Raw genomic sequence first — 105,739 nt, 5'->3', positions numbered from 1 at the left:
CACCTGTACCACACTGGCCATATATAAAATAGTTTTGATCAAGGGTCTAGGCTATGTAATGATCATTCTGTTGCACATCATTGAGGGCACATTACAGAACAGCTATGCCAGCTATTATATTACCATGCTCTGTCTGTGGTATTTTAATTGGTCGAGCTGAACCATGTGACTGACCACAAATACACAGCTGTAATGGTTTGTTTACATGCCCGTGGATATGAATAATAATATAACACTCACAGTATCGTAAAATTGTAACTTTATAGTGAAAACATAGACTGTGATTGTACAAAGATCATAATCAATCGCAAAATAAAATGGAGCAATTGTGGGGCAAGTTTAGACACTTTTTCTAAAAAAATCTCTGGATTTGCAAACTGTTTACAGTGCGCATGACAGTACGTCGCATTTTGCACTGAGCTCACATACAGTGCAGCACATCATTGTTCAGTGAATACATTGTGAGATATTAGTCCTGGGGCCCTGTTGCCTGTGGGAAATTTTTGTAAAGTATTGATAGTTTTCTTGGGGTCATTGATAATATAATGGAAATAACAGACTCTGGCCTGACCATTTAACGTTTATCTATGGCGCGGGCGAGAGGAAAGCCAAAATTAATGGGCTCAGCAGCCTCATTACTTTTTGGCTTTCCGCTTACCCTTGCCCATAAGTAAATGTTAATGGTCAGCACGTTGCCCTTTATTTCTACATTTAACCAGTACATCTCCATAGCTCCTTTTTTATTTATAATGACATCTATCCTCAATGCCTTCAAAACAAAACATGCAGATTGCATTGTACCACTTTAATTGTAATTTTGACACAGGAAATTTTGACAAAGGAAATACTGGTACTTATGGATGTGTCAGTATTATATATTATTGCCTGAATACATGGAGTAGGTGACAATTTGCCCAATGCCAGGAGGGCAAATTGTCACCTGCTCTTGGCACATAAACCCATGTATTCAGGCAATATATTTTTATTACATGCCTCTTCACAGTTAATGCTTTATGACATTAAGTTACATGCCCAGCGTTCTCAATTTTACCATTATTGACCATCTTGAAACAGATTTTAACGAAAACCTAAATAGCAATGTGTGCATGGATATTTTACATCTAGCGTTAAGTTTCTACTTTGATGTCAACAGCTTCACCGGACCGGGTAACTATGGAAACCGGCCTGTACCTCATTCACATAACCAGCTAACTCCCCAGATGTTCCTATTCAAATCAGTGTACAGGTTTGCACTTAAGAAATGTAATGAATGGATCCTGTTGACATAAAATTTGAATCACACTTTTGGAAGTTGTGACAGTCACAGATCAACAAGTGTTTGAAGCTTTCTCTACCACTAGTCTTCACTACCACTGGTCAATAAGCAGTGTTTTTACGAAGGTTGGGTAACACTGGTCAATAAGCAGTGTTTTACGAAGGTTGGGTAACACTGGTCAATAAGCAGTGTTTTTACGAAGGTTGGGTAACACTGGTCAATAAGCAGTGTTTTTACGAGAAGGTTTGGTAACACTGGTCAATAAGCAGTGTTTTTACGAAGGTTGGGGTAACACTGGTCAATAAGCAGTGTTTTTACGAAGGTTGGGTAACACTGGTCAATAAGCAGTGTTTTTACGAAGGTTGGGTAACACTGGTCAATAAGCAGTGTTTTTACGAAGTTGGGTAACACTGGTCAATAAGCAGTGTTTTTACGAAGGTTGGGTAACACTGGTCAATGATTGGGGAACCCCAGTAACATTTCTATTGTCCCTAATCTGATTGTATTGATATACTAAGTGGAACCCTGGTAAAATGATTTGGGACCAAACATTGATAAATATATGATGCTTTGAATATCATCGGTCAATGAGTGTTTGAAGCTTTCACTGCAGTGTTTGATGGTCATCTATTAACTCTTCAAAAAGTATGATCAAAGTCCTTGTATCTTGTTTTGCAATTCAATCGGTGTTTGTAGTCCTTGGAATGAAGGAAAGAAGTGACAATAAATAGGACAAACATTTGATTCTCTGTCTTCCGATGAAAAAATGAAACTTCACCTGTTAACCCCATTTCATGTAAAGAGGTCCACAATCACCATTGATATCAATAGGTTTAGACCAAACCATTGTGGTGAAAGGGTTGACCTAATTACCTCAATTTCCTGTACAGTGGTCCAAAACATTGTGCCCTCTAAGTTATTTGGCACGCCATGACTCATATTCTCTGTGACTCAAGACAATTTTCAGTAGACCAGCAAATTATACATTGTGACTCAAGAAATTTCATAAATTTTTCATTTGACTCAAAAGTTTCCTGAAATCTCTTTTGTTAGAGGGCACACTGGTCCACAATCACAATGGACAACAATGGGTTTGGACCAAACCACTACTTATCAAAGCAAGACATTGAAAACTACAGGTCTGCAAACTTAGTGTATATAGACATGGAAACAGGACATTACACTGAGATTTGCATTAATGAAGTTTACTTCTGCAATAATGTACATCCCTCTGGCCGGGACCATAATGGACAAAAGGAAACTTTGCACAACATAATGTACGACGCAAAGCAGAGTACATTATGGAGTGTAAAGTTTGTTTAAGTCCTTTATGGGCCAGGATGGGGTACATTATTGCTATTATTTCATTGGCAATGCCAGGGAATTAGTAGATGTAGAAAACATCTCAGGCCACAATAATGGATATTACCAATAATAATCTAGGGAAACGACATCGCAAATCACTGATATTGACAAAGCTATAATAAGAATTCATGGAGTTTGCATAAATGAGTATTGTATGTCATTTATGGGGATGTGAAACATTGTTACAAAGTAGATACAACATGCAAGCACACACTTCTCCCATACTGACATACGGTACATTTTGCAACATTGAAGTTCCATATAGAAGGTACACTCTGATATTACAGTATCCATTTTAATTATTTTTTTTATTTCGGTTTTATTTTTTGATACCAGCACCATGGAAACAAATGTATTTGATGCTGGTATCTGAGATTACCAATAGTCATATACAAATACTTGATAGGAAATAATACAAAAGCATATCCAAATTTGACAAGCTATTTTAAGAATAGCATGCACTAGCTATCCATATACAGCAAATACTAGAGCCAGTTCTATACCACCGTAGAAACAAATGTATTTGGTGGAGAACTGTTTAGGCTTCTACTTCAGGATAAATTACAAGAAAAGAAAAAAGTTATTTGTGACAGTGATTAGCAGTATCTTTCAATAAGAAGAAATCTCTCAAAAATATCAAATGCTTTCACAGTGCCACTTTGGCCATGTATGACCGCAATGTGCCACTTTGACCATGTATGACCCCAGTGTGCCACTTTGGCCATGTATGACCCCAGTGTGCCACTTTGGCCATGTATGACCCCACTGTGCCACTTTGGCCATGTATGACCCCAGTGTGCCACTTTGGCCATGTATGACCCCAGTGTGCCACTTTGGCCATGTACCGGTATGACTGCAGTGTGCCACTTTGGCCATGTATGACCTCTGTGTCTGGCTGTTTCTGACCCCTGTGTGAATATTTTGGTTGTATACCTCTCCACAGCAAAAAAAATATATGTGCACACTATGGAATCCGAGCTAAAGTTTTCAAAGAGTTTGTGTTGAGCTATAATTCAAATGGAATTCAGGCCAGGGTCTCTGACAAATTACAGCATCAACAGGAAAGAGATTTTCAGTGATTTTGAGTTTCAGTTTGCCCTCTACTCAAACTCTCCATTTCTGTTATTATCAAGTGGATAGCCAAATGGTTATGAATTACAAATAGTGAAAAGCATTTGTGTTGTATCATCAACATCCACTCATTTTACATGACAAAATATTAATTTTTCCAAATCTTATGTTTTATGCTCTTGCTACTTAAAATGAATTTTACGTTCAAATTTCTGGTTTTATTTTGTATTAAAATAATCTTTTGTTACTAGAACCAGTCTTTCTCATCACAAATCTGAAATAAATGTATTTTTTGTACAGGATGAACAAATCCTAGTTTGATGATTATTTGGAACTTGGTTGAAGCAGCTTACATTCTGTAAGAATTGTCTGACAAACTCAAAATCAAATCTTGAACTGAAAATGTTCACACAGCAATCAAGTGTCCATATTCATCCTTTGTTCAATAAATCTTGGTTACTGATGAGCTGAATATGATGGTACAGACACTCTCGTATACATCAACAAACAAACAAGTACAGATCATTATATGTTAAGGATAAAGCAAATATTACTGGCAGCAAAAGACCTCTTTCAAAGTTGTAAAATTATCTGCAAAGATGTAATGACTGCAACCTGTAACAAGGCTTGTTAATCTTCTCTATCCTGGAGAGTTGCATGTCACAGTTTACCAGATAACATTTACTTGCAAATATTCCACAATTTTCCATGAAATGACAGTCTCATCTATCAGGTACATGTTCATATCATGTGTTCAATGCCCATCAAGTGTCTGGATATAGATATTTATATTTTGAAATACCAAAATCACATTTTCTCCTATCATTGATAACTTTGAACTTGAAATCATAATATTTTCAGAGACATCAGAGGCAGCAAACAGACATGCAACTCATCTCAACTTTGTACAAAGAGAATAAATCATTGCTTCGACTACCGGTACACTACCTGAATGTAAGATTAAGGTGTAGAATTCCACATAAAACACATCTCTCAAAAAATCTTAGAGAAACAACATCTGAAGGTTTGTGTTCTTCTACAGTTTGTAAAGGAAGTTGAACAGGTTATTCCTTCAATAAAAGCTCTACTCTTGATTATTATGACACTGTCACTATCTCACCAAGTACTCGGTCCGTGTATACTATGCACAATTGGTTTAGATACTATGGGCTTTTCACAAAAAGAGACTTTCACAAGAAATGCAACACTTCCACAAAGCTATATAAGATGTGTGATCTGCGATAATGCTAATGATTAGAAGATGGGAATATTTTATACAGCTGATATAATTTTTAGATATGAGTAATTAGAAAGTAGATACAGAACTGTAAACATATTTTGTATGAGTATTTGATGAATACAAAGTTAAACACACATGCTGCCTACACATTGAAAGCTACATACTCCATAGCTCTGCTATTAGCTTGTAGGAATCTAAAATCAAATGTCTCTAACTTTCAAAATCTGACTCCACTGATACCTTCACACTCTTATTGAAATCAATTTGCATGTATCATTTGTATACACTGTTCTCAATGCTATGTTGCACATTTCACAGAACACTGACATGATAAATCTTAACTCACATGTGCTAGGCTCATACTACACTTCTGTGATTTACAAAATACCGTACATCAATCTATGAAAAATAATCGGGTGCCATCAATATTTGGTGAGCTCATACACTTTTTCATTTTATAAGCCTTTCAATTTTTTTTGCTAGCTTTATCGATGCACATGGCATATATTCAAAATATTTGTACATTAACATTTCAGTATCGGCAGGATTTTACCTGACATAGTACGACAAAAAGAGATACAGTAAAGAAACTACAAAGGCATACATCCCATTAGTTGTACAGTGTACAATGAATTTCATGTTACACATAACAAAATAGAAAAAATGTCACTCTAATTTACTGAAGAAATGTTCAAAAAGACAAAATATGTGCAGAGCATCAATGACCTACTCTTTTTGTAGATTAACAAAATGATTTGGTACAAAGTACAGGAAAATATCATATTTGACTATGCAAATACAACTTGTACACCAATGTCAATACAATTCACTTGCACTGACACTATCTAATGTAGAAATCAAGGCTGACAGAATCTATGAACCCAAAAAGCATTTCTCTACATACCACTATCTATGCTGTCTCACTAAAACACTTTTATTTCTATTGTTCTTGTGTATCCAATACAAGATGTTTGATACGAAACAATACTAGATGATCAGTTTTTTTTAATTTGTTTTATGATTTTTTTCACATTTTTGATATTATTTGATTTACAAAATAAGTTAAACATTGAAAATAGGTGCCTCTACAAGGGAAACTGATGTGTTATGTCAGTCATTGGATTCAGTACATTTTCAATGATTCTTCAATGATAATTATGATAAGAATATTGAAAATGATAATGTTTCATCAGCATAAAATCAATACATGATATTTTGTCATTCTTTCAATATTGTGATGACCAGGACATAAATGAGTTTTCAAGTTTCACAGAATAGATATACATTTAAAGAAATTTGCGTGGTAGACATTTTAGATGTTATATTTTCTTGTAAATAAAGTAAATACTTGTAAACATATTACCTATCCTATATTACGGCAGTAGGATCAAAATAATATTTTACAGTTACATTACATAGCTATCAAGTCATCATCCTTCTCTTTGTTCAATTATATGTGTAAATAGTCTATGCACAGCTTTAACAGACAAAATTACAAAAAGATACACTACACCCATTCTCACATCCAGCAATTCTGAAAAGAAATATATTTTTCAACCCTTTTTCCTTTGGGTCTGTCACCCTCCATCATGTCCAGTTGGTAGAAAATGTAAAGGGTAAAACCTGTTTGAACCACCTTGGCAAGTCTCATATACGAGAATATGACATTATGCTCAGCTTGGCTGTTCCAGCATACTTAAATCTACCTTCACATGGTGTGTGCATCATTGGACTTGGCTGGCTATTATACATAGATATTACATCTGAACATCACTGACGAGACAGGATAATGGACACTGAATGCAAGCTGATGGATATTCCAATAATTACTGCAAATTCAACTGACTTGGCAGGAAAAGGATTCATTTTTGTACTTTTGCTCGGTGCAACTAAACTTTAGAATACTTTTGTCAGGCTTATCATTATTTTGGATCAGTATTGGTAACCTTAGGCTTGAAAGAAATTCAAAATCAAATTAGCCACCACAAACATTATCATCAATTTACTAACCAACATGTACAGTTATATTCACACAATTACAGTGGCTTCTTTTTTACCTTGGAAATAACCTATCTGTTATCTGACATTACCGTCTCCATATCTTGGAAATTAATAGAAACTTGTATCTCTTCTTGGAACAGCTGGTCATCCTTGTCACTCACTCATTCCTTAATTGATGTACGATTTTCTAGTTCACCTTGGGTGATATTATCAATGATGATTTACTTGACCTGTATGACAAATGAACATCAAAGTTAATACATGTTATCTTCAAACGTATTTGATGAGCTAAGTATCTAGAAGTCTGAAATGAAATGGTTTCTGTAGTGCATCAATCATGGCTACCATGTGAATTGAGACAGATTTCAGTGTACTTCATTGAAAATAATATGTGAATTATGAAAAACACATAACGCAATGTGTGTCTTTGTTGTATTCCAGTCTTTGATCCAAATCACTGGAAATTTGGTTTGAAAAGTTGATGAAGATTACAAAACAAATCAGCTCAACACTGCAGGTTACTAAGAATACTTTGCATGTAAACGATGAAACCCTAAAAACTGTCTGCTAGAAAGAGTAACTGACAATCATTTGAAAAGAAATAGTGGCCATATTGGATAATGTAGAAAAATAAAACAGCTGGGTGAGACAATGTGTGCTTTCAAGTAAAGTGATATGGAATCTGTTCAAAAAATGTCTGATGCAGGATATAGATGGAGAGGATAAGTAAAATAGTACATCTTTGTACTCACTTGATGCAGTTTTGGAGAAAAAGAAATGTCCGTTTGTCCACATATCGTCCAAAGTGCTCTAATACAGTACTGTTACTACCACTCTCAGTAGGAATAGCTATATTCTCTACAGGAACACTGCTTAGTTCCTGGCCAACCTTTAACACCAACTCATTCCTGTAACACAAAATCACATCAACTTCAGAACTGCACCTGAAATGTTCCCTTTACATGGTCACCTGTACAACAAACTTCATCCTCACAAGTTAACTTGGCATTGTATGAAAAATATAGGATACCCCTAAATTGATACAATTATATCGGAGCAGGAGTTGGTAAACCATAAACCACCCAAATAGCTTCTCTTGACTATAGTCTATAGTAGCTAAAATCAATATTTATTAAGAAAGCACACTGCTTATGTTTCAAATCCAATAAAGAGAATCAGTGAATGTTACTGTATACAATGCATGAATACTGACTGTTGCAAGAAGCAGGTACTGGCACAGATGTTAACTTACCATGCACCTTCTGTGTCTGCATTGATATCAAGTGGTGACTGAGTTGATAAGATGTGTTCTCCTTGGCACAGCAGTAGACACAAAATAGATATACCAAACTGAAAAGATACAAATAATCTTCCTCATATAGATACCCTTCATATATTACCGTACTCTCAGTTTGACAAAGAGACTTTTCTATCCTGCTACATATCATTGACAAAAACATATTCATTTATCTACACTTGAAGAAATTTAATCCCTTTTCTCTCAGTGGATAACGTTTATTGTTAAACTAAAACTCAGTTGAAATATGCTCATCTCTTGTAAACTGGCAAATTAAACTATATTCTGCAAGTTCCACTTTTTCTGATGATTAAGGATGAATTCAGGAGGGTTAAATGACTGTCCAAGCTTGTTACTGGTAATACAGTGAAACCTGTTTAGACCGAACCCTGTCTAAACTAGAAACCTGTCTAAACTGAACCCCTTTGCCAGTCCACTTCCAACAGAACTCTGTATGTTAAAAGTACCTCCATACACCGAACACTTCTCCAAACCGAACAATTTTGTCAGTCCCTGTGGGGTTCAGTTTAGAAAGGTTTTACTGTAGCACATTGCATCTGAGCACATCACTTCATGTTATGATTGCATGGATCGTATGTTTGATTGTAGCAAATAAACTTCAAGAATTCTTTAGATGTAGTATACTTCAGTGACATAGCTGGTACATAAGAAACAGAGTTGCCTGATGAGATGTAGGTTTGGCACAGGATGTACTTTACATATTAGAATTATTTACAATATATAGTACCAGACTATTCTGGAGGGTCCTCACCTTATTCTGCACAGCTGATGAAACAGGTGAAGTCCCATGATGCACTGAAGAGACAACATTGGCACCTGAGGTAAAACTTGTCATAAATGCTACCAGTTTTTCTAAGTCACTGCTTCTGATTATATTGGCAAGAGGCAGATAAACTGACAACAAATTCTGAAATGTGAAAAAAGTCCCACGATTAGTTGAGAGAGAAATTTTAAAACACCAGTACTTAGACAAATAGTACTTTGTTTGTAATAACTTATTTGCCATCGACAGACACATGATAGAGGCCAGGAGTTTTAAACGGTTATGTTATTGGATTTTTTGTTTGAATTTGCATGTACAATGTACTGTATATACATGCCAGATACTTTACAAGTTGACTTTCTGCTGTGTGATAAACTAACTGTTGTGAGGAGGACTTGGTTAAATACTACACAAGGACCTCATTATAAAAGGTGAGTTCCATACCAAACACAGTTCAGTTAACAAAGTTGTAAATCGGATAAATGAATATGCTGATCATTGTCAGAACACATTTTGTTCAATAGAAACATATGTAGCTGAATTTCAATTGTACAAATTTTGTCCTGTGACTAAAATTAGCTATAACAGTTAGATACTGTGTATTGGGGTACTGCCTTCAATTTCTCAAGTACTATAATATAGTCAATTTTCATGGGAGTTAATTTAGCACATTTTATGTTACGGCAAAAATAAGCAAAATAAAAATCCCAGAGACATTAATGCTTTACAGCATCTTGCGGCTTGAGAAAAAAATAGCGTCAATGACACTGTAGCTCCCATCCTGGACTATTTAGTGTTTGTTCTCTGGTCAGATATTTGAACATGTGTGAAAGGGATAAAGTGCATGAAGTGAAAATACTTAAATGAAATGTACTGGAGACAGTGAAATATGTTTAATGTAATTATTCAGAATATAAAATGGAAAAAATACAGAATTAGATATATCGAATACTGTGATACAACCATTAACTCAACAAGTCATTTACAATGACATAGTCCCCACTTGTAATAGGAGTATTAGTCTTGATGGGGCAGGAAAATGTGGTCATTAAGAAGTATCACTGGAGTGTATATGTTGAGATCTATGGGCACATAGGTCTATGTTGTTGTTCCCAATTTGAAACACATGAGGCATGTCTAAGTTATGGTTCTAAATCGGGAAAAAAGATCAGACCTCTAGCAGTATTGGCCAGCCAAGAAATACATATGCGCATTATAAATGAGGTACAAGATGTGACATCTTAAGGTCTAATATCCTATCAAAATTGGAGGGTATAGAACTTGTGGTTACTGAAATATGCATATATATGTATAATCAAGGTCAAAGGTCATCGAGGTCACATGACATTTTGAAAAAAAAAATTATATTGCTAATTAATCCCTATATGCCAAAAAATCAGATCTCTAGCTCTATTCGCTTGCCAGAATTAGATGTGTGCATAATTAATGAGGTAAAGCGTGTGTTGTCATAAGGTTCCCATCCTACTAAATACAAAGGATTGTGGTTACTTATTTATTGACATAAACATATATTTTAGGTAAAAGGTCATCGAGGTCACATGACATTTGGTCAAAAAATTTCTCTCCTATAGTTATCCCTATATACCAAAAATCAGACATCCAGCTCTATTGGCTCGCTCAGAATGAGATATGCGCATAATTATTGAGGTACAGTATGTGGCGTCATAAGGTGTCCAATCATACCAAACATGAAGGGTGTAGCACTTGTGGTTACCGAGTTATGGAAAAATATGTATATTTGAGGTCAAAGGTCACCGAGGTCACGTGACATTTTGTCAAAAAAATTGTTTTGCTAAGTTATCCCTATATACCAAAAATCAGACCTCTAGCTCTATTGGCTCGCTCAAAATTAGATATGTGCATAATTAATGAGGTACAATATGTGGCGTCATAAGGTGTCCCATCATACCATACATGAAGGGTGTAGCACTTGTGGTTACTGAGTTATGGACAAATATGTATATTTGAGGTCAAAGGTCACCGAGGTCACGTGACATTTTGTCAAAAAAATTGTATTGCTAAGTTATCCCTATATACCAAAAATCAGACCTCTAGCTCTATTGGCTCGCTCAAAATTAGATATGCACATAATTAATGAGGTACAATATGTGGCGTCATAAGGTGTCCCATCATACCATACATGAAGGCTGTAGCACTTGTGGTTACTGAGTTATGGACAAATATGTATATTTGAGGTCAAAGGTCACCGAGGTCACGTGACATTTTGTCAAAAAAAATTGTTTGCTAAGTTATCCCTATATACCAAAAATCAGACCTCTAGCTCTATTGGCTCGCTCAAAATTAGATATGCACATAATTAATGAGGTACAATATGTGGCGTCATAAGGTGTCCCATCATACCATACATGAAGGCTGTAGCACTTGTGGTTACTGAGTTATGGACAAATATGTATATTTGAGGTCAAAGGTCACCGAGGTCACATGATATTTTGTCAAAAAAATGTTTTGCTAAGTTATCCCTATATACCAAAAATCAGACCTCTAGCTCTATTGGCTCGCTCAAAATTAGATATGTGCATAATTAATAGGTACAATATGTGGCGTCACAAGCTGTCCCATCATACCATATATGAAGGGTGGTAGCACTTGTGGTTACTGAGTTATGGACAAATATGTATATTTGAGATCAAAGGTCATCAAGGTCACATGACATTTTGTCAAAATATCCGAGATATCTGCGTGAACGGATGGACTCACGGATGGACGAACAGACGGACATGACCCAATCTATAAGCTCACTGGACTTCATCCGTGGGGACTAAAAATTGTGTCACTGCATCCTTTTTGCAATATGAATACGATGAGAAACTAAATTTTTATTTTTCGTGGCCTTATACATGGGAGTCTATGGAGATCTGCCTTATACATGGGAGTCTATGGACGTGTAAACTAAAATATGCAAATTTCACCACGATTTGCCCAAATTTGGGAAAGGTCACTCCTATGCACTTCCATACCAAGTTTCAAATCAATCGGACTTGTGGTTTCAGAGCAGGAGATTTTTTGACCAAAAATGGGAGAAAATTACAAAAAAATTCATGAAAAATAGCAAGTCCAAGATACTGACCCAAGATGTGCACAATCATTTCATGTCAGCCCAAAGTACTTACATGCTAATTTTTCATGTAATCTGCTCAGTGGTTATTGAGTTTTTTCAATTTTGACTATTTTACATTTTTTCACTTAATTTGCATATTTTTGGCAATGACAACTTCATTTGAACAAAATCTCATCTACAGCCCATCATCCATGTACACACCAAATATCAAGATGAAATGTACAGCGGTTTTGGAGTTTTTGATGTTGACGGACAGACATACAGACATACAGACATACAGACATACAGACACACAGACATACAGACATACAGACATACAGACATACAGACATACATACATACAGACATTTCCCTAGCCTATAAGAATAGCTTCCATTGCCATATATACATATGGCTATGGGAGCTAAAAACGCATGCAGCAGAACATGTCCCATGGCAAATGTTTCCTACATTATAATACCATAGATTTACAATTTAAATTGAAGACCAAAGGATTCTCTGTTGCATATAAATCAAGATAAACCAAAGCTATTCGTGGGGAATGATTTTCTTTGTACTTACGTTTTCTTGTTGGTCTTTCTTGATGAAATAATTTATGTTATACAGCAACGCTTCAACAACAGACGCTGCTTGATTTGAAGATAACACAGGAAGGACACGACCTATTAACCTCCGACCTTTGTTGATACTAAGGATTTGAAGAAAATAATTATCCTGCCTGTAAATGAAAGAATATGCACATTAAATTAATTGAAAAGATCTGCCCCTTGTTTTCAATTACTGAACTTATAATTTTCTGCACTCAGTGTTTTTTCAAGGACACTCAATTGTGCAAATCCCCACTTATCTTATCAAAATCAGCCCTAAAATAATCATAAACAGCATCTTGTCATCCAAACAAACAGGGGCTGAGTACAGACTGTTGATAGTAGCATTTGGCACCATGATCAGTGCCAATGATGTAATACCGCTGAGATTGCCTCCAGATTTTGAACCTGTCTGTGAACTTATAGAATGAAGTGTGAATGATTAGTGTAAGCTTGTAATGCATTAAACATTTCCCATATGGATAAGAAGAACTGGAGATTTCTTCTTGTGTGATATTTTACCCATGATCTGATTTGCTGATACTTTGAAAAACCTAATTTGATAACTTAACTTGCTTATTATTATTATCCCCAAATCAGAACTTCCCCTAACCTCCCCTCCTCCCCCCCCCCCAAAAAAAAATCAGGCAGAGGGCGACATTCCCCCTTGTGAGAGAAACCTGGAGAAAACACTGCTCAATGTAAAAAGGTTATGATGTAAAAGTAATTGCAAGCTTATCCTGAGCATGGCAGAAAATCATGGTGAAATCAAAGAACCAAAATGGAGAACAATTCCTGAATGGACCCATTTGAACAGTTATATTAATATTAGATGTAAATTGTATTGAGATTATCTAATGATAGATAGGGAAAGCTGAAAGTTTACAATATTCTGAGTATACAAGTGACATGAATAAAGTTCCATTTCTGGTATTAGGTACTTACTGGAAGCTGATATGATTCAAAATATGGGTCATATATACTATGTACATGTATATAAGACAAACTGTGAAGAGGAACATAATTTGGAAAGTTTCAGTTTAAACTTGATGACTGCTTTCCAACATCGTATGTGGTATATATTACCTGACTGTGTGTATGTTCAGCTGGATGGATAGAATCAATACACAACTAAGTTGTGAGGATGGGTTTGTGACAGAGTTTTGGCAGTAAAACTGAACTCACCCTGTTTGCAGTTTGTTTGGTACACTTAGACTGTTGAAGATCTGATTGACTAGTTTCTGACGTTCTTGTTCAATGTCTTTATCGTCTTCAGGCAATGCTAGGGCTTTCTTCTCTAAGTCATCTAACTCCAACAGTAAAGTGTAGATTTTCTCAATTCCCAATAACAAATGTGCTCTTTTCCTCACAGTCAGGTCCTTGCTGCCAACATTCTAAACATCAACATAAAACAAAACAGTATGAACAGTTAACCACAATGAATTTTTACAAAAATAAAATAACAGCACTAATAATCATTATATTATTACCCCATACATCTTTCACAGGAGTAGATCAACTTATTTATCCATAAATGTTGTATACAAGTCAAAATTGTCGAAGAAAATGTTGTTAGTAGTTGAAAACTTCATGCAACGAAACACTTTTGAATTTCTCAAGTATTAAGCATAAAACTTTTGAATTTCTCAAAGTATCAAGCATAACACCTTTGAATTTCTCAAAGTATCAAGCATTATCTCACCTGATCATCTTCCTGTTGAGATGGTGTTCTTACATTAATCATCTTTCTTGGATTGTTAACACTAGCCACTGAAACAGTTCCTAATGTTCCTTCAAAGTGAGCTGGTTTGTATTGTCTTGCTTCTGTTTGTTTTGGTTGTGGCATGATAATCTCAGGATCGCTGCCTTTGTTTTCTGATTCAACTCCACTGTTCTGTTTTTCTAGAGCCCTCTTCTTCAAAACAAATGTCTGAAAGTGTTCCACAGAAATTTCACAAAGTGAGATTATCATAGAGTGGAAAAGATATTTCTTTGGTTAATGAGTGATGCCCTCTTCAAACCTCTACTCTTTACCAAAGTAACTCAATACAAAGGATACTGCTACATTACCAATTATATCATACCAGTATACTGATGGTGCAAATGCAGCGAGCTAATTGGTCAAGACGTGAAAAGAACCATGGTACATTCACGATATACCATGGTTGGCACACGCGCACGCTTTCGGCAAGAGCAAATATCCTTTTTTGACGTTCCATGCCAGGAATTCAATATACTGTTATGATATTAATAGCAATAAATCACACCCAGCGACGGCATACCACTCGGTTTTGACCAGTTCACTTCATGTATGCACTCGCTACTGCTCATACATACATGTATGTCATGAACTGGTCAAAAACTTGTGGTATACCAATACTGGGTGTGCTTTATTGCTTATAAACAAAATACCACCATGCACATCTTCATGGCAAATCATTTATGTAACTATAAATAAAGACAAATGGTTGTATTAATGGTATTTTGAGCCAGTATGTGGGAGTCTATATATATTCATATATTCTGAAAAGAACAAGCGTAAACTAGAAAGCATTTGCAAGCAAAAGCGAAGTTCCAGAGACCAGAGCAGCGGAAGAAACAAGAGAATGTGTGACAAAGATAGGTGCAGAATGAAAGAGTGCTTTTAATATTCAAGCACGTACCTATAGGGCTGCTAGCAGTAAACACAATGATATACAACTAAAGCAAGGCAGTCCACAGATTACAATGCCTACATGTACGGTAAAAACGAAACAGATACATACGGGGGGGACAACGCACGGAAATGTATATCAGACGACATTCTCGCGAGCCAGAGCAATAATTTTCGCTCCGCTGATCTACGCAAAAGTCAATCGCTTGACGGGTAGCGCTGAGTTGTTGCCGTAAAGAGGTGCGTGGTTTACGACGATGATCAGACGAGAGGAAACATCGGACCTAGGCCGTTGAAATTGAAAACCGAGGCCACATGCATTTTCATTTGATTAAAAGCACAGACTAAAACAATTTTCATTGCAATGTTGCTGTTTTCACGAGATACTGACCGTTTGATCTTGGAAAGTTGAGCTGCTTTAACCCTTTTCCTGCCAAGTCCATATTTCACCACCAGGTCAAGATGGTTAAAATTAATGAAACACAACATATTCCATATGATGTATTTTAACATAATACTGTACATTTGAAGGCTGTTGAAAACATAATACAGTAAAGTTGATTTTTTTTTTACAAAAGATGCCATAACATACCAAGCCAAGTGGGTGAAAATACGTCATGTTTTGGCTCAATACCGCTTTTTACTGACTTGGCTGATGGGAAAGTGATACAGTTATTACTGTCTGGCAGGAAAAGGGTTACGTGCAGCCAACGCATGCCGGCGCCGGTGCGGTGACGGCTGTGTGTTACCGGCCTGTGTGTTAACGGCCCTCGCAGACTGATATAGGAAAAACCAGGGAAAAACCGCTGGTGGCTCCTCAGAAATACGGCGGGCAGTTTCTCTGCCAAAACAGCCGATTTGAATCCAAATTTTGCATTGACCTTCGTTTTCGAGCACACCCACCTCGCCTAGGTACACGATGTACCCAGCCGCGCTTGTAAATTTAGGGAAAGCTATAATTTTCTCTCTCTATGCGACCGAAGCCATCTTATGTGCCGCCATTGTTACATTCGGGCGAAACAGTATAGCCACGTACGGCGAGTATTTAGAGAAAAATAAAATCAAAAAGCAACAAAAAACAAAGCGAAAAAAAGCTAGAATTATTAATAGCTGAACGCAATATGATAGTCGAGCAATGCAGAATAAAAGATAAATAAATAAACACACAAGAAATGCCCGTAAAACCCGTCTGAGTCGAGCGATGACGTCATAAGCGTGTCGCAATGCATTCTGGGTAATTAAGGTAAAATTTGTGTATAGCACGTTCTATGATAGTAATACCGGAAATAGAAAGAAAGAAAGAAAGAAGAGCAAGAAAGAAAGAAAGAAAGAAAGAAAGAAAGAAAGAAAGAAGGAAAGTGAGCAAAAACTAACAGTTCCAGAGCTGGTCTCTGGAACTAATTACTGAGACAGAACAGTCAATTATACTAACTTTATTTAAGCAGTTAGTGGTGAATGCTAAAATAATTTCTCCTTTGCAATGTCTCTTGGAATTTTCACCTACACAGCGAAATAATGCCATTAGTGCTTTTTGGAAGAACTCACTCAAATTGACATAGTGGGCCCAGTGTTCTCCACAAGGGTTTTTGACGGGCGGTGCGCCCGGCTTCTTTTTGTCGCCGCCCACCTTTAATCTCGCCCGCCCGCCTTTAATCTCGCCCGCCCACCTTTGTTTTCTGTCGCCTAAACTGTTTTCACAGTCAGTTGTCCGAACAATATCTGAAAGCCTATTGAATAAAAATGACAGCAACTGACAACGTCGTGTAATAAAGAGGGACCGTTCACACATCTGTCGGTTTGTTTTGCGACTGCATGCAATCCTCAAATTCAATGTTCTCCCCAGGCCCCGACCCTTTATTTTTTTCGCCCGATCCTGTTTCATATCCGCCGGCGCCGATACTCTTTAGTAAATGTGGTTGAAGACCTATGTTTCTCAGCGGCGATTTTGTCACGCTCTTATTTCAGCAAGCTTTTCAAGTGTGAAACGGCCGTAGTGCCGATGAACACTGGCTAAGACTTCAATTCAAAAAGCTTGAAATGTGTTAAGCTGCCGACCGTACCGTACAGACACCGTCCATTTCATACAACGGACACGGTACACTCGAAGGCTCGGTGTTGCATTTTTGCCAGCGGACACTCAGTCAAAGCATCTATGCTATTGTCAACTGCCATTGCCGCCAATGTCTCGTACTTGTAAGGATCCGAAGGTCAGGAAAAGTGATTTCGATCAGATCTGGCTAAAATCGTACGATTGGTTGAGACAAATATCAGATGCAAAAAAGTATGGTACTTCGCGTGCTCAGGTCGTTGCGTATCCGAGCCAAGTTAGCCATTTTGAGATCCGTGTACGTCCACATGACGTTGAAGCCATGTGTGTCATTTCCTGTCACGCATTCGTAACTTGCATGGATTCATTCGATTGACTTTGAGAAGCAGTTGCGTTTGATCAAGTTTCAAAATCCGTGACCGTTTTAAATATCAAAGGCACAATGAAATGAAGTAAAAAGAAACTGCACAAGCTAACATCATCATTCGAGTGATCATCCGAATACAGCAGCTATGTACCGTACATACGGTTCTGTAGGCCTACTGTATAGTTCAAAGGTCGCGTGTGATCGAGATCTAGTGCGCCAGCGTGCTCCACACAAACATGCATGGCAGCCTACGCCGCGCAGTTGTCGAAGTTTTGTACGTTTGCCGAACTAAGAGTCGATGAAATTTCAAATCTTTCTCTTGGAAATACTTGGTATCATTTTTTTCGGGCCTCCCTTTATTATGAATTGAGTTTTAAAGTCAACGTATGTTTCTCTGCAGGCATGCTCCGCTGACTCCGCATTGTAACTTAGTGCATTATTCAGTCCCGTGTCAACTTGTCATGGACGTAAAAAAAAGACGTTCATGGCTTTACCAATCCGGCTACAGACAAACATATAGTAACAGAGGGTCACATGAAACGTGCCATCATTTGCCACCGATTATTTCGAACACTGATTACTTCTCATGTAGGCCTACTTTTGAATTTTCATGTTGGTATTGTGCAATATATTTACTAAATTGTGTATTGTTTGTATTAGTTCAATGTGTTTTTTTTCACTTTTGATGTTTTATTATTTATTTAAAGTAAATAGACAGGATTTAAATGTAAAAATAAATTGTATAGCTTGCCATTAATCACTGCTGAATGGAGAAAAATATTGAGAATGTCAGAAGTATATCTCATCACTGGAGTGCCGCGCCTTGTGAATAGCCCTGGTGATATGTAAATTGTATGCAAATATTATGCAAATACATATGCTAATTAGCCGCCCGCCTTTAATTTTCATTTGTGGAGAACACTGGGCCATGTAACACAAGATATTACAACCACAGACAGTCTTCAACTCCTCTATGTTTTGCAACATAATACAATACTGTTCTGTTCAGTGAATATATTTTGATGCCATCGAGCAAACTAACCTGATAGTAGTAATCATCAAGATATGGATTATTACTCTGTAATTGCATCATCTGAATCTTAATAATCCAGTCTTTTTCCTTCTGTGTCATCAAATTATCATATTCATGAAGGGATCCATTGCTGCGATCAGAGTGGTTGTAATTTCTGTTGTTTCTCCCACGGTGATCATACTGTCTGTATCCCCTGTTGTCTTGGTTACGGCTGCACAGGGGTACAATACAGGGGGTATGGAAACATGAAACATGTGAAGAGGAAAGAAAGGACAGGACGAATGGAATGCAAAGTCTTTTTTATCTGTTGACTTACTCTCTCCTTCTATAAATGAAACTATTTAGTGTAAAATTGGTTTCACAGCACACTGGATTTTTACATCACAATTATGACTCACAAAAAATGAATTAAGGCAGTAATATATTTTCATTTTATCATTTACTGTTCACTTAATCATGTCTCTTTTGTAAAGGTAAATAAATAAACAGCTTGAAATCATTCTTTGTGACACTTTCCTGTTATTGTTATTGTTGCTTGTAATGTATGTATGAAATCTCAGTTTTTTTTGTGATATCATCTTTGATCAATCCAAAGATGTATGGAATATCAGCTGAATTCTACTCACTATGGTGTTCTTTGAGGGTTGTATTGTTGTCTGTTGTATGGAGACATTGGTGGACCGTCTCCACCCATTCCAGGTGCTCTGAAAATTCACAAAGATTTCAAATAATTATACAGAGAGATCATTTACTAATAGTAATAGCAGAGTGAGTTATTAACTGAATTTTGTATATGTGTGGCAGTATTGAGCAGCAGTAAAACTATGGTTACAACACAATTTAAATGGCTTCTTGGACGCATTTACAAACATGAAAGTATATGCAACACCAATGTACGGTGTGTAAACAAAGGAGAATGGTTCCACTCCAGAATAAAAGGTACGTGATGGGTTCTATAATGCAATACATAAAAAGACAATATGATGACAGTACAAACAAACCCTAGTGTAATAACATGTGTGGAAATACACATATTTCTGTGCACATTTATGTATGATCGAATTCTGGTTTTAACCTATGCAACAATGGTACACTGTGTATCAATAACAATTGCTTATGTGGCAAAAAATGTCAACAGATGAGTAATTCTTCCAGTCATAGGAGACTTAGGACAGTACACCTGTTACGCAGAGGTTCATGGCGAGTTTAGAGAGGAACTTTTATACAAACCTGTGAAACTGTGGTGGACTTTGACCCATCATCATTGGTGGTGAAACACGACCTTGACCACTGGAGGGTCGCATCTGACAGCTAAGTGAGGCGGAACCTTTCCTCTTGGAAATATTGATCCATGAGGAGGTGGTGGAATACCCGGTGACATGTGTTGAGATAGTAGAGGATGAGATGCTAATGGTGATGCACGACCCTCTTGTATCATTTGGTTGAGTTGTGTTGGTGAAATTCTACCGCCTGACCTGGATAGTTGTTGCTGCATTTGGTGTAGAACATGGGGTGGAATTTGTCCAGGACTCTGAAATGATGATAACGGTTTATCTGATTTATTGATGATGTAGAAACCTGACAGAAAAATTACTTCTATATCTGCAACAGTTTAGTAGCACCCACTGCTATATGAAGCCCAGGATGAATTCTTGTAAAAAATCTTCATACAAAATTTTAATATGGAGGGTAATCTCTCCCCATTCTCCGTGATTAATAACTGATTTACTTCTGACAATGCATTATATCAATGATAGGGCTATTTATTTATTCATCCTCTTTTAGAATGTTGAAAGAACAGTGGCACATTTTATACAATTTACAAATGTGTTGGGCCATCAATGTGGTTGGGAGCTTTGCCACATGTAGGCATGCATTCAACACTGCAATCTCTTTAGTTCACAGGATAAGACTTGTTTTTATTTACACTGGGTGCATTAGTTTGGAAGAGAAATTTAAAGATATTAGGTAAAAGCAGCTGTGGATCACTGACCTGATGTTGTACTTGTTGATGCATGGCTTGCTGAAAGAACTGTGGTTTAGGTGGTGTACCAATCGGCAGAGCTGTACTAGGAGGTGATCCAAATATTGGCGATACAGTTCGAGGAGGTGGAGCTCGATTTCTTAAACTGTGTTCAAGTTCTTCAGCTGTCATAGCATTTGGCATTGGCTGGGCTGGACTAGACATATGTCGAGTGTTTGACTTCATTTTGTCAGCTGATCCTTGGAAAGGATAGGCTGGTGTACGAGGTGCTTTGGGAGTTTTATCACCAATGGCTGTCACTATGGCAGAATCCTGATTGTCACAAGAAAACACAGTGAATTGCAGGTTACAAATACTGTACAATACTTTCATATAGAAAAGCATACACATGACTAATCACACATGGACTGTTTACATACCGGTAGTATAGTCGTGCTTTCATTCATCCAATCTTTCTAGACATAAATATGAACATAAACTACATTTTCATCAAATGCAGTCAAAACTGGTAAAAACTACTTGTAAAGAGTTGCCAGAAAAAAGGAGTTCTTTATAATTGCATCATGACTCAGCTGATAATTATCTCATAGTACCTATTGCCAGTAGAATTGCATACATGTAGTGCTTTCGTAACATCTTTTGAACATGTTTTTTCATCATAGTAGTCAATCTTTAGGCAGTTTATATGTGTAGATTACCTACATTCTCAAAGAACTGAAGGAATTTTCAAAGATGTCTTCTATTTGAAGGTTCAGTGAATTTTTGTTCTGATAATTACCATTCCTCGTTTTTCAAATATAATAAAGAGACTCACAACAAGATTTGGTGGTAGGGCCGATGATGTTTTTCCAATGTTAAGAAGTGTCTTCAGTTTCTCATCTGGTGAGGGCGCTCTTGGTGAGCTCCAGATGCTGTTTTGTTTTGGTGACATCAGAGTAACTGGATCCAATAATGTTGGTGGTGATGGACTGAACAGACTCCGACTAAGACCAGATCCTCCCTAAATACAAACAATGAAAATTCAGTGGACTGTGTTGGTTGGGAAGCTTCTGTTTGATAAACTCGAATGTCATATTGTTATGTAATATAAAACAAAAATATCTTGTTAATTACCAGTACTTCGTGTAGCCTGAGCTTGAGTCAACCTTAATTAACAAAACAGGTATATTTTGGTCTCATATTTGCTGACACACACTCTCTGATGTATTCTCTTTCATATTCATATTGTTTGAATTTGCCATTGGCAATAACATGAATGTATGAAAGATTACTGATACATGAAATCTTTATTGTTGTTCCTCTATTCATTCATTGAAGATTTTCAAATCAAATTTGAAAGACAGCATTGAAGAAATTTGAGCTACTGCAAATGTTGCTTGATAAAACAGTGCTGTAAGTTGGTTCAAGAGAGATAAATTTTGGTGAGAAGAAAATACATTGGAGATAATTAATAATCTGCAAAAGACAATGGATTGGTATAATGTATAACTGTTATGGATTACACCACAATCAATTGTAAATTCTGAGTGAACTAGTACATTTGATTTATTCACAAAAAAAATTTGTAAGCACAGAAATTGCTGAAATCTTCACCATATCAATTAGGACATCAAGTGAACCACACTGTTTGCCACACATGGAAGATGCCTGCTGCATCTGAAACTGAATTCTGCAGATTGGTGTACAATTTACTGATCAAGGGACAAATATATTCAACTTATGTGTTCATTTAGGAAAGTTGCAAATACTTACTGTAGGCATGTTGATAGGTTTAGCTTTGGAGGACACCATGATAGCTGGATCATCAATGTCATCATCAAGCACTAGTTTATTGATACTTTGTTCCATGAACAAATCATCCTACAAAACAAACAGATAAATATTTGTACTTTCCATTGAACATGATGAAGCTTACATTGCAGTCAGTGTTTGCATATCAAAGCATAGAAACGATTTCTTAACCTCTATCTGCTCTTGACAATCCCTGCCCAGCATTCAAGGGACCAGTAGCTATAGCTTTCAATGTTTTTTTGTTCTGTTTGTTAATTGCAAGCTATTGTTCTACTCCCAAAAGCATGTTGAAATACCTCTAGTTAATTTGTCAACACAGCATCTTTGTAAAATGAATTGTTATTTTTTACATTGGAATTCCAGTGTGGGCCAGAATTCACTTGTCAACAATAACAATACGGTTCATACATGTACAAGTGGAATTGACAAGCAGAATACTGTTTACCTCAACATACTTAAGGTGAAGCAAACGAAACTGTACTCGATATTAAAAACAAAAAATGTGAAAAAATTATAAAAAGTTACAACTCTATGGAAATCTTATGATCAAGCAGTTATACTTTGACTGTTTAAGGCTATGTCATACTTTCTTTATGATCTTAGGCACTAGTAGCATTCATAACTATCTTGATGTATCCTGACTGTAACTTTACAAGTGTACTATGTTCACTGCAGCAAGACAATTAGCCAGTTTGTGCTCATTTTCCTGGCATACCAAATCATATATACATACAGTTCAAAGCAGAACTAACGCACCAAAAGGCTCGCCTCGGGCTCGCCTCGGACTCGCCTGAGGCGCGCCTTGGGCGCGCCTCGGGCGTGCCTCAGGCGAGCCTGAGAAGTGGTTTCCCCTTGGAGACCTGCTGTACTCGTATGCAAATTTATTCACGTGCATGACAAAGGCAGAAATATTGACAATCAGTACTTGAACAATAGGCCCGTCAAAACGATCTTGCTAACCTTTACATACAATGTTGCAACTATCAGAAACTATTGCTACATGTAAAACCATCTGGAAGGAAAATTGCTGCACTTGATAGGATCTATATTCATCTGGTGCATATCAGGCTGCTATTACACCCTACGTTATTTTTACTATTTACACTTCTAGGATTTGTGATTAATAAAGATGTTTCTGTTATGAACTTCTTGCCTTGCTTTTATTTAGGAACGTATTCACTAACAAATGCTCCCGTTTTGTACTTACAACTGCCGAAAATCATATATTAATGCTTGTTTCTGATGATGTTTCACATGATATGTATGTGTTTCACTACCCAATCAACGTCCTTCTCTACTCCCCGTTTCGAAGAAATTACGGCCAAGAAACAAAATAATTCGTCCATTTCTAAAATGTTGTACATTTGTCAGAACTGTTTCCACTCCAAAAGTCACATACATTGCGGCCAAAAATTATGTCTTTTGCCAGTGTGTTTCACGTCTGTCCATCCATACCTGATGATGTCAGACATTCAAAACTGTTCCCCATTTCAACTTATATTACGACAGAAAGCCAAAAAATTACGTCCGCTTCTGTTAACATTTTACATGTGGGTCGATACCCCTCAACAAATTCCAACATTCAAAATTGTTCCCGATCCGAATGAAATTGGGGCCAAAAAAAACTTAACTCAAAAAGCTTTCAAAATTCCCGGTTCGTTTCTGATAGTATTCTGTGCATGTGAGTTGATACCGCTGATAAGTCTGATATTCATAATAAATTGTTCCCGCTCCTAAGTAACTGGAGACGGAAAAAACGTCTTTTTCTGATGGTATTTTACATGTAATTCAAACCCCGTGATAGAGAGGGCCCGTAGTCAAACTCGGTTATGCTTATTCCTGAAGTCTGTGGTATTAAATATGAACCGTTCTCCAACTTTGAAAGTTATTACACTGCATAAAGATTACGTCCAAGTACGTCACCACAGATTTCTCATGTCGTTAATGTTTTGAAAATGGTTGCGATATCTTACAATTATCCAGCTCAGAACTGTTGCCGCCCCACATGTATGCGGCCAAAAACTATGGCGTTACGTCTTTTACCAGTATTGTTTAACATAAATGTCCATACCCGATGAAAGTCTGACTTTCAAACTGTCCCCATGCCAAATTATTACAACCGAAAACCAAAAACGTAAGTCCGCTTCTGTCAATATTTTACAAGTGAGTCGATATCCCACATTCAAAATTCTTCCTGCTCCGAATAGCAATTGGGGCCGAACATAAAAAAACCTCCGTCTTTTTTTGGTAACGTAATGATTCCCACGTGGAACTAACTGGTGCAAAAAAAAACCCACAAAAACAGGCATCTTTTTCTGTCAAACTCAGTGAAGTCCGAAGTATCAGAACTTAATGAATTTCACGCGACTAGTCAATCTTGTGATTAGCAGCTACATGATGTTAAAGGTCATAGGTGACATATTGCAAATCATTCCTCTTTGTCGAATTGTGAAACAGCGAAAGTCTGTCTTCGAGGAATCATGCTCCCTTTTCTCGGAAAACGGCCAGTTTCCATAGCAACAATGCAAATTTTAGACTTGACCGTCGAGAATAACTCGGAGCTGCGGAGCTGGACGGAGGTCTGAATTTTTCGTGTACAAAATGACGGAGGCACTGCTAAAGTTTCTTGTTATACGTTGAATAATAGAACACGGGCTAAAATGCTCACCGGAGAATGAAGTTTTCGTTACTCTCCGGCCCTCACTTGCACTGGCGATGACAAAATTACGCCGAGTCAATAAGCCTAGACCGTGTAGACTAGTGTATTCGATGTCATCTGGTGCAATAAAACTAGGAACATCACAGTCCCAATATACATGGGAAACCGCTGGGAATATCCATATATCGACAATTGATCAGCGGACAGCAGTACTGCTCTGTCCATGATCATCTTTTAGTTTGTTTATCAAAACCGCGGGGTGTGTCATAAAGCATAGGCCATTCATTTTGCATGACCGATGGTGATAACCCAAATAAAGGATTAACTTTTTATGAATAAGTTACATTGCTTTTAGCTATGTGTATCACCAAGTCTTTGTTGAATTGCTCAGTAAATTTCATTGATTTCCTATTTTCCTGAAGTTTTGATGACCGTTTTGCACGAATGACTAACTTGCACTTTTTCCAACTTGAACCCGCCCAGAAGCAACTCGCCGGATCGCCCTATTCCCACTGGGCCAAAACCAACTCGCCCGTTGTTTGAGATGTACACATACGACACGTACCGCGTACATCGCGTTGTAAATTTTATATGCATCTTCCATTGTCGATTTAGTCTGTCGATTAATTGATGGTAGAATCGAGACTGTCTATGATTTTATCAATTGGAACAAGAAATAATTTCGATTGATTAACTAACACAACCAAAATTTTGAGCATTTTCTTCTACTTTAAAAACTAAGTCATCGCCTTTCATTCACAATGCCGTTTTCGTTTGAAAATGCTCTGTCCCCATTGTCGGTATGAACGCCCAAGTTTGCCACGGCCGCACTGACTGAGAGATGGCTATATCCTCAGCTATGTTTTTCAGTTTCGGAAAAGACTTGCCAACTATTCCTTTCAGTGCAAAGTGCAGGTCTTTCTACGTTTGCAGAAAAAATTTACTATCGTTGCCTCGCCCAACATATTCATGAATTGAATTCGGGCGAGCTGAGCTGTTGGTTCTTGATGGCTTGAAAAGGTAGGTACGCTATCAACACCATTGTTGCCATGCCTTTTTTCTCGCCAGGTTTTCTCATTTCCCGAAATTTTTGGTGATAGCTATTTGAAAATAATAATTTTGCGTCCGCTGATCGTGGCAATTTGATGTGGCTCTCAGAAACTGAAGTCCGGAAACGTCACTGGCTTCGAGCCGGAGACCAACCAAAAATACATTGTCAAACTTTCTATAAAAGGTCAAACCAAGTTTACTTGCTCGATTGGATGCGTTGAATGCAAAAAGCAAACTGCTGCAGTTCAGCATTCTATGCAATTGATCTTATGCTTGAAATATTTTCATTTAGACTGTCTTTTTCGTCGTAGGTTTCTCGAGAAAAATCTACTATTCTCACTTCAGTCGGAAAGCCCCCAGATGAATAATGGTATCATCTGTATGACGCGCGCAAATATGTTTTGTGCCATGTCAAGGCCGAGACTCGTACTCGACGTACAAGGCGACATTGTAGGCAATAAAAAGGGTCTGGCTTTATCTACAATTTACTATATTCTTTATACAAAATACAGGAACACTGGCCTTGCATGTGTTTGAAAATCGATTCGGGACATCCCTGAATGAGAGCTCGCCCGGACGTAGAATTACTAACAACCAAAAGCCGTCGACGACAGCTGGCAACTAGTACTACAGGTTAGGCCGGCCGACAGTTTGAACAACGTGATTTGTGACATTGATTCCTGCCAGCCGCAACAACCATTCATACTGTATATGAGCTAATACACTGAAACTGTCGGAAAACCGAAACCTTGTGTGCATTCTCCGTACAGAATTTCGTTACACATGTTGGATAAAAGAACAGCGAGGCCTGGAAGTTTTTGGCAATTCCCCAGTCACTCTAAGAATTCGCTGCAGTACAGTAGCTCGAGGTTTTGCCTGGGTATTTGGGTCGGGCGGCAAAACGGCAAAACCAGATCTGGTTTTGCTACGTACGTACGGTACTGCAGCTATCTAAGAATATGCATCAACCGTAATTTAGTCAGAAGTTGGCAAATTAGAAATTTAGTGACTTTGAATCTCATTCAAGGAAACACTGCAGTCGGTTAGATCGGAACATTGCCGAAGTAACTGCTCGAGGTCAGATGACACCATGCGATGGATGTAAAGTGTGAAAAAGGTTCATATACAACAACTAGAAATGAGACGCACATTGTAAACCTCGACGATAACTGTATACTAAAATAAGAGTTAAAAAGTTTTTTGTGAGAAATTGGAAATGACGGCATTAATTATGACAGATAGTAGGCCTACATGACGGGCGTCTGTAACAGTACCTACCGTTTTCTCTCCGGCACATTTTCTTCAATTTTGAAAGTCTGTCAAATCAGGTTGCTTCAACTGTGATAGGTTCGCTGGTCAATGAAATTTAACTCAGCAATGCAACAAGACTACACATGGGCAAAAGCAATGTAACTTTATTCATAGAAAGTACATGTAAATCCTTTATTGAATAGTTACTATCGCGACGTTCACGCAAAATGAACGGCCTCTGCTAGTGGTGGTGTTTTGTCTCTGACTGCGCACTCCACTGTGTTTTTATAAACAAACTGCACAATGATCTGATGCACTTTGCGATACTACGTCGGCTAATCACTTGGCAATATTTCGTAGGGATATTCAAAACGGTGGGGACAGTGTTCGGTGTTCAAGACTTGAAGTAACATATTGTTGCTACGATTCGCGACTTTCTCTACTGTGAACTTCACCGATAACGGCATTGACGTCTTTTAAAAAAACTTTCCACAATCCGATGTCGTATTTGGGCTAACTCATGCGCTCACGGTCCCTCTGCGGACCGTGCCTAAATGTAAACTACACAAGTCGCTGTAGGAAGTCACTGACAAATAATTCATTCCTTGCCCTTTGAACCCAATTCAGGTCCATGTAAGGACTAAATAATGACATCATCTATGTAGCACAGCATGCAGCGGAAATTTGCATATGATTAGAGCGACCTTTCGATGAAACCGGGTCAACAACTTTGTCGTGAATACTTAATTAGGTCTGGTTCGCTGGAAGGGAGACAGACCTGTCTAAAGCATTTTTTCCTCAACACACAATGTTTTTGTGACAGGTTATGTGCCACCACGTGACAGAAATGACAGACTTCGGTATTTTTTGAGGGTATTTTGCGGGAAAATAAAGACTTACGTTTATCGTTTGAAAGTGATTTGAAGTTGAAACGGCGATTCAAATGGGTCGCCCGCCCGCCCGGGAGCATCGCGTTGACTGCACCGGCCACTCTGAATGAAAGCTCGATCAATATCGTGATCTGTTGTGAGGTTTTCTCTGTCAAAAACACTCAAGATGAGGAATTTTAAAAGGATTTTACCAAATCTTAATTTAATATGTTATTTTGGAGCGATCAATGAATGTTTATGTGAGGTATTAAAACTTTGATACGGAGACAGCCATGGCAGCCGGTCACGGGAGTCTTGATGTACAACTACAACACACTGCAACATGTTCCAACGCGACGGTCACTCTGGACAAGTTCCAAACTGTTGACCTCGCGTCATATTCCTACGTCTATGACTCATTATTTTGTCTAAATAAACCAGGAGCTTGAAATGATTGGGATAGAAATTGATACGATGGTTGGAAAATGAAAGAGGGTTCAAGAGATACTCGTTTTTGCCTTAGGGAACGAGCACAATTAACGGCGGGGGGGGGGGGGCTGGAAGAGAAAATATGTGGTGCAAAAATTTTTTACAGGCCCCCCCCTAACACCAGCAAAAATTTTAGTGGCCCCCCATCACGGCAACAAATTTTAGTGGCCCCCCCACCCCAACACAATTTTTGTGCCCCCCCCCCCCCCCCCCGAAAAAAAAGAAAGATTACATGGGTACAAAGTTGTACACATATATATAATCCTTATAACTTTTAATATATGCTTTAGTGAAAACAACATTCTTGCATTCTTGAAATAAATAATAAACAAATAAATATATAAATAATAAACAAAATAACATATGTTCAAGCTTTACTACTTGTAACACCTACAGCTAGCTTATAGAACAGGAATGCCTGTCAGTACCATGTGAAATTAGCATTCACATGGCTAGTGGCATGGCTAACTGTATGTGCATAGGGAATAGGCAGTTAGGCAGTACACATTCATTTCAGCTAGCCATTCACATAAATGTGAACGAATGGTTATTTTGAATAACGAATGGTTATTTTGAACTGTTCACATGTATGTGAACGAACGGTTATTTTGAATGCACATATGAATGACAGGGTCATCCTGGCAGAAAAGAGCACCATGAAAAGTACTGATTTGACACCAGATTTTACTTTTATTGATGTTGCTGTTACGAATTTGGTAAACATTGTTACATTTGCATGTTTGCAAGGTGTAAGCAAATATCAAATAAGTGAAATCAAATTCCAGTGAAATCAAGTACTTTTTACACAGGCTCTTTTAGTGTACATGTATTATATGATACAATTGGTTAGAGATGTAATTTAACCATATTTGGCCTAAAACTAAGACAGGCCAAACAGAGTTAAAAGCAACTCAGACTCACCTGATCACAGCAAACACAAGCAGACTCACCTTTCCAAACGTTCAAAATAAAAAGCACAAAATAGGCCTATATCTGTAAGTCTGATGACCAATTTAATAAATTTTTGGCTTCAACAAATTTCATAGACACAGTGAAAAGTGATTTAGTCAAAGATTAGTTTTTAAAGAGTTCATTTAGCTCTGGCCAAGTCTCGTCTTTCATGTCCTATTTTGTTTTGAAATTTGATATTGAAGACTTCTTTAGGTAGGTCATGATTATTCTTGCCGAATTTTTCTTGGGCCTTGGCTGATATGCACACTGAAATGAAACAGAAAGAAGAGAATGAACTTAGCAACATTTATTAAGACAACAAATTTACAATACAGTTTCAGAACATGTGTGTGATTTGTTACATACACATAGAGGAATTTTTTACATGCATCTTTGCGAGTGCAAAATTAACACATTAAAAGTGTAACATATCTAGAAATGTATTGGGCTTGTGTAAGTTGTATTGACTTGACTAGTTGTTGCCACTGGCCCTCAAGCTCAGGTTAAAAATGTCGGGCCATATACAAAGCCAAGCTTCCCAGGGAAACATCGATGTGCAGAGAAAAGCCTCTCTATAAGGCATACTAATTTCGTAATTGCCCTTTATAAATATGCATTTCAAATACTTACCGGATCAATGGAAAATTATCGTCCACGGCGACTTGCTATCTCGGTCACTGCATCCAACAATGTCGCGGGGAAATGTCCACGGAAACATACATAGACTCACTTGCTGTTTTGACTAAAAATGTGTCGTCACTGGGGGAAGAAATGACTGAGAAATCAGCCATAATTCGTAAGATTCAGCTGGAGATTTGAACAGCCGTTAATACTTGAAAAAACTATGCGTTATCTCATTTGAGAGATGCAACGCATAATGTGTCCGATAACGATCGCGTGGGAACACAAAGCATTGGTCAAATTCGAAAGGTCAAGGGTCGTGACCGTCGCAAAATTTTGACATTTCAAGTACGCGTAAACTGTTCTTTTAGATTTTTCTAATAAGCAAAAAATGACTTTATATGAAGAGATCAGTTAAAATACGGAAGTCCAGCACACTAAGCCAGCACACTAAGTGAACCCCGTTGCAATACTGATCAGCCTTGTTAAATTCCAGCATACTCATTACGGGACCCTTACGTTCATACCCTGTTGCGTGCCGTCCACTCTCGGAAACGCAACTCTTTCCAAAGTCACGACATCATACATCGTCAGAACCGTTAGTCGATCCGGCTCGATTTTTGAACGGTTTGGGGATGAACAGTACCTGTACTGCGTTTCCATTAAGTTTTATGTAAGTTGTGATCGCGAAAGTTTTACAATGGCAGATGCAGAACCGTCGCAAGTGTGTTCGTCGTTGTGTGATGATCTGACAAAATTTATTGACAGATCCAACCATGTGAGTACCTTTCAATAGAATGCAGGTTCCGATCATATTGAATATTTAGCGGTGAACATGTGTTAATTATTTCACATTTTGAAATAAAAATAAACGATGTTTAAAATTTGATCTGTGCTGATTTATCTGATTTAATTTACTACTCACAGACGTTCGCAGCCATCTGCATTACTCCCCTCTTGTCATATTCATTGGTTTATGCTGAAAATCCTGGTCTCTTTTTTTTGAATGGAGATGAATTAAATTAATTCTAACTATATTTAAGGGATAGTCTGTAACTTCATAATTTTGGCAGAAATTTTGTTCTTCGTACATCGACTACAGGTTTTTCTTCTTTTCAAAATCATGTTAGCCAGTATTGCAAATGTTATTCTATTTTCTAAAACACGTTCAAATGTCCAGTGTTCACAACCTGTATTATGTAAAGTCAGCATTGTTATTGTTGGTAAACACATTTTGGTCTGGACTAAACTTTAATTGAACACAATAACACGTGGACTTTTATAATATACATGCACACAAAGTGTATGTTGGTTGTATTGATAATATCAACGAGCTAATTCAACTTAAATTTGTGAACCAATAAAGTAATACATAACAAAAATATTAACAAAATCAAAAACTTACAGCTTTACACTGTCACTTTAAAATGGCAAACCGTTGCTTCTGTATCCACTAAATATTTAAGTCTGAGAACAATTTAACTGGTAACCAGTGCATGTGACCCATGTGACATTTCTATTGTGCAAACATGAGTAATTTCACCTGAAAAACTTAACTCAAGTAAAAACAACTCTACACATGAGTGCTGCCTAATTTATTTAAATTAAATAGACAATAGGGATATGAAAACATGAGAATTGACAAACAAGTCAGTCCTTGGAGTTTATTAATGCATGTCTAAATTTTTACTGCCACATGTGTAAGCTACCATTCAATCCATTGACAATCTTCCCTTCTGTCATGAATTCAATAGGACTGCTAATGAATGGTTACTTCACATGGCTGAGCCTGATTTCACATGCATAGCTTGTGATGAATGTTCAAATTTTAACATGTCGTATTTCCAATACTGGCATGTGGCAGGTTGGGCTGCTATGGACTGCCTATTTTCCCTCAAATAGCCATGCCACCTGTTCCACACAGTTATGTGGACTGGCTAATAGGCAGTTCAGTTTTGTAAGGGAATATACTTGTCAGTATTGTGTTGTGCTATTTTAATCATAATATTGCTGATTTTACACAGAACAACTGCATTGTGAGGTTCAAGACTTGGTATTTCATCACGCTACAAGAAGTTTAACAAGGAACTCCAACCTCAACAAGGAACAAAAATGCTGAAAAATATTCTCTGTCTGTCATGGTGTAAAAAATTTTGGTGGCCCACCCCTTACCTTCCTTGGAATTTTCATGGCCCACCCCAAGAACACTCATTTTTTTTCGTGGCCCCCCATTTTCTCTTCCGGCCCCCCCCCCGCCGTTAATTGTGCTCGTCCCTTACCACACTCCTTGAGTGTGTTGTTGAGCAATAAAGTATTAAAGTACTATTAAGTACTATTTATCGATGTCGAGGATATTGAGACACACTGATACGATGCGGGCATCAGGAAATGAAAGAAAGTGCCAGAGAGATTTTGACAAGCTCTACTTTACTTGAAAAATTACACCATCGCCAAACTTGCCATTTCGAATATACAACTGGTGGGTCATGTAAAAATTGCACACAACCACGCTGAATACGGCGTGGCCTGTCATACCGCACTACTTCAACACAATGCCAATGGTCGTCAAAAAGAACGATGTCGCTTCTGGTTTCAACATGTCGAAGAACGCGATGTTTTACTGTTTAACTGAAATAGATGTATTTCATTACTTGTACAAAAACTAACGTAGTCGGTGTTTGTAGAATAACGTGTTCTCTAAATGGTCACCGATTCACAATCACTGAATCATCGTTTACAACAGGTTGCCTTCGTAACTCTCCGAGATTTGTGATCAAATCATTGTTTGACTTTGAGCCAATTTAAATGTAGGCGATACATTTGTCAAATAATTTACGTGAGCCACACAGCAAATTGGCCTTCATATTGTCGCTCCAGACAAGAAAAGGAAGTCTGGCCACAGTCAGTGATCATGGTCTGGCTCAGAGAAATTTACGGCGAACGAAGCTAAATAAATTGGAGGGCAATTATTACCAATTCGTTTTTGTGGCATCGTAAAACGATCGATGGCGATCACTGTACACAAGACACTTGCTAAGTTTACGTTGTTTGCTACAAAGTTGTACAGAAATTTGACCCTTCAACAAAGTGGGTCACAAGCTTTACTTTGATGTGAAGGTGTGTAGATTTATATGCTTGAACTGCAAGTGCAACAAATTGTTGGCCGGTCTACAGTCCAGAAATTTACGTCTGAAAAGTTAGGTCGACACTTGTCTTACTCGTGCTCAGTGTAACCACACTAGCTGTGGCTGGGACAGTTACCGCTGCATAATTTATGCATGTCAACATAATGACAATTTCCAGTTGGAGATAATGAGCTATTGAGGGCAAACCTGTGTGGTCTGAGACGCGCCTCAGGCGTGCCCAAGGCGTGCCTGAGGCGAGCCTGAGGCGAGCCCGAGGCGAGCCCGGATGGTGCGTTAGTTCTGCTTTGAACTGTACATGTACTTGATAGAAGAAGCTATGTTTATTGAAAACACGAGAAAAAGAAAGATTGTAGAATACTCTAAACTCTTACATTTGGTGATGTTGGTCTTTCACTGGTATGGAAACCAGAATCCAATGATCTGGAACTGATATCACGTTTGCCTTCCTCTTCATCTTCAAAACTGTGTCCATGGAATTCCTTTGCAAACTGTTCATGAGTGGACTCCCAATTTCCACCTATGACATAATACAACAAATGGTGAAGTTATTTCATTCCCAAATAATTCCATGGTATCAATATGAGCCTTTACAAAATATCAATCTACTGTATTGTAATGTTTAGAGTTCATTGCCATCTATCAAATTCAAATTTTCTTGCTACGAAGCAATACAAGAGGAACTGACATGGTGTTGTCTTATGTCTGACACATCACAAATGACACAAATGCAAATATGATATTGTAAAGAACCAGTGATTTGTGGTAATATGTTATTTATCAAATGCCTATGCCCAGCACATATTTTATAGGTAACAGGTAAAAAGCTTAAATTTGGGGGGACAGTGGTTTAACCTGCCAAACACAACAAATATGGAAATATGTAAAGGGACAGGTTTAAATCGTAAAACTCAGAGCAGCTACTTCACATCTACAGAACAAATATATTATCACCTAAAGTGACAGTATGTAGCTGAGGTCTACAGCAACTGCCAGCATCATGGGGTCAAAGTTGCTAACAAACCATCATACACAATTGAAATCAGACAAACAGGCAGAGCAATAGGCAACCCATCCTCCACTACCCAACATGTAGTTTACAATAAGACTAATCAAAGTTGGCATAACTCAGCATAGATTGATTACTTGTTTAATTCTTGTCCAAAGTAAAATGCAACTCATGCAAACAAGAAATTATGACACATTTTCATGGGTCGCAAGTACAAAATGCAAAATTTATGATAGTTTTTAACCAAGAATGAGATCAGTTTATCTTAATCTCTGGCAAATGGTGATATCCATGGTACTGGTATCAAGTTATATCTTGTACGATGTGATGAGGAATGGATTTATTTACAGTTACACTGACCAATTTTGTCACTGTCCATGTCTCTGATTCTCTCTATCCTGAAAATCTTACAAACACTTCAAACTAATCACTTTACTTTCAGAACAAAGCACTACTACAAACCCTTTTAACTGTGTATGTCCATATTCATGCATAGTTCACCAAACGTGGAAGAAAGTTCTCTTGAATTATTTTACCAGCATGCTCAACACTTTCACTCAGTTTTAGGTCTGTACCAGTAGGTTGTGTAGAATATATACACACATGTAGTGATACTGACTGCAGTACTTAATTTTCTTGATTGTAAATCAGAGTTTCAACTTTTGAATTTTAGGCCTGTCTGTTGGGAAGTAGAATTTGACAATAGGAAATACAGCAGTTGATTTCTCAGCAAGTTGACCTTATGTTGGGAAAAGGGAAAGATAACACACGACAGGACTGAGTTTACCGTAATACTTACTTGTTGCTCCTTCACCAAATGTATCATCATTCAGGGCATCATAGTTGCCTTCTAAATCATCACATAGCCCATCTCCAGCAATGTCGTCCTCAAAGGACTGTTAGTAAATAAAATAAAATATTGTTGATGTGTTATATAATATGAAACTGTAGGGGGAAAACATGATTTTCAAAACCCACTGTTCACAGAACATTTCATGTCGTGATCCATTTCTTTCTCTTTCTGTCTTAGTTTTTGTTAAGAACTGGACCTCAAGACATAACAGATCCAAGACGCTGAAATGGAAAAAAGCATAATGCTTTTGTAACTTGACTTTGGACCTTAACTTTAATCCTTCCAAGTTGGTGCAAATTGCTTTGATTTCCACAGTGCCAAGAACCTGGTATCTGGAGGCTGTTGTCCTGCCAAGCCAGTGGAATTCAGTAATGTTTCTAAATAATAGCAAGCCAAGTCATGTGATACACTTTAAGTATAGGTGGACTTTAAGTGTATATGAAACATGCAAAGAAACGGGAAATAAAGTTTGGCTCAATACTGGTTTTTACTGACATGGCACAATGACATACAACAATATGCCTGGCAGGAAAAGGCTTAAAAAGAAAACACAGTTGTGACTACAACATATGCCAAGCTGATTCATGGCATTATTTTATGCTGGCGTATATGCACTTTTTCAGAGAGGCCCAGAGCAAACATTACTAAGTTTAAGCCTTTCACAACAATGGTTCGGCCCCATCCCACTGTTATCAATGGTGAAGAAGAGAAAGTCAAAACTCATCCTAGTTTCACTTATATCAGATTTTCAACTTTCAGTTTGGAATGCTTGCTTCAATGTTCTTTCACTTTCTGTGATGTGAAATAGCTAAATGTGTACTTTTTTGTTTTGTGACGTTTTGCATTTTGCTATACTTTGTGTGAATTGCTGTGTTATTGTACTTTTAACTGTTCAACTCTGATTCACTGTATAGAGTTTCATTATTCTAATATGTCTGCAGTGTTTTGTACCTCAATTTTAAAACAATGCTGTTTTGCATTTATTGTATTTACATTCTTCTTGGAGTCATTGACAGAAAGTGTCATTTGAAGCCCTATTTTCAGCTCTCAAATCAGAGATTACATTTTAATTTATTGTAATTTAGAGAGTGACAATAATATTATGTAGAACCTAAACCTAGGTATAATTTAATGCCTCATTACAACTCTCTCACTTTCTGCTGTAGATAAAAAATACTTTTACTTTAATTGGTTGCGACAAAATATATTCTTGCTTTAAATTGAGGAGAGAATTTTAAAATAAAACAATGGCAGAGAGAATTTAAACAATCGATGTCATGTTAGTTTATTTGTGCATTTTTAATCATGTGTTTCTTTATGTACTCTTGCCTTTTTTGGGGGTAAATTTTATTTATTTGTTTCTTTTCTGTTTGTTTGTGTATTTACTTTCTTTTTTAGTTAGCCTGAGGCCACCATGGTTCAATCAATCATTTGGAAGAAAATATTGAGTTTTGATTGAGTATTCAGTCAAAAATAAACCATTTTAACACCCCTTTCCCATTGAAATAGACTTTCTTAGGCTTTCTGCTATGTGGTTGTATTGTTCCAGGGCACACATATACCAATTAAGCTAAGCAAGTGCTCCACAAACAATGTAAAAGAAATATCTAGGAACACAAACACACAAGCAAAAACTTCAAACTTCCAAGTTGTTGTAACACTTTTTGATTAAAGATTTTTGACGAAACTGAAACAGAGTTCTTTAAAATTTGCATACACTACTTTATGCTAATTCAACATAATTTGGCACATGGTAGTGCAAATTCTATGAACAATACTTAAAATTGCATCACATTTTATGGTTGAAAGAGGCTACAAATACCAATTAATGTCAGTAACTCAAATAAGATTATGCATATCAGAATAACTTCAGTATTGTAATTTTGCGGTGGTTTCCCTATCATGGGATTTCCCCCTGGAAATATAAATGCAATCGTATTAGGGGACAACAATATGTTACTGGGATTTCCCCTGGGAATATCAATACAATCCTATGAGTGGACAACAGAAATGCTACCAGAGATCCCAAACAATCTATATCCCCAAACCTTAGCAAAAACACTGGTCTCTGCAGAACCATTTCTTACCCATGTACGAAAGAGTAGTCCCTTTTGATAGGGGGACTGTGACTTTAACAAGTGACACAGAAATTAGGTTCAATGTTCCAGCCCATTTCCCAAACAATGGTCCACAATCACCAGAGGTGGTTTGGGCAAAATCATGGTACAGAATCTAATATTACAAAGTGATTGCAGCATAAACCATAATGTAAAATAGTGACTCTAAAAGCATCAATGGGATTCTAACATAAATGGGATTACAACTGATAAATAAAATAGTATTACAGTGGTAAGCATGTTTCCTCAAGGAAACTTGCAGAAGTCATATCATCAATTATGTACAAAACTCTCTTACACAATAATCATATCAACAACATGAACAATTTCCATTAGAAAGCATCGAGGAAGAGAAGGATCTTGGAGTCATTGTTCATAAGAGCCTGAAACCATCACTGCAGGAAACAGCAAAGAAGGCAAATCAAGTTCTTGGAATGATCAAGAGAACACTATCATGCAAATCTAAAGATTTAATTTTATCACTGTATAAGGAACTGGTGAGGCCAAGATTTGAATATTCAGTTCGCTTGGTCACCTTTGCTTGCAAAGGACAGCAGCATCCTGGAACACATGCAATGTCGGGCAAAAAAAATGATTCCTCAACTTCACCATATGACATACAGCGAACGGTTGCAGGCTTTGAATTTGCCAAGTCTGAAAAGTCGCAGGGAGAGAGGAGACATGATCAAGGTTTTCAAACCAACTACAAGACTGGACGTCAGGAAATATTAATTTGCACCAAGGGGCGTCAACTTGTGGAACAATTTGCTAGACTTGGTGGTCAACGCTAGCAGTGTGAACTCCTTTAACCCTTTCACCCCAGTTCCCTGTATACAGGTCCAACTTTACCATAGAAAACAATGGATTTGGGACAAACCATGGTGGTGAAAGGGTTAAGAACATGTATGATTGTTACCAACTCAATGTGGAACTTTTTGATAGTCACCACCTCATAATGTTTACACCATGCCCATGCCAGAATATCTATTCCCTTATTTGTACTGAACTGAACATAAGTCATGGGCATATTGTAATCTGAACCTTACAAGAAATGTGCATTAAAATTCAGCTAATTAGATAACTTGGTATTGGCAAAACCACTTTAGGCAATGGATGAAGTACACATTAACTCAATGGAACTTGCAAAAGTTGAACAACTTCAGGGTCGTTGGTCAATTTTCACTTATATTACTGTCTGTAACTGATCATCAAAATTTTGTTTCAAAGGAGAAAAAGGGTCAAACTTTTGCAATGAATAATAGTTTGAATGGAGAAAGAATGAATGTGGAAACTATCAAAACTTTAAGGAGAACAGCATATTTGCAGGTTCATGGATCCATAGTTGTACTACGATGTACATGTTTATGGATGACTGCAGTACAGTGCTACAGCAGAATCGCGTAATCTTTTGAAATAACATTGTGCCACATGTACAATTAGGATCTGTCTTTGTGTAATTTGTAAATTATGCGTTGGATGATTGATAAGATAAAAATAAATCAGGTTGTTTGAAGTACATGTAATAGCTCATAAAATTATAATGTCATAGTGCAGTCGGTATTATGTATTGGCATTCAGAGCATCAGCAATCGTTCCTGTGTACATGAACTGAAAATAACTGGGGAAACCCCTAATCAATTTCCAACGCGGGCGTGACATAATCAGGAATCCATAGAACTTAGAAGAGTGACGTAGCCAGCCTGCCTTTCCCGACATCTCTGTGGAGCACAGGGCGGGAAAGGCATACACGCTAATCCTCTTCCCATGCCAAGTCGGGGAAAGCCGCCGACTCAAACACTAATGTAGTAGAGGTCATGCTGAGTAAAACTGTATTTGTAGTCTGTATATATTGTGGCAGTAAAACCTGCTAGTGCTATGCGGTCCTAAATTTTGAATCAATAGTGCTGGTAGAGCCTAGAGTTTCAAAATGTCAGCAGAAGCTGAGCGGTGTTGGAGAAAAAACACTTATTTTTTAAAATATTACAGTTATATTTTCGCATGGACTGACGACCTCAATTTCCTGGAAAGAGCGTGACACGCTACGACAAAATAAATACAAACACAGACACACTCAGTCAAACAGGAAGTTCCGAGTGATATGCATCTCGGCACGTCGCTTGTACTCAAGGTTGAGTTCCTGGCATGTACACAATAAAGTGATTTTTAACAACGCACCTGGCAACGGGAAAAAAGACATGAACGCAAGAATTGGTAATAATAATCTCAAACGTACCGGCAAGGTGGATTGAAACCCGAAAAAACTATCACTCATTTCGTTTCATCTTCAAAAACAACTGAAGAGACACACAGACATGAACGTATAAAACGAGGTCACGGTAGACACTACTCGATTCTAGGGATGGCAGCCCTAAAACACGCCGGAGGAAAATCACTCATCGTTAGCGTTTTCAGCTGTTTATATTTGTATGGATTTCATACACAAGTAGGGTATAAAGGACAAGGCTTTTATTTTACGTAATCTATATGAAAATATAAAACAACCAGTGAATCGTCTGTTTTCACTTTTTCAGATATTCAAGCAAGCTGGGGTAGTAGTCTCGGTTACCCAGACTCCTCTGCGCTACCGGCGAGAAGAGAGTCTGGGGAAATGCTATGGCACGGTTTGTAACACAAAATGGCCGCTGACAGAATTACGGACAGACGCTGATTGGCTTATCCGTCAGTATGACCCTGGGTCACTGCAACTCGACTGAAAACATGGAGACGACGCAGCGGAGACGACACATGCTGTAAGTGACTCTCGGCAATGTCTCTGTGTGTGATTTGTTGTCTTTTCATAAGAGACCGTAGCTGCAGTACAGTAGCTCGAGGTTTTGCCCGGGTATTTGGGTCGGGCGGCAAAACCAGATGGTTTTGCAGTCCGACCCAAATACCCAGGCAAAACCTCGAGCTACTGTACTGCAGCTAGGAGAGTTTGTGCAATTGTGGAAAGATCGCAAAAAATTGAGAGATTGGCGACTAGAAAAAAAGAATGTTTCCATGTACACCAAATGCGGTATGTATGCAATATACGGTGGTTTCAACTGGGTTCGAACTCACAACGTACGGTACCCAGTCTCCTATATAGCGGAGATATATCTTTAATAGCTATCGATACTAATCACTACCGACCACATACATGTCATCTGTCTTTCCTTCTACCTCCATGATCTGTCTAATGAGTGTTGCCATAAACAGTGAACCACAGTCCCTCTATGGGACTGTGAGCGAACCCATACTTTTGCAAGTTAATTACGTTGCCTACACACTTCTGAAACTTGACCGGAAAAAAAAACTTCCAAACACCTCGCGCAGGAAAATATCACCACAAAGATATTTTTCAAACTTCCCAAAGTCTTGCTCGCAGGTATTTTACATAACGAGAGGTTGATAGTGCTCCTAAGCACGTTTTTTTTCAAACACTGTCATGATTGTTCGCCCTATTCTGTGCATCTATATCACAAGACTCAGAAACTACCATGTGGCCCTCAACTGTCTTAGTGCTGCCCTAAGCTTATGGCAGTGTGACCAAATGTTAAATGATATTCTACAGAGGAAACAAGATGAGGGAAAATCAAGCCAATTCACGTATCCAATTTTCATCAGAGTATGTGTTCATTTAGAGATAACTTGCCATATGTTTATGGATCCATTGCAGATCTCTCAACCACTTCCTGTATCACCCCAAGTCAAGATATGAAGTGAACAAAACAGACACTACAACACAAAAGGTATGTATATTTTCTGTTAAGTTTGATTTTCAAGGCTATTATACCTGCGGTATGAAGACCATACAATTTTGTACATTTTATTTTTGCTATATCATATACACTTGTGATTCTGATGTGTCTATACTCTAACCACTCAATTTTCAAAAAAAAAGAATCGCCAAATGCGACACCACTCAAATTCTACATCTGATGTTATTTTGGACACTGTCTTACTACTTGCACTTTTAAGGTTCAGCTTGTGAATTTTAATCAAAATAACAATTTTATTCTTATTAACTTTTAATGTGATAGAATCTTATAGAATACTATTTGTGCTTTTAGTTACATTGTAATATTCAATAGATAGAAACCAATGTCTGTTTTTTTAATTTGATACAGGTAATAACAACTCCGACCCATATTCCCAAGCCTGATATATCCTATGGTATGGAGAGAGATGCTTGAGGCATTGGAGATATGCTATGCTTGTCTATTATTCTAGTCACAAGATCAAGTATAGACTTGAGGCTTTTCTTTTCCAAGCAAGTACCGAAGCACTGTTGTCACCATGGCTCAGTCATCAAATAACCTGGAATAGGTTCATTAACTTATCGAGAGGAGAAGGAAATAATTTGACGGTTACCATGTCATGGAACTCCAAATAGACTTGCTGAGAAAAGAATGAAATCATTGGGACTAAATCACACCAGTGCTGCTGTTGCCAGGATTGGAAAGACTGTGTTGTACTGTGATGACATTGAGAACTTCAGAGAAGCATTAGCTTCAAGAACTCGATGTTGCATTTCAGTCAGGAACACATACAAAAGCTAGTGTTGATAGTGAACATATATGAGGAGTTGAAACATAAGTCAGGGAGGGCACATGATCATTTCCCAAACTTTATGCTGACACTTTCTGTAATATTGATCCCAAAGAATTACACAGGTGGATAAATGGAAAGAAAAAAGAATACTCAACTAGTAAATGGGCATTCTGAAAAAGTGCACTCACAGGCTGTTGTAATTGTGTGCATTTGTGAGATTTGAATTTTTTTTGCTATCACAGAACATCTGTTTGAACATCGCATTGCAAATTACCACCAATTTCATTCCGCGCTAGAGATTTCATTGCTGAACATGGATTTTTTTGTGTGCTATCTTGACTGATCACTCTGATTACTTTTATTGGCATCTTGCAGACACCAACAAGGAACACACGTGAGGAAACAAGATCCTTTCATTTTGATTCATGTGTTCCATTGTTAAACCCCATGCTAAAGTACAATGTAGGTCTGTGATGTGAACATACAGACATCAAGACAGGAACATTACAAGTCTTGACTTGTAATTAGGGAGTGTTAATTTTTTACATCTGGGGGAGGGGGGGGATTTTGATTTTTTCCAGGATTATTTTTGGGTGACCCACCCTTCAAATTCTTGAGGAAAATACATGCGCCCCACCCCTGTCAATATGTATGTCGTATTTATTGACATGGGTTAGTCAAAAGTAAATAAAGATTTCAAATATTCTCAATACATCTTCTGAGTTTTGTGTAAATCAATAACTTTTATTACAATATTGGAGGCCACCAGCCCAAAAGTGTACATGTCACATAATGAAGTTCAGGTATGGAGGGAGCAAAATCATCAATCACAAAATGAATAAATAAATAATACTGCTGTCACAAAACACCGAGTAGTTCTCATGATACTCATTCAAATGCAGAGTTTGACCTTTCGAAAGCATGACACATAGACTTGGCTTAATTTTGAATGACTGTCTCATTCTGGTCTAGCAACAGTAAAGAAAACTTTGCACTGTAGGCAGTGTGTAATAGTATTTGGATAAATATTGGACTCTGAGATCACTATACAGTGGGGAGATCACAATACACTGGGAAGACCAAGCAAAATTGAAATTTGTTTTGAATATAACTACACAGTAAGGCCAGGGAAAAAAAATTGTTCATCCAAATCGCCACTTCTACTTTTGCAGATTTGGAATTTTATGTTTTTGAAATTTTGAAAATTTGTTTACTAGGTGGGCTTTTGAAGCTTGCCCCCTAGTGGATCTGCACAACTATTACTTGTATCCACCATTTGTGTTTAATACATGTTTATTCTAGATCTGCTGCACTCCTGCACGCAATTCACTCTGTTATTGAAGAGTGTTGCAAAATCTTGACCAGGTTATCATTACCGGTGAAATTACTGGTAGATTTTGCTAGCCGCTTCTGAAGCTTGGCGCAAAAAAATCTGATGAACAAGAATTTTTTTCCCCTGGGCTAAAGATAGCTGCAGTAATAGCTCTCGTGGGTTGTACCGGAAAAAAAAACAAGCGCTACAGATCCTACCTATGCGAAAGTACATATTCTAAGCGAACGGAATTCCGTTTGCGCCTCTGCATGCTTTTCTCCCGCTCTGGTCTTATTTTCTTGGCTTTTTCACATTCAGACCAAATTTAGTACCTACCCTGACAAAACAGTCTTGCTGTTAGTACATCCATCTGGAGCACTGCAAAGTAAATCAAAATTCTGTTGCTGTCTGTCGATGTCCATTAATCATCACAGGGCAAGCCAAGATGGCAATGTGTGAATGGATTAATGGACATCAACCAGTAAATTTTTGATTTACTCTTCTCTGCGCCTGTTGGATCTACTTACAGTAAAGACACTTTTTAGGGTAGGTACTAAATATGGTCCGAACAGTAAGTAAGCCAAGAAAATGAGACCATAGCTGGAGAAAAAACATGCAGAGGCACAAATGGAATTCTGTTTGCTTAGAGTAGGTACTTACACATGGGACATGGGTAGGATCTGTGGCTCTCGTTTTCTCATGCAGCTAGCCTAACACCAATCCTTTTGCTATACAGCCCTCTAAGTCCAGCATTCATGATCTTGTTCAGCCTAGACATATTGAAAACCATGACACTTTTAAGTATGTTAAGTTGTATGTAAATCCTATTTAATAGTTTCACTCTCATTTTTCACTAATGATTTTCCACACCACTGAGGCAATATGTGAATCAAACACAAACTCTGTGAGTGTATCGTCCTTACAATGAATGTAGGGAATATTGTCTACAATATCAGAAATGACAGCATCTGTCAACCTAGTCATTACTATTGATGAAATCAAAGCCTAAGACATTTAATCTCTATATGTGGTCAATTCTTGTTTGATGATCCGTTGTTGTTCGTCAGTAATACTACTAATCAGGTGCTCATGTTGTTCGGCATCCTTAGCAGCTGCACACAGTTCCTCATTGTTAAGTCTCTCTGCGATCAAACCAGAACGTATAGGGCATTCCCTACAGTCACATTGTCCATAGCAAATGTCTGATTCCTGTACAAAGCCTTCAAAGGATCTAGAGGCTCCCCAATGAATGATCATGTAGACATCAGGGCATCCACTCCCATACTGAATGCAACAGTAGCTATGATTACTCTCAACTTAGATTCAGTCTTGCCGATTGATTTTCAACCAATCATGTTTCACTGGTGTGGAGTGGTGGTACATGGTAAACAGTGCATTCTGAAATGTTGGTGACCCAATCCATGATTCATCATTTAATTCAATGATAAAATACTTGTAAAAATAAGCACAATAATTGATATTTCTGCAGTAAATTATGTGTTTCTTAGTTAGCGTCTTCATGCATCTCAGAGATTCAAAAAGCCAAGAGAATGTGTCAGCAATTGATGTTGGAGCCTGTATTGTTTGGTAGAATATATTGTGGCGGTCAAGATCACATCTCACCAGCTCACATTTTTCCATGCATAACATTTTCTTTATTTCAGATCTGGAGTTGCTGTTACAGTGAGTGCTACCATGTTAGCTCTTGAAAGAAGACTCTGTAGTTCGCCAATGTGAGCATAGTATTTTACCCCTGTACAAGGAAAAATAAAAATAGACATGTCAACATTTTTAAGAGTGGGAGATCATAAAAGCTGTGTGTGGTCATCTCTATCTCAGCAGGATTAGTAATATTTCATATCAATTTTCAAATTGAAGTGTTTCTGTTTTCATTGTGCTGAATATGATTACCATTGCCAGTTCACTCAATTCTCATGCAAAATTGGTGATTTTAGCATTATACAATATTCTTCAAAATACTGAAAAATCTGATGGCAGCTACATTCCTCACTCAGACATTCAATGTGATAAAAATTTGAAGTATAACTGAATAATTTATACTATGTATACACACACAAACGTAGACATATATTTTTATATACACGTTATTAATTATTGACACATACCACTGAACAACACAGTATGCTTCATCGACAACTATGGAAAGGTGTCTCTGTACTTTGATTGGCATAGATGATTTCTTCAATTACCACTAAATAGCATTTCTGGACTGAGTAGCATGATGGCACTATCTCTGTCTGTGAATGAAAAATATGTAATACTGTATTTATGAAGACTGCAGTTGAATATGTCATATTGGGAAAATACACATGTTATTTATAGAATGAAATGACAAATCGTATGTAGTTTTGCATTTTGCATTTTGTCCTTCAATAGTTGATACTGCCATTGATAATAACTGTTTTGCACACCCTTACATGTAACACCACCCCATGGCAGTGCTTGACAATATAACTGTACATGTCTGAGAACGTTAAATTCATATTATTATATGCCAGCTTACACCCATATGGGATGCATGAAAACACTTATTGAGCTCGATAATATTTCATAAAAGTAATGCAGTTCAGTTTCTATTAAATACATCAAGGTAGTAGGTTTTAAATAACATATGGTCCCACAAGTCTTGATAATAGATCAGTGGATAGATAGTTGCAGCATTCTCAAAATTAGGTGATATGATTTATTTGACATTACCATACATTTTACAAATCAAAAAATGGAATTATACATGAGCATATAAACAAACCTGTAATAGAGCCTTGTTCTTGATCACTCAGCTGTACTGTACGTTGAGACGCTGCACCTGGTCAGCCATAAGGGACACCAGTGTTGAGATCTAAAACAACCTTGTGGTTCATCAGAGGATTGTTGTGATATTCATTTAGTATGTTCAGTAACAAAGCATAGATGATAGTTTTTCAATAGCCGGTCAGCAATACTGCCATGACTTCACTGCCATTCACTAGATGCTTTAAGCACTCCACTTGTTTATCCTGATGGAAATGTATTTATAAAAAAATACCAACAAGGTTTTAATAGGCTCTATGTTTAGTTATGAAAGCACAAGATTGATAAAAAAGTCATCAATGTAGACAGGATTCTTGAGGCTTCAAGTATTGTCACTTTGTTTTTTTGGCTCTCTTACTTACACCATAGACCCTTTACCCTTTGCTCCAGTGTATATGCTTACACACACACACACACACACACACACACACACACACACACACACACACACACAAAACAACAACAACAACAACAACAATATAGCAGCAATAATTGAAGTATTTTTTTTTGGTACATGGGGTTGTGCACATATCTACTTATGAAAAATGATCGTACAATTTTTGCAGCTAAAGCTTTATTTTTAAAATAACTGTGAACAGTCAGTGTCAAAAACAATGTGATTGGCACTGTTTTCTCCGCTCGATAATATGTATGGGTATGGGTGGTTTCAATGATCGTAGCGGAGGTTGCTCGTCTGGATTGACTTTGTACGCGACCTGGTAGCTGCAATGATTGTAGGGGGGCGGGGTTGTTCGTCTGGATTGACTTTGTACGCGACCTTGGGGTCGCGTACAAAGTCCAGACGAGCGACTCCTCCTGCAATCATTGCAGCTACGGTACAGGTAATCGAGATATGTAATCTAAGCAACTGATTCAGTTACTGAATTCCAATGCCTGTCTGAGTCTGTACATGGATGTGAAAAATAGACCTTACACCCATGGTCTGTACACCAGAGACCCTCGAGAAAAACTGGTACAACTATTCATTTGTGTGGCAACGAGAGGATGAAGTGTGGCATTGGCAAACGAGCTAGCATTTTGAGAAATTAAACTATGTGGTGATTAACTAGACCAAATAGAACGAGAAATTCCCACCTTTAACGTGTATGATATATCGTACAAGGTCAAAGACGCTTCAATTACAGCGTTCAATCGGTCTCCATCGATGGCTGTCCATGTTTTCAGTCGAGTTGCAGTGACCCAGGGTCATACTGACGGATAAGCCAATCAGCGTCTGTCCGTAATTCTGTCAGCGGCCATTTTGTGTTACAAACCGTGCCATAGCATTTCCCCAGACTCTCTTCTCGCCGGTAGCGCAGAGGAGTCTGGGTAACCGAGACTAGCTGGGGTAGGGGAAACTGGGATGGTATCTTCCATGCGCTTGCGCAATTAGATATCCATAGCGAGGCTGCCGTCGCCATCGGACTACAAAAAACGAAAATTTAACGAACATTTCCGAAGACAAAACTCCCAATTTTTCTAACTCTTTTAGGGAACATTTTGGCGCAAGATTAATTTTACCAACTTTTTAGCACTCCAACATAATTCTCTGTAAGTTTCGCCGACCGAGAAGTTCGCAGAGATGGAGGCGAACGAAGTGACGGAAGTGGCCGTAATGTCGGAAGGCATCGACATATCCGAAGAATTACACCCGAATAGTGATGACAGTGTCCATGCTGTTTACACTAGTACGGAGCAGACAGCAAGTAACGATCAAGTGTTTACAACCACTCCGACAGCAATACTCACAGCCGAAGGACTTCAGGTAATTCAGAGACATAGCTTGATCATTGCTTTGAACCAAAGCTAGGCATCTGTTTTCGGACTTCTTCCCAGGTTTTCGCGCCCCTGGGTGAGAGTCTGCAAAACGTGTTTTTTCTCTGCTACACAGAACTTGAAAGGCGAACAAGAATCAGATGTGGTACATGGTGAAACATACAGACATCATTCCCAAATAGTATGGATACACAAAAATCGCTGTTTTTATTACGTGCTACCAGGACAGCTTGAACATTCTCACCTTGTTCATTCAATAAGTGCATACCAGCTAGATTAGTTATTTCAGGTGCATGCAATGACGGTAGAAGCGCTGCCCCTCCTGCCAATGTTATGTATTCAGATTAGGACATGTACATGTAATGAACAACATCGAGAATGAAATAAACTGTGCCAACTCGAACAGGACGAATGAGTTAATATAACAAATAAATTCTTAAGTGTAATTTAAGGATAACTGTTGCAGTCGTGGACGACTTGTTTCATTTTATGCATCGAAATGCGTTTTACTCGACAGGTTCATGAAGGGCACCCAGCTCTCAAAACTACACACATAGTGACGGTTGTACAGGATAACAACACAGTCGCCACCGTTGCACTCGATACGTTGAAAGCACCTCAGACTCCTCAAACACCTATAACGCCAGCTACACCTGCCACACCATATTCAGGAAAAGACAAGCCGTCGAAATACAATTGGGACGATTCGGTTCATCTTCCAATCTTACCTGTTAGATGCAGAAACCAAAGTGCAGAGTTACACAAGTGCAAACTCGGCTCAGGTATGTCATAGCTATTGTGCCTCAGTCAGGTCTCTGTAGCTATCTGATGTGGTGGATCTTGTTGCAGTCAAATGATACCTTTACATATAAACAGAGCTCACATTTCCATCTTGGTTGGCATTACAATCAGCAGTACGGCCATTGCAACCAAACTGAAATTGTGGCTATGCTGTTGCCTACAGTGTTATTACAATATTTTCTCCAAGCTATCTTCATAATGTCAAATACTTTCTTCTTAAAAAAATATTGAGTACGATTTGAAAGCAAGAACAAGTTAGCTATCAAGCAACACGAAGGATGGCACAAGGCTTCCTTTGCACTCATCAAGAAATTTGAAGTGATGCCTACTGAGATGGTGTTGCTATGATGTTGGCTAGTCCTCATTTTTAGGGCCAAGATTAATCTTGGCCAAATGAAATCATCTTTGTTGCCGTATGTTGGTTGAAGTTCCTCAAATATTGCCTTATTGCAGCAGATCCTCACAGAAACACAAGGTGTACAATTTGGTGAAGCCTTTGTTTATATTAGGTATTTATTGTCAAGATACAAATGAAACCTCAGTAGATGGAGCATAAGTTATTCTGTGATAATTTGTTAAATGTTAGTGACAAAATGAATGTTAATATGAAAGCCATTTATTTGTAGGTGGCCGTGGTCGTTGTATCAAAATGGGTGACACATGGTACACGCCGACTGAATTTGAATCATACTGTGGCCGTGGTAACAGTAAAGACTGGAAGCGGAGTATTCGCTACGGTGGTAGAACACTGCAGTGTTTAATAGAGGAAGGTATCTTGCAGCCACATGCTACCTCATGTACCTGTGCAGCTTGTTGTGATGATGAAGCCGTGGTGAGTACAGTTAAGTAAACTTTATGTTGTTACATATCGCACACATCAACATACAGTTTTTACAGTACATACCTTCCCTGACCAGTGTCCAAATTCTGGTCATATTGGGTTTTTCCCTGGAAAGTTATCTTCCTTTAAAAAACAAATTGTCACTAAGTTACAGCCCAAATGTTCTGTTAAATAAATCCATATGAAAATTCTTTATAAATAATGTACTAATTTCAAAGTGGACATTGTATCAGATTCAGAGGTATAAGTGAAGTAAAAGTTTATCAGACAAAGTTGGGTAGTGTAATCTCAAACATCTACAAGACGATTAGAAGTGCGGCTCTTTCTTTGACACGATGCTGTCTTTGATAAGCTTATTTCAAAGACAGTAATCCAGCACATTAATAATTACAATCCAGTAGCAACCAGAATGCACTAAAGTACTAGGATTATTTAAGATTAGGGTACACCCATTATCCCATATTTTTGACAGTGCCAAATCTCAAACATCTTGCAGAAATAATCACATCAAGGGTTTTTGTGATATTTTTGTAATAGTTTGGTTATGGAATGAATTCAGGAAAGTTTTGTCTGTCTCTTGCATTACTTTGTACATTACCACTGGGCGACACCTTTAGCATAAAAGAGGGCTTCACGTGCACTTGACTTCAGAGAAGCCATGCGTCATATTTTCATTGGATACTGTGACAGTAAAGAATATGCCACTGTTTACAATACAATTTTTGACAGTCAACCTGTAAACGCATCGCATAAATGTTCAAGTTGTCAATTCATTGTCCTCCATCAGTTGTGTCAAATCTGTTATATCATCACAGCGTAGGCTCCAGTCTGGAGAAACAATGTTCTACAACAAATCATCATGGCCATATATGTGATAACATTGTGTTGTATTTACATTTGTCACATACATGAAATGAAATACTTGATGATGTTACATTGCTTTCAATTCCATCAGTCTGGTCCGGTTAGACTCTTTGTACCGTACAAAAGGAGGAAACGTGGAGAGAGTGAGAGTGGATCTACACCACCCAGGAAAACAGCAAGAAGTGCGTCTGTTAAAACAAAAGAAAGTAAGTCTCCTTGCTCCATGTTACTAAATCTCTACAAAGTCATTATCTAAGAGGAAACACAAGTGTATGGTATGTGCAGCTAAAACATCAATTTGCAGCTGCTATGACATGCTGGCTGTCTCCTGATATGAAAAACAAATATGATTTCTGTTCCCCAAAAAAACAATTTATGGACATGTAAGTTACTAATATCAACCCAAAAAGTGTTGATTTGAGTGATCTTGCATGTTCTTCTCTGGTCATTTGCCCAAATACAAGGAAACTTAAAGACGTTTGGCAAGAATTTGGACAATACGCCTACATCCTCAGGTAATGTCACATACTGTACACGGCACATTTTTGGCTTTACCCAGTCCATACATAATCCAGAAGACATCTTAGTTCGGTCATGATAATCGTGTTTTGTAATTGTTTTGCTAACATTTAAGCTGTCAATTCCATTTTTGTGCAGTTTGTTGCCTAATGAGGATATTTTTACCAATAGGCCAAACCCGGAATTCGAATCGACCACGGTACAAACAAAGCCATGTGCGCAAACGCGCATAGACGTACGTGTATTTCCATACGCGTTAGTACACATGTGGGCTTGTTTGTACCGGCATCACGTGATTATTTGGGCGTACTGAGTGTGTAGAACGCATCGCGTCCTTTTTATTCCGGAGTAGAACCAATTGTTACTTTTGCCAACCATTCAGCAGATTTTAATACTCATTACTGAATGACAAAAAATATGGACAATATAGTGGTAGGAGCATAATTTGTGTTGCACAGCCATTACGTAAAATCAAATGCAGTTCACAGTGATAAGGTTTTTTCTGACATGTTCTATGCCAAATATCAGTGTTACTTTGAATTTCATTAGGCAATCTGATAACATTGGAAGAGAACTGAAATGCTTTGTATGAGAAAGTTTGTAGAATGAGTAGTGAAGTAGTCCAATTGATATGATAATGTCTCCCTGAAAACTGATTTGTTTATACCTATGTCATTGTAGGATCATTCAGTGTGGATGAACGCAATGGTGAGATTACAGTAACAGAGAACAGTAATGCAGTATTGCCACCAATGACACCAGCCACACCAAAACCATCAGAGACAGAGCAGTCATGGTGGCATCTTGAAGAGGTATTCTCACAGTCAAATTTTACCATTTTGTATTCTTCTCTGTGCCCTTGAACATCTATATTGTGACTGTGTAGTGTGAATGCATGTACTCCCATCTCTTAGCTCTTGCCGCTCTGAAATGTCTGTTGTACACAACTGTGCCCTCAACGGTCTTTATGAGAGAGGCTATCAGATTGAACTGGGCAATAGCAAGGCTCATTGACTTTACCATCTTGCTGAATAAGGCTACTTTTAACTTAGAAATGTGCAGCCAAGGTGAGGCTGTGAAACATTTTGAGTTTGTTTAGATCATCTTGTTGTTATCTCTTAGTCTTCTTCATAAAGTATGACGAAATACAAAATATTAGACTTGCCAAAACAATATATTATGTATACTGATAATATACCATGTTACCAAGGGCAAGTGGATACCGGTAATAGATCAGGCTATAAAACCAGCTGTCAACAATATTAACCCTTTTCCTGCCAAGTCGGTGAAAATCCGCTTGAAATTCGGTGTAGCCAGAATCTAAGTACTGGTGACCATTATTCTACCAACCCGGTGGAAATCGGGCCCTTTTTGGGTACCCCCTTTCCTGCCAAGTCGACGGCACTACGTTTTGCTATCCCCTATGCGTTTAGGGGTCATCCGAGGACAGGTTTTCTGACAAGGAACGCCTTTTCCCCTCGAAATGGGTTCGCAGGGAGTCGATAGACAGGGAAAGGTGCAGAAACCTGTCCGCCAGTCCCCCACACCCGAGGGGGGCTGGTTTTTTTTTACCGCTTTTTAGCGGACTTGGCAGGATAGCATGGTGACGTTTTCTGGCGGAGTTGGACGTACTTGGCTGCCTGGCACTATAGAGATTGCTGCCCAACTTTACAAACTCGGCAATGCTAATCTAGAAGGCTACCTCTTGCAAACGACTTGGCAGATATGCCGATGGTGCGAGACGAATGTCACTTATTCAGTTGTGCGTGACTGAAAATGAGAACGTATTTTTGACGGGACGGCTCGACTTGTTCCTCCGATGGAACGGATATGAACGACTCGGAAATACCATTACAAACTGGTGTCCGACGTACTAAGCTGGGCTTCAGCTCTGCAAGTTCAAGCCAGGCAACGTCCTTCACCGCCTTGGCCGTGCCATTCAATGGACGTAGCTTTGGATTTTTTATTTATTCCATCGTCCGAAGTATTGGCTCTGGTTTGCAGGCAAACGTATCCTCTTGCCGACGCATTGGTAACTACGTACGCTGTTTGCGTACAGAGAATTCAAAGGGCACATAAGGTCAATGCGTAGTGACTGCTACGGGGATACCGCCTGCAGGGACTGCTTTTGTTATGCAAACCAGCTAGCAGTACAATATGGCTGCCAGGCATGTGGACACGTCGATGGCTAGAACAATGGAAGCATATTGCGTTGTACCCATGCATCGCAAAAGTGAGACTGACGACTTGGGTGTAGTGACTGGTTATCACTGGTTAGCTGCAGCCCAAGCCATGTCGGTACAAACCCGTACCTGACTGAGGACCACTCGATTAACCCTTTTCCTGCCAAGTCGGTGAAAATCCGCTTGAAATTCGGTGTAGCCAGAATCTAAGCAGTGACGGCCGTTATCCTCCCAAGGCGGTGGAAATCGGGCTACTTTTTGGTACCCCCTTTCCTGCCTAGTCGACGGAACTACGTGTAGCAAACCCTTGCTCGCGCTAGGGGTCGTTCGAGGAAGGACAGGTTTTGGGCGAGGAACGGCGTTTGCTCTTGAAATGGGTTCACAGAGAGTCCAAAGCTACCCAGCCAGTCCCCACCCCGTTGGGGGACTGGTTTTTTTGGGGGGGACGAGTAGCGTACTTGGCAGGTTAGCACGGTGACGTATTCTAGCAGAGTTTGGGCTAACTTGGCTCTGAGGCACTACATAGATTGCGGCCGAAATTGACCGTCTCGGCAACGCTAATCTGTAAGGCAACCGCCTAAGACCGCCTCAGCTGGCGGTGCAATTTTTTGCCAATGGTGCGAGACGAAAATCACGGACTTAGTCCTGATTGACGGGAAGTGCGGACAGATTTGACGGACTCGGCTTGATTAGTCCCTGACATGGAACTGATCAGAACGGACTTGAGCGACATTTGTGAAGGGTAACCACCGCTTTTAACCGACTTGTTACCTTCTCGAAAATACTACCCACTCAGATGTCGGACGTTGTCGGCTGCACTTGGCTCTAGACGTTCAAGCCGTGCAACGAAACACACCGCCTCTGCCTTGCCATTCACGAACATGGCCTCAAAATTTGATACCATTGTTCACCTACTTGGCGGCTGTTAGGTGCGTGAACCGTTGTTCACCGACTTGTTACGCTATGTTGTCCCTGTGAAGTTCGGCTAACGGCCGAGTCTAACGGGAGTTGGCAGACCTGTGTTTGGACCGTAGTATGACCGACTCAGGTAGAGGTACCTGTCGGTATATTCCGAGTTTTACGCACTCGGGCGTCAATGACGGGTTGTCATCACCGCTGATGACGTAGAAGTGCTGGCCACATTATTTGAAGGAGCCATGTTTGCCCAACGGACGAGGCCGAGACAGCTGTTGACAATTTTGGCATCCTTCATCTTTGACCGCCTTAGTTGGGTAAGCCGCTCAGCAGGCGACGGTTATGACCTAAACAAGCCGCTGAAGCACTGTTCGTTGCCGTACAAGAACGAGACGGCCAGTCCATTACTGCTTAATGGGCGATCTGTCGGGTTGGCTTGTCACCGACTTGGATGACAATACGCCCTGCGCAGGCGTACTTAGAAGGGACATGAGGTTAAAGATACGGGTTTCCTACCCGTACTAAACATGGGCTTGGGCCAACGTCCTTGGGTGGCAGGTGCGCATGCCACGTACCCAGCTGGACGGAATGTCAAGTTGAGATGCTAATGACATTGACTATGTTATGCTAAGTGCTCGAGGGATTTGCATTGCAAATGAGTATTATTAGCATATCAAATGGTGCGGACAGGCAATTTACATGACGGGTAGGAATGTCAGTGCCGGTTGGTGGACTGATTGCCGTAGGTCCATTATAATAACAGGTGGCTGCATATATAAACACCCCTGCGTCCAATCATGTCCAGGGCTTTGTTTCCCTGTGGCTTTAAAAGGGTGGGACCTGCTAGTCTGTCGACACTGTTCCAGACATGAGCTTGACGGACCGCAAAAGTTTTCTGAAGGCGAGCAGACGACTGAAGCTCAAAGATGCAGAGTCTCCGGGCGGTAGTGGTAGCGATCGTTGTGATGTCCCTAGTAAACGTTCTAAGAAGTCGGGCAAGAAACGCTCCCGTAAGGTGAAGCTATCTCCGGCTGAAAAACCCAGTGGTAAGCGTAAACGTAAGACTGATCGTTCTGCCGATGAGGATGATGACGGGTCACCGGTTGCCAGTGGTTCTCACCCGGCTGCTCCGGGAGAGACTACTTCACCTGCAGAGACTACATCTGCTCTTGTGGGAGATACTTCACCTGCACAGACTACGTCTGCTGCTGCTAGTGAGACAGTTAGTAACGAGACGGCTGATGCCATTGGTTCTCCCCCGGCTGCTCCGGGAGAGACACCACCTGTTGCGTGCACCATGAGCCCTCATCCTGCGTCAGGAGAGGTTCCTGTGCCCAGTGCGAAAGAGCTTGAGTCCTCGTCATCAGCAGAGGCTGCCCAGCCTGCTCCTGCCATAGTTTCGTGTGCTGCGATGTCCCCGCCGAAAAAGATAGATGATGACGTTGCTGCTGTGTTGGCGGAGGACGACACCCCTCCTGTCTGGCGTATGTCGGAAACTACCGATGCTAATATATTTGAGGAGACCGATTTTGACCATGAGAGAGGACCGACCTTCACCTTGCCCAGCCACTCCCGTGAGATCGATTACTTTTTTAAGTTTATTCCAGCTACACTGATCAGATTGGCAAAGGACGAGACTAATAAATACGCCAAATTCCACCAGCGATATATCGCTAGGAAGATAGATAAATACTGGCGTAACGCTGACTACCGAGAGGTGCAGGCGTTCATTGGCGTCTTAGTCTGTATGGGTATCGACCGTAAATCATCAGTGGAGGATTATTGGTCTAGCGATCCATTTCTGAGAAACCAGGGTATTTCTACTGTGATTACCCGCAGTCGCTTTCAGCAGCTTATGCGATATTTTCATCTGGCAGACCCAGAGAACGATCCACGTCGTGATCCTGATGAGGCACGCCGCCGACGTCAGTGTCAGGAGGATCCCCTTTATAAAATCAATCCATGGATGGAGCCCATAGTTGACAGGTGCGTAATAATTATAAGATGGGTAGAGAGATCTCCATCGACGAGGGCATGGTGCGATTTAAGGGCCGTTCTAAATTTACGCAGAGATTACCGCATAAGCCTGATCGAGACGGTTTCAAGATATGGCAGCTGTGCAACTCCACCACTGCATACATCGCTAACTTTGCACCGTACCTAGGTGTGAAATTTCGGGATCGGACTGATGGGAGACGGCAGGAGCGAGGTGTGGTGAAAAGAATTACGATGGAGCTGGTCCGGCCATTTTGTGGATATAATCACAGCCTATTTTGTGATAGCCTGTTTAGCACGGTCGTTACTGCTAGAGAGCTGATGGAGACCGGGATCTACATGGTCGGGAGTTTTAACCGCCGTAATCGTCGCACCATGCCCCCTCAATTAATTCCGCCGGGTAAGAGGAAGCGCCTTCCTCTGTCTGTTGGGGATATGAAAGCCACGACCAGAACGGACTCTCGTCTTAACATCACTGCTTATCAGGATAGTAACGCTCAGGTGCTGATCTTGAATACGGTCTATCCACCCTTGGAGTGCGTGCCAGTGGGGAGGGAGACGAGCAGCGACAAGTGCCTCTGTCGCTGTATAATTATCGCCGGTACATGGGAGGTGTCGACCGAGCCAACCAGAAGCGCAAGTACTTTCACACTGGGCGCAAGAATCACAGATGGTGGACATATCTGGCATGTTACCTGATTGATGTTGCCCTGGTAAATGCATATATATGCTTCAAGCATGTACACCCTGATAGTAAGCTGACCCATAAGATGTTTCATCTGCGTGTCGGGAAACAACTCATTGGCGGTTATTGTGGGCGATCGCAGCCCAGTGTGAGAGAGGTCGAGGCCACTGTTTCTCTTGCCTCGTACATAAATCCACAAAATCAGCCGATGCACGTTGTCAGCCGTTTGGAGGGGCGGCAGAAATGCTGTAAAGTGTGCAGCAGAGAGGGTAAGACCACTGCGAGCGGATGACTGTCTGAGACGTCCAAAGGATGTAGTCTGTGCGGGGTTCATCTTCACGAGGGCGAGTGTTTTGCGGCTTTTCATCATCGCATGATGCTACGAGGTAAGAGGAGCGTTGGCGTGCAGACCTCTACTCACACAGCCCCGACGACACCCATCAGCAAGAGAACCCGACGTAAATAACGGACAGGGGACAGCTTCGCCTAACAGTGGCTTGACTGTATTCTTAACACGGACCATGATCACATTTTGAGCACGGTTGTGCCGTTTGTTTGTGCTTTACGATCCCGCTGATTGTAAATTGAAACACGGATTATTTTGTACAATCCCCCGATTGTAATCTTTGTAACACGGACCATGCACTCGGACGTCGAGACAGACTCTGAGATTTATTATTCGGCATAATGGATCGCATATTTTCGTTTGTTTTGTTTAGACGGATTATTTTGTACAATTCCCCCTATTATAATTTTTGTAACACGGATCTGCCACCCCGATTGTAATTTTTGAAACACGGACCATGCACTCGGACGTCGAGACAGACTCCGAGATTTATTGTTCGGCATAATGTAAATTATTCCCGAATAAAATACTATCTATGATCGCATATTTTCGTTTGTTTTGTTTTTACCCCCACTTTCGTTTTTGGCAGATCCGTAAGGACGCTATAGTAATGGATGAACGTGCGTTGTATCACGTGGGAGGGGCACAGCCCAACGGAGGCTGTGCTCGTGCAACGTAGACGTTGTACCAACCATCTGTCGTTTGGGTTAGTGCATAGAGCAGTTGCACTGTCCAGAGCTAAGGTGGTACAAAACTGCACCTTAGTAACAACTGCACAACTAACCTGTTGGGAAACGGTAACACTAACAAGCTAAGTGTGCACTGAACTGGCCAAACTACGTACACGCCTTCCTTCAATGGCGAAGCTATGTCGTTAACCAGTGTTCTCCACGGCGCCTTTTAAGTGGGCGGTGCGCCCACTTTAATTTCACGGCCGCCCAGATAAAATCTACGCCGCCCAGTTTAATTTTCGGCCGCCCATGCTCTTGAAACCCACCGTCAGCCTTTGTTCTGGGGTGGCGGGTTTGGTTCACGGCAATGTTTTTATGCCGTGCTTTTGTTTGTTTCTGTATTTAATTTCAATAAGGTGTTAATTTAAATCAATAAGGCACATTTTGCTGTTGTTGTATGTGTGAATTTGTCATTTTAATACCTCGTCAAGATATGTCACGACGACCATAGCGGAAGAAAGACCGCGAGAGAAGCTCGACCGACTTGTCAACCCATTCACACAATCACCGTCCCGCCACCCGGACGGTGACACAATAAACTGTGCGGTCGCATCAAGATCTAAGTGTTGTCTCGATTGATTCTGCCGAATTTCCCCCAAGAAAGTACACATTCTTTTAACACCCTCAAATTCAGGGTTCTCCCAGCCCAAAACAGCGTCGCGGCCCGCGACGCTATTGTTCAACCCTTGACTCCACCGACCCATCCAAAGAAATTGTAAAGGACAGAAAAATTGATATAAAACCATAGTCAAAAGACAGCAAAAGTCAGCGACGATTTCTGCTCTTACTTGACGAAAAATTTGAAATCAAACTGATTACACATTCCCTAGATACAGAAGTGGCAATTTGGTGAAATATCTGTTTGACTCACATCTTGAAATAATAAGTAAACGTGGAACGAAGACATGTATGCTGCCGATCAACAGCGTAGCTTACGGAACTGTCTGTCACTGCACCGGCATGCGTTGGCTGCACGTAAAAGCAAGTCAACTTTCCAAGATCGAACGGTCAGTATCTTGTGAAAACAGCAACATAGCAATGAAAATTGTTATAGTCAGCGGTAAAAACTCTTAACAGATGGAGCGTTACTTGCTGTAAACAAATGAAAATGCATGTGAAGAGAATAAAATCCCAGATCGCGTGCGTGAATGAAAATATGCCGTAAACAATGGCGGATATGACATCAGAGTGGGACTCTTCTATTTTGGTACCGGGGGTGCGCATTGTCAGAGAACCCTGATAAATGTACTGAAAAACGTAGTATTTTCCTAGCGATGCTGTCACGGGAACTTCGATATCTCATTGTTTTACATCTTTTAATAGTTTCTTTGATCTGAGCAGTTTTACCAACTTTAACGGTATATTTTACTCTCCTAACCTTTCTTTATTTGAGTTAAACAAGGGTAGGAGCTTATGCAACTTAGTGAGGATGTACTGAATTTTGAAAAAATCAGTGGAGGGGCTCTGCTCCATGAGTACACTGTTTTGTCAATTTTTGGTGAACACAAACTATATGTAAATAATATGTAACAGGTCTGACCTGAGAGCGAGCTCAGCGTAGGGTATATCGTCATTGATGTTTTCAGGCAATAGCATGCTAATTTCTGTGTTTGATGCATGTTGCATATCTTGGCCATTGAGGTTGAATTGTTGTCAATTGTTTTCTAGAATAACATTTATAGCAATTTAACTCGGAAATGCCAAGTTCACTAACGAAAATTATTTAAAACTGGTAAATTATATGATTCCGATCAGTTTATTGTATTAAACAGGGGCGGGAACAGAGGCAGGCTAATGTAAAATACGTACTTGATCCCGTCGGTAGCTCTCAGCACACGATTTTTAATTCTCGCGTGAGTTGACCGTTCGTTCTCGCGAGAGTAGGCTTGTTTCAAAATGGCGGCGCCTAGTGATGACCGAACCGGGCCTTCAAAAGTGATCGAAAATAGTCATTTTGAACCAAATTTCACACTTTCTTTGAAACAGAGAGATTCTTTTGTCGGAAATACACATTGTCGAGTAAGATTTGTGGTAGATGATATCTTTAATTTCACGCAATCCGTGTAAAAGTATTCAAAATGGCCGCCTCCATGGAAGTGCTCTCTTTTCAAACTCGTAGGTATATAGAGATTCCATTCTAAATTTCTTGTACACACGTTAGTCTTAATGCTCGCTTTGCGAGCGGCCTTTGGCCGCTCTCGCTGCGCTCGCTATTATGCAAATGATTATGTTAATATTATGCAAATGAATATGCAAATTAGCCACCCACTTAATTTTTTTATTTGTGGAGAACACTGCGTTGACACTACGTCAAAGCAGACTGCACTGTGCCACTCTTCCAAGTTGTTCAAAGTACGTGGCCAAGTGACACAACCCAGGGGAACAGGACAGGTTTGAGGGTGCTGCCGCACCCATAGCACTAACCCCTGGGTCTTCTACTAACCCACGAGCGAGGTGATGTTTCCCCGGTGTGGACGTGCGTGCCGGCGAACGAGCTTTACTTCCGCAAAAGTAAGCTAGAAAAGGGCATAAAAATGCACGTCCCCCGGGGCAAACAACGCCCAAGACCTCGTCATTTTCTCGACACAACCTCATCAGCGGTTGCCCCTCTATACGGGCATGCAAAAATTTTTGAAGTCTAACACGTATATGGTCGGTAATCCCCGAAAATGCGGTATTTTCCCGCCAAATGCCTGGCAGGAAAGCGTGCAGGAGAGCCTATCTTCTGTAGACACGGAAAAGGGGGCCGGTTTTGACCGACTTGGCAGGATACTGGACAGGGGCGCTCGGCAGGAAAAGGTTAAGTCAGTAATGAACGGTAACACTCGTAAACCAACTCCCAACTGAGCTGGCTAAACTACGTGGAGCTGTGCTTCAATGGCTCAGCCATGTCGTTAATACAACGGCAAAAACGTAGTTTTTGTGCTACTCTGCCAAGTCGTTGAAGGTACGTATTCAATTGACCCTACCCTGGGGAAACAGGACAGGTTTGCCGGTGCTGCTGCACCCCTAGCACGACCCTCAGGGTCTCTGACTAACAGACGAGTGAGGTGATGTTTGTGCCTAGCGGACGTGCGTAATACTGAAGGAGTTTATTTCCGAAAAAATAAACATGAAACGGCAATAAAATGACGCACTCCCAGGGGCAAACAAAGCCGGTGACCTCAATTTTTTTCTGCAGCAACCCTTGAGCTCCTTCCCCTGTCTACGGGCATGTAGAAATTATCGAAGTCTAACACGTATAAGTACGGCTAAAACAACCCTGAAAATGGGCGATTTCTGCCAAAATGCTGGCAGGATAACATGCAGGAGAGCCAATCTTTTGCAGGCACATATTATGGGGCGGTTTTCTACTGACTTGGCAGGATAACGGACAAGGGCGCTCGGCAGGAAAAGGGCTGTCAACAATATTAAACATTGTACACTACACTTACATAGGCAGCATTGACAAGCTGAAGGGTAGGTGTTTCACATGATTTTGGGAGTTGCTGAACAAAGAATTAACCCTTTCCCTGCCAGACTGTATCGCTTCCCCATCAGCCAACTCAATGCTTTTCTCATGAAAAGCGGTATTGAGCCAAAACCATATGTATCTCCACCCATTTGGCTTGGTCTGTTCTAACAGCTTTAGTCCATAAAAACAACATTTACATTATCTATGATTTCAAGGGCCTTCAAATGTTTAATTTTTGTTAAAATGCACCAAATGGGACATATAGTCAGTGTTCATTCTAGGACGTAAAACAAGGGGCCACTTTGGGCCCATACTCCTGTCCCAAGGGGGCCATTTTATAAAATCGGGGGCCGTCATGATCACACATGTAAAACCCTTGAATTTTCTGCTGAAAATACCATAGTCTATCAAGTCAAGAAAAGGAGAATAGATCGGGCCACCTGTAACCAACGAAGCCTACAGCTAAGTTGTGCTCCGTATACGCAACAGGCCCAACAATGGCAGCAGCAAACTAACCGTTTGGTTTGATTAAATTGTTTACGTAACTTATGTGATGAATTATTGATGTCGGACTTAAACAACTGCACAAATTACTACGGACTCTGATTTTGACTGGAAACGATCATGATCAAAGCTTAGCGCACCGGTAGGATTTCTCTGAGTGGCCCCCGATTTGCAGTGGTCGACAATTATCACACTGATACAACACGAGAGTGTAACCCGTACGACCTACATGAAGTGATCGATACATCAACTTTATACATAACTTGTATGTATTAGCAAATTTACGATCATTGGTTCTGATCTGGCTACTCTGGATAACGAGATATGTCCGACCTAAACTGTGTTGCTCTTCAAAACGATATGGCCGGCCAAGCATGAATGCTTTCCTTGCAGTGTTCAACGTTTCGCTGGTATGGACGATAGACGTTGCAAACGCTTCAATTTAAGGGACTACCCGATCATCCTGGGTTCATCAACTATGATATAGTACTGGCGTTAAAAATCTGAGCGGCGACTAGCTTTTCACGATAACGCGGCGGCCAGAGCCGTTGTTTACATTCATCGATCGTACCACATGCGCACGGCTCCAATACACCATTGCCCCTACATCAGTCCTTTTTACCCAGCTTCCTATGCACCACCATATATGCCGTAGTGGACAAAGGTCAGGGCTCCCGCTACCCGATCGCCAATTAGCCAAATGCGAAAGAAAGTTAAAAATGGCTACAAAAATTCCAGTTTGGCGAACACAGTGGCTAATGAATTTTTCCTGCCCAGGTGCCACCTCAACAAAAAACTACAGCTAACAATAAAGAAGTTGTAAGATGTTGAAACAGTTTACTCTCCTTCCTACAAAGTTGCAATGTATTGAAACAGTTTACTCTCCTTTCTACAAAGTTACAAATTCCCTGGAGCAGACATTGTTGCTGTTCCGTCTGCGGTACATAGAGGCTTTGTTTTGCCTCCGTGAGTCCCGTCCGTCCTTCAGTCTATCTGGAAGTTTAACCTACTTTGCTAGATTCAAAATTTGGCCTGCAACTACTCAGTTTGATAGTAAAAACCGTAATTTAAAAGGAAAATTTCACAAACGGAGCAATAATACAAAGAAAGAGGAGAAAAACTGAGGTTTTCTGAAAGGTCAAGTCTAGGTCATCTCATCATGTGATGTCATGCATGAAGACCCCTTAAGTGTACAATTATGGTTCAAAAGAGCCACCTAGGGTGGTCCAATAGGTAAAAGGTAATTTTGGTGTCTTCCAATTTAAATGGCATTCAGCTTGACTGTCAGTTTTAAATTAAATTTATTAAGAGTCATTGCAAAGGGAAATTGTCAAAAGTAATTGCAGTAAGCATATCCATTGTCAAATCATCACATTTGTGAATTGCAATTTTGCATGTGAACATTAAAGCAACAATTCATAAAAATTGTTAATTCGGTCTATTTCAAACTGCTATAACTTATACAAGAAATTATGTGATTCTGAATTATTTTAATATTTTTGCAGATTCGACCAGTTTAATGATGTAGAAGTAAACATCACCAGACATTTCTTGATGATATTAAAATATCGAGTGAAAATATATATGTGTTAAAATGTTATCATAATCATTAAAACAATGTATACTCTCAAACAGTGAGTAATTTAAATGAACATCTATCATTGTCTTGTTTTACAAGAGTTGTGTTTGGCCAAACCCTTTGGTCTCAAGGAAAATACTCATACTCAAAATGCTATTCAGCCTGCTTGATCACAACTATGACATACAAGTAACACCGGGGCCAATTGTATCTACACTGCCAGTGTGCTACTAAATGCTTTCTCCTGCGCCATTTTTTTTATTCTTGTGGCTAAAACATTTTGGTTATGGAAGACTGCATAAATTTGCCGCATGAGAGGCTTGTAGCTTATGACAAGCTATCATACTGTGAACACTAAATGAACGCCGCAGAAATGTTCTGTACCTGTTGTAATATACGCTTCACTGTGCTACCGGATTTTTAGAATTCAATTGATACCTTATTTTATTTCTGGTGGTAAAAGTTTACCATCTGAAATGAAAAAGTATTTCTATCCTGGAAATGTCATAAAAAACACAGATTATTCAATACAAACTGAACAAATATTTCTTTAATTTAAAAACTATCAGGAACATCATACAAAACATCTCGATTTGTAAAATTAGGAACTCCTGAATGCGGAGAAAGCTGTAATTGCCACGCTTAATTGAGATCATAAACTGGCTAAAAGTTGCTCAAAGTGGCTACAAGATTTTTGATTTGGCTAATCAGTTGGCTAATCATTTTGGTGACTTAGGGGGAGCCCTGAAAGGTCGAAGGGTAACTGAATCGTTTCACATAGCACACTATGACTGAGGTAATGACCTTCGGGGAGCTACGTAAATGTATGAACTAAGTGAACTCTGCGTGGTGATCGACCGACCCATTCATAAAATGTTGCGCCCTTAGTGGCGCATCAAAGGTAGAAATGAGGGCCATTCAAGATTTTTTTGCGCAAATTGCGCAATGGCGCGTCCTAGAATTAACTCTGCATATAGTGCTTCACTAGTTTTAACAAACTTGATCTTGTGGTGAAATATGAACTTGTTAATAGACAGAATAAAAATACTTGAACATACAAAAGAAGTTACAGATAACGTGGGGAAGAAATAACCTGGAATTGATCCATTTTGTGCTATTTATATAAAGTGACAAACGTATAACTCAGAGCAGTCTGAAACATGAAAAATATTATTAATCAATAGTCAATCAGTGACACAATATACCTGTATAGATGTTTTTATCATGGAGACATCACTGTAATTGATACATTTGTTTTTGTTTGAATAGATGGCTAATTCTTTAATCCAACAAGCACAGCAATTGAAGGCGATGATAGAGCAAGCTAAAGCCCAAGCACAGGCTGCCAAAGATGCAGCAGTTGCACAGGCTAAGTTACAATATGAAACAGAAAAGAAAGAGGTAAGGATATCTATTATTGAGTTGATGCTATGACAACACAGAGCTGTATTCTGACAGCTATCAGGTTACATATTACAGAGTCTTGTCTGCATTGATAGCAGTAGTATACAGAGGTGCCTTCTATTATTGTGTCAGATACTGTGTATGCGTATAACAGCAGTCTGTTTTGAAAAGATTGGATAAAGAAAAGTTGAACACTAGCCATGTGACAAAGGATGCATACTGTCACTTTTGTGCTGCAATAGTTGGTATGTACATTACTTTGTAATGTCAAGTACCCCCATAAATTTTACCGGAGTTCATCTTTTATATTAGTGCAATCGTATGAGGGGGACAATAGAAATGGTAGACTTCCACACTATTGACCCACCTTCCTGATCCACTGCAAAAAACAAATCTCCAAGTCAACTTCGCAGAATTACTTTTCTTCTTGCATCAGTGAAATTTCATTAACGCAACCCATCGATCATCGTGAAAAATCATCCCAATGTCGGTTTAATGGTATTGTGAAATTAAAGATTAAACTGACAGGTATGATAGTGATCAGAATTGATTGGAAAAAAAAAGATGCATATCTGGCGATAAGACAGAATTAATAAGCCTATCATGATACCAGTTTGACATTGTGATGAAACTTTATTATCAAGTAGACCTCTTGGCTATTAGAAGTATTAGTACTATTACATGAAATATGTAATCATGCTTGACATTTGGCTCACTGGCAATTTTACCGTTTTAGTTGTACTGGGTTGGTTTCTGTGATCATGTCTGTGTGACTGATAATAATGATCAGTATTGTCATTCATGAAAACCAGCAATGAAAACAGTTGAAAGTTTACTTATGATCACCAAAGCAGTATAAGCTTCTTTGATTTCACATCACATCAACAAAGCAATTAAGCCATTAAAACTATTTATGTTTGATTTGATACCAGGCATTAACACAGTCACGTTTAGAAGCTCAAATGCAGCTATCAAGAGCATTGATGGAAGCCAGGGCAGAGAAAGACTCAGCTGTAGCACAGGCATTAGCTCAAGCTAGAGCTGATAAATTAGAAGCTGTTGAACAAGCTAAATCAGAACAGCTAATCAAGGTAGGTCAACACACTGTAATATATGTACAATGTTAGTGGTATGGCGTTGTGTTTGTGTGTGCAGAAAGGCAGTTGACCCTCTGAGTAACCATCTCATCTTCTTTGCATAGCGAATACTATTCCCATGGACATAGTTTTATGTGATACAGAATGAAAATTTAGTGTATTTAGCAATTCAGTGTGAGATCAGTTAACTGGCCCTGGTTGATGAGTGATTCACCTCAAAGCATGTTATCATTGGATTCCATGTTGTATCTCAGAACATAGACACGATAATCATGATAATCAACTTATTATTATATGATACCAGTATATCAATAGCAAAAATACAGCAACCTGATTGGTCGAGAGGTGAAAATAACAGGGCTATATTCACATTATGGCACAGTTGAAACATGTGAATGAACGTGTGTGTATGTGTGTGTGAAGAACTGGTCAAATCTTGTGGTATATTCATCACTCTGAGTGGCTTATTGCTCAATATAGAGCAATATGCCTTGTATACAAAACATTTAATCAGCCTTTCAGTGGAATGTATGGCAAGAGTTCAATACCATAGCTATTTACAGGAAAATGCTGAATTTCCAAACTACAAATAATGATTTTTAGATGGAAAGCGTTTCTGACATACTCTTCACAAAGACGGTTTGGTACTGTTTAGATGTGAAAAGTTTATGCAAGCAGAATGCTGTATGACATTCTGCAATACTATTATGATGTATTGTATGCTATCTATCCAGAGATTGTCATTTAACTTGAACATTGTATTTTCAATTCCAGCAGACCTGTGTGAACTGTGGTCGTGAAGCACTGAGTGAGTGTACAGGATGTCACAGAGTTAGCTACTGTAGTAGTTTCTGTCAGAGGAAAGACTGGGCTACTCATCAGAATTCATGTGGTCAGAACAGTGCCAGTGGATCACCGTCTCCAATGACAACCACCATTGTATCAGATGCAGGGGAACCACCTGAAGAGGATGAAGAAGATGAAGTTGTAGGAGACGCTGATAAAGATGATGAATAAATGAATGAATGAATGAATGAGAGTTGCAATGCAAACAAGTATTTCACAGCCTGGACTTTGCATTGGAGAGTACAAAGGAACTTCAATGGCACTTAAGCTGCAAGGCAGATGAAGAAAGTCTACATAAGCAAAGAGCTGTAACTTTCACATTCAGTAATGTTGTGTTGTCTTTTGTTGCACGGTGACATTTGACACTTCAGGCCCTAAGTGTGATGCTTTGCCCATTTCTCTCAAACTACTCACGCTTCAAAGTAAGGGAAGCATTTGTAAAAGAAAAGGGAAAAATTTGTTGATAAACTGTGTGTATATACATTTCTGCTTTCAAAGTTCTTTAAAGGTAAAATGATTGTGTAAAGTAGAGTCATTCATAGATGGCTCAGAAAGAAGTTTCATCACTATTGGCACAAAACATAGTGTTTGTAAACTCATTTTACGTTTTCTGTTTACAGTTGGATTTTGAATTCGTTTGAAACCATACATGAAATAGCATGTCTAAAATTCAAGTTTATTGCAGATGTCTGTGAGACATTTGACCAGTATTTCAAAAACTTATTTTCAGATTTGTTTAAAGTAGATCATAACCCTGATTTGGAAATTTTGGTGTTTTTATGAATTCTGTACTCGTATTCATCCATACAATCTTAGAAGCTGTGTATCCCTGTGACCAGTATTGAGTATATGTACAGGTTGCCTTTCATGGCCAATGTCATAACACTTCTCTTTGCTCAAGTAACTACTAGTATTTCCCACGTCTGTTACTCAGTGCGCCCTCTAGGGGCTATCAAGAGAAAACTCACTTGAGGAAGGTTGCTTTGTCAGGGCATTTGGTAAGAGTATTGAATCGCATTTGTAAATCAAATTTGTGACATCATTTTTCTTATATTACATTTCTTAAAACCTTTGGTCCAGTAAGTTGAAATCTCAACAGCAAACAATGTATGCTGAAGCCAACCCAATATTGTCTTCAGATAATAGATTCATCGTAACACACTTCTATTAACTATGGCAAAATGTTCAAGATAACAGAGGTCAACAACAAGTTTGTTGGAACTACATTTTTTTTTCATCGTTTTTTTAAACTATTGAGGAATATACTGGGATAAATAGGTTATTTGATTTGAAAAACAGGTCAAGGACGCCACCAGTGTCATTTACATGCATGTATCCACACAGTTAATGCACTTCAATTTGTAACATTTTGCATGGAAAATCAGCTATGTGTTGAGAAGATGTTCGCAGGGGCATATTCCACCACACATTTCATAGATCTCTGTCCAATCCTAAATTCAGTACGATGCTATTCTTATACCTTCTCACAAGTATTACAGTGATACCAAAATCACTCAGGCTATAGCAAGGCCAGCTGGGAAATGAACGAGTGAATAACAGCTGTTATAAGTTGAAATTGTACTTGTCAGTTGTACCTTATGCCTGTACAGTGCCCATGAAATGGTCTTGTACACAAACATAAGGAACTCTCCTAGTTATCCTTTGACATGGTAGGTTCATTCTCACAGGTCATTTACTTCAGCCATTTGCTGAATATAAGACAAATGAAAGTGTGAAATTGGCACTTCCTTAAAGTTTGACCTGTCATCTTTTGTCGCCTTTCCAAAGACTTCCTAAGTATATATATAGATAATTTCACACTCCCCTGATACTGAAAATGAGACAAGGCCTCTGTATTTTATGACATTATTTGAGGAGAACCATTTTAGTTTTGTTTGAGGTCAGCTATCCGTACTTTGTACAGAAATAGAGTCCACTGCCTACTGCTGTAGTGTAAGATCCAATACAGTAGGTAATACCAGCTGTTTTACATTGTGCTACTAAGCTTGGTGGGAACAATTGCTGATCTGTAGGTGTCCATAAATCACAGATTTTGCTGGCTGTGCAAACTTTTTACCATCATAAATACCGCCCATAAAGTTATTCCATATACAGGGGGAGACCATTTCATAGGCCCTGGCCAGGTCAAGAAATGAGAACAATGTCTTAACCCTTTCACACTATGGTATGGACCAAACCTATTGTTATCCATGATGAGTGTGGACCTCTTTACAGGGAAGCAGGGGTGAATAGATTAAAATTGATGTGTAAAATCTCAAGAGTAGATGAGTCAAGGAAAGATACACATAGATGCCAGACTACGACAAATTGAAATTTATTCATGCAAAGATATTACAAACTGTATGTAAAACCCAAAATCTAAGAAGAACATTTTGTTTGAAAGAGAGGAACTATCAAACTGTTGCTACAGAATGAAACATTGTTATTATTTATTGTTTTTGTGTAAAATTACAACCATTTGTCCTGACAAATAGCACACTTTGTATTGGATTAATTGGATATTTTGTCTGTAATCCCAGTGTATCTCTGATTTTCCGTGAAATTTCATGTTTCATGTTTATGTGGTATACTATCAACTGAACTATTTAGCTAAAAGAATGCCACTGGGTGATTCTACAGAATTTCTGTTGTTAAACTTTCTCAGTTTCACTGTATGACGAAGTGTATGGACATGCAGTTTTTTGAGTGCAACTAACATGACACGTTTGATTCAGGAAAAAGCAGTTGCAATAGTGTTGTTTAATACTAAATAGTCCAGATTTGTATGAACTTGCAGTGAGCAAGTGGGTTACAAACATTTCTGAGAGAATATTTTATACTTTTTGTAACTTGAATTCACTTAACTCAGATGATGTCAGATTGAAAGCAAGGGAAAAATTCCTATATCCAGTAAGGCCTATTTCTACACTGCATTAGCTGTCATATATTTTGCAGTTTGTGTTGATATAAATGGCAGTGCAAGAGATAAAAATACTCATCGAATTCAAACACATTAAGTTGTAAATTTTAAGATATTTCCAGTGGGTATGGAGTATAGGTTTTCTGGGTCCAAAGATATTACAATTTGTTGGACAGATATTTTTCAGCAATATCTCAAAAATTTGTGAAGGAATACTTCAGCTCAATAGTTTACTGTGTGAAATAGTATGAGTAAGTGACATTGATTGCAGTGAAAAATAAAATCATCAAGTTGATGTGCCATTGGTTTTGACAAATTTATCACATTATTATGATTTAAAAGACAAATCTGGCATTGAGCAAGTTTATGGATCAGGTGTTTAAATACGTGGCATTAAGGACCATACCTTCTTTTGGTGGTTGGTATAACCCTCGGCTTACACTGACAATGTTTATCTGAATATTGAGAAACTACAGACAGAATGAAAAGTGTCTTTTCAGCATGAAATTGGATCTTGAAATTTGGTTGATATTACATGCATCAGTGACAATTTTTATATATCATTATCCAAAACCACTTTCCTTGTTTTCCATCTTCAACTTTTTGTCAAACTCATTCCAACTTCCACACCGTGCAACCCATCTCAATCAGTTCTGTTCAACTTTCTCATCTAACATTTTCTTTCCATTTATACCCTACACACAACCAAATTACTGTCTGATGTCTGTACGGTACATAAAGACCTGTGTTGTTGTAAGTGTTACACTGCCTTGATGTTTTGACCAGTAATTTATTACATGTAATTTGGTTTGTTTTCATCATCATCTCACATCAACATTTGACAATAAACACAGCTATTTTATGCATTATGAGATTTGTCTTCAATTGTATTTATGTAATGAATTATTTCTTGACAGGGTTTAACAACAGCCTGCCAAGTGATAATCTTGTGTGGCACTGCATTCGGCTGAGATGAAATATATCACACTTGCTAGATTCATCTCCATATCCCATCAACATGTACAACAGTGGATGCTGTATTTTATTATAGAAAACACCATTGTGTTAATTAATTGCCTTTGATTTATTAAAATCATACCCATAGAAAATTAAGTTCACTTACATCCACATCATTCAAACAGAATATGTAAATATTTGTGTAATAATCTCAGATACCACTCATTTTGTCATGCTGTATGAGAACCTTGATACTCATGTTCATTTCAGAGGAGCATAAACAAGATTGCAAGTAGTTAGCAACTTAAATGAAACTTTCATGAGAATACAATTTGGTTTGGTAATGTGTACTGTGAAAGTCAACATACCATACTGCTACATGCCTTCATACTATTCATCAATTTCAACCTCAGATACAATACTTTTGGTTGGAAAGAGTAGAAAATTAGTAATTATGAATTTGTTCACTCAATGATGCTTAGAGAGCCTGTAGTTGTACTTATTATAAACATTTTTTTCACAACTTGTTTTTATTGTCAACCACTGTTTTCTGTTCCTCTCCCCAAGGTATGTTGAGATATACAGTATTCAGCTTGTCAGCTCAGCCTGTACATGTACAGACTCCATTGTTGTTGCTGACACAAGGCTCACAATGAATTACAACTACAAACAGGATAATATAAACTTGCTTGTCATGAATTCACTGGTGAAGCATGATCCATTTCAGAATCATAATTACAGTAGTTTTAACCATAGACAGTGACAGATCTCACGTCTGTTGATGCTGTAGCAATGACACAGGAAATAAGTTCACTAAAAGAGTCCATACACAAAGACACAAAACAATTCAACTTCTCATGGTTCACAGTTGGTATTTGTTTATTTTGAAAACTATTGGAGTGATATCTGTCTTCTGCAGTGTTATCTAAATGTGTAGATTTCAAGAGGTGGACTGTACACTGGAAAGCACTGACTTTTTCTGAAATGATATGAAGTTCAACTTGATTTCATTTCAGTTGTAAGGTTGATTTACTGAAGGTGTCTCTTCACTCATAAAACTATGTTCATCAGTGCCAAAGTCAGCCAGTATTCTTGAAAAGTTATTACTTGAAAAAAGTTTGCACATACAGACATGTGGTATGACTATAAAGAGAAATGACTTACATAATGAATACAACACTGTTTATTGAAAACACATCTCTGCATTGTTCTGTAGCATCAAAACATCTCACAGATCCAACAGATTATCAGGACGTGGTTGATCCTATTCACTGAATTGATAAAAGTGATCTTTTCCAAAGTTATATGTCGCTGTAACATTGGTGAAGTTCTTCAATCATGTTTGTGTCCCTGTGCTTAAAAATTTAATATACATGTATTGCAGGACATCACTTTCTGATATGCAATAATGGCAGTCCGGGTCAGCTCCAAAATTGGAGACGCTATACCATAATATTTTCCCCCTCTCATTAGCCAATCAGCGGCCAGCGCGCCATCAGTAAAAATTGTATTTCCTGGCAACTTCCACATGCGTCCTTCGTTACGTACGCCATACTGTGTCGAACTCCCGCGCCGTATTCTGTCATAATGTCGAACAGTTGTGTGGCCACTCTGTCAAAACACAATTTCAAAGTCGCGTACCAGTTTTATTCTGGCTAAGACAACCAAACCCCATACATCGCTGTGATTCCTAGACTCTGGTTGAAGTCCTGCGAAATATAAATCGTGTACCTACACAGATCGTTCAGAATACCCCATTTGTATCGGAGATGGCAGCGATACAAATTCTACCGTATGGGGAACAGTTGTGTGGCCACTCTGTCAACACATTTTCAAAATCGCGTACCATTTTTAGTCTGCGTTTGACAACTACAAAACAGGTATCGTTTTAAAGCTCTGACATTGCTCTTCTTTCTTGCAAAATGTTATACGCGTACCTACACAAATAACCTTTATAACAGTATTTCTAATAGAGATGACGAACATCCACAAAATGATTCTCGGTACTTGAGCGAAATCGATAAACTGGGGGTAGAAATGAATCGTCAATATTTCGAATATTTGTTCACTAATCGGACTCCTTGTTGGACATGACCTTCTGCAGAACACGTGGATTATGTTGACTGTCGAAATTCGTCGAAATTCACAAGACAGGGGCTTAATAAGCGGCCCAAAACTGCCGATCACACTTGGTGGGTAATTTGTGACCCAGCGTGACCTGTACTTTATTAATGATGTAATCTGTCGATGATTGGCTGAATGCCGGAATACATTATCATAATGAGTCTCCAATTTGGAGCTGACCCGGACTGATAATGGCAGATAATGTACAGGTGTTGTTCAAGTGAAGTTACAAAACAGGATGGTCACTCGAGGTGATTTTTGATCTACAGTACAGGACCATCAGGTACACACCTACTAAAGGCAATAGAACATTGAGGCTACGATCGTTTTGAGTAATGAAAGCATTTGATATTTATAAATCTTATTCATTATAATAATATTCTTTGTTTTCTGAAGTATATAAAGTTACTTGTAATATTGCCAGCTAGAAGCAGATTCTACAAGACAAATCCATACCATTTACTAGTACTGTGAATGACAGTCAAGTGTTATTGTGTCCATATCAGTATTGTGTTGATACAGCTAGTATGTGTCAGTACATTTTCAAACAAATGAAAATTGATGAGATTAAATTCTAAGATACACACTGAAGCCAAGCTGACATAATTTTCTGACTTCAATCTGACAACTGCTATATTCACTGTGACTTTCAATGCAATTGTCACTTTGCAAATCTGATGAGAATCTCAAGACACTTGTAATCATACAAACACATATTGAGAATGTCTCCTCTTATTTTTTTTCATCAGTGCAGTAGGAAATATTCGTGTCAGCGTCAAAGTTCAACTAAGGATGAAGAGACAATTCTATTAGTTTTGCCTCAAGTGTCCGCATACTCTTTAAGCTGCGATCATAGGTTACACCTTTATTTTGAAGATCTTTGTTTCAACAACAAAAAAATTAACTTTCAGAGGACCATCACTCTAAATAAAGCTCACAGGATTTTTATTTATCACAATTTATCTTCATGATAGTTTTGTACACAGAATATGAAATTGCATAATGCTGACAAAACACCATACATATTCTATGACTTGCTATTGACACAAAATTGCATATTCTATGCTTTGTAAACTACAAATAATTTAAATCCAGAGTTGTAAATTCATTGCGATACATTTTGTCTGCTTCCCTGCTTCATTGCGTGTGTAAAAATTACAAAAATATTTATATTGAAAACAACTTGATTGATCACATTCACAAAGTGCAAAATACATCCATAAATAAAACTATTGAAAAGTGAGTTTATAGATTTCTGTGCATGATCCTAGACTTGTTCATTTTATTGATGTTTGCTATTGAAAGCAGTTAAATTGGAAAGGATATATAAATACTCTGACATGAAACTGTACACATGTACACACAGCAAGTCTGTCAAACACTGGGCCTATACTGAATAAATATACAAATCAACATGATCCTAGGGGGTCAAGTTGTTTAAAAACCTACAAGAGCCCCCTAAGAAAATCTGATTGTTTTCATTAGATGGACTGGGACCACACTGTTCAGGTGCACTGTACATACTAATGTGACATATATATAAATTGTGATTCTAACTCATAAAGATTTAGTGTCAAATTATATATTTATCAACCCTATACAGCCATGATGTAATTTATTCCAATCAATTCATTTAAATTTGTTCCCTCTACGGTAGACAGCTTCCATTCAACAGCAACAAACATTGGGATTGCATACAAAAATATGACAGTAGTGCTAACATATCAGACTAAGGTTCACTATACATAAAACAACAGAAAATGTATAATCCATATCAGATAGGATGTTTTCCTGATTGTGTACACTTGAAAAGAACAGAAAACTTCTGATGTACATTCAGAATTTGCCATGAAGTTGATGTCACCCACTGTATGCAAACCATACCAGTAGATAGATCAAATGTGACAGCTGCAATGTATCAATTAATACCAACTAGGGTACATCACTTGGCAGTACAGTATCTAACTACAATTGATAAAGATCATAATTTTCATGGAATACACAGGGAACATAGTCTGAAAATAGTTGAAACACTATTGGAACAGCCATTAGAATAGAGTTCAACAAATCATCGGAAACGACTTTCCTGAAAACTGTGTACTTTTTTCTGAGCAGTACAGAAACATCAGACATTACATTAACTTAATTTTTTTCTGAAAATTGTGATGTATTCTGTACTATGATAGACAAATGTGATATTAAGTAGTAAATCTTATAGTACGTGTAGGCTGCTTGTATCAAACAGTGGAGGGAATATTAGCCATTGACTTGGCATTTCATCACAAACCAAATTGTTACGTATAAAAAGAGGTATTTTTTTATTTTACTGCAGTATTAAAACCCTACACCATATTTTCATTCATTTGCATCAACATGAAGTCCCTATAGCTTTCTGTCTTTAACAGTGTGATCATTCATGTCTTCCATATGTCAGTTTCAAAGATGTATTTAGACTTGTGGAATCTTGTCACAGCACAAAATCTTTACACTGTGTCTTTGACCAGTGAAGTGCAAGTTCAGCACATGTCCAATTCATCAATGTCTTTATTCATTGGTTCAGGAGTCAAGCACTGCTCATTGTTTGTAACATTGAAACAAAAGATGGTCTCCTAGCTCCTCCAGATATTAAATGATGGATTGCTGGTAGATCTGGAATCAATAGCCTCTCCATGAAGAGCAAGAACATCTCCTGTAGATGCTGCATATTCCTGTTAGAAATAATCAAATTGAAGATTATTACTATCTTCATTCATTCCTTGCTGCTATTTTTTCTAGAACAGATTAGTGAGATTATAATAGTGATCGAGAAATGGATTTAATAGTGATAAGTAATAATAATTGATTCAATAAGACAACCAGTAAATCAGTTATTGATTATTATAGAGCCACCTGCATAAAACATACAACTTGAAAAACATAAATGGAACTGATAGAGGAACTATTGGGTATACCAGGTAGGTGTAAGTACAGACAGCATGGTGGCTACATCATTCCACAGAACAATTATGTTGACTTCAATAAAGTCAAAATTTTAAAGTAGGCATTTTCCAAAATAAGTAAATGGACTGTCTTTCTCTTGTGATATTCTTATCCATTTAAACCCATTCTTCTGTTAATTGATTCAACAGCACCGTTTGTCAAGATAATGACCATAGGTCATGGGTCATGGGAACAAAATTAGCTGTAAGCCCTGTCAGCATTAACTTTTGATACATGTTGATTAATGTTGTTCCAGTGGTGAATTCACAGTCCCTCCATTGAAATAGTTTCTTGTCTATCATGTCTAAATCCGTAGTCTCTAATTGTCAACATAGTCTGTATTTGTGTAACATAGAGTTCTTGCAGACTTTATGTCTTTAGCAGAATTCATTTATCAACTGTAACACAATGTTGCATATCATAAACAATGAGTTGTGTTCACAAGGCTAACACTGTATATGAACATAATTTGAGTGGAAGAGCAAGGAAATATAGTGAAAGAACAAAAAATGTAGTTTTCAGGAACAAAAGTAACAAAAATAACATCACAAGTTGCAGCTATGGTCTTTTTGATAAGATGAGGTTGAGGTTGACATTCTTATATGCATTCTTTGCAATATCAAATTAGAGTTCATCTTACCCTCTGTTGGTCCCTAGCATTTCTGACATCACCACGTAATGGCTGTGCTTTCATAACATATGCTGAACCTGGTCTTGAGTAAATAGCATAATTTGATTTAGGCATGACTGGATCATCTTGTACCTGCAATATACAATGAAATGAGAATGTGTTGCTTGATGGTGATTGACAGTAGATCAAGTGATAAGCAACATGTAACTGTACTGCAACAGTGGTTTGCTAAATAGGCACTGCTTTACTCTCAAACTTTCACCACATTTGCCCTGGCCATGGTTACTGCTACCTCACAAGTGGGGTAGAGTGGCTTGCTGTACATACTTTGACAATAAGTATTGTAAATGCCAGTTGCTGTAAATTTTGATGATTTTCTTCACAGTTTTTGTCTTCAATGTCAAGTAGTTTCTTGTTCTACTCCCTAAAGAATGCTTAGATACACAGTATTCAGCTTGTCAACTCAGCCTGCACTTTTAACACACTGCATTATTATTGTTGACAAAGTAACTTCTCGTTTGGACAAGAATTTAAATGTAAACAATAACAGTGTGATTGCACATACAGTTGCTGTGTTGACAGGATAAGCAGTTTGTGTTTCAACATGCTTTGGGAGTACAGCAAGAAAATGTTGTTGATATAATAATACATTTAAAATTCTATCCTGAAGAATGCTATAGCTTTCCGAACAACCTTGTGATTTGTATAATCCTGGAAAGGACCTTAGGACAGACGAAACCAAGCATTCAAATGTACCACGGTATGAAGAAAACCACAAGTGCAGAAATATTCACAGAGCTATGTATCCTGTGTGTGTGTTTGTCTCTAGGTATTTGTTTGGCACTGTCACATGCCTTCTTCCATAGAACACTGCAGTAGTAAGACTGTAACATTTATTGAGTAGTAGACACGTTGACATCTACAATAACACTGATTTATACTGGCTGTGTATTGACCTATCACCTCACTACAGCTGTCATCTGTCACTGCAGCTTGAAAGCCTTTACATTTTGAGGACTGGGGATATTAATCCTCCAGTCACATTTCTCAGTGCCAAGCTAACCAATAGCTGTAGCTGTAGTGATAGTGGTTTTAAACTCAATCACAGAAACAACATCACATAATTGAGGAGAGGTACATGTACGTAATAATGTTGCAACTTTGACTGGGAACAATTATTTCAGTTAAAGCCATTGCAATTTCTGGTCTGGTTGTCTTCCTTTTGACATGGTCTTTCATTCTATATTAATGACGTGCTATGCAATGAGGAAACCTTATCATCATCATTCATCAAACACTGTTGGGTGTTTCCTAAATGTCACCTTTCTTCCTGGTTATAAACTGGAAAGTGTACTAATATTTACTTATTTGCCAAGTTGGTCAATGCTTTCATTGAACCATGCTTTATAAGTTATCAGCAGATACTAACATATGGTTGGGTTATGTGATTCCGAGATCAACAACAATGAAAACTGCCTGTATCAGTAGACACTGAGCAACCTCTAGCTACTGTACAGCAACTAAACAGAGATGCGATTATCGTTGGAATAGTGAAAATATACACATTAAATCGCACTGGAGATAACCTTTTTTGAGCAGAAAAAGTTCCGGGAGATGACGTAGAAGTGGAATAATACAGCAGTTTTCAATCATTTGTTGTACATCATGTAGATGCACAATTTGCAATTAAGGGGCAGGGTTTTAGCTGTGGTAATATTCTTTTAAGTAATAGTATTGTTGTAAAATCTTACCTTTTTTATAATGTCAAATCTGATGAGTTCTGATTTAGGTGTTCTTCTACATCCAGCTGAAGCAAAGAATGGCCAGATAGCATCCATGGCTGAAGCAAAATCTGATGCTGTCCTGCAGTAAAGACAAACATTGCAAGAGGCTTTTATCGTAAAACTGCATCACCAGGAAAAGATATGAAAAAAGAAACTACTATTGTAAAACTACATCACTGGGAAGCTATGGAATAGAGGTTACTTATTAGCTGAGGAGTAAAGCTACACAGTCAATATTAACCTCTGTGAGAATTCTTATGGTTTGGTCATGATACTTGCACAGACATCCTTTCACGGAAATGCTGAGGAAGAAGAAACTTTAGTTATACCGGTACAAACAGAATATGACATGTACAACAAATTCAAAGTACTGGAATACAGTACCATACACACCAGAAATTCTTCTGCACATTTTCATGAAATCCCACTCTATTTCGGTTACTTTAGTTTTTAGCTGATTTCTGTCAATGCGAATAATGCAAATTACTACAGGGGAAATTAACATAACACATTACATACATGTGCACAGTTAGTGAATTACATTTCCATTGGACTCACCTGCCCTTGGCATCTCTGATATCTAACTTTGGATTATATTCCATTAATTTCATAATAACTTTGCCATGGCCTTGAAATGCTGCACAGTGTAACGCCGTCCATCCCGTCCCACCATTACATCTGTTGATATCAGCACTGATAGGAAAAGTGAAAAATAAAAATTTCATCAAGAATGGAACTAGAAATGCCATGCAAATATTATTAAATTTCATACTAAAGCATCATACCAGTATATTAGCATAAAGGTATACTGATTATAATTATTACCTGCCAGAGACAATCAACAGTTTTATAATATCTTTCTACCTACATATGCCATGTGAAAAAGGTTAAAATCCCTCCAATAAAGAATCTCAGTCCTGTAGCTTGAGGCAAATAAATTACTATGTTAAGTGTACAACATTTTTATCAGTTGGCTATTTCACCTACTAAAGAGATCATGTTTTATTTTTAATGAGTGTTGAAATTGACATCTTTTGTACAAGATGCAGGTACTACAGAAAACCAATAAATTGCATTGAAAGTTTGTACTACAAGTTACACTGTATGAGTTATTAAATTCATGTATGCTGTAATGTGCTCTTATTACGGTTCTAGGAAAAGCACAGCACCCCTCTAAACAATTTGTACTCTCTGAACCCTTCTAAACAATTTGTATCACTCCCTGTATCACCACTCATAAATCAGCTTTTACCTTCCCCTGTATAACAGTCCAGTACTCCTGATTGAAATTTGTGTGACCAACAACCATGGTACAAATATTTCATAATCTGTCTGCAATTCTTGTTTGAGGCTCTAGAACACTTTCTTTGATGCAACAATTTGGTTATTTAGACTGAAAGGAAAGTTGTTTACTGTTGTCAGCATGATTGCTCAACTACACTGTACCAGAACGCAGTCCACACTAGATTCCTAACATAGAGGATTTATTCATTATTGAATATCATCATGCATCATATTTGTGAATGTTTAACACGAAATCGGTTTTGGCCATAGAATGTTAAAACAAGCATTTGATGTGATATATTGCATTAAACATTAGGATGATCTTACCCATGTCTTAGTAAATATTCTGCAATATCACTGTATCCCCAGAATGCAGCAATACACAGTGGTACAAAACCCTCTGATGAACGCCTATTCACATCTGCTCCCTCATGAATGCTTGCTCTTAGTGACTGAAAAAATCCACAGAATAGTTATTGAGTTCACGTCTACTACAGAGTCCGATGAACTTGAATCAGTTGTGAAAACAAATACAAGATATCTACATACTGGGAATATGTTAGACTGTCAACAGTCCATGCCTTCTTTATCTCAAAAGCCGTTTGAAAATGACGTCAGTGTTCTCTCATTAATATATATATGCAAAAGTTAATATTTGTGTGCAAATTTATGTTACATTTTTGCGAAATATACATTGCGAAACAACAAAAATACAACTTTTTAGGTGACTGTCAATGCTACGATGAACACTAGAAAGACATTCAAGATAAAAGTACAAGCTGCAACAACAGCCACACATGCAATAATAACAAGCAGCAATGTCATATGTTACCTGTGTGCAGCTATTTTTAGAGATAAATCTGTAACCGCAAACAATTCTACTGCTGCAGCTTAGTGATCAGATCTTTTGACATCTTACTCTATAAATTCAGTTACAACATTGATGGCCACTAAGGGACCTTCTCAGATTGTTGCATACTGTAAGTTCAAGAAATGAAATTCCTTCGTTTAGATCAAACCCCCTCCCCACCTAACGAAAGTTCAAAAGTGCAAAATGTCAATGTCTGCCTGAAAGTATGGTGTAGCATTTTGTTATAGCCACTGAAGAATATGTATCCCCTCACCACATTACATGTATATCGTAAAGTAATCGATCAAATTTGAGTACTATTAACCATAGCATGACACACACGAGTTGGAAACAGTTACACAGAAATTTGTTGTTACAAGTGTGCAGTTTTTGTTCATTTTTACACACAATGTAAAGAGAACTTGTGATCACAAAATAAAAGTGCAAAAATCAAGTTCACTAATTGAATGGAGGTCAAACCCACTCCCCTTTAATCAAACGAATTTCCCATTTTCAACTTATGTGACAATCTGAGATGGTCCCTAAGTAACAAATTTGCCACTCCTGTAATTTCTGAAAGGGTTCTAAAAATCTTCAGGCAAATATTTATTTATGTGTATTCATTGACCTCAGACATCATTTGGAATCTGCCCTATTTTCACTTTAAAGTACACACAACATGTTTACAATCTTGACAATCTGCCGATATCCCAGTAATAACAGCATTGATACATAAGTTATGATAATAATTTTCCATGTGCGATCACAACTAAAATTATGTAGTGCATACAGTGAAAGATTCAAAATTTCACTATAATAATTATGCATTGCTTCATTAGTGATGATAGTGATGACAGTGTACTGTAGCACCACACTCACCAAAGATGTTTGGTTTGTGAATGGAGATAATAGCATTGATCTTGATTTCAGGTTTGTTACTAAAGATAGCTGCTGCACTCAAGCGGCATGGGACTGAAAATTCAGACAAATTTTGTTGTTGCATGCGTGGCTATTTTTGCAGCTTGTAGTCTGTGCAGATATATATTTATTTATGCATACTTAAAGAGTAAAAAGCTGTCATTTGCGATCAGCGCTATTTTACTTTCATGATTGGCACATGTAGGTAGAATCATCGGCGCTAGAACAGATGCTTCTAGCTCCATGAACATGGTAGAATACAGGAAAAAAAGATCTTCAAGGTCTGTGTGTTACCTGTAGAAGCAACATTTCCCTGCAAGCCTAACTACAAACAAAGGTTCCAAAAATTGTTAAGTTTGGTTGATGAAAAACGCCGAGACTTCGTCTCACTTGAAAGTGGAAATTGAGAATTTCAGGGAAAACGTATTCTTTTTTATTGATCGGTTTCATAATGTACATGCTTTCCATAAAAGGAACTTAAGATGCTTTGAAGATGACAACAAATGAACTGAATCATCCACCCAATTACAGTGTTTCAAAGCGAAACCGTGTGAGTCTACGTGAACTTTTTATGTAAAGCGCATGAACACTGGCTTTAAGGACACGTGTGATCATGTGCATGGCGCGACTTGCGAGGTAACTCTTGACAATATCTCGTTGCTATATATCCAGCGGGAGATACAAGGTTGGTTACATTACAATGCATATGGAACAGTGTCAGTGGTGACTTTAGCTTAAAAGTACTTACTGATCACTTCTGAAACCACTAGTTTTGGCAACTTTTGTGGGCCGCGGTGAGCTAAAGTTTACAGACAAGTTAAATGTGTCGATATCCAGAAGCAAGAACGCTACAAAACATCGATACCATGCTTGGACCAAGATCATTCGTTGCCCCGGCGTAACCATGGTATCGCCTATCGGTTATCGTGAAAGTGCAACGTCTTCAAATTCTGGATATTTTGAGCGATTCGGTTCCTTTAAAGATTTTAAACGAACAAACGTACGTTCTTTACAGAAAGTACACATGGTACAATCAGTGAATAGACAAGCATTGGCTTAAATACTTACATTTAAATCTCCGTTCGCAGCTGCTGTCGCTAAATCAGTGGGGGCAGCCATTTTCAGTGACGTCATTATGCGCGAAGTCATGCTCAGTTTGATCAAATCTTTTGAGCCCCGCTCTTGCATTGTGGTGGTACGTGTAAGTCACGGAACGCGCAGGTATTTGTGTCGGCTCGCTTGTATCTCCCACAGGTGCCTGATATTGCCAGTGACAATGAACAAACACAAAATCATAAAATGATGAAATGAAAAATAGAACCGCAGACGCAAACTCTACCCGAATTTAGACCAAATAGGCATAATAAATAGTGTGTGTTTCCGGTAACCCGACCTACTCCTAGAAAAAAACCATCGACCCTAAACATTTTTTTCGCATTTCCAAAAAGAATCGTAAGTTTCCTACATTTCACTGTATTTAAGGGGTCTCAGCCCACAAAAAACAATATAATCGAAAAATTCCCTTCGGCCTAAGCTTACCTACCCAGAGCCATGCTACCGGAAAGAAACATATTTTTTAGAGTGCTGGTAGAGCAGAGTGTGTTTGCTGTTCTGACTTTCATTTTAAATTTTAGTTTTTATTTATTGCTTTATTTCAAACAAACATACGTCATCATATTTCAGCTATATTTTGTATGTTACAAACAAACAAACAACTAGAAAACATCGGAGACTTAGCTCCCTATGTGTGTTTGAAGGCGTCGTAACTTTCACTGAACAACTTTACCCAGCGATTTTAGGTGGGAAAGTTGAGAGCTATGGAACTACTGCAAGGTACCAGGTTACTCAACAGTGGTAAGCAGAAAGTGTTCTTGAAAAGTTAAATACCAAATGGTGAGCTGCGTAATGCTTGCTAGCGTGAGATACACATACAAAAAACAATTTGGTTGAGGTACTTTGACCACTATACAGAAATAATAATATCTCATATAATATATAGATATAATCCGTGACATTATTCGGCCAACCATTCTTTCACCCTGAAATCAGAGATTGAAAGTCGAAATATTGGCAAATTTCATGATTTCATTGGTTCACTTGACCATTTACATTAAAGTTAGACCAAATTTCGATCTTGAATTTGTTCTGTTAGCATTCTATTTCTGAATTAAGAATGACACGTTCAGCGCGGTATCTTTTGCGGCCAACCTTATTTGTAATCAATAATGCAAATGGGAATTACGAATTGGATGAAATATTAAATTGTGGTTGGTTGTCCCAAGTAGGAATAGCATGTCAACTGCAAATCGAAATTAGAAATTAGAAATTGGCTCCGCGTGATTTCTACTGACCCATTTTCAACATCACTTGACCCGATTTGGTTAAGGTTAAGGTTAATTACATAAGTGAGACAAAAAACATAAAGAGCATGAATAAGGATGACAGGCGGCGGGACCAGGGTAACAGAAGTGTCCGGTAAAACAATCTTCGGTACCACAAGTACGTGTATTTGAATGTCGGATGGCGGCGATTGGACGGCAGGTGCGCCAATTTAAGGGCGACACTGAAATTTTCCGTACTCAAAGTGCGACGATTGGAACTGCGTTCAATGGGCTGTTGAGGACAGGTATGCCGGAAAAGAGGTTGAAAATTTTCCGTACAAAAAGCGCGAAGATTGGAATCGCTGTCAACGGGCAGCAGACCACAGGTGTGCCCGGAAAAGGGTCGACATTTTCCGTACCAAAGAATGTGGATTGGAATGGCCGTCAGCGGGCAGTTAGCGAAAGTTTTACCGGCCCCAAAAAAGTATTGGTAATCTGCCGTACCTAACGTCCGTGAAATTGACTGACTCTTCTCCGAGGTAGTTGACGGCTGTGTCATATTGCTCCTGAATAGTCAAACCAAGTCTTGACAACGGATATAGGCCTATGTTGTCGCATAGACAGTAGAGGGGGGAAGATGTCGTCAATCGGGAATTAGGCGATAAATGTGCTCGATTAAACTTTGGCAATACCGACCACTAACTTTGGCGAGGACAAGAAAGTCGGGCGGCGGGAATTTAGTGACCCGTGTATAGAGCTGACAATTTTCGATACATAAGTGCGTGAATAAGAATGTCAGCGGTGGTACCAGGGTAACTGATTGTCCGGTAAAAGACTGACAATCTTCGGCAGCGCAAGTACGTGTATAGAAATGTCGGATGGCGGCGATTTGACCACAGTTGTGCTAATTAAAGGGCGACAAATTTCCCGCACTTGAAGTGCGACGATTGGAACTGCATTCGATGGGCTGTTGGGGACAGGTATGCCGGAAAAGAGGTTGAAAATTTTCCGTACAAAAAGCGCGTAGATTGGAATCGCTGTCAACGGGCAGCAGACCACAGGTGTGCCCGGAAAAGGGTCGACATTTTCCGTACCAAAGAATGTGGATTGGAATGGCCGTCAGTGGGCAGTTAGCGAAAGTTTTACCGGCCTCAAAAAGTATTGGTAATCTGCCGTACCTAACGTCCGTGAAATTGACTGACTCTGAGCGGGCAGTTTGCGATAGAAGTGCCCGATAAACAGCTGACTATATCTTCCGTACCTAAAGTGCGGAATTTCAATGGTTATATACCGGCAGAAACCCTCAAGTATGCCGCTGCAGTACTACCAATCTCCCATCAGAAAAGTAAATAAACACAAAAATGTACAAATTTTATTCTGGTCTACATTAGCCGCAGATGGAATTATCTATACCTGCCAAACATCAATTTAGATTGATTTTTTTATTAAACAAAATGTACCTTTCAATGAGTCAGCAAAATTAAACGACAGAAATGCCTATCGATATGTGGGACTGGCAGGGATCCACCGGAATTTTAATATCGTTCCCTAGGCAGTTGACGGCCGTGCTGATAGAAGCTTAAGAAAGTCTTGTACTGCTCCCCAGTGGTCAAACAAAGTCTTGACAGAACGGATGGAGGCCTATGTTGTCGAGTATCGGGAAAGAGGCGACAAATGTGCTCCGTTAAAAGGTTTGGCAATGCCGCAATGCGGGAATTTTGTGACAGGTGTATGGAGCTGACAGCATGTTGAACTGTTCAGTATTCAGCTTGCTATCACAGCCTGTGTATGTGTACCATGCATTTGTATCACTGACAACTGACTGTCAGTCTGGACTCTAACTAAGGTATCACCGAATACATATCTATATATACAGGCTTTGTCGACACACTGAACATTGAGTGTTTGAGCATGCTGTAGGGAGACAGCAAGAAACTGTAGTTGATATATTGCATAGAAATATTGCAAAAATCATCAACAGTTGCAGCTTCTGCCCTGTTACGAGGCTCAAGTTTGAGTTTTTTTACGACAAATCACACATATTTAGATTTTTTCAAAATAAAACTCATGGAATGTGACAAAATGGTTCTAGATTCTGTTAGATTATTACTAACATTGCAACACTTGGATGACATAAAAAAGGTATTCATATTTCAATGAATTGCCTACAAAAACTTGGAATTGGAAAAAGTAAAACATAAAGAGGAACCAAAAAATTTTCAAGTCCCCAATACAGGTAGAGCAAAATTTTCAAGTCCCCCTCTACTACCCCCAAAATTTTCGAATCTCCCCCCCCCCCACCCCCACCGTGTTTTGTGAACGCAGCCTAACACCGACCCGTCGAAAATACCTTCAAGTGTTTACATCTTTCCTCTGGTATTAAACTGCACTGGTTGATATTTAGGAGAAAAAATCACATTCAAAGTACACATCCCAAGAGTGCACGAGCAACGTGAATGCCTGAAAGTCCTGAATTGTCCTCAAAGATTTGACTATATAAGTCACAGTCGCTTGTGAACCGATACATGACGGCCGCTGTACGGTATGTATTATTTGCATAGTAGCATATAGCCTAAGCACACAGCGTTCGTCGTGTATCGATTCACGAGTTACTGTGATATCAGCCAAATGGCGTATCCAGAATAAACGTTTGAACTTTTACCGGCCGATATAATTGTTTGAGGATAATGTTTTTATTTTGTTGGTTTTGGACACACCTCCGGTCATCAGCTCGCTGGAAGTGTTAGTGAATGGCTAGAATTGTTGAAAGAGGTACCTTAAGGATCTACATTAGGTCCTGAACGACTAGTACATCGCTTTAACGAAGGTGTCATTATACAACTGTGCTGATGATAATACGCTGTCAGCTGTTGCTAGTACAAAGCTGAGAAAATTGATAACCTAACACATTATCCGTGTAAATGAAATGGAAGCTAATCAAAGATACTTTCAAGCTAAATTTAACTCCAACAATTTCAATAGCGTCACAGCGCTAAACATTGACGTCAAACATTATAACAAATGAACATGTAAAAAATTACGGTTGCACAAATTGACAGTAAACTGGATTTTCATTACCACATCAGTATTTTATGCTAAAAAGCTGGTGCTCAGTGAAGATATTGTAGAGAATTGGCAATTTAACTTCTTGATCTTCTAAGTTAAAGATACTCCAATGCTTCATTTTATCTTGTGCGGATTTTTGGTGGAAGTGTCGACATAGCAAAGATTGAGCGTATACAATATAGGGCTTTGAAATTCGTCTATAACGATTTTACTTAATAGTACCTCATTGCAAAAGGCCGGTTTAGCGAAACTAGGAATTACCAAGGAAGCCCTCGATCACCATCAAACTTTTTAAAACTGTGAATAAATTGTCTCCTTGTTTTATGTAGGACTTGTTTAAACCCAAACGTGTTTAAAAAACAAATCACAACTATGCAAAAAAAATCAAGAACAACAAGAAATGGACAACAGTCTTTATCAAATTATGGTGCAAGGCTTTGGGGAACTTACTACCCGTACTGGTTTACTTGATTTCAAAACTATCATCATATTGTATATAAATCATGGACGGGTTCTTTATGTTAATGTACTTTCTGTAAATGATTTTGATGTATTCATTTTGCTTTTATAGTCAGTGCTATTAGTCTCTTGCGAAAGTCTAAACTAACTTTAAATAAAGAATTTAAATGAATTGAATGTACGTTTGAATCAGCGGTATGAAAGTTTCACCCCTGCAATATCGAATGGTTTATCCCGTTATGTACCATCATGCATTGTAGCATTTAAAGAAGATGGCGCCAAACGACTGAGATCTGAGATTGTTGCGTTTGTCTAAAAATATCGGGGACGAGTAACTAGTGGTCATCGGAACTTTTCAAGGAGGCAACCATGCAGCTGAGCTGATACAGGATGAAGACGGATGCAAGCTAACGTGACATTTAAATTATCTTACGCACTTCTCCATATCACTTTCCAAAATTGAGATATTTGGCCCGACGATTGACTTGTTGGTGTATGGCCTACATGCAAGACTCCATTTTGTTATTTTGGCTCTAAAAAGACAACAGTTAATGCAAATGCTCCCGTTTGGCTATATCAAAATTGAACAAGAAAACCAAAGACCTGCGTCACATCAAGGACTCTACGTCACCCCCTCCCCCCGACAGACTATCTAAGAACAGAGACGCAGCATGCTACCTTTTCTCTCGCTATGAAATCACATGTGACGATTTAAAAATCTTTTCGGACGTTTTAGGCCTAACTGTTCACACCATAATAATGAAATTCCAGAAAACACTTTGATAAATTTTCAAAAATCCAAACAAAAAAAAAGTGCACGCTCTCTTTTCTTCGAAATTCTGTTGTATACGTCAAATACTGCTGAAATCACTGATGTGCATGAGAGAAAATGCCGAGAGAGTTTGACCGGTTGACCTCGCTGTTAATTTTATGCAGGAAATTACAATAACAATGCTTGGTCGAATGACGCAGTGCCTTGAGGGTGGGATCACCAGTGGTAGATGGGGAGGAGTACCTTCCCGATGGTGATAAGTGGTGCAGATTACCGTCGCCTAGGTGACTGGCGTATACGCGTGCCAAAAGACACCTATGGTTGACTTCCTGTTGACCAGTCGGATGGCAGAGTTGCAAATACCTGGACTGAACCATTTGGTTTTTTTGTGGGTGTCGGTGGTACTTTGAAAATATAAGTAAAAATGCACATATATTGAGTTTATTGTCTTGTTTATGAGCGGCCAGTATTTCCAACAGCATAAATTATGTGCATTTGCCCTTGAAGGAATAAATAATTTTCGAATAAAACATCGCGAATGTAACTACATTCCTTAAGCTCGACGTACACTTAAGTGCCCCAAAGAACCATGAAATCGCCCGACTTTCGGTTGAAGAGATGAGTTTTGCCAAACCGCGTATACAGAAAAAGTGGCAGATGACTTTATTTTTAGAATCATAGACAGTATAGCGAGATGTAAAAAATGTGAAACAGGCTCCCCACCTAACTATCCTAAATGTTTTTGTGTCGAGTTTGTGTTTGATTCGTTTCGAAAATGTGTTCCTACATTCTTATCCGATTGTTTGTGTTAATGAAATGTTTGTTTCGCTTTGGATATTTGTAGAGAAGTTTGGATTAGTGTGTACGGTAATGTTTTGTTTGTGTGGGGAAAGCTTATGGCGAGACGCAGCCGGACCTATGTTGTTACAAAAGTTGATAGAGTCGCCCTTTGAACGCAAGCGTCAAAGTTTGACGCTTGCGTTTCGAAACCCGAGTTCGGTTTCTCATCAGTCGCAGTGTAGGTTCTTTCCTTAGTTTGTGTTTGTGAAAATTTATTTTAATGCATTTTAGTGGTCTTGCTTTCCGATTAGCGAGGCAAGTATATTAATTTTGGTCACGTTGTGAGTCCGTTTGGTGGTTCGGTTTGTTTGTTCTATATTTCTTTAGGGGAAAGTGGGGCAAGTGGGCCGTCGGGGCAAGTGGGCCACTTTCCATTTTACGATAAATTGTCGTTAAAAGCGATCTCCCCCTTTACGGCAAGTTTACGTTCCAGTATACCAGACATCAGACGAATCCAGCCGATGGTGGCAACCGTCAGCAGAGGCGCCGATTTCAGGTAAAAATCCGTATTTTCTTCTTAGGGTTGCGTGTTTTACTACTTGTCACGTGTCCACTAGTATGTGTGAAAGTGGCGATAACATGGATTTCGACCGTATTCTATTGATATGATTATTTCGATAAAAAATAACTATGTAAACATGACAGAGACAACGGTGCATTTGTTTATGACACCAAATAATCAACGATCAATGACAGTTGTTGAATTATTACACGATTTTTGACAGAAATCGTATTTGCTTTTTCCAATATGGCCGCCAAATTCAAATATAACGACATAAAGTGAAAACATCTCGTATTTTTCTACGATTTTAGTATTCATATTTATCATTGTATTTTGCATGTATAAATAACTCCTCCATGTTAACAGTACAGGTTTTTCTGCATATATTACATTGTATTCGATAACAAGAGTCGATTATTTCCTCTCTTGATTTCCTTCGGCGGCCATTTTTAAATACTTCTCGTGGGAAATACTGGTAAAATTTGAGAAAATTATTTATAAACTGAATATTCTCGATTACAATTTAATTCATCTATCAAAACATATATGTTATTGAATAATATTCCATGGCAGCCCATTGAATCAGTACTGCAAGTTATATTTTACTAATATGGTGACATGTTTTGTGACTGGCCCACTTACCCCAACTACTCTGGGCAAGTGGGCCACCACATATAGTGAATTCAAAGCTGTGTACTGCCTGAAAAATTAATGTTTACCAGCGGAAGCAGCTGGCCTGTAAACACATAGACACATTCACATAGGAAATAAATAGATAAATGACAATGAATTAATAAATAAATGGATAAATGAATTTATAAGTATACAATTATAATATTGTTATAATAATATAGATAATATATTTATTTGCATAAAAGTAATTGAATAAATTAATTATATATATATTTATTGGTGGATAAATTGATGATGTAATGAGTTAATTATTCAATCAATTAAAATTATATATATTTATTGATATATAATAAGTTAATATATAAATTTATTAGCTTATAAATAAACTATATGTAGGTATTTATTTTTTGTATGCATAGTATGTATTTAATATTATGTGTAATATATGTGCGTGCGTATGTGGATAAATAAATATGTCTGAATAAGAATTGTAAGAAGAATTGTGAGGGTAATACAGTCAATTATATGTTATATTAATATGATTTTTTATATATTTGCTCCACAACAGAACATGGTAAGAAGAAAAGACTTGCCCAAGAAGCAGGGCCTCTGGGCCTATTTGCCATGCAAAATGCAGTCAGAGCAGTTCGTTACGACTGGTGGAAGTGCCGAAAATGTACAAAATGACACCATGAATCATGCACAGGTGTATTTGGTTCATCTAAATTGGAACAATTCTGCTGTTCGGACCACAGCCGCAGTGACAGTGATTAAAGGAACAAAGTCACTCATTTTGACATTATTCCAGTTATTTAAGTTTCTTGTGAAATATTATTGTATGGCTCGAGACTGCTTATTGAAATAGGCTGAATTACCCAGTTGTCACAGCTCAACTCACACCCTGTACATGGACATAAGGCATGATTTCTTCCATCATTTTAATTTTTGGTAAGTACCACTGCAAAAATGCTTTGTGGAAGAATTAATGCATTATAACTATGCATATGGTGAGAGTTGAACTGTAGCAACTGGTTATTCAGCATATTCAGTGACCAGAGCAATACACTTATATTTCAAATGAAACTAAAATACCAGAAATAATGTCAAAATGACTGAGTTTGTCCCTTTAAGGTGGTTGGAAAGGCTATTTTGGACCAAAACTTTTTTGAGAGTAAAATTCAAATTTCAAATGTTAAAGTCAAGATGTTTGGTTACAATTTTTTGGGATAACTCCCTTTCTTTACATGTTCTCAGAAGAATATAAAAAATTAATATTTGCAGCCATGGTGTTAAATTAAATTAATGGCTTGTGCAGCTCTGTACAGTTCGTATAACAGCATTCACAATTACGCAACATTTTGCATATTTTAAACTTTGAAAACAACTCTTTCCGCATTTTTTGCCTTGCTTTGCTTTGCATTTTCAGTATACAATGATTACAGAAATATATTTCACAAAGCACTGCCCACTATATGATCAATACCACTGCTACTTGTCAGGTGACTTCATGGAGAATTATATTTCATGAAGGCTCGACTAGATTCATAGTTTGTAAGATCTGTACACAAGACAAGTGATTTATTCTTGCAACATGTTAAAAACTTATGCAATACGTCTTTTGCATGTGATGGCGTAAATCAGTTGATAATTCAGGCCACTGTCACATAACTCAAAGGACTGCTGAATGACACTATACTTAAACAAAAGTAAGGTCAACTTTACTCTGAATTTTGTCTGCATCGCGATTGCCATTCTGTAATGTGTAGTTCTAAGTTATGAGATGCTGTAGCTACAAAAATGTAGCGAGATGGCAAAGGCACAAAAATACTAAAGCATGGTCAGGCTGATAGTTTAGTGCTTAGTTAGATATCTGTGAGAGCTACCAGTAATTGAATCCAAATTGTTGAGCATTGCTCAGTTCTCGAGTAGTATCACAATGTTTTCCAAGTTGTGAGGATACAGTTACTTATTTGAAATAAAAAATTACAATGTATTGTTATATTAATTGTAAAATTGACAAAAAATAAATAAAATATTAATGCATTAAGTGTTATTTATAAAGATAATCATTTACATTCATATATCTTTCAAAATAGGTGATAAATTAATATTTATACATAGATTTGTACATCAAGCAGAAATTCCAGCCTTGGGGAAAATTGCATATTATTGGTGGCCCACTTACCCCAAATAGTGGGGCAAGTGGGCCGCTTCAACAAATATTTTATGGGCATGTCATTTGCATAATAATATTTCTTTAATATCATTTATTATACCATTATATTTCATTGATCTCATTTTATATTATGACCATATTAACATGAGATTTAATGAAGTCGTTACAATTATATAAAGCAAAATACCACTAAGTGGCCCACTTGCCCCATTTTCCCTACTTCGGTAAATTTTGTTTTGACTGGTGTGTCTTTAGATTTTTGCGGAGGTTTGTGAATTTTTAGGCAATAAGTACCACTGCGGGGTACGGATTTTATGTTTATTGGATCAAGATACTTACAAGTATCCTGGTTGATGTGCTTGTTCTCGTACATTTTAATTAATAGTTCATTTACTTTGTTTACTGTTTGTTCTGGCTTGTTGTGTATAATACTGAGTGTTACGTAATTGCCTTTCGCATTCGAGTACGTAATCGTTTGTGTTGACAATAACGAAAAACCGACCCTTGTCGAAGGGTTATTTTCCCAAAATTTGTCCAATGTTTGCAAGCTGGTTTATCGCGATTCTTTTGGCACGCGACATGTTTTGTTTCCTTGTTTGAAAGGGTATCTCTAGAAGTGCGAGTTTAGAAGCTTCAGATAGCTTTCAAGTTTTTGTTTTTTGTTGTTCGTGGAGTCCAATTTGACTTTTCTTTGAATTGGTGTTGTTGCGATTGTTTGTGTCTCACGATGTAGCGTAGTCACATTATACGACTTTATTTGTTGAATCCTGAGGTGGTTTTATTCTGTTTGGTTTTGTTGGTGTCCGAATGAATTTTAGGCTTTTGCCTAGTACTATTTTTCGGAGTTTCATAGTTTGAGCGATGATAGGTTGTTGTTGAATTTCATGTTGTTGTTGGCTTTCTTTGGAAATAGCTGATTTATTTCCACGGCCATGTTTTCTGTTACGTTACTGTGATTGTTTATTTTGTATTTAATGTTGTGTTTCAGTTGTTTGTTATGTGTACGATTTTTGTTATTTCTTTTAAGTGTTTGTGTGTTCTATGTCATCTTATCGTATTTTTTGGTAGTTCCCTTTTTGGAGTATTTGGTGGCCCTGAAAAGGGCCGCTTGGTATGGGTTTTTGTTAGCGCTTGGCGCGTTTGTTTTGGCGATAAGCCTAGCTTTTTATGCTTCTTTTCGCCGATTCGATGTGCTTGGTGAGTAGGTGTTTGCCGCCTTCTTGTCACTGTGTGTGCTTACATGGACAGTCTGCATAGCCCTTGAATGTGGTCTCGATTTTGATCAAACTTACAATTTAGGAGTATATATCAAAACTGATAAATGATTTATGTGATTACTGTAGCTATAGATAGGCTACGGGCAGCGACGGGCAGTAATTAGTAGGCAAAAGAGGTGGTTTTCACCGTGGGCAGAACTCGGTGCAATGATACTGAACATTAATAGTAAGCCTGTCACCTTGAAGGTAATGCTGTAGGTGAAACAAGGACACACGATGGTACAAACAACACCACAAGTGAAACGTACACACAGAAATACACGCGTTCCTACGTTGTGCCCACCCGGGCCAAGCGATTAAAATATGACTGGTACTGCTGGATAGTGTTAATTGGGTCGGTAAACTGTCAATTAATAGTTTAATTGACTACCTGGGTGATTGGCAGGTCGTGTCCAACGACGCATATGCAAAGCAGGCCAAAAGACAAAAGCCCCCAAAGTTATTGACAGCTGGCCAGGGGTCACCATGAATACGTAATGAAGCTTCACTACGCAGAAACTGCGTAGTCAAGCCCTTCTTAACCGGTCAAACTCTCTCGGCATTTTCCGGCATGTGTTCAAAACGTCAAAACAAAGGCCCAGCCGCCAGCGCGTCTTACCGCAAGATATTCCCAGCTGTCACTCAACTTGTCAAGTGAAAACATCGACCCGCCAAACTCGAAAGATCGTGGCGCGAAATAGAAAAGTTCTACCCGCCAGAGCAAATCTGTTAAACCACGCCTCCAATTTTGACCTTAAATTTCACGATCAACAACTTTCTCAGACGTTGTTCAGACATCGTGGTCCTGTCGACTGGCGCGGCCGGCGGACATTCTATCGTTCATCTTTGGAAAATTGAAAAAATTGTGAGATGATGAACAGGATTTACCCGAACAGAACATCGACACGCCGCGAGAGAAACAACTAGAAGCATGGCTCGTAATCATGGACTATAGGACTTTGTGAAATATGCAAGAACTGGAAATCAAAGAACTGGATTTTGTTTGAGTGTTGTTCAGAAAAAAATTCACATATTCATCACAGTTAGCAATATTCTCATCGGTGAATTTCTCATAGGCTACTGGCGTCAGTTTTTTAAAAGTCCATTCCCAAACTGACCATCGGCTTCTCACACATCGTGCGACGGCACTGGTTGAGACATCTTCTGCACTATTGCCATATCCGTCATTTTCTTTTGCTTTGTTTTTCTTTGAGAGATATCTAACACTTGACACGATACAAAGCGTTGCCATTATTTCGTAACCCACGATCGCTGAAACGGAACTTTTCGCCACCTCTCTGCATGACGAGAAAATCGCCAGTAACTTTATCCCCACCACGCAGTAAGATTTCCATTACAATCCTGCAACTTGGGCAAGATTGCCTTTCCACTCCTATATCTCCGTTTGAGCCATTAGGGTATCATAGGACGAAGGTAAATTAACCAGCAGAGAATTGGTTCAAGTCGGTGAATTTTCGAAAAATGAAATGATCTGTAAAAGTTCATCGTGTAAAATTTGGCAGCCCAGGTCAGGTTTACGTAGCGATCAAACGCGTTTTTATTTAGTCTGTGCAGCTACAGTGAGTGCCGGGTGAAACTTCCCTGTATCGCGTTCACCCCACTCAATGCGTTCATAATCATATCCTACTCACACGTTTCACTTGAAAACAGAACACAAATCAATGCATTCCAAGCGATCACCTAACTCACACGATCACAAATCATGAACTTGAACCAAGTCTAGTAAACCAGTAAGCAAATCAAGAGAAAAGCTGTACACAAACACGCTTCAAACACAGCGTAAGTGTGCGGTGGTCGGCGTTTGGAAGGTGGGCGTGGTTTTATGTTTTTGGTCTGGGCAGTCAAACTTTTCTGTTTCGCGCGTCGATGTTTTGAATGTGGCGGTTCATGTTTTCGGTTGACATGTCTTTCTGACAGCCGGAAAAAGTTGCGGTCAGACGTGCTGGCGGCAGTGTCTTTGTTTTTACGTTTTGAACACATTCAGCAGTATCTCAATTGCAAAGCTGGACTCGAATATGAACCAATTGAGACTTCATTTGTTCACATTTTGGCTAAAGTAAACTGACAATCTGACATAAACGTTTCGTTATAATTCTTATTCATGTTTCGATACAAAATCTTTTTCTGAATATTAACCCCAAAAAATGCTAAAATTGTTGATATAAAAAAGAAAATTTGAGTCCTGCTTTGTGGCACGTTTGGTATACATGTAAACTAATGAAGCATATCATTGGCATCGTTTTCCAAGCTCATCAATTGGAAAACCCACCACTGGGTTGTTGCATGGAATCTAAATTAAGGGAGGGTCAGAGGGAATCAAGATTAATTTTTGGCAGTAATTGTAACATATACAAAATCAATACCACCTACAAATTAGATTTGCGTCATTACATGTACCGTATGTGCAGCAACCCACAGGCTTTGGGTCTTTCATTTGGTGGGCTGAGAACTTGTTATCCTTTGGGCACTAACTCATCAACGGTCCCACTTTTCAAGTCATGATAAAAAAATATACCAAATTTACTAGTGTTTTTTTCATTTATAATGTGAATCTAAAATATATATCCTAAATTTATACTTGATGATTTATAACAATTTAACACTTTGGCATGTACTTTTGGCACATATTTCAGCATCGGCATACAGAATCCGATATAAACTGCCTAAATCAAGGATAGAAAACGGTGGAAAACATTTTTCATCTAAATCTGAAAACTGAAATTTAAAACATGGAGTCTCCTGTATTGCTATCAAAATGACAAAGAAATTGCAAAGAAATTGTAAACTCACCAATCATAAAGAAAAGGAAACTTGGTATAGATGTCAAGTAGCGCCGGTGTGTTTCCGGAAAATATGCAGGAAACTCTGTGCCAGGAATGTAGTTGTAGGTGTCTGGTATAGAATTAGTCATATCGAATATACGCTTTGAAAGAATTATAACTACATTAAATTTTTTGTTCAAACTTTCAAAAACGTTCAACTGTTCCCTTACCAAAGCAAGTATAAAAATCAAGGGTCACCATGCAAAGATTTGACTAGATATACAAATTATCTAACATTTACCGATATTTGAAATTCAAAATGGCCATCATCATTTGTTTAACTCAATGGGGAAAATTTGGATTTTCAAAAACAAGATGCTGAGAAACGTTATAACCTCGAAGATCTTCAATATGAGCTCCGAAAATCGGTAGTCAAGAAAGGTATTGGTAAAATTTGAGTCCGAATATCTATCCTTTTTTTTACATTTTACCTTAAACACCCGCTCACATATTTTAGGTTTCGCTCATATCAATTTTTTGTTGAGTTTAATACTAAAGTCAAAATTTGATTACCAGTGTTACCAATACTGTTATAATACTGTTACCAATAAGTCATGCAAATATACCGTTAGACGTTCTTTTATATTTTTTAATCAAACTTAAATGTTAAATGACTCAGCGAAACCTAAGAATACATGAGCGGGTTTTCAAGCCTACTTGGAGAATTGACGATGATAAATGCTGAATGAACGGAGGGGTACACGCGTCCACAACCACCTGTTGACTGTGACTTCACATCAATTATTAACTTTTCATACAGAAAAGGAACAGTAAAGTGCCTGTAGAATACATTTAGAAAGCTAGATTAGCGTCCTGTACAATAGAATACGGAAAGCCAACTACATTAGCTTAACATACGATGAAGTACCGGTATATGGAGTGGGAAAATACTTGTGATCTGATTGGTCGAAACGTTGATTCAGGATATAACATTCTTGAAATACGCAGAGCTCTCATTCGGAGAAAAATCCGTGTTTGTAACTTTTGACTTCAGAACTTCAATATATTAGGGGCGACTTGCAGCGATTTCGAAGCTGTTATCCAATTGGTTGGCAGAATCTTACCGTTACAATTAAATAATACAAATAAACTCCCTAAGTTGCTGTGAATAGTGACAATCGACCAATCAGATCTAACCTTGCAAACACGCTGCGAGTCAGCCGATATATTGCCTAGATATAACAGCGATAAAACCCCTCAACATGGTGTATACCACTCAGTTTTGGCCAGTTCATCACTCCATATGTGCTCTCGGTACTGTAGCATATGATCGCTCGTACGTTTATGCCATAAACTTTTGGAAATCTCGAGGTATACCCATCGCTGTAGTCTCTTGCTCAAATGTCACCTGTTCATGTATCATGTACGCATGAAAGTTACTTCAACGAGTTATCTGTCACAATGAGCTATGGTTAAAGGGCAAGAAGCTGTAACTTTTGATCGTTTGTTACTATTTTGAAACATCCATTTATAAAACATATATATTGCATAATTTTTATGAAATAACGGTACTCATATTAACGAGATTTCTAACTCGTACATTGACCACGGTTTCTGCTCTAGTATGGCTGGGATATTATATGCAGAAATTTAAGTGATCATTATCCGTTATATTAACTCTTAGGATGCTAATTTATTTTAAACGGAAAACGTTTACAACGTAAGCATAAAGACTTTTTAATAAGCGCAAGACCGTATGAATCCGATTATGTTTATACAGATTCACTTCTGGATATTGACTTAGTCATCGACTAAACTACTAGCATAGTTTATACATTCGCACACGTTTATATAATTGAATGTACTGGTATTTGTCCTAGCAGGGTGCTAATTCGAGCAGAGTGTGTATTTTACATTATGCCTTACTTATTGCTTTATATCAAACTAACAAATGGCCATGTTGTCATTTTCTCTCCAGGTATTCTCTGTAGGTATTCGTTAATAAAGAAATGAATAAATAAGTACATAAATAATAACAAACAATCGAACAACGAAGACTGCTACCTTGTGCTTGATTGAACGTTTTATAGATATAAACTTTCTTATCAATGGCGAATGTGGGTTTGAGGAATACTAAGGTAAATTTGAGTAGAAGAAACACGCAGAAGCGAAGGACATGAACCAATTTGATTAAAATCCGAAGTAGTGATGCGTCGGTCTTTTAGGCTATCGTATTACGGTCTCTTTTATGTTGTCCTCCCCCAGTGGAAAATACGATACGATATATATAACCTAAAGACCGACCCATCACTAAATCGGATTTTAATTAGATTGAACATGAACGTAAGTTAGGTGAAAAGAAAGTATGTTTTTTCAATTACATGTATTTGGTGCAAAATGGGCAGTTTTGAAAATTGGCGGAAAATAGCCGGAGCTGACAGACTTATTAAAGAAAATGTTGCTATACGTTCTTTTTAGTTGATACTACAAAGACTATTTCTCGGTAGAGAAGATGCACCTCTCCCATGCCATGATCTAAATGTCTTGGGTCCGCTGTAATTTCTCTCGATATTCGTTGTATTGTTTTTGAATGGATTTTAAACGTTATCTTTAAGGCATGGCTTTGACCATACAATAGATATGAATTATAAAATAATACATCCGATCATAAACAACATAGTCAACTTGAAAACTAATATTCAAACGTCACTGTGACACGTTGCCAATCTATCACGTGAAATTCTCATGTTCCTTCATTAAGTGACTATTTTCGTTATTTTTAATATCATTCAAAAATGTGTTGCTTCAAAAACTTTTTTAACATCTTGGTATAGAGGAATTAGCTTCTTTGTGTATTTGCCTCAAATATAGTTTGCATTCATATCGACTTATAATTGAGATCTTGTTTTAATTTATAATTTTACAGTGCCTGTGACCGCTGACTTCATTAACCTTTGTGTGAGATAAAACTACCATCGTATCAATAATACAAAGTGGGTAACATAACTCGTCTGCACACCATGGTAATGTTGTGGCCGGAATTTGTCTGGGCTACAGGTCTTGTTACGATAAACCGCCCAAAATGCTTTAGAAACTTAGTCAACTGTGAATTGTAAATTACTAAGGGAGCCGTCATTATTTACGGTCTGGGGTGGGAGGAATGTGAGGCGGTCACTCAAAACACTGAAATCTTCAAGGGGGGGTTGCTCAAAATGTGGAGAGAAAGAAGAGGGGGTTACTCAATATTTTTGTGCGAAATAAATTGAAACCCCTCTCAGATTGCACCATTGCACACATCAATTTCTGAAAAGTTTCGATGCGAGGGGGACACCCCCTCTCATACTTTTCCCCTTGAGGTGTTGTAACAGTTTTACTAGTAAAAGAAAAATTGAAAATACCTCTCAGATTGCACTGGACTGCACCATTGCACACATCAACTTCTCAAAAATTTCACAGGATCTAGGACAAAACTGAACTTTTGTGAATTCATCTTTTATTATCACAGAAACATTTTATTTGACATCAGTTCAATGTCCATTTTGACATTTAAACATACCATATTCAGGCTTTTCTTTAGAACCTGGCAGCTGGAGAAATGACATAAGGTCACAAATTTTCCATTCCTGCATATTCATTTGTCTTCAATTTCTGGCAAACTGAATTCTCTTTTCCACAAAATGTGTTGTCATTGTTTGGTTATTGAATATTTGACTCAAACACTGATCATGCAAAAAATGTAATGAAAATGTCAGTGTTCAATGCCATTTTAAAGAGTTTTACAGAGTGCAAAATAAATTGAAACATTTGTCAGACTGCACTATTACATACATAAATTTCTCAGAATTCTGGATACGAGATGGGGACCCCTTCTCGTGCTCTTCCCTTCCTATGTTCTAACATTTTTACTTAGTGATAAAAAACAACTTATAAACACCTCTCAGATTGCACCAGACTGAACAATTGCACACATCATATCTAAAAATTTTCCATGCAAGATAGGGAAAAATCTTCTCTAACACTTTCCTCCTCAATCTCTCGCGTGTTTTCCCCCTGCAATTTCAAATTCTACACAGTCAGATATCCTTAGCTAGTGAAAACCCTGTTATGATACCCATCCAAATTAAACAATATATACTATATGGTTTGATACTGGTTAGGCCAAAAAAAGTGTTGTGCTGTTCCGATAACATGGTTTTCAAAACTAGAGTAGGTAGTTCGGCAGGAATTTTTGTTCCGAAATATTTTTATTTTTAAATATGCATTTTTCAGGGGTTCAGGGCGGTCAAACACTGGCCACAACATTTCCAGAAAAAATGTATCATATATAAGAAAAACACATAAAAGACATCCTCGTTCAAGCAAAAATCAAATGCAAGGTAACGAACGCGTGATTTTACGGGGTTTTTTATTTCGCTTTTTGTTTTACTTCCGTGTTTACAAAGCTCTAAAAAGTTAAGGGTCGGCAGGTAAAAAATAGAGTCGGTTGGATTATATTTTGTTTGGCCTTATAGCGTGAGCTATCATTCCTGTATATTGTTGTCACTTTGAATTTCATTTTGTTCAGTTGGTTTCACCTTTCACAACCGTCATGAGATAACCGATGATAATCTAGCAGGGTACATCAGGATTTGAAAAGTCTTTACTATTGCTGTATTTTTGTAAATTTTACATGTATTGACATTTAACTTTTCTAAGGGGTCAGTCAAACTTCATAGTTAGAGAGTGGGTTAAAATACCTCATGGTTGGCAGGGACGGTTACTCGAAATTTCGGATTTTCTGATGAAATTCCTCCCCCCCCCCCGGGGGGCCGTAAATAAGGACGGCTTCATAATAGTACCAGATTCGAAGACGTGATAAGATAGAATAGTGCTCGATTTTGAATCAGTACAGTACGTGCTCTGAAAATACCTGTGAAACATGTCAACTTTATCATCAGAATCATTATAACAAAGTTGAGCGAAGAGATGAACATTTGTGCTCAAATTTAAAAAACGAACAATCGACTCCTGGATATCATTAATAAACTCGGGATAGGCGGCGCGTTGTAGATCCTCAAATTGAGCACGTAGATGGGAAAAAATTCACGTAATCACAACGTTTACCCCTGCGTTTAAAGCGAGAGGCTAGAACTTACAGAAGGTGCTTCGCTGTAGTCTACTGATTCTGATGTAAGAGACAAATACTTTTACCTGTGAGTGATTTGATTACCTTTGTTCTATGAAACAAGTATCACGGTTTCACTCTTTACATGCATACTCTTCGAACTATTTTCAGTTGAAACTGTAGACCTTTTATCATGCCGATCTGAAATATACAGAAACACAGTTTTTGTTGCAGGCTGGCTGCAGGCATGAACTGAGAAAATGACAAACATAAAACACACTGAAAGAGTAGACTGTAGAATAAAGTATGTGTACTCACGTTGACTTTTCCGACAAGAAAGTATTTGGACAAAACACTCTTTGCAAACTTTCACGTCAAACATAAATCATTACACCGAAACCAATTGTGAATTAGAACTGAATTACAAAAGGGTAAAGCGTGCATTGAGATAATGAAAAATATGACTGGTAATGGTCACTAACCTGACACATACAGATTCACAGTTTTACTTGTTGACGTTCTGGCTGCAGGCTTGAATTGAGACATGCTTCCTCGCACTTTTGCTTTAAACTGACAGTGACGTGGCAAAAGGTGCGAGTGCCGCTACGTGTACGTGTTACGGCTTACTATTGGTGGATTAAAATGCAAATGAATGTACATATGGCAATGATTGGTTTGTTGCAAAGCTAGCCAGATGAAACGTTACTGTATGGATAATCAACATAAAACGTGACAAACACTCAGTCAGCATTTACCCAACATATTACAAAACAAAACGACCAATTACGTTCAAGACAATTCATCGGGAACCAAATCAAATTAAAGCATATGATCCAACAGACATCCAACTGCGACACTAGTAAATTTGATTTATTATCCTTCCTTACCATAGAACACAAAGTATTTGGTCTTGCAAATACGACGTATCGTTTACAATATACAGCGTTATTGTTGACAAATGAATTCTAGCTTTAATTGAAATTTTGTCGTCGATGATGCATTTCAACATGACTTTAGAAGTAGCACCAGAGACTGTTTTAGAGACAAGACGAAAATACTTGAAAGTATATGAAAACTACAAAGGTGCACCACAATGCGCTGTAACTCCCAATAATAAAGCTATGTATTGTGGAAATAGTTTCCTTTCGGAAATCCGTGTTGTCGGTGGGGCAGGATAGGGGTCCATGCAAGGTGTCTGCAAACGCATGTTCGGTAGTTCTAAAAGAAATCAGATGTGAACTGAATGTGCTCACGTGTTTAGTACTCTTCACAGAATGTTGGATATCCAGTCAACAGACTGGAAAATTTTACATTTACTTATGTTTGTCCACCACTCTCTCTAAATACCCTTTCTAGTGAGTTATTACTGATGGAAACGTAATATTGCCAAGTTGAAGTAGTGCTCGAGAGTCGAAACAAAGATTCTTGGGTGAGATTCATGTCACTATCGTTGTAAGAGGGCGTAATCAGATGACGTAATCTAAATTTCCTCTGGCGTTAAAATTTGTAAACGTGGCGGCTTCCAACTGGTATTGATATGGGGGAAAATGTTACCTCATCAGTCATTGGATTAAAAGTTCATTAACCTGACAGTCATCACCCTCCATGAAATTATAAATTTGTTTGAGTTGTTCATCAGATACATGTATGTGACTGCATGATTGACATGATAATGAATTAAATTTGCTCAGTGTTGGCTCTGCTGATGAGATGCTGTCACAGTGGCTGATATAAATGTCATCTACTTGAAGGGGTCTTGATTCCTGTCAAGGACAATCCCAGTACATCAGTACCAGTGGTTGTGTGACTATCTGAGTGGCAGTCTTTAAATTCGTGCAGACTGAATAGCAAAGCTACACAGTGTTTACCACTTCCATGTTCACTGCAAGGAAACATATGGAAAAGAAACATTGTTATGTCAGTGCTGTATTTTTATTTTGACTAACCATCTTCCTAGGTATTTTAATATTATAGGCATCATATTGTTTTGGAATTTTCCTGAGTAAACAAACATTATTTTATCTGACCACTAGCTGTACTGAATACAAAATCAGAATACAAAGTCATTGATCTTTTAGCTTTAAGGTCTGTCTGAAAATGGTAATAATAGAATATTTCAACATTGAAACAAATCTCTCCCAAGTACCTAACGACTGTCTGGTAACTACCGGTATATATAAACAAGCAAGTACCATTCTCGCGAGCCAGAGCAATAATTTCCGCTCCGCTGACCTACGCAAAAATCAAGTAGCGCTGAGCTGTTGCCGTAAAGAGGCGTGTGGTTTACGACGATGGCAAGTACAGCTGGCTCTTGTCACTTTCCACAGTACTGTAGATTACCCATAATTCATTATTGTTTGTATCATTGAAGAAGATTCCTTTGAAGTCTACCATATATGCCTCCCATGTGTAGACAAATTCATAGACTAGTTGTAAAAATTCTGAAAATGTGTTTTTAAGCACACCATTCTTCTCAATTGATTTGGAAAATAATGCATGATTGAGAAAGGAGACAGCATTTTTGTAAAATTTTCCACTGATTGTGTGTTCAGCCATACAGAATAATGTGTTGGAAAGTAGGGAGACTAGTTGCATCAGTTTTATGAAATACAAGGGTGTTGATTTTTTCCAATGGAAATGACAAGGAAATTCGCATGCTGAGTTTTCTCAGAGATTGACCTCTTCAGTTAATCATAACTTGCTGCCCAAAGGTATGGTATTTGTAGTACCTACAGAATGTGACTTTATGGTTGTCGAGAGGTTATTACTTTCACTGAAATATCTAAAAGTACTTTTACAAGATATTACGAACGCTTCCCTCGCATAGAGAGGGACAAGTAGGCTTTGCGTAAGTTTACAAGCGCGGCTGGGCACATCGTGCACCTAGGCGAGGTGGGTGTGCTCGAAAACGAAGATCAATGCAAGTTTTGGATTCAAAATCGGCTATTTTCGGCGGAGAAACTGCCCGCCGTATTTCTGCAGGAGGACCAGCGGTTTTTTCTATATCAGTCTGCAGGGCTGTTGTGGAAGGCCGTATAACGCCGGTAACACAGCCCTGCCATGCAGAGCTAGAATTACCGTAACATTGCGCGAGTAAGGTTCATAAAATTGTCACATCTAGTGCTGGTCTTCCAAAAACTTTTTACAATTAATGCGTCCATTGGCTTTGTCTCACTTTTAATTAACATTAATTAAATCGGGTCAAGGACGTACGAAGTGATATTGAAAATGGGTCAGTAGAAATCACGTGGAGCCAATTTCTAATTTCTAATTTCGATTTGCTGTTAACATGTTGCATAACTAGAAGTTTCGTCATTGAGGTCGCTACTCGTATTCAGGAAAACCAACACCAAATTTAGTATATCACCCAATTCCCATTTGCATTATTGATTACAAATAAGGGTGGCTGCAAAAGATACCGCGCTGAACTTGTCATTCTCAATTGAGAAATAGAATGCTAACAAAGCAAATTATAAATCGAAATTTGGTCAAATGTTAATGTAAATGGTCAAGTGATCAACCGATGAAATCATAAAATTTACCCATATTTCGACTTTCAATCTCTGATTTCAGGGTAAAAAAATGGTTGGCGGAATAATGTCACGGATTATATGTAATCTCATATAGATAGATCGCGAAAAGAAATTGAATGTCATACATTGCGTATACATTTAAGATATTAGGTAATTAGCAGCAAAAAATTAACAACTTTACGGACCAACAAACTCAGAAGTGTCTCCATTATCCTTTTCTTCATAGATTTCCGGCAGTTGGACATCGAACACAGAGAAAAACGGATCGCACAAAACAAGAAATATTTGTCCATTTATCGCAGATTTCTTGATGAGAATTCTAGGTCGACTCAGTTTGTGAATCAAACGAAAATAGCCCAGAAATTGGGCACCATCCTGTGAAAGTACCGTGTATATCTACATCTCGCAACAAGGGTCAAAGACTTTAATATAGCGAAGACATTTTACAATGGCGTTCACAATTTCCAGGTGTCCTTCCTTAGATTATTTATTTTTCAACTGCCAAGCAATATCTATAGATTTAGTAATTGGTCAATTTCTTCGGCCGAGGGGCGTGGATTATTTTTACGGCGTCAAAAAGTGGCTGATACCCCATTCCAACTTTCGAAAACAGGATGACCCCATGACAGAGGTAAAACAAAGATGATTCGATATCAATCATTAATATCAAGACAGAAATGTCGTCAATCCAAAGCTTCAGTTGCCAGTCATCCAATTACATCTCCCGAGAAGTCATAGAAAGCTATTTTATAAGTTATAGCCAAATCTGATGTGCACAGTGTCTAAGAAGATCTTATCTTTCAACGTTGAAACCATAAAAGCACAGCTGGCTAATAATGATAAAAATCGCCTTTTGTTAACTATCATTTTAGTCATGCTAATAACACCCTCCGCTCGAAACTTGTGAAATCAGTTGCATTGATAAGAATGAAAAATATCTTGTCATTTGTTGTAGCTGGTGTAATGCTTTGCAAAACAAACTTCCAAGATGCACAAACATCCAGATATCTGTGATGTCTAATATATTAAAGTTATGCGCCCGA

The 105,739-nt window shown here is 38.3% G+C and overlaps 3 protein-coding genes and 3 long non-coding RNA genes across 9 annotated transcripts; 2 read left to right on the top strand and 4 right to left on the bottom strand.

The window, feature by feature from the left end:
• Window positions 1–6,390: 6,390 nt before the first annotated feature.
• On the bottom strand, window positions 6,391–39,949 carry LOC139151985 (protein PAT1 homolog 1-like). The gene is given in 17 exon segments (XM_070725061.1): window positions 6,391–7,183; window positions 7,706–7,861; window positions 8,206–8,303; window positions 9,023–9,178; window positions 12,696–12,852; window positions 13,907–14,115; window positions 14,424–14,651; window positions 18,831–19,032; window positions 19,448–19,525; window positions 20,052–20,116; window positions 20,119–20,352; window positions 20,815–21,117; window positions 21,620–21,805; window positions 22,558–22,665; window positions 34,004–34,149; window positions 35,438–35,534; window positions 39,842–39,949. Coding segments are annotated over 17 exon segments (2,505 nt in total). The 5' UTR covers window positions 39,881–39,949; the 3' UTR covers window positions 6,391–7,140.
• LOC139151995 (uncharacterized) lies at window positions 29,907–30,783 on the bottom strand. Its single transcript, XR_011556531.1, has 2 exons — window positions 30,496–30,783; window positions 29,907–30,132 (listed from the first exon to the last, which is right to left on the bottom strand). It is a non-coding gene; the product is annotated as an uncharacterized lncRNA (long non-coding RNA).
• Window positions 39,950–40,212: 263 nt separating the features above from the next.
• LOC139151910 (uncharacterized) lies at window positions 40,213–42,853 on the top strand. Its single transcript, XR_011556508.1, has 3 exons — window positions 40,213–40,358; window positions 41,267–41,339; window positions 41,718–42,853. It is a non-coding gene; the product is annotated as an uncharacterized lncRNA (long non-coding RNA).
• An 11-nt stretch (window positions 42,854–42,864) lies between these two features.
• Window positions 42,865–47,519, bottom strand: LOC139151903 (uncharacterized). Its single transcript, XR_011556507.1, has 4 exons — window positions 47,360–47,519; window positions 46,224–46,470; window positions 45,580–45,711; window positions 42,865–45,206 (listed from the first exon to the last, which is right to left on the bottom strand). It is a non-coding gene; the product is annotated as an uncharacterized lncRNA (long non-coding RNA).
• A 136-nt stretch (window positions 47,520–47,655) lies between these two features.
• LOC139151868 (deformed epidermal autoregulatory factor 1 homolog) lies at window positions 47,656–70,596 on the top strand. Of its 4 annotated transcripts, none has more exons than XM_070724901.1 (8): window positions 47,656–48,029; window positions 48,558–48,822; window positions 49,468–49,682; window positions 50,638–50,752; window positions 51,747–51,877; window positions 64,727–64,858; window positions 65,794–65,952; window positions 66,733–70,596. In XM_070724901.1, the coding sequence occupies exons 1-8, from the start codon at window positions 47,847–47,849 to the stop codon at window positions 66,973–66,975; spliced, it is 1,443 nt and encodes a 480-aa protein (XP_070581002.1). In that variant the 5' UTR covers window positions 47,656–47,846; the 3' UTR covers window positions 66,976–70,596. The 4 variants fall into 4 exon arrangements, with proteins under 4 accessions (XP_070581002.1, XP_070581024.1, XP_070581016.1 ...); XM_070724923.1 differs by having other exon boundaries at window positions 47,666–48,029; window positions 49,468–49,673; window positions 66,736–70,596; XM_070724915.1 differs by having other exon boundaries at window positions 47,666–48,029; window positions 49,468–49,673.
• A 3,131-nt stretch (window positions 70,597–73,727) lies between these two features.
• On the bottom strand, window positions 73,728–82,464 carry LOC139151895 (ankyrin repeat domain-containing protein 39-like). The gene is made up of 6 exons (XM_070724936.1): window positions 82,320–82,464; window positions 79,811–79,935; window positions 78,758–78,892; window positions 78,167–78,278; window positions 76,425–76,547; window positions 73,728–75,513 (listed from the first exon to the last, which is right to left on the bottom strand). Exons 1-6 carry the CDS (start codon window positions 82,437–82,439, stop codon window positions 75,415–75,417), a joined length of 714 nt encoding a protein of 237 aa, XP_070581037.1. The 5' UTR covers window positions 82,440–82,464; the 3' UTR covers window positions 73,728–75,414.
• Window positions 82,465–105,739: the final 23,275 nt, after the last annotated feature.

The sequence above is a fragment of the Ptychodera flava genome, chromosome 2 (assembly GCF_041260155.1).
Source record: "Ptychodera flava strain L36383 chromosome 2, AS_Pfla_20210202, whole genome shotgun sequence".
Lineage (NCBI taxonomy): Eukaryota > Metazoa > Hemichordata > Enteropneusta > Ptychoderidae > Ptychodera > Ptychodera flava.
This window is presented reverse-complemented; position numbering and strand designations above follow the sequence as displayed.

Excerpts from the sequence above, each read along its gene's own strand:
- LOC139151868 (XM_070724901.1), top strand. The coding sequence starts at position 47,847 with ATGGAGGCGAACGAAGTGACGGAAGTGGCCGTAATGTCGGAAGGCATC. Across the intron at positions 50,753-51,746 it reads GTCTGTTAAAACAAAAGAAA|GATCATTCAGTGTGGATGAA; the intron begins GTAAGTCTCCTT and ends ATGTCATTGTAG. Across the intron at positions 64,859-65,793 it reads ATGAAACAGAAAAGAAAGAG|GCATTAACACAGTCACGTTT; the intron begins GTAAGGATATCT and ends ATTTGATACCAG.
- LOC139151895 (XM_070724936.1), bottom strand. The coding sequence starts at position 82,439 with ATGCAAGAGCGGGGCTCAAAAGATTTGATCAAACTGAGCATGACTTCG. Across the intron at positions 78,279-78,757 it reads ATCAGAGATGCCAAGGGCAG|GACAGCATCAGATTTTGCTT; the intron begins GTGAGTCCAATG and ends TCTTTACTGCAG. Across the intron at positions 75,514-76,424 it reads ATGCTAGGGACCAACAGAGG|GAATATGCAGCATCTACAGG; the intron begins GTAAGATGAACT and ends TATTTCTAACAG.